A 117,389-nucleotide genomic window follows, 5' to 3' on the forward strand; every position below is an offset into this window, starting at 1 on the left:
TTATTAGTCTTCTTGGCTACAAGGGCACATTGTTGATTTGTATCCAGCTGCTCATCCTCTGTAATCCCGAAGTCCTTTTCTGCTGGACTACAGCTTAGCTAGTCGGTCCCCAGCCTGTAACAATGCTTGGTTTTTTTCTGTCCCAAGTTCAAGACTCTGCACTTGTCCTTGTTTAATCCCATCAGATTTCTTTTGGCCCAATCCTCTAATTTGTCTAGGTCACTCTGGACCCTATAGCCCCCAGTGTATCTACCTCTCCCCCATCTTAGTGTCATCCACAAACTTTCTGTGGGTACAATCCATCCCTTCATTCTTGAACAAAACCATCCCTAGAACTGATCCGTGGGCCACTCCACTCAAAATGGACTACCAACTGGATATCGAGGTATTGATCACTACCCTCTGGGCCCTACAATCTAGACAGCTTTCTGTCCACCTTACAGTCCATTTATTCAATCCATACTTCCTTAACTAGCCGGCAAGAATATTATAGGAGAGTGTATCAAAAGCTTTACTAAAGTTAAGATACATCACATCCACTGACTTCCCCATGTCCACAGAGCCAAATACTTCATCAGAGAAGCTAATCAGATTGATCAGGCATGACTTGCCCTTGATGAACCCATGTTGACTATTCCTAACACTTTCCCCTCTTCCAAGTGCTTCAAAATGGATTCCTTGAGGATCCTCTCCATGATTTTTATGGGGACTGAGATAAGGCTGACTGGTCTGTAGTTCCCTTGATCGTCCTTCTTCCCTTTTTTAAAGATGGACACTACATTTGCCTTTTTCCAGTCATCCGGGATCTCTCACGATCTCCACAATTTTCAAAGATAATGGCCAAAGGCTCTGCAATGACATTTACCAACTCCCTCAGTGCCCTCGGATGCATTAAATCCGGACCCATGGATTTGTGTATGTCCAGCTTTTCTAAATAGTTCTTAACCTGTCCTTTCTCCACCGAGGGCTACCCACCTCTTTCCTATACTATGTTGTTTAGTGCATAAATCTGGGAGCCGACCTTTTCTGTGAAGACAGAGGGTAAAAAAGCATTGAGTACATCTGCTTTTCCTACATCATCTGTCACTTGGTTACCTCCCTCATCCCCCACATCCTCTCTGACCACCCTCTTATTGCTAACATGCCTGTAGAAACCTTTCTTGTTACCTTTCACATCTCTTGCTAGCTGCAATTCCAATTGCACTTTGGCCTTCCCGATTACACCCCTGCATGTTCGAGCAAAATATTTATACTCCTCCCTGGTCATCTGTCCAAGTTTCCACATCTTGTAAGTTCCCTTTTGGTTTGAGCTCACCAAGGATTTCACTGTTAAGCTAAGCTGGCCTAACCCTATTTACTTTTCTTCCTTGGCATCGGGATGGTTTCTTCTGTGCCTTTAATAAGGGTTCTTTAAAATACTGCCAGCTCTCCTGGACTCCTTTCCCCTTCATGTTAGCATCCCAGGGGATTCTGCCCATCAGTTCTCTGAGGGAGTCACAGTCAGCTTTTCTGAAGTCCAAGGTCTGTATTTTGCTGCTCTCCTTCCTTCCTTTGGTCAGGATCCTGAAATCAACCATCTCATGATCACTTCTGCCCAGGTTGCCACCCACCTCTACTTCTCCTACTAGTTCCTCCCTGTTTGTGAGCAGCAGGTCCCAATTTTCCAGGTCTGACAAGAAGCGCAGTTACAGAATTTGCAGCAGGGCTCGCACTGCAGACCCTTTGGGTAGCCTCATGACCACCCATCTCCTGTGATTTGGCCTCCTGACATTTGCATTGGCCATTACAGGCTTAAAGCTGGTGCACATGAAGCCAAGCAGTTGAGGTTCCCTGATGGCCAAGTGGCCCCAAGGGAAGGTACAAACATTTTGCATAAAGGCAGTTGCCTCCCTGTCTGAACACACACTGCCTGCTGCCCATGCAACCTCTCTGATGACTCCTTCTGCTTTAGGGTCAAGACCTCTGATGTCAACATCTCCCCTTCTAAGAGGAACTGGGTACGTGGGCAGGTTTCACTGTCTGTAATATGCCAAGTGCAGGGTGAATGCTGCAGGCTGTTTGCATTGGCAGCTGTTCTGGGAAGCGGCAGAGGACTCAGCGGGGCTGTTGGGGTGACTCAGTGACAGGGCTGGAGGGCAGGCAGCAGTAGGCAGCTTAGGAACCCTCCCCTCCATCTGCCCATGAACCTTGGTGGGTTATTCAAACAATGTAGAAATCTGACATTCACACCAAGCTTGCAGTTGTAAAACGCTGATGCCCCAAGTCAGGATTTCTTGATGGATCCCATTTCCACATGTTCTGAGCGGCCTGAGCCCAATCCTGCCAAGGGAGGGGGGGGAGAGGAAACTCCACATAATAGCAGTGACTGGTTTTGAAAAGGCCTCAGGTTTACTTGCTCAGCAAATGGGTTGTCAAGAGTTCAACCCTCTGACTTGACAGCAAAGGCAGGAATTCAGAGCTCCGCTCAGCCACATCTCCATTTCTTTAACATCTGAGAGTTATGGAATCTTCTACCCGATAGCTACACCTCACAGTTCCAGGGTTATCAGCACTGCTGCACCTCTCTGGTTTGTGAATGCCAGATTTCTGTCTTGGTACCCTTCCCTCTCATGGAACGGAATGCCCCTCCCATCCCGAGACTGACCGTGGGCTACAGCGCACTGTAGGTAGATGGTGCTTGCTGGGCAGCTCTGAGTATTCGGCATCTGTGGCCAGTATGTGTGTAGTGAAGTACAGGTGTGCAAATGTTATGCCCAAATGGTTCATTGTAATACAAATATTACCATTCAAACTTTCATGGCATGCACGTGAATTGAAAGTCAGCAGCAGAGTTCTTGGAATTTGTACAGGAAGAAGCAGTGGTAACTTTACTGCTTTGTGAAACTATTTTAGAAGTACTTCAAATATAGTTTACTAAGGATTTGTGCTCTTAACTCTTTCTTCAGTGAACGGGTGTATGATACTGTTCACTCATAACTGACCAGAAGCTGTTTCTAACACTTACATTCAGGGTCATGAATTCAATTCCTCTGCCAAACCTGTACAAGACTTTCCAAAAGTCCTGCAAGAACAGAACAGTATGATTCAGCAAAGAGCAGAGAAGAGGTGCACAAAATGGGAGAGTAATAATGGATGTATGTCATTGACAAACATCACCAGCTACACTTGCATGGTTGAAATACCATGTACATGCAATTGGATATGAACGCAAGTGTAGTAGTTGCACTATTCACAGCTGTGGGATGCCAATCCTTCCACTGCTAAGCTGAAGTCACGGGCTGTATTAGCTTGTAACTTGCAGATATCTACAGACTCTTGCATAGGGAGAGGATGCAGGTCATGTGAGGATGAAGGGAAGTCTGTAACTTTAATAAAACTCTGGGTTTGGTCAACCCTAGCCAGGCAAAGCACTTCAGCTTCTCTAGGGTGTATTCTTGGCGGTGAGAGTGTATTAGTGGGAGCATTTGGTAGAGGAAAGTTATCAGAGCTTGGTTCTGACTGAATTTACTTGGCAGTCTGGAGTGACACAGTTGAAATGAACGTTACTGAATTAAACATCTGGCCCTAATAATTTATCCTAAGTACTGCAAAAAACCAGTAGCATAATTTAGACCCTCAGTAGTGGACAGTAATGTTATGATACAATGGGCACAGTCAGAAGTGGAGGGTCAAAGAAGGTGTTGAACGTCACATAGTTTTCAAGTAGTCTGTGGAATTACCAGCCACAAGACATCAATAGGACCAAGAGGTTTGAAGGAGTCAAAGAAGGACTTGATGTTTATAGAGGTAACGAGAAAATCCAAGTACAGTAGGGATCATTAAAAAACACCTCGGAAGGGCTCTTAACAAAAATGTGTTCAGTTGGTGGGTGTCAGGGGGAAACTTTCCTTGGGAGCAGGTTGTCTCATAGCTGACTATTGCAGGGCTTCTTCCACCTTCCTTTGCAGAATCTGGAATTGGCCACTGGATACTGAGCTAGAAGGACTACAGGTCTCATTAAGTCTGGCAGTGCCAATCACAGCAGTTGGAGGAGAAAGACGTCTTCTTAAATATCAGCTAGCCTCCTGTTCTTTCTCCGTTCAGGAAGAAATCTCCTAAGACCTGCCCAGCACATTATGTTAATTGTCAACAACACCAAATTAAACTATGCCATGTTCCTTCTCACCGGGATATCAGAACAGGAAGACACTCATCTGTGGATCTCTATCCCTTTCTGCTTAGTATATACTATTTGTATATTAGGAAATTCAGTCATTCTCTTCATTATAAAAACAGACCCAGGCCTCCATGAGCCCATGTACATTTTTCTCTCCATGCTGGCCCTCGCCGACCTTGGCTTATCGATAGCCACCATGCCGACCATACTGGGCATATATTTGTTTAACTCCAGGAAGATCAGCCTCAATGCCTGTATTGCCCAAGTGTTCTTCATTTCTGTGCTTCAATGCTCTGAATCTGCCGTGCTCTTGTTAATGGCCTTTGACCGCTGCATCGCCATCTGTAACCCACTGAGATACACCTCCATCTTAACCCTGCTGAGAATAGGCAAGATGGGGCTAGGGTGTGTGCTAAGATCAGTTCTCATAATACTCCCACTGCCCCTTCTTCGGAGGCAGTTCCAGTACTGTCGAGGAAATGTCCTCTCCCATTCCTACTGCCGGAACGAGGACATCATGAAGTTGGCTTGTTCGGACACCAGAGTCAACAGTATCTATGGCTTGTCTATTGAAATCTTAACGATGGGATTGGACTCGCTGCTCATTTTCTTCTCTTACGTGATGATCCTCAAAACAGTGCTGAGCATCGCATCCCATGAGGAATGCCTCAGGGCCCTGAACACCTGTGTCTCCCACCTCTGTGCCGTCCTGCTCTTCTACACGCCAGAGATCAGCTTGTCTATTCTACCCAGATTTGGGAATAGCTCTTCTCCCTTGCTTCAGATTCTTCTTAGCTACATTGGCCTACTGGTGCCTCCCCTGATGAACCCAATTGTGTACAGCGTGAAAAGCAAAGACCTTCGTGCGAGGATCATCAGGGTATTTGCACACAGAAGGATCCATTCATAACCCCTCTGCAGTTCTGATGGCATGGGAGACTCAATCCATGGGCCTCAATCCTCTATTTCATCCTAGACCCTCATATCTAAGACAACATCACATACTGATATCCACAGGATAGTGAGAGGTTTTAGCAGAGTCTAAGGCCTGGAGAAATGGGAGAGGGGTTGGTAGAGAGGACAGTAAATGGGAAAGGAGACCAAGGGATGTGGCAGCTTTTTGAAAGTGACCATTTTTGTGGACATCCTGGGGATGCGTGTGATATTGGCCCAAGTAGAGCCAAATTGCTGGCTGCTCCAACTTCATTAAGGCGTAATTATGATGCATCTGGTAGAAGTTATGTCTTGTGAGGCGTCATTGCTGAAGCTATGATTTTCTGAATATGATTATCCTATTTGTGTGCTTGTATCATTTTTGTTTTGGAAGTTATGTGCAGCTTTGTTTCCAATGTGTTTTTTCTGGGTAAAACTCACCCCCTCCTGCACCCCAGCCCCCTGTTCCAGGTCACAACCCTCTCCTTCACCCAAAGTCCCTCCTAGACCCCAGTCCCCCTCCTACACCTTAGTCCCTTACCCCAAGCTCCTTTCCGCATCCAGTCTCCATGTCAGACCCCTCACTTCCTCCATTAATACCGTGGAAGAGTCCAGCTCTTGGCCATTTACCAAATTCTTGGTGTGGTCTGCCCCCATCAAAAATTATTGCCCTCCCGATCTAGTGGGTCATCAACCAAGATTAGGGACTGTAAACTGTACAGTCAGCCTATGAGTAATGGCTGCTATGACTCAGCAGGGTATGTGACCAGACCACATTGCACTCAATTCTATTTTGGTACCTCTATATTTACTGGACTGAGAACTGGGCTTGAAGCAAAGGTTCCCTCCCTATGGAAAAACTATAGCGGGTGGGGAGTGTCATCACCTCATGGCCTCGCTCCCACACAAGAGAACTCCTGGAAACACCTGAGGGACAGCAACTGAACTGGTGGAAACCTCGATCCCAGGATAAAGGCATTTCAAGCCAGAATAGAAAAACGTGGAGGTCTGCTTGTGTCATCAGTCAAGATGAGAAATTGCTCATTCAAGTGGAATCCATTGAGTATCTTAGACTTTGTTTGCAGCTTTGTTCATTTGCTGCATAAAGTGTTTTGATCTCTTTGCTATCCCTAATAATCACTTTTAATCCAACTTTTTAAGGTAATAAACTTGTTTTAGGTTTTATCTTCTACAACATGTTTTGAGTACTGCGTCTGGGGAAAATCTCAGCTCTTTGCCCGCTGCCATATATATTGGACAAACTGGACGGTCCCTGCGGGAAAGAATCAATGGACACAAATCGGATTTACATAAAGGGAACACAGACAAATCTATTGGTGAACATTTCTGCTTACCTAACCATACTTTAACAAAGTGGTCCCCAACCTTTAGAGGCTACCGGATTCCCGGGGGTGGGGCCACTCATGCGCCGGGTGCCTGGGGGCGGGGCCACGGCGGCGCGTCCAGGGGCACGCCAGGGGACGGGGATGTGCTTGCACCCGGTGCCAGCATGTGCCCCAGGGCCGGGGCTGGGGCTGCCCGAGCGACTTGTGCCATGGGCCCGGGGCCGGCGCCACCGCCCGAGCCGCGTGTCTAGGGCCAGCACCAGTGTCGCTCGAGCACCGCGCGCCCGAGCGCCCCGGGGCTGAGGCGCCGGTGCGTGTGGCGCGCCTGGGACTGGTGCCTCCCGTGCGCTGCGGGCCAGCCCAGGTTGGCGCGCACAAATGCCCCGGTGGGCGCCATGGCACCCGCGGGCACCGCGTTGGGGACCACTGCTTTAACAGACCTGCAAGTGGTGGTCTTATCACAGGCCAGCTCTACAAGCCAGATCCACAGGGAAGCACTCGAATCACACTTCATACACAAATTCAATTCACATGCTAATGGACTTAATCGCGGTATGGGTTGGCTAGGACATTATCTACTTCATAACCACTGAAGGTGCTAGCAGCTCTGTGAGTAGTATCCTTCCTATCTCAACATCTATCTATTTACTTTGGTCTGCTTAGGTTTAAATACCCATTCTTCAGATACTTAATGATGCCCTGTCTCACACACCCCTTCCTTTTTCCTTTTTTTCTTTCTTTTTCTCCCCCCTCTCCTTTCCCCCTCCTATTTATTTCGAGTTTTCTTTATCCCCTACTCATGCTCTGGTCATCTGAAGAAGTGGCAGTGCCCATGAAAGCTCATGATCCCATCTACATGTTTTGTTAGTCTATAAAGTGCTACCAGACCATTTGTTGGTATTTTTTGGTCCAAACTAGGGATGCTAAATATCGGTAAACTGAATAGTTGAATAACCTCATTACTTCTTATCGGTTAGTCGACTACTCTATAGTTCCTGGGGGTGGGGCCAGTGCACCTCACTCTCAAGGAGTCCTCTGCCGCTCCATGCTGCTGCCTCTGATACAGAGGCAGCAGCGCGGACTGCCAGGAAGGAACTGGTCTGTGAGGGAAGCCCGTTTAAAAAGCTTCATGGCTGGCTGCTTGTCACCCTGTTCTGTTGCTTCTGATAAAGAGTCAGCAGTGCAGGGTGGCAGCAGCCCTTGTCTAGGGAGATCTGAGCTCCTGGACCTAGTGTGAGCTGGAATTGAACTGGGCTGCCTGTCTGGGCTGCCAATACACAAGGGCTACGTCTAGACTGGCATGATTTTCCACAAATGTTTTTAATGGAAAAGTTTTTCCGTTAAAAGCATTTGAGGAAAAGAGCATCTAGATTGGCACGGATGCTTTTGCTCAAAAGCACTTTTTGTGGAAACGCATCCGTGCCAGTCTAGACGCGGTTTTGCACAAGAAAGCCCCGATCGCCATTTTCGCCATCGGAGCTTTTTTGCGCAAAACAGTTTTTAGCAGTCTACACTGGCCCTCTTGTGAAAATACATTTGCACAAGAGGGCTTTTTCCTGAATGGGAGCAGCATAGTATTTGTGCGAGAACACTGACAATCTTACATTAGATAGTCAGTGCTCTTGCGCAAATTCAAGCGGCCAGTGTAGACAGCTGGCAAGTTTTTCCACAAAAGCGCCTGCTTTTACGGAAAAACTTGCCAGTCTAGACGCAGCCTTTAAAAGCAGAGCCACAGCAGGGGTAGGTCCTGGACTTGTCACAAGCCAGGACTGAGCTGGGCTGCTGGCCAGCCTGCTAAAAAATTTACTGGTTGGGGTGCCTGTAGTCTATAGCATTAACCTATAAGCTTTTGCTTATCAGTTAATCAATTATTCGTATGCACTATTACATCCCTAGTCCAGACAAGAATTAGCTCGGCCCCTGGAGGATCTGTCCTTCAATGTCTACTCTCCATGACGGTCAGGGACGCATCCCCATGCTCTGTGTGTCTCTGAATCTCTGACAGCTCGAAGCTAAATTCAGATGCCATGGGGTGGATCTCTCAACGGTGTCCCTATTTTGTACCTTCCCTCAGAAGTATCTACAGTGTCTACAGCAGGGGTGGGCAAAAGCCCCTCAAGGGGCTGGATCCGGCCCACTTAGGGCTTTGATCTGGCCCGTGAGGTAATTCCAGGCCCTGCCCCCGAGTGCGTTGCCTGGGAGCCGGAAACGTGCAAGCCCTTTCAACTGCTTCTGTTCAAAGGGCTTGTGTCTGCCGGGTGGCTGCCAGTCAACAGGTTAGCAGCAAGGCCAGGAGCTGCCAGCTGTGTTGTGTGAATTTTAGGCCTCCACTCCAGACAGCTCTGGGAGGAGGCTAATCTACAGGACCCTCTCATCTGTTTCAGACCCCTTCCACTGGCTAGAAGTCAGGGGGCAAGGACCCCAGGCCAAGCAAAGCTCCTGGTAGGGTAGCTCTCAACCCCACCCTTTCCGCCCGAGGCTCCGCCCCCTTCTGGCTGAGGCTCCACCCCTTCTGCCCAAGGCCCCACCCCTTCTGGGTCAGCCCATGGTCACTTCCAAAATTTGTGAAGTGGCCTCCCCTTCAAAAATTATTGTTCACCCCTGGTCTACAGTCATGAGACAGGATTCTGGGCTAGATGGGTCGTTGCTCTGACCCAACAAGGCCTTTCTTGAATTATTCTACTCATGGTCAGGCTGCTGCGGAGAAGCTTTTTTTCAGGGGATCGCTCGGTCTCAGCCTCCCTAGCAGATGTCTAGGGCCTGCTGAGTGTGGGAGACTGATGGGGAAGAGGGGCAAGCTGCCATCTAGGGACATGGTCCTAGAGCACAAGTGACAGAGGCTCATGGATTGAGCTGGGGCTGGGCTGGAAAACAGACTTTTTTTCTCTTCTATGACAAATTTTCACCCACACTAAAATGTTTCCCCCTCCCCCTGCCCCTCATGCCCAGAGTGGAGCCACGTGGAGCAGTGAGCCACCTGAAGCAGACAGTCTGCCTCAGGTTTCTGCTGGTAAGCGCCTCCCAGACAAAGCCTGCCTCTGGCACCCCAGCCTCTCCCTTCCCCAACCCTCTGCCCCCTCCTGCACCCATATTCCCTCCCAGATCTGGCACCCCAACCCCCTACCCCAGATCACAATCTCCTCCTAGCCTAGGTCACATCCAAAAACCCTGCATCCCAGTTCCCTGCTCTAGGTCACAATTGCCTCTTTCACCCAAATTCCCTCCCAGACCCCAGTCTCCCTCCTGAACCCCAATCCCTTACCCCAAGCTCTCTTCTGCACCCACCCTCCATCCCAGACCTCTCACCTCCTCCATTAATATCCTGGAAGAGTGCAGCCCTCAACCACTTTCAAAAATCTCGGAGTGACCCCCCTGTCAAAAATTATTGTCTATCCCTGGTCTATGGCTTCACTTAGGGAATGCTAATATGCAAACCTCCTGAATCTAAGGCTTGGGTATTGTGCCCATCAGCTACTCTAACCAGCCTTTGCAAATCTGTGCAGCCCCCTCATCACTCTACAATGCCCTCATCAGCAGGTCCTGTGGGCAGTGGTTGCAGCCATAGGTCCTGGGAGTGCATCTGAGACCAGCCTGTGGTAGCGGGAGCTGGAGCAGCTCCAAGAGCAGCTGGGGAGGCTCAGAGATTGTGGGTAGCTGGGCCTGGCTACCAGTAGGTCAGAAGTTCTGTGCTTAATCTTGGGGACCCATGGGATGCTGATTCCCTCTTTTCATTCCTCAAAGAAAAGGGAAGGCACCTCTCCTCCTGCAAGTGTCTGAGGGAAATTTCCATGTTTGGAGGCCCTGTGGAAGCCTTGCACCCTGGATTTCATAGACTACTGGGACTGGAAGGGACCTCGAGAAGGTCCTTGTACGGGACGGGACCTTGTACTGTCGGAAAGGGGGCTACCAAAGAGAAATCTGGTCCGAGTTATTATTCTATATTCTTTCATTTCAGCAAGGTCACAGCTCTGATAGCATCGCTGTTATCACTTGGCCAACCTGAAGGGAGCCATCTCTCCAGTCAGAACTATTGGATCTGGGATTACAAACCTGGATTCCAGGAATGGAGCCTGCAGCAGGGCTGATGGCGCAGGCCAGTTGTTTAGCATCAACCCCTATCCCTATGATTTGGCCTCCTGCTGTTTGCCATTGACTGTGACGGGGTTAAAGCTGATGCCCACAAAGCCAAGCAGCCGAGGTTCCCTGATGGCCAAGTGGCCCCAAGGGAAGGTACAAACATGCTGCATAAAGGCAGTTGCCTCCCTGTCTGAACACACACTGCCTGCTGCCCGTGCAACCTCTCCGATGACTCCTTGTGCTTCAGGGTGAAGATCTCTGGTTCCAGCGGCTCCCTTCTAGCAGGAACTGGGTACGTTGGCAGGTTTCACTGTCTGTAACATGCCAAGTGCAGGGTGAAGGCTGCAGGCTGTTTGCATTGGCAGCTGTTCTGTGCAGCAGCACAGGACTCAGCTGAGCTGTGGGGGTGACTCAGGCTATGTCTAGACTGCAGACTTCTTTCAGAAGAAGCTTTTCCAGAAGAGATCTTCCAGAAAAACTTCTTCCGAAAAAGTGCATCTATACTGCAAAAGCACATCAAAAAAGTGATCTGCTTTTACAAAAGAAAGAATCCACACTGAATGGACGCTCTCTCACATGTAATCTGTGATCGCTATGGGCGACGTGGCCACCAGGGCACCTGTGCTTTTTCCTCTTTCCTCTTCTTCCGAAAGAATTCTCTCCTCCCCAGCCACACATGCCTTTTTTCAAAAGAGCTCTTTTGGAAAAAGGCATCTTCCTTGTAGAAAGAGGTTTACCAATGCTAGAAAAAACCCTCTGTTCTTTCGAGTTACTTTCAAAAGAATGCAATGTCAGTGTAGACATCATGATTTTTTTCGGAAAAATTACCATTTTTCCAAAAAAACTCTGCAGTGCAGACATCCCCTCAATGATGGGGCTGCAGGGCAGGCTGCACAGATCACTTGGGAACCCCTGCCCTACGTTTGCCCATGCCACTCCATGTGTTATTTAAGAACACAGAAATCTGACGTCCCAAGTGTGCTCTGCCTGTTAAGACCGTGATGTCCTGGTAAGGTTTTCCTAATGAGTCCCATTTCTAGAGGGGCCATATGCTCCGGGCTCGACCCTGCCAAGGGATGAGCTAGGGGAGACCCCACGGCATATCAGTGATTGGTTCCCAAAAGGCTCCGGGTGTATTTCTTATGGAAATTTAATCAGCAAATGCATTTGCAAAGATTTTAGATTCTGTCTCAGTTGTGAAGGTGAGAATTCAGAGCTGTGTGGATCTGTGGCAATAGATCTGATAGGGCTTATTTCTTGAGAAAGAGGGCTCCAGGCTTTCTACCCATCAGGTATCCCTAAGAGTTAGATGGTTACCAGTATCTCTGCCCCGCTCTGGTCTCCAAGTGCCAGATGTCAAGATTTGTATGCTGCCCTCTCCCGGGGCAGAGTCTCACAATCCCATCTTCAGACTTGTCTCTGACTTGTCTCTGGGTTTCAACACACTGTGGGTCAACTGTGCGGAAAAGCGTCAGTGCCAATCTAGATGCGCTTTTGCGCAAAAAACCCCAATCGCCATTTTCGCGATCGGGGCATTTTTGTGCAAAATAAATCTGAGCTGTCTACACTGACCCTTTTGCACAAAAGGTTTTGCGCTAAAGGACTTTTGCCCAAACAGGAGCAGCATAGTATTTCTGCAAGAAGCGCTGATTTCTTACATGAGATCGTCAGTGTTCTTGCAGAAATTCAAGTGGCCAGTGTAGACAGCTGGCAAGTTTTTCTGCAAAAGCAGCTGCTTTTGCAGAAAAACTTCCCAGTCGAGACACAGCCACAGGGTAAGGAATGCAATGCCTCTGCAATACCTGTAGATGGCTGTCCAAAAAAACCCCACCCCAAAACCCATGAAAGAACAGAATCTCTGGTCTGTGTTTCTGCAGAGTAGAACTGAAATGTGAGTGCAATAGTGGTTGTTTGTAATTTACGCCCATCACCTGTTATAGAAGCATGTAAACTTCTCCCCTGCTCAGAGGAAGTATGACTGTCTGTATTAGCTTGTAACTTGACATAGATGTACAAATCTTTATATTGCTAGAGGATGGAGGGCCATGAGGATGAAGAGAAGCCTGTAGAAGGAGTCACATCTCTGGATTAAGACAAAACTGGCCAGGCAAAGTACTTCACTTCAAGATCTCTCAAGAGATTTTGAGGGGCATTGGTATTACCAGGACTATTTGGTAATTGAATGTTAATATAGCCCAGTTCTGATGGAATTTACACATGTAAATTGGGAGTGATACAGTTGAAGTCAATGTTATTGAAGTAAGATCCTGTCCCAAAAAATCTCAAGCACTGCTACAGGCTGGAGACCGACTAGCTAAGCAGCAGTTTGGTAGAAAAGGATCTGGGGATTATAGCGGATGAGAAGCTGGATATGAGCCAACAGGTTGCCCTTGTAGCCAAGAAGGCTAACGACATATTAGGTACATTAGGAGGAGCATTGCCAGCAGATCTAGAGAAGTGAATATTGCCCTTTATTCGGCACTGGTGAGGCCACATCTGGAGTACTGCATCCAGTTCTGGACCCCCTTTACAGGAAGGATGTGGACGCACTGGAGAAAGTCCAGCAGAGGGCAACAAAAATGAGTCGGCTGGAGCACATGATTTATGAGGACAGGCTGAGGGATTTGGCCTCATTTAGTCTACAGAAGCAAAGAGTGAGGGAAGGGGACTGGAATTTGATAGCAGCCTTCAACTACCTGAAGGTGAGTTCCAATAGGATGGAGAAAGACTGTTCTCAGTGGTGGCAGATGACAGAAGAAGGACCAATGGTCTCAAGTTGCAGTGGAGGAGATCTAAATTGGATATTAGGAAAGGCTATTTCCCTAGGACGGTGGGGAAGCACTGGGATGGGTTTCCTAGGGAGGTGGTAAAATCTCCATCCCTAGAGGTTGTTAAGTCCCAGCTAGACAAAGTCCTGGCTGGGATGAGTTAGTTGGAGTTGGTCTTCCTTTTAGCAGGGAGTTGGACTTGATGACCTCCTGAGGCCTCTTCCAACCCTATCATATTGTTATCCTAATTTATCCCATATATTTCAAAAGGGCAGTGGCATAATTTGTACATCAGTAGTGACAAAATTTTAAAAAATGAGGCAATGAAACACATTTATAAATATCTTCAATGCAGGACAGATAAGTACATGCACTTTCAAAGTGCTTGCACATGTCATGATCCAATTGGCTATGCTTAGAAATGGAGGTACAGAAAGGGTATTTGTGGGGAGGTCCCAATTGTAAATTCAGACAGTGATTAAAGAGGATGCAGAATTCCCCGCCACAAGGTATCAGTGGGGCAAACATGATGGGTTGGAACCCTGGGATATCACCTGACATGCTGGAGATACTGACTATGTCTAGACTACAGGCTTCTTTCGGAAAAAAATCCCGGCCGTTTTTCTGAAAAAAACTCTCTAGTGTAGATATACCCACTGAGCCTACCTTTTATGTCAGCCTGGGCAGGCTTTGCTATTGTCTTGCTGAGTCAGATTCATAAGCCTTCTCTAGCATACGTACAGGCAGGGCCAAACCCAATAGCAGAACTATACTAACTCTGATATCAGCTCTGGGAGGATTCAGCCTAAGAGATTTGGCGTAGCATTTAGATGCCCACCTCTCTTGGGGTACAAACCCAAAGTTATATAAAATTCATCTCCTCCCTCACCTGGCCACTCCCCACCCCAGTTAGGGTAAGTCTACACAACAGAGTTTTTTTCAGAAAAACAATTGTTTTTGTTCAATTATATCCCTTCAATTACATCCACACTGCAATCGCGTTCTTTCAAAAGAAAATTGAAAGAACGGAGGGGTTTTTCCAGCATTGGTAATCCTCTTTCTACAAGGAAGAAGCCTTTTCCCGAAAGAGCTCTTCCGGCAATAGGCTTGTATGGAAGGGGAAGAGGGAGTTCTTTTGGAAGAAGAGTAAAGAGGAAAAAGCACAGGTACCCTGGTGGCCACTCTGTCCATAGTAATCACAGTTTAAATGCAGGATAGTGTCTATTCAGTGTGGACGCTATCTTTTGAAAAAGCAGATCACTTTTTCGACGTGCTCTTTTGGAAGAAGTTTTTCTGGAAGATCTCTTCCGGAAAAGCTTCTTTCAAAGGAAGCCTGTAGTCTAGACATAGCCTTTGAAACTACAGAAACTGGATTATATTATAAACAAGGGAAAAGTTTATTAACTACCCAAAGATATACTTTGAGGTTACGTCTACACTGGCATGATTTTCTGGAAATGCTTTTAACGGAAAACTTTTTCGTTAAAAGCATTTTCGGAAAAGCGCGCCTAGATTGGCAGGATGCTTTTCCAGAAAAGCACTTTTTGAGGAAAAGAATCCTTGGCCAATCTAGACTCGGTTTTCCGCAAAAAGGCCCCGATTGCCATTTTCGCGATCGAGGCTTTTTTGCGGAAAACACTACTGTGCTGTCTACACTGGCCCTTTTGCGCAAAAGTCTTTCGGAAAAAGACTTTTGCCCGAATGGGAGCAGCATAGTTTTTCCGGAGAAGCACTGATGATTTTACATTAGATCGTTAGTGCTTTTCTGGAAATTCAAGCGACCAGTGTAGACAGCTGGCAAGTTTTTCCGGAAAAGCGGCTGATTTTCCGGAAAAACTTGCCAGTGTAGACACAGCCTAAGGGTGTGTCTAGACTACATGGCTCCATCAACGGAGCCATGTAAAGTAGTTTACTCGGCATAGTCAATGAAGCAGGGATTTAAATAATCCCCGCGTCATTAAAATAAAAATGGCCGCCACACTGTGCCGACAATCAGCTGATCCATCACAGCACAGCTGTCTAGACGTGGCATGGTCGACAAGGGAAGCCTTTGTTGACCACTCCAGTAAACCTCATTTCACGAGGCATACACAGAACAAAGGAGAGTAAGAAAATAAGAACACATACAAACTAGCACCATTCCTCCCAGCACTGATTGTTTTCCTCCCCAAACTTACATACAGTTTCTATAAGGTGAGAACCCTTTGTTTAATTCTTGCACCTCCTAGTAAAACAGGTCAGCAGTCCAGCCTGCATGTAGCAGTACCAGGTCTCTCGGTAGCATTACAACATCCATGAGTCACTAGGAGTCTAGGGCACCCACAGAAAGGCCAGGCCAGACCACGCCTTCTCATAGCCCATAGACCTGGCTCGTGGGCTGCCAGATCCTTATGGGTTTTGCATTGTAGTACCTGAAGCGTTAGCAGTGGGCGTCAGCCAGAGTAGCACAGCTGGAATACAGATACCTAGTCACTATTTCTGACTTCAGATACAAAAAAGATACATACAAATAGGATAAGTACATTCAGTAAATAACCTTTCCGATGGTATTTTACAGAAGTTATTTTGCATAACGTACATCTCAGTTATGTAATAGTCATATAAGAATATTTTCATAAGGAATATGGACTGTAATGCCATACCATGAGCTTAGCTAGATTCAAAGAGGGACAGATATTTATCTGGGTAACCAGAAAATCCAGCTAATTTAGTAAGGATGGCTTTAAGGTCTCTTGGAAGGGCTCTTAGCTTTCCTGATTTACAGTACAACATGTCTAATTAGTGGCTGAAGGCCATCTCAAAGTTGCCTATTTCAGGGCTTCCCTTCCTCCTAAACATTTGGAACTGGCTAGTCAATACTGGGCTAGATGGAATACAGGTCCAACCTACTTTGGCAATACCTATCTTCCTGTGGGGGGTGCAAATCCAAGACTATGTACTTCTTGATCTTTCTTGAACTCCTAGGAGTCTCTAGATTTGAACTAAGAGGAGAGGAGGTATCACTAAATACCATCTAGTCTGTTCTTTCTCCTTTCAGGAAGGAACCGGACTAATCAGACCTACTCAATATATAATGCCAGCTATCAACGATACCAGATTCCAATCTGCAGTGTTCCTTCTTACTGGGATACCTGGGCAGGAAGACGTCTATCTCTGGATCTCCATCCCCTTCTGCTTAGTGTATGCTATTTCAATAGTAGGCAATTCATTCATTGTGTACATTATAAAAACAGATCCAAACCTCCATGAACCCATGTACATTCTCCTTTCCATGCTGGCTCTCACAGACCTTTCCTTATCGATAGCCACCATGCCAACGACGCTGGGCATATTCTTGTTGAATTATAGGGAGATCAGCCTGGATGCTTGTTTTGCCCAGCTGTTTTTCATCCACGCACTTGAATGCATTGAATCCTCTGTGCTCTTGTTGATGGCCTTCGACCGTCTCATTGCAATACGTGACCCCTTGAGGTATGCTTCCATCTTAACGCCACCGAGAATAGCCACAATGTGGCTTGTGTTTGCCCTCCGAGGGGTGGTCGTAATGCTTCCATTCCCCATTCTCCTAAAACGTTTCAGATTCTGTCGAGCAAATGTCCTCTCCCATAGCTACTGCATACATGGAGAAGTCATGAGAATGGCTTGTTCGGATATCACAGTCAATGACATATATGGCTTGTATATTACACTCTTAACAGAAGGGTTGGACTCGTTGCTCATCTTCCTTTCTTATGTGGTCATCCTCAAAATGGTGCTGAGCATCACATCCCACACGGAGTGCTTGAGGGCCCTGAACACCTGCGTCTCCCACCTCTGCGCCGTCCTTGCCTTTTACACCCCATTGATAGGCCTGACGTTGATACACAGATTTGGGAAGAGCTCTTCTTTGCTTCAAATTCTCCTGGGCTATGTCTACCTGCTGGTCCCACCCCTGATGAACCCGATCGTGTACAGTGTGAAAAGCAAACATCTTCGTGCGAGAATAGTCAGGATATTTGTCCATTGAAGGGACATTTTATCATCCTTCCCAGTGTAGGTGAGATGGGAGACAAGAAACAGATGGGAGACAAGAAACATGAGCCAAGGCCTTCTGTTCCATCCTGGACCCTTATATCTAAGATATCATGAGCTACACATACCCACTCTGGAGAGAGAGGATACGATGGGGTGTAATAGGAGAGGGGTTGGTGAGAGAGGACTGTGCAGTGAGAAAAGGAGACCAAAGCACACAGATGTGTTAAAAATCAGCTGTATTGATGGAATGCCAGTGGACCAGTGGGATGTTGGCTGATAAAGAACTTCATCAGTGTCTGCTATGACCTCCCAGTTCCGCCCAAGACTGTCAGTGAAGAGAGGGGATGTGGATGTTGTTTCTCATGACACTCAGGTTTTTCATCTCTGATTAAACATTTATGGGTAAAGAAAAATGTTGCTGAGCTGCTCTGTGATCACAGTCCTGACCTTTGCTGAGTCCTCTGGGTGCTGCATGATCCATGGTGGATGCACCAGCTGTGCACAGGGGGCTATTCAACAGGCATTGTCACCTGCTATTCCCTTTCCCCCCCTCAGCCAGGTGCTTGTGACTGAGTCACGTCAGGGGCCTCAGGAGAAGCCATTCAGGCAGGCCCTCTCCCGTTGCTAGCTCTGCACACAGCACAACTGCTGGGCCCATTCCCCATTGAGGCAGTGGAGAGCTGTGTTGGAGTGAGGGCCTGACACACAGGAGTCCTGGGAAGGGACTCAGGCCCCCTCTGTTTGTGCTGCTAAGTAAGGGATGGAAACGGTGCTCACCTCCCTCACAGAGGCATAGTTAGCTCCTCCCCCAACTCAGCTCTTTCATTCTGGGGCAACCCCCTTTTCTAAAGATAAAATAGAGGCAGGAGGCAGGGCTCTTGAGTAAGGGTATGTCTAGACTACAGGGTTTTGTCAACAGAAGTTTTGTCGACAGATACTGTCGACAAAGCTTTTGTCGACAAAGAGCATCTAGACTACATCCAGTTCTGTCGACAAAGCAAGAACTGGGTGCCTCTGGTGGACAAAAGTTCTCCACTCACTATCCTGGAGTCTGATTGTAGAAAAGAAAATTTCAGTGGAAGGTGGGAAATCATCTGACATTAATTAGGGAAAATGCCCCAGGCAGGATGCAGAAACATAAACCTGTGAGCAGGACACCCGCCCTAAAGTGTGTGGGGCAGTGTCTTCCACCTCAAGTTCCTTAGTCAAAAGTTCTTTTATTGTGCCACTCTCTGCCGCCTTGCTTATTTGCCTCTGCATTCAGCACTGGGATGACCACAGTTGTCGTCCTGAGTCCTTTTCTGGGGTCTGCCGCTCAAGGGTGGTACTAAGTTGGGGAGGTGTCAGAGAAAGTCCAGGAGCACTAGCCAAAGGTTAGAGCACGTGTCCCACCGAGACAGACTCAGGACATGCAATCTGCTCAATTTGAAGAGGAGATGGAGGGATGACTAGATTACGGTAGGTAAGGCCCTACATGGGGCACCAAGGTTTCACAACGGGCCCTTCAGTCTAACAGGGAAAGTTGTGACAGGATCCAATGGCCAGAAGCTGAAGTGAGACACATTCAGATGGGAATTAAGGCGCAAATTCTTTAATGAGAATGGTAATGAACCATTGGAGCTATTTGTCAAAGGCCGTGGTAGATTCTCCCACATGGGTAAGTGTGAAATCAAGGCGGGACGTCATTCTAGCAGCTCTGCTCAGGGAGACATTTGGGAGCATGTCTCTGGGCTGTGCTATACAGGGGGTCAGGCTATATGGTCACAGTGGTGTCTGCTAGCCTTGGGATCTGCTGCACCCCAATGGGCCAACTCACCTCTCTTCAGTTCACTGCTTGGCATGATATTATGTATTATTAATGCACAGAACTGACTAGCTTGTATCCTGTAAGCCAGGGCTACTCAACACACGGCCCAGGGACCGAATGCAGACTGCGGCCTGTTTGTTTGCAGCCCACAGTGCGGTTTGGGTTTACATGGGGCTCAACATGCAGGTGGGATCCTTTGAACTTGGCCTCCACTGGGAACACTCTCCACAATGGTGAGGCGTCTCCCAGGCAGGGTGAGCACTGAAAGATGCAAGCAGACGGGCTGGCTAGAACAGACTGGGAGGAGGCACTGGGAGCACCGGGACATTGTATGAAAGAGGCTATTTGCATATATCTGCATATACATCTGCATGTACACGCAACCATACTACAGTTGAGGCCTTTGGCATGTGCTATGAGCATCATTGTGGCCCCCCAGGCTCCCAAAGTTGAGTAGCCCTGTTGTAAGCAAGCGGCTTCTGTTGTCACCAGGAGACTTGAGGCCTAAGAATCCTAGAATCCTAGGGTTGGAAGAGACCTCAGGAGGTCACTGGGTCCATCCTCCTGCCCAAAGCAGGACCAATGGGGAGAGGCTGTTCCAGGTTAGATTTTGAGAAATACGGTGGAACTGGTTGAGAATTTGAAAGTGGGAGGTGGCTTGAGTGAAAAGGACCATGGGGTGGCAGAGTTCATGATTCTAAGGGATGGTAGGAGGGAGAAGAGCAAAATAAAGATCATGGATTTCAAGGCAGGCAGGCCTTAGCAAACTCAGATCCTTGGGAGATAAGATCCCAGGGGAAGCAAGTCTAAGAGGAAAAACAATAAAAGACAGCCGGCAGTTTTTCAAACGGACACTATTAAGGGTACAAGAGCAAATTATTCCACTGCCTGGGAAAGATGGGCAATCTGGCAAGAGACCACCCTGACTTAGCCAAGGGCACCTGCACAATCTAAAAACCAAAGCAAGGCACTACAAGAAGTGGAGACTACGTCAAAAGTAAAGTTGGCATATGCACAAATAGGAGCAAAATTCAAAAGGCCCAAGGTCAAAATGAGCTCAAACTAGCTAGAGCTAGAAAGGGTAACAAGAAAACATTCTACAGATGCATTAGAAGGGAGAGGAAGACTGGACAAGGCAGGCCCGTTACTCAATGAAGAGAAGACAATCAGAGAAAATGCGGGAATGGCAGAGGTGCTTAATGACTTCTTTGTTTCTGTTTTCCCAAGAAGGGCCTGGTGATTGGACACCTAACATAGGGTACGTCTAAACTACATGCCTCTGTCGGCAGAGGCATGTAGATTTCTTTGTTCAGCAAAGGTAAATGAAGCCGCGATTTAAATGATCGCGGCTTCATTTACATTTACATGGCTGCCGCGCTCAGCCGACAAACAGCCGATCAGCTGTTTGTTGGCTCGCCGCTAGTCTGGACGTTCCCCCTGTCGACATCAAAGCCCTTTGTCGGCAGCCCTGGTAAACCTCATTCCACGAGGAATAACGGGGCTGCTGACAAAGGGCTTTGATGTCGACAGGGGGAACGTCCAGACTAGCGGCGAGCCGACAAACTGCTGATCAGCTGTTTGTCGGCTCAGCACGGCAGCCATGTAAATGTAAATGAAGCCGCGATCATTTAAATCACGGCTTCATTTGCCTTTGCTGATCTGTCTAATCTACATGCCTCTGCCGACAGAGGCATGTAGTCTAGACACAGCCATAGTGAATGCCAGTGAAAACGGGGTAGGTTCAAAAGCTAACATAGGGAAAGAACAAGTTAAAACAAATTGGATAAGTTTGATGTCTTCAAGTCACCGTGGCATGACGGGAACCACCCTGGCATACTCCAGGAGCTGACTGAAGAGATATCTAAGCGACTTTGAAAAGTCTTGGACTATTGGAGAGATTCCAGAAGACTGGAAAAGGGCAAACAAAGAGCCCATCTAGTAAAAGGGAAATAAGGACAATGCAGGGAAGTACATGCCCATCAGTTTAACTTCTGCAAATAATTCATTTGCAAACGGCCAGAAGATAAAGCAGCCATAAGGTACAGCCAGCATGGATTTGTCAACCACAAATCCTGTGTACACAATCTAACAGCCTGCAACAGGGCTGGTCCTTTAGCATCGCCCCCCCCCCCCCATCTCCTCCTCCGCCTTCTGCCATTTGCTATTGGCCGTGACGAGGTTAAAGCTGGTGCACACGAAGCCAAGCAGCTGAGGTTCCCTGATGGCCAAGTGACCCCCAAGGGAAGGTACAAACGTGCTGCATAAAGGCAGTTGTCTCCCTATCTGAACACACACTCTCTATTGCCTGTGCAACCTCTCTGATGACTCCTTGTCCTTTACAGTGAAGCTGTCCGGCGTCAGCAGCTCCTTCTAGCAGGAACTGGGTACGTTGGCAGGTGTCAGTGTCTGTAACATGCCAAGTGCAGGGCGAAGGCTGCAGGCTGTTTGCATTGGCAGATGTTCTGTGCAGTGGCAGAGGACTCAGCTGGGCTGTGGGGAAACTCAGTGACAAGGCTGGTGGGCAGGCAGCGCTAGGTAGCTCAGGAACCCTCCTCTCCATGTGCCTGTACTCTCTGGTGGGGTATTTAAGTTACACAGAGATCAAAAGCAAACCCAGCGTGTGAAAACCTCAATGCCCTGAGTCAGGACTTCTCAGGGAATCCCATTTCAAAAGGTGCAGTGTGGTCTGGGCCTGATCCTGCCAGGGGATAGAGGAGACCTCCCCACCCGAGGATATCAGTAACTGGTTCCCAAATTGCCTGGAAATTATTTATTTGCCCCTGAAAATTTAACCAGCAAACACATTTTCAAAATTTTTATTCTCTGGGTCAGTGGTGCAGGCAGAAACTCAGAGCTGCGTTGTTCTGTGGTAACAGATTAGATAGGGTGTATTTCTGTTACCTGAACAGCTGACAGCTCCAGGACTTGTGTCTGTTAGACACCCCGAAGAGTTACCGGGCTACCTATCCCATGATCTTCCCACCCTCAGACTGGGCCCTGGTCTACAGTGCACTGTGAGTTGACTGGCCCTGTCTAGCAAGTCCTAATGGGTTTGGCACCTGTGGTTCTTCCCTTTGGGCGCCTGTGGCTAGTGAGGAGACGAGTGACCAACCAGCCTGCTTAAACCAACATACGGTGTAATCTGACCAGCAGGAAGACAGCGTGACATGGGGAAATAAGAGGGTTTTCAAACAACAGTCCATCCACATCTCTGCCCAAAGGCCTGCCCCCCATATCCTGCACTCTGATAGGGACCCCAGCAGGCCGAGGGTTTCTAGACTCCCCGAGCCGTGTCTTGCCTGTCGGTCTGGACTCCCAGCACTGGCAGAAAAAGCTGAGTAATGTGGCTAGAGGCTGGAAATAGGCTCTGGTCTCAGCTTCCCTGAGGTGCTGACTGAGCGGTGGCTTTTCTCGACTGGCTGCTTCCCTTCCTGCATCTTTTCCAGCAGCCAACTTTTAAATGAAGAAAAGCCAGAGTGGTTTAACTCAATACAGCCACATCATGGAAACATCCCAATGGTTAACCTAATAGAGGTCTTCAGCAAGCATCCCAAGAGCTGGGTTTCACACACACACACACACACATTCATTATGGCTGCTCAGCTCCATGTCCATCCCAATGCCTTTCCCGGGTGCTATGTATTTTATGAGTACAAGGCAGACACAGTGAGCGAGAGAGAGAGGGCAACGGACTACTCTCAGATAGGGAATGACGTTCCATTTTCATAAACTCAGACATTTGACTTGGAAATCCACTTCCTGCAAACCCTCCACTGCACCCGTAGGTCGAAAAAAGATACACAATTTGAGCTCCACAAATTGTGTGTCTTATTTCGATCTAATTTCAAAATAAAATGCTATTCCGAAACGTCCCTTAACCCTCACGGAGTGAAAGTTACAGACATGTGGGAATAGCAAGCCCATTGCTTAGAAATCTATTGCAAAATAACGGGCTGGTTCAAAAGATGCGGAATAGCTGCGGGGGATCCCGAAATAGCACTGCAGTCTAGACGTCCCCTCAATGTGCCTGAATAACTGGTATCAGAGGGTGAGCGCTCCGGTTCAGAGTATTTTAGTGTGCTCACTATTAACCCAGGGACAGAGGGACTCCTCAGATTTTATTTGCTGACAAGTGACTGAATGAGGGCTGAAAGGCTTGGATTTGTTTAGGTTCTGATAAACTCTAGATGATAGATTCTATATTTTAAAAGCTTCAGGGGGTAGCCGAGTTAGTCTGTACAGGATAAACTTTAAAAAAATGGTCTGGTAGCACTTTAAAGACTAACAAAACATGTAGATGGTATCATGAGCTTTCATGGGCACAGCCCACTTCTTCAGATGGCCAGATTGTTAGATGTCCAGAACTATTTAAATAGGGAAGAAAGGAGGAGAGGGGGGAGGAAAGGAAAAAAAGGAAGGGGGGACAAGAAGAGGTAGTGGATATAAAAATATCAAGAGGGAAAGCCTAGCTGGAATGTGACAGGAAAAACAAATAGTCTATAAGCACCTAAAGACTGGATAGTCAAATGAGGCAGATAAGAAGAGTACTAACACCAGACAGAGTCATTGGCACCTTCATTGTTTGGTAGGTTGATAATGTCCCAGCCATCTGGTATCTCTATTTAATCCATTAGCATGAGAATCAAACTTGTGAATGAGTTGTAGTTCCAGTCCTTCCCTGTGTATTTGGCTTGTGGCATTGGTCTGTAACAAAAACAGCCACTTGAAGATCTATTAATGAATGCCCAGTTAGATTGAAGTGTTCCCCAACAGGTTTCTGTATGTTCCCTTTATGGATATTTGTGTCCATTAATTCTTTCCTGTAGGGACTGTCCAGTTTGTCCAATATATATTGCAGTGGGGCATTGCTGGAATTTGATGGCATAGATCACATTACTGGATGTGCAGTTAAATGAATCTCTGATTTGGTGGTGTAACCCACACACCTAGTATGATTACCATACTGTGGTACCTCGACCACTGCAACAGTTAAGATCAAGAGACCTCTATAGCAGAGGATGGGAGTGAGCTGGCTTTTAGCTCAGAGGGTAGAGGCTTCTATACTCCCCTTCAGAGGTCCCAAGTTCAAATCCATCCTGGCTTATGTGGTTGGCTCCAGTAATGAATTTGCTTAATCTATGGTGTTAATCTCTACAAGAGGGAGCAGAGATAATTTTCCTGATTAGTGGGTATTGCCTTCGAAAGTGTTTCAGAAGTACTCCACATAAAGTTTGCAGTGGGTTTGTGCTACTAAGTGTGTTTAGTGAAGAGTTGTAGGATATCGCCACCTGGTAATTGACCAGAATCTCTTTTTTCTCCCAGAAATGGAGGACCAGAAAGGGTGTCTGTGGGAAGCTCACAAATGTAAAATCACACACTGCTTATGAAGACTGAGGAACTCCCGGACACAAGCTCTCACAGGGGCTAGGAGCTAAAGCGGATTCAAAGAGGGGGTGGCTTCTATCACCTTCCTCCGAAGCATCTGGAACTTGCTGGTGGATACGCAGCAAGATGGACTACAGGTCTGATCCATTTTGGCAGTGCCTGTCTTCCTATCAGTGCTCCAAATCCAAAACAATGGTTTGGCTGATCTTCCTGGAGTTGCTGGATTTGTGTAGACTTACACTGAGAGACTTCGCTAGCGTTTAGCCCATTCTTGTTTCTTTCAGGAAGTAAAGTTCAAAACTCCTTGAATCTGCCCAATCCATTATGTCAGCTGTCAATGAGACCAATTTCAACTATGCTGTGTTCCTTCTCATTGGGATACCGGGGCAAGAAGATGCCCATCTCTGGATCTCTGTCATCTTCTGCTTAATATATGCCGTTTCAATAGTGGGCAATTCAGTTATTCTGTTCATTATAAAAACAGACCCAAGCCTCCATGAGCCCATGTACATTTTCCTTTCCATGTTGGCCCTCACAGACCTTGGCTTATCGGTAGCCACCATGCCGACGATACTGGGCATATACTTGTTTAACTCAAGGGAGATCAGCGTGGATGCCTGTTCTGCACAGGGGTATTTCATTGCCACACTTCAAGGCACTGAATCTGCCGTGCTTCTGTTGATGGCCTTTGACCGCTTCATTGCAATCCGTGAACCACTGAGATACACGTCCATCCTAACCCTGCCGAGGATAGCCAAGATGGGGCTGGTCTTTGTGCTGAGAGTCGTGGTTGCACTATTCCCTTTCCCGTTTTTTCTAAAATGGTTCCAATATTGTCGAGCCAATGTCCTCTCCCATTCCTACTGCCGGAACGAGGACGTCATGAAGTTGGCTTGTTCGGACACCAGGATCAACAGTATCTATGGCTTGTGTATTAAAATCTTATTCATGGGGTTGGACTCATTACTCATCTTCCTCTCTTATGTGATGATCCTCAAAACCGTGCTGAGCATCGCGTCCTGGGCTGAGCGCCTCCGGGCCCTGGACACCTGTTTCTCACACCTCTGCGCCGTCATCCTCTTCTACATACCTGAAATCAGCTTGTCTTTGATACAACGATTTGGGAAGGGCTCCTCTCCCTTGCTTCAGCTTCTCCTGGGCTACATTGCCCTGTTGGTCCCGCCCCTGATGAACCCCATCGTGTACAGCGTGAAAAGCAAACTCCTTCGTGCGAGAATAATCAGGGTCTTCTTCAAGTGAAGGATCCATTCATCATCTGTCTCCAGCATGGTTAACTTGGAGGTAAAAAACAGGTCACAGCGCCCTATTGCATCCCAGACTTTTACATCTGAGATGACACGACTGACTGATCTACACTTTGCAGAGAGAGTTTCTGAGGGCATCTCAGGCCTGAAGCAATGGGATCGGCCTGGTGATGGGAACAGAGGACTGGGCTGGCGGGAAGGAGACAAACCCAAGAAGTAGCATTTACAGAGTGACTGTGTTTGTGGAGAGCCAGGGGACAGGTGGGATGTTGGCTTGTAAAGAACCATATCAGTGGATGTTCCAGCCTCATAATTCCTATGCATGCATTTCTATATAGTGAAGGGGAAGTGGGTGTTTCCTATGACCCCTGAATTAGAATCATAGAACACTAGAACTGGAAGGGACATTAAGAGGTCATTGAGACCAGTCCCCTACCCCCATGGCAGGACCCAGTACTGTCTAGACCATCCCTGATAGACATTTATCTAACCTACTCTTAAATATCTCCAGTGATGGAGATTCCACAATCTCCCTAGGCAATTTATTCCAGTGTTTAACCACCCTGACAGGTAGGAACTTTTTCCTAATGTCCAACCTAAACCTTCCTTGCTGCAGTTTAAGCCCATTGCTTCTTGTCCTATCCTCAGAGGCCAGGAAGAACAAGTTTTCTCCCTCCTCCTTGTGACACCCTTTTAGATACCTGAAAACCACTATCATGTCCCCTCCCAATCTTCTCTTTTTCAAACTAAACAAGCCCAGTTCTTTCAGACTTCCTTCATAGGTCATGTTCTCTAGACCTTTAGTCATGCTTGTTGCTCTTCTCTGAACCTTCTCCAATTTCTCTACATCTTTTTTGAAATGTAGTGCCCAGAACTGGACACAATACTCCAACTGAGGCCTAACCAGCGCAGAGTAGAGCAGAAGAATGACTTCTCATGTCTAAGTTGCTCACAACACACCAATCCTAGAATCATGTTTGCTTTTTTTGCAACAGTGCCACACTGTAGACTCATATTTAGCTTGTGGTCCACTATAACCCCTAGATCCCGTTCTGCTGTACTCCTTCCTAGACAGTCGCTTCCCATTCTGTATGTGTGAAACTGATTGTTCCTTCCTAAGTGGAGCGCTTTGCATTTGTCCTTATTAAACTTCATCCTGTTTACCTCAGACCATGTCTCCAATTTGTCCAGATCATTTTGAAATATGACCCTATCCTCCAAGGCACTTGTAACCCCTCCCAGCTTGGTATCATCTGCAAACTTAATAAGCGTACTCTCTATGAGTTGTCACTATGCCATTGCTGGTTACACATCCAAAAGCTAAGGCTACAGAGCTGGTCTACAGTCACAGTCCTGTCCCTTCCTGAGCTCTCTGGGTGCTGTGTGACCCAGGGGCAGTGGCTGTGGATGGGAATGTGAAAAGGGCTGTGACATCCACCCTTCCCCTCTAACTCCAGATGGGTGCTTGTGAGAGTTATGTCAGAGACATGATTGATGCCAGGATAGGTAGGGGTGGTGTCCCTGGCCTCTGTTTCTCAGAGAATGGAAATAGATGACACGGGAGGGATCAATTGATGATTCCCAGTTCTGTTTACTCCTTCTGGGGCACCTGGGCTGGATGGACCTTTGGTCTGACCCACTCTGGCTGTTCTTACGTTCTTATGACACAGTAGCCCAAGGAAATGCCATTCAGGCAACACTTCCACTCACATGTTAATGGCTCTGCCCACCACATTCTTGCTCAGCCCATACCCCACCAAGGAGGAGCAGAGCTGTGGGTGCGAGGGAGGGTCTGACGCGCAGGAGTCCTGGCAAGAGACTCAGGCCCACATTCCCTCTCTCTTTGTGCTGTTCCATCGAGCTTAATGCCCTGTCTTCTCACCGTGGCAAAGGTGAGGTGCCCCAAAGGGAATGAGCAGAACAGGCAATTATCAAGTCATGCACTTTCACCCTTTCCCCGCTTCTGGTAAATGGAGGCTAGGGTCACCATGCTTGGCCCTCCTGGTAAATATTAATTGATGGATCAATCCTCATTCATTCACTGTTGTAGTGTCTGATTTTACAGAATGCTCTGGCAAGGAGTTCCACAAGTTGACTCCATTGTGTGAAGAAATACTTCCCTTTGTTTGCTTTAAATCTGCTGCCTATTCATTTCATTGGGTAGCACCTAGTTCTTGTGTTATGGGAAGGAGCTAAATAACACTTTATTATTTCCTTTTTTCTCACCAGTCATCACTAAAGTGCAAGTCAGGAATGGACTTCAGTGAGAGGGCAAAGAGACCACATATCCCAGTTTTACTGTTTTGACAATCCTGATTTTTCCTGGTCAGAGTAAATCTTTGCTGACGGGGTCTCAGCATTCAAATTAGCAAGCTGCTCAAGTTGCACACAAGATTGCGATCCATTCAAGGCAACGATTCATATATTTATAGACATTAAGGCCAGAAGGATATATTGGATCATTTAGACTCTTGTCCTGCACAATTTTTGACCCAGATACTCCTTTATTGAGCCCAAAGACTTGTGTTTGATTAATGTATATCATGTCTTTGTCTACAGTGTATCTTTCAGGAATACCTCCGATCTTCATTCGGAGAGATAAGGAGGATCCACCACCTCTCTTGGGATATTGTTCTACTAGTTCAGTACTCTCATTGTTAAAAATGTGTGCCTCATTTCCAAATGTAATTTCTCCGTGTTCGGGTTCCAGCCACTAGTTCTTGTTACACTTTTCCCTGCAAGATTAAACAGCCCATTATTACCTGGGGGTATGTCTACACTACAAAGTTAGTTCGAACTAACAGACGTTAGTTCGAACTAACTTTCATGGGCGCTACACTAGTGCTCTGTAAGTTGGAATTTAATTCGAACTAACGGAGCGCTTAGTTCGAACTAGGTAATCCTCATTCCACGAGGATTAAGCCTAGTTCGAACTAGCTAGTTCGAATTAAGGGGTGTGTAGCACCTTAATTCGAACTAGTGGGAGGCTAGCCCTCCCCAGGTTTCCCTGGTGGCCACTCTGGCCAACACCAGGGAAACTCGTATGCCCCCTCCTGGCCCCGGACCCCTTAAAGGGGCACGGGGTGGCTACGGTGCCCGTGCCAGGTGCAAGCCTGCCAGCATCCAGCCAGCAGACCCTGCACCTGGCACGGATCGAGCCACCCACCCGATGCCCCCCAGCCCTCCCCTTCTTCCCGGAACCAGGCTGGCGGCTCCCGGGAGCTTGCCCGGGACCACAAGAGGCGGGCACCTGCCTGGGCTAGTGCGGACATCGTGGACCTCATCCACGATCTCCGCACTAGGCACAGGAAAGTGGCCGGCTTGGGAAGGATAGCTGACAGCCTGGCCACCCAAGAGCAGGTGTGCAAGAGAATCAAGGGGGTCCACTGAGACCCCCGACCCTGAGCCCTGAGCTTACAATGGCCGTCCTGGGTCAGACCAAAGGTCCATCTAGCCCAGTAGCCTGTCTGCCGACAGCGGCCAACCCTAGGGACCCTGAAGGGTTCAAAAAAAGAGCTAGATAGATTCATGGAGGTTAGGTCCATCAATGGCTATTAGCCAAGATGGGTAGGAATGGTGTCCCTAGCTTCGGTTTCTCTGGAGGTGGGTGACAGGGGAGGGTTGATGTGAGGATTAGCTGTTATGTTCCCTCCCTCTGGGGCATCTGGTGCTGGCCACTGTCAGCAGACAGGATACTGGGCTTGATGGACTGTTGTCTGACCCAGTATGGCCATTCTTATGTTCTTATTTCACCATGCTAGCTCACAAGAAATCAGAGAAGCAGTCCCCTCAGATATGCCAGCTCCTCTGTATCACCACTAGCAGCACTGCTTATAGGGTTATTACAACCAGTTTTCCTAGTTAAACAGTCTTCTCAGACTAAAGGACCAGCCACACACCCAGATCGATATCTAAAACAGATCCTTCTCAGAAATCACGCGGTTGCCAATCCTGTAGTATCTAAAATCTAAAGGTTTATCCAGAAAAATAAAAGTAGGGAAACAAGATGGCTTCCAGTTCCATGAGCCGTCACGTGTGCAAGTCACCTGTCCATGCACGACTCAGTTCTTTACAGGTAGAAGCCACTGCCCATGTGCCAGTTTAAACCTTTCCAAGAAGGCCCATCAGAGGCAAATTGGCTTCTCTCAGTCCACAATTTAAGATAAAAACGATACATGCATACAAATAGGTTCATCATAACCAGCAAGTCATAAACTTTTCACAGGCCGCTCTGCTTGGAGCCATGTTAAAACACAAAATGTGAGGCACACAGGGACCAAGTGGGTTGCCCAAAGTACAGGAGATTTGGTCCACTCTTGTAGCCACTGTATTCACTCTGGTTTGCACTCACTGTTTGCTCTGTTGTGCTGTGTGCGATTCCTGCTGTCCTGTGCTGGTCTGTAATGACTCTGTGTGAGTGTGTGTGCCTCAGTTTCTCTGGGCACTGCAACACTACCTGGACGAGGAGGGGGAGGCTGGTCATGACTCACTGGGGAAGAATGTGCAGCCTTTCACGTCCTGAGGGCCAGGTGACAGCAGATAACACCTTGGGCCCCCTAGAAAGGGAACAAAGCAGGAGGCGGGGCTGCCTCGAGGGATGGGTGATGAGCTGCTGTGAGAGTGAGTTAGTTTTCCGCTGGCTTGGGAGAAGGGAGTCTAGCTAGCCTGGGGGGCAGGGGCCCAGAGCTGGAGCTCTGGGTCGCCCTCATGCCCAAGACAGATTGTACTGATGGCTCCTGGTTCCTGTCACAAGAAGTCTGAGCTACGCTGTGTCCCTGTGAACCAATAAACCTTCTGTTCTACTTGGTGGCTGAAAGTCACATTTGGCAGCAGATGGGGGTGTAGGACCTGGGGACACCAAGGTCACAGAAGACGTCTGTGGAAGAGCCTGGAAGTGAAGCTGGCTCTTCTGAGTCCCAAGCCAGAACTTTAACAGTTGAGTCTGGGCCGCCTGCTACGGAAAGGATGTGGCCACATTGGAAAGAGTCCAGCGGAGGGCAACACGTGACGAGGGTCTGGAGCACGTGACATACGAGGAGAGGCTGAGGGAACTGGCTTTATTTGGTCTACAGAAGGGAAGAGTGAGGGGAATCAGGGAGGGCACCTGGGCATGAGTCTCTTGCCAGGGCTTGTGTGTGTCTCTTCTGTTCTGCCTTGGTGGGGCGTGGGCTCAGTAGAAGTGTGGTGTGCACAGCCATCAACCGGCACATGGGGGTGTTGTCCGAATGGCATTTCCATTACTCTGGCATGATTCTGGTTTACCTAGGGAGGTGGTGGAATCTCCATCCCTAGGGGTATGGCTACACTGCCCCCTCTTGTGCAAAAAAATATGCAAATGAGGCAAAGTGTGGAATATTGCTGCACCTCATTTGCATAATTAATGAGGCTCTGTTTTTGCACAAGAGGCTTTTGCACAAGAGCCGTTCTTCCTGAACAAAAGAGGAAGAACAGCTCTTGCGCGAAAGGGGTTTTTGCGCAAAAACGGAGCCTCATTAATGATGCAAATGAGGTGCGGTGATATTCTGCACTTCACCTCCTTTGCATAGTTTTTGCACAAGAGGGGGCAGTCTAGACATAGCCTCGAGGTTTTTAAGTCCTGGCTTGACAAAGCCCTGGCTGGGTTGATTTAGTTGGGATTGGTCCTGCCTTGGGCAGGGAGCTGGACTTGATGACTCCTGAGGTCTCTTCCAGCTCTAGGATTCTATGATTCTATGACTCAGTCAGAAGCACCTTGCTAGGAGCACACGGGAAGGGTGGGTGTCGGTGCCCCTTTCATAGTCACTGTCCACAGCTGGCGCAGCCCCATGGATCACACAGGAGCCAGCGTGTTCAGGAAGAGCCAGGACTGTGACTGCAGAACAGCCCTGCAGCTATTTCCACGGCTGATGGATGTTTAACCAGAGGTGGGACAGTGACAGGCCAGTTGTCATGGAAAATAACAGCCACAGCCCTTCTTTGAATAGAATGGGTCAACAGGAAGGCTGAGGTTGGGGCAGCCACAGATATGATTCCTTAATGGCCAACGTCCCACCTGTGCCCTGGGTCTTCATGGACACAGTCACTTTGTAAATGCTGCCTTCTGCCTTAGTTTCCTTCCCTCCATTCCAGTGTTCCTTGTTCTCCATCACAAGCCCTGTCCCATTGCTCCAGACCTTAGATGTCGTCAGAAACACGCTCTGCAAAGTGGAGATCAGTAGGTCATGTTGGCTCAGATACAAGAGCCTAGGATGAAAAAGGCGGGTTCTTTGTCTCCCATGTCACCAGAGCTGAGGACAGGTGATTAACATACCCTTCATTGGAAGAACACTTTGATGATCCTCACCCGCAGGTGTTTGCTTTTCACGCTGTACACGATCGGGTTCATCAGAGGCGGGACCAGCAGGGAGATGAAACCCAGGAGAATCTGAAGCAAGGGGGAAGAGCCCTTCCCAAATCGTTGTATCAAAGACAAACTGATTTCAGGTATGTAGAAGAGGACAACAGCGCAAAGGTGTGAAAAACAGGTGTCCAGGGCCCGGAGACGCTCAACCCGGGATGCGATGCTCAGCACTGTTTTGAGGATCATCACATAAGAGAGGAAGATGAGCAGCGAGTCCAAACCCATTGTTAATATTTTCATAGTCAGGCCATAGATACTGATGATTCTGGTGTCCGAACAAGACAACTTCATGACGTCCTCATTCCGGCAGTAGGAGTGGGAAAGGACATTTCCTCGGCAGTACTGGAACTGATTCAGGAGAAATGGGAATGGGAATATGACAGCCACCGCTCTTATTACAAAGACCAGTCCCATCTTGACTATTCTTGGTAGAGTTAAGATAGAAGAATATCTTAGCGGATTAGAGATGGCAATGAAACGGTCAAAAGCCATCAACAAGAGCACGGAGGATTCAGTGCATTGAAGGGCAGAAATGAAGTACACTTGGAGGAAACATGCATTGAAAGTGATCTTCCTAGAGTTAAACAAGAATGTGCCCAGTACCGTTGGTACGGTGGATATCAATAAGCCGAGGTCTGTGAGGGCCAACATGGAAAGGAAAATGTACATGGGTTCATGGAGGTTTGGATCTGTTTTTATAATGAAGAGAATGACTGAATTGCCTAATACAGAAGTAGCGTATATTAAGCAGAATGGGATAGAGACCCAAAGATGGACGTCCTCCTGCCCTGGTATCCCGGTGAAGAGGAACATGGCAGAATTGAATTTGGTGTCATTGACAGCTGACATCATGTCCTGGTCAGGCATGAGGACTTTGAACTTAACTTCCTGAAAGAGACAAGTATATAGATTGAATGATATTTAGCAAGGTAGCTTTCTGCTCCTAGCAGACGTCTACACAAACCCTGGAGCCCAAGGAAGATCAGCAAAAACATAGTTTTTCATTTACACCATTACAGGAAGGTAGGCACTGCCAGACTGGATCAAACCAAAAATCTATCCATCCTGGTATTCAGTGGTCAGTTCCAGATCTTGCAGAGGAAGGAGGAAGAAGCCCTGCAGTGGGTGGGTGACATAACCGGCTTCTGTGGAATTTGCCCCCTCGCATCCACCCATTAGGCATATTTTGTGGTAAAAATCAGGAATGTGAAGAGCCCTTTCAAGAGTTTTTAAATTTCCCCTCACTACTGTGATTGGATTTTCTGGTTACGCATATAAACATCCCGTCCCCTCTTTGAATCCTCCAAGCTCCTAGCCTCAGTGGTACCTTGTGGCTGGGAGTTCCACAGTCTATCTGAGCACGGTGTGATTTTACAGATGTGACCTTCCCACGGACACCCATTCTGGCCCTTCATTTCTGACTATGACCCATTGCAGCATGACATGTGTGCAAACATATGTCAAGTGCATGGTGAAATCAGTCATTGTATTGATCTGTCCCACATTGAAGCTACTTATACACATGTTTCATTGCTTCATTATAGATTCCCTTTTTATTTTCTCCACTCCTGGGAGTCCAAATTAGGCCACTGCCTCTCTGCAGTTCCTGGGAAAAATCCATAGGCGCAGGCTCTTAACTCAATAACACTGAGCTCAACAACATCAATCCAGATTTATGTGGTTAAATTCGATCAGACCTGGGATCTCGTAACTTTCCCTTCTACGTGCTCCCAAGCATGCATGGCGATCCCCATGAATCCCTCCCTAGATAAGATGAAGTGCTATTCCTGGCCAGCTGTGTCCAAATCCGGAGAGGTGGATCATCCTACAGGCTTCTTTTCATTCTCACGGGACTTGCATTCTCTCCTTCCACGTGGGTCTGTCGATACTGGCAAGTTACAAGCCAGCAGAGACAGCGACTTCAGCTGGGTGGGGAAGGGGTTTGGCTCACACATGGGTGCATAGGGGAAACACTAGATTCCTATTAACATTCAGTTGTGTGTGCAAGTTACTTCTGCCATGCTCATGGAGCAGCTGATGGGTGTCCATTATATACAGCCGCTATTACACTCCTCTTCCCTGCACCTCAGCTCAGCTCTATGCTGGAACACAGACAGGCAGTTCTTTTCACTCAGGGCCTTTTGGAAAACCTTGCACAGGTGTGGCAGAGGGACTATATTCTTGGCTCTGAACATAATTGTTAGAAATCGCCGCTGGTCAGTTACTGGGGGACAGTATCATGCAGCTGTTCACAGAACACAACTGCAAAAGCCCATTGCAAGAGGTATTTGAAGAACTTCTGAAATGCCGTCTACAACAAAACCTATTAGTCAGGAAAGTTGCTCCAGATGCTTCCCGTAGAGCAGTGGTTCCCAAACTTTTCAGCATCAGGCCCCCTTTTTGATTTTTGAGACACCCTCCTGCCCTCTCCCCCCGCAAATAGCCGCAAAACTGGAGGAAAAAAAAAAAGAACTGACCAGGGCTTAAAAACAGTCATGGCCCCTTTAATTCCCGGGTCCAGTGTAAAAAAAAAAAAAGTGCCGGTACTTCAAGGGAAAAGTTGTTCGCCCCAGCCAGTCTGAGCTGCGCGTGTTCCAGCGGACATTTCACATGGTATTTTCTGAATTTTTTTACAAGACGGACCGGGCTCTTTTTGTGGGAAGGATTGAAGGGCGGGAGGGGGCTGGGTCACCTCGCACCCACCCTGGAATTTCTTCACACCCCCCAGTTTGGTAATTCTGTTACAGTATGTTATGACTGGTTAATAAAATTATACTAAAATAACTGGTTAAAGTTTAGCTAAGCAGGACTCATGTTTCACTATATAAATTGGGGTCCAAGAAGGAGATCAGGAGGGAAAAGGTGAAAGAGGAAGAAAAAGAAGAAAGGAAGAAAGGAACAGAAAGAAGAAGGAGGGAAGACTTGGAAGAAAAAGTCACCTGAACGATACAGCCTAAGACCAGAGCTCCCAGGGCTCCTCTGTACGACCATGACATGCAACAGCTAGGATCCCGAGAGACTGACTTAGACTCGCCAACAGGGGAAGTCTGCCTGTCTTTATCACTGTGACACTGTCTGCTTAACATGGATATTGTCCTTGCTTGGTAATTGCCAATAAATAGAGAATAAGAATATTACTGTGTGAGGCTCTTTCAGTGGCAAAAGATCCTGCAGACCTGCAGGAAGTTATGTCCCGAGCCTTAGATACTGGGTAACAGTGCGTGTCTAAATTAACAGGGTTGCACCATGAGCTTTAGGAATTGGGTAAAGGTGTGTGTCCCTAAAGTGTGGAAGGGATAAGGAAAATTGTGTGGGTAACAATGCTACCTAGCGCTGCCTGCCCTCTGGCCCCATCGCTGAGTCACCCCAACAGCCCAGCTGAGTCCTCTGCCCCTGCATAGAACATCTGCCAATGCAAACAGCCTGCAGCCTTCGCCCTGCACTTGGCATGTTACAGACAGTGACACCTGCCCACGTACCCAGTTCCTGCTAGAAGGGAGCCGCTGGTGCCAGAGGTCTTCACCCTAAACCACAAGGAGCCATCGTAGAGGTTGCACGGGCAGCAGGCTGTGTGTGTTCAGATAGGGAGGCAACTGCCTTTATGCAGCATGTTTGTCCCTTCCCTTGGGGCCACTTGGCCATCAGGGAACCTCAGCTGCTTGACTTAGTGTGCACCAGCTTTAACCCCGTCATGGCCAATGGCAAACGGCAGGAGACCAAATCCCAGGGGATGGAGGGATGATGCTAAACAACTGGTCTGTAGCACCAGCCCTGCTGTAAGTTCTGTTTCTGGAATCCAGGCTTGTCAGCATTGAGGCTACGGCTCTGGTCAGTCACATGACTACCGTGGGGGTGGCTGAGTGGTAACAGTGATGCTGTCACAGCTGTGATCCTGAATAAAATAAAATAGAATGCTGATAATAATATAGGACCCCAGATTTCTCACTGGCAGCCCCTTTCCTGCATTACAAACCTCGGATGCAGGCCTGAAAAGGGAGAATCCACACGGCTCCATGTATGGAATTTTCCCTCAGATTGTTCCAAGAGGGGAGATACATTCCCTTTTCCCTGATGTATGAAGAGGGGGACCCAGGATCCAGGAATCCCCAAAGTTATGAAGAAATCTCGGTGATCCACTAGTAACCAGGTCCACTCACAATCTATAGGCCTCTACATAAGAACCGCTATACTGGGTTAAACCAAAGGTCCATCTAGACCAGCATCCTGTTGTAACCCCCAAGGAGATTGCTTGGATTCCCGGGGTTTTGTCTGCTGGCAGCTCAGGGAGAGGCACTCTGAGTTTGCCTTGGCTCCCCCTCCCTACCAGGGCCAGAGTCTGCCCGGCAACCCACAGGGAGTGAGATGCCCCTCCCAGGGGGAAGGAGAGGCCATTGTTGAGGGGAGTCTGGAGCCAGCCAGGGAAAGGGGAGGACTGGCTGTGTGGGAGCTAGTAAGCCCCCGGCCTGCATGCAGGGTTCCCCCTGAGAGCTAGCCTCTAGGGACCTGAAGGCAGGATCCCTCAGCTGGGTTTATGTCTCCACTGTTGATTCCCAGTTGTGGAGTTTGCTGGGAGGCTTCCCCAGCCAGGCGGAGTTGGCTCTCCAGCTCCCTGGGTGAGAGAGTCACTGCATGGTCAGCTGGGCTCTAGCAGCAAGTTCAGGGCTGCTGCCTGCGGTGTGGGTCTGAATGCTGGGCTGGGAGGCTGTAGTTTTGAATTTTGGTGCAGTTGTGTGGTCTGCATCTTGAGCCCTGCACCCCTTCGCGGTGAGGGGAAATTCTGGGACCGAAGCAGCCTGGTTCCTGCTTGAAGAGGACCCCTGTGAGAAGAGAGCAGCCCCTTTGCAGAGACTGAGTCATCTCTCAGCCTGAGGCTCATTCATGGAGTGTGTGAGTGCACCAATTTTTAGTTAGTAAGTCAGGGAATTTGTTTGGGGATTTTATTACCTGCAGCATATTAAACTGTGGAGGGATTTACCATCTTCTCCCATTTGTGAGTCCTTTGGGCTGTACTGGACCTAGTCAGCCCCACTGCTAAACCTCTGCAGAGAAGGATTGTGTGGTCAACAGTCATCAAGGGCCCCAACAAAGTACGCGTACCAACGGGACACTAACCTCACAGTTGCTGGGCACCGGTGACCCTAAAAATAGTGTTACCCTGTTCTGTTATAATTGTCTCCTGTTTAATATCATTGTGTTTATTATAGTGTATGTGTTTGTGTTATTTTCTGGGAGTCTCCAACTATCTTACAAATACGTGGGGATTATCCTGGGCTAGAATTTTCCTCCCAAGCTGCCCTGGTGACCCTGCTAGGAAGGAGTGAGGGGGGTGGAGGCACCGCCAAGTACATCAATCAGAAAGAATAAAATTGAGTAGGTGGCGGGATCCAGAAGAACCCAGACCTATCCATCCGAACCTGAAAGGAGATTGGCTTTAAAAGAAGGTAACCAGGTGGAGAGGGGGCGCTACATTGTGGTTCCCATACCGGGAGTCGAACCCGGGCCGCCTGGGTGAAAACCAGGAATCCTAACCGCTAGACCATATGGGAACCACAATGTAGCGCCCCCTCTCCACCTGGTTACCTTCTTTTAAAGCCAATCTCCTTTCAGGTTCGGATGGATAGGTCTGGGTTCTTCTGGATCCCGCCACCTACTCAATTTTATTCTTTCTGATTGATGTACTTGGCGGTGCCTCCACCCCCCTCACTCCTTCCTAGCAGGGTCACCAGGGCAGCTTGGGAGGAAAATTCTAGCCCAGGATAATCCCCACGTATTTGTAAGATAGTTGGAGACTCCCAGAAAATAACACAAACACATACACTATAATAAACACAATGATATTAAACAGGAGACAATTATAACAGAACAGGGTAACACTATTTTTAGGGTCACCGGTGCCCAGCAACTGTGAGGTTAGTGTCCCGTTGGTACGCGTACTTTGTTGGGGCCCTTGATGACTGTTGACCACACAATCCTTCTCTGCAGAGGTTTAGCAGTGGGGCTGACTAGGTCCAGTACAGCCCAAAGGACTCACAAATGGGAGAAGATGGTAAATCCCTCCACAGTTTAATATGCTGCAGGTAATAAAATCCCCAAACAAATTCCCTGACTTACTAACTAAAAATTGGTGCACTCACACACTCCATGAATGAGCCTCAGGCTGAGAGATGACTCAGTCTCTGCAAAGGGGCTGCTCTCTTCTCACAGGGGTCCTCTTCAAGCAGGAACCAGGCTGCTTCGGTCCCAGAATTTCCCCTCACCGCGAAGGGGTGCAGGGCTCAAGATGCAGACCACACAACTGCACCAAAATTCAAAACTACAGCCTCCCAGCCCAGCATTCAGACCCACACCGCAGGCAGCAGCCCTGAACTTGCTGCTAGAGCCCAGCTGACCATGCAGTGACTCTCTCACCCAGGGAGCTGGAGAGCCAACTCCGCCTGGCTGGGGAAGCCTCCCAGCAAACTCCACAACTGGGAATCAACAGTGGAGACATAAACCCAGCTGAGGGATCCTGCCTTCAGGTCCCTAGAGGCTAGCTCTCAGGGGGAACCCTGCATGCAGGCCGGGGGCTTACTAGCTCCCACACACTCAGTCCTCCCCTTTTCCTGGCTGGCTCCAGACTCCCCTCAACAATGGCCTCTCCTTCCCCCTGGGAGGGGCATCTCACTCCCTGTGGGTTGCCGGGCAGACTCTGGCCCTGGTAGGGAGGGGGAGCCAAGGCAAACTCAGAGTGCCTCTCCCTGAGCTGCCAGCAGACAAAACCCCGGGAATCCAAGCAATCTCCTTGGGGGTTACACTGTCTTCCCACAGTGGCCAATGCCAGATATCCCAGAGGGACTGAACAGAACAGGGAATCATCAAGTGATCCCTCCCCGTCACCCATTTCCAACCTCCCATAACACAAGAACCAGGGGACATCAATTGAAATGAATAGGTATCATGTTTAAAACTAACAAAAGAAAGTATTTCTTCACACCTCACACAGTCAACCTGTGGAACTCCTTGTCACAGGATGTTGTGAAAGCCACGTCTTAAAAGGGTTAAAAAATAACTAGATACGTTCTTGGAGGTTATGTCCATCAATGGATATTAGCCAGGATGGGTAGGAATGACGTCATCAGCCTCTGTCAGAGGTTGAGAATGGGCAAGTGGAGATGACTCTCTTCATGATTCCATGCACTGTTCATTCCCTCTGGAGCACCTGGCATTTGCCATTGTCAGAGGACAAGCCACTGGACTAGATGGACCTTTGGTCTGACCCAGTATGACTGTTCTTATGTTCTTTTGTTCTTAATGATGCCACGATCACTTTCTTGAGTGGTAAGACCTAAGTTAGAGCCCATCATTTTGTATGTATAATTAGATTATGTTTCTCCAATGTGCATTTCTTTACATATATCAGCACTTAATTTCTTTTGCCAGTTCGTTGCCCGTTCACCAAGTTTGGGGAGTCCCAAAGCAAGGCAGAGCCTTCTCACAGTCTATGGATATGGCTGATGGGCCGTGAGTCCTGTCTTGCTTTTCTTTTGTGCTACATGAAGTGTTAGCTGTTGTCATCAGTCAACGTAGCACAGCTGGAATACAGCTACACAGTCAATATTTCTAACTTCAGATACAAAAATGATACACATGTAAAAATAGGGTAATCATATTCATTAGCCCAATTCCAGCACTTCACCTCACTCCTAGTGAAATAGGTTTCCCTAATATCCAACCTAGACCTCCCACACTGTAATTTGAGACCATTGCTCTTTGTTCTGCCATCTGTCACCACTGAGAACAGCCTCTCTCCATCCTCTTTGGAACCCCCATTAAGGTAACTGAAGGCTGCTATCAAATCCCCCCTCACTCTTCTCTTTTGGAGACTAAATAAGTCCAAATCTCTCAACCTCTCCTTGTAGGTCATATGCTCCAGTCCCCTAATCATTTTGGTTGCCCTTGGCTGGACTTTCTCCAATGTATCCACATCCTTTCTGTAATGTAATTAGATGCAATATTCCAGATGTGGTCTCACCAATGCCAAATAAAGGGGAATAATCACTTCCCCAAATATGCTGGCAGTTCTCCTCATAATGCACCCTAATAAGCGGTTAGCCTTCTTGGCTACAAGTGCACACTGATGACTCATATTCAGCCTCTCATCCACTGTAATCCCCAGGCCCTTTTCTGCTGAACTGCTACTTAACCAGTCGGTCCCCAGCCTGTAACAATGCTTGGGATTCTTCCGTCCCAAGTGCAGGACTCTGAAGTTATCCTTGTTGAACTGATTTCCTGTTCCCTAATTTAGTGTCCCCTCATCCCCATCCCCTCATCCTAGTAATTAATAAAGATGTTGAACAAAATCATCCCTAGAGGTCTCTACTCATTGAGCCCTTAGATCTAGCCAGTTTTCTATCCACCTTACATCATAGAACGCAGTCAGGTTGGTTAGGCATGACTTGCCCTTGGTTAATCCACGTTGACTCTTCCCGATCACTCTTCTCTCTTCCAAGTGCTTCAAAATGGATTCCTGAGGTCCCCTCCATGATTTTTCCGGGAACTGAGGTGTAGTCCAGTCTGCAGTTCCCTGGATTGTCCTTCTTCCCTTTTTCAAAGATGGGCACTACCTTTGTCTTTTTCCAATCATGTGGGACCTCCACTGATCACCACGAGTTTTCAAAGATAATGGCTAAAGGCTCTACAATGACATCTGTCAACTCCCTCAGCTCTCTCAGCTGCATTAAATCTGGCCACATGGATTTGTGTATGTCCAGCTTTTCTAAATAGTTCATAACCTGTTCATTCTTTACTGTGTTGCCTAGTGCAGCAGTCTGGGAGCTGACACTGTCTGTTAAGACAGAGGCAAAAAAGCATTGAGTACTTCAGCTTTTCCCATGTCATCTGTCAGTAGGTTACTTCCCTCATCCAGTAAGAGCCCCACACCCCTTATTGCTAACATGCCTGTAGAAACCTTTCTTGTTACCCTTCACTTCCCTTGCTAGCTGCAATTCCAATTGTGCTTTGGCCTTCCTGCTTACACCCCTGAATGCTTGAGCAAAATATTTCTACTTCTTCCTGGTCATCTGTCCAAGTTTCCACTTCTTGTAAGCTTCCGTTTTGGTTTGAGCTCACCAAGGATTTCCCCACTAAGCCAATCTGGTCGCCTACCATATTTGCTTTTCTTGCTGCGTATCGGGATGCTTTGTTTCTGCATCTTCCATACAGGTTCTTTAAAATACAGCTGGCTCTCCTGGATTCCTTCCCCCCCTGTGTTAGTGTAACCCACTCACCTGGTGCAGTTCACTGTCCCACGTAGTGGCACTTAGACCACGTACAGCGAGAGATAAGAACAAGGGAGCTCTACAACCTAGGCTGAGGGCCAGCTGGCTTTATAGCTCAAGCTGTAGAGGATCCTGCACATCCCTAGTTCAAATCTGCCTGGTGGTGGTTATATTAGAGCCCCAGGGGATCCTGCCCATCTATTCTTTGAGGGTATGTCTACACTGTAACAATATTTGAAAATAACTACCGCAATTCAGAAATAACTTCATCCGTGTCTACACAGCAGTCAATTATTTCAAAATAGTGTCAAAATACTGTCCAGCTGCAGGACTTCTTACTCCGACTTCTTTAACCCTCAGGCTACGTCTACACTGGCATGATTTTCCGGAAATGCTTTTAACGGAAAAGTTTTCCGTTAAAAGCATTTTTGGAAAAGCATGTCTAGATTGGCAGGATGCTTTTCTGCAAAAGCACTTTTTGAGGAAAAGCATCCATGGCCAATCTAGATGAAGTTTTCCGAAAAAAAAGCCCCGATCGCCATTTTCGCGATCGGGGCTTTTTTGCGGAAAACAGTACTATGCTCTCTACACTGGCCCTTTTGCACAAAAGTCTTTTGGAAAAAGACTTTTGCCCAAACGGGAGCAGCATAGCATTTCCGGAAAAGCACTGATAATTTTATAGGAGATCGTCAGTGCTTTTCCGGAAATTCAAGCGGCCAGTGTAGACAGCTGGCAAGTTTTTCCGCAAAATCATCAGCCTCATTGTACGAGCAGTAAGGGAAATCCAAGGAAGAGGGCTCTGTTTCGAAATAAGTGCTGTGAAGATGCTCCCTGTTTCGAAATAAGCTACGCAATTGACATAGCTCAGTTTGCATAGCTTATTTCAAATTAAGCCCTGCAGTGTCCCTGCACTGTTTGACCCCGGAGGAGCCAAAGTCTGCTTTCCTGAAGTCCAGGGTGTGTATTTTGCGGCTCTCCTTTGTTCCTTTTGTCAGGATCCTGAACTCGACCATCTCATGATCACTGCTTCTCATGTTGCCACCCACATCCACTTCCCCTACTAATTCCTCCCTGTTTGTGAGCAGCAGGTCAAGCTGCGCAAATGACAGGGGATGGATCACTCTAAAATTGCCCTGTTTTGCTCATTCCAACAAAAGTATCTCCACAGACCACTGTTGGAAGACAGGACACTGGGCTAAAAGGACCATTGGTTTGACCCTGATGATGCTGCTGCAGACAAACATTTTCCAGGGGATTCTTGTGCCACGGAGCTATCAGAGCTACCCTAGCAGAGATCCAGGCCTGGTGAGGCTGGGAGATGGATAGGGGATGGGTGCTACGAGGAAAGGGTGTGGACCTGTAGCATGAATGACAGAGGGGGATGGACTGAGCTAGAGCTGAGCTGGAGAACCAGTGGTTTATTTCCCCATTTCCCTCCATGAAACAAATTTGAGCCAAACTGAAATGTTTGGGTCCATTTTTGGGGTAAATTTTCACAGAGAACTGGTCGCTGGTCTCTGAACGCTCAGCTGCCATGATGCAGCCCAGGTACAGCTGCAGGTTCGAAAGAGCCAGTGGAGGCTTTTTCATCTGCTTCTTCCTCCTAATGCAAATGAAGGTGGCCGGGGTATTGGGTCCATCACCTGCTCTAACCAGCCTTCTTGCCTCTGTGCAGCCCCCTCCTTCCTGTGCAAAGATAAATGCCAACAGGCAGAGAGAGGCTGCTGTGACAGGCCCTAGTGGCCCATGTCTGGGAGCTGTAGAGGGTCCTAGAGCAGCTGTGGAGGCCCAGAGATTGCGGGTAGTTGGGCCCAGTGACCAGTGTATCACTGAGAACTGTGCATAATATTGGGGATCCCTGGATTCTGGGTCCCTCTTTTCAAGGAAGGGACCTCAACTTCCCGCAGCAATCTGAGGGAAATTTCCATGTATGGAGCTTTGTGCAAATTTCCATGTATGGAGCATCCTTGTTAATACAGGATAGTGAATTATTGCAGAGAAATATGGTCATTCATTAATTCATTCATTTAGTTCGTTCGTTCATTAGTTCCGTGAGATCCCAGCTGTAACAGCATCATCTTTACCATTCAGCTGCCCCGAGGCAGTTATGAGACTAATCAGAACCATATGTACAGTGCAGACAAGCCCGGATTCCAGGAATGGAGCCTGCAGCAGGGCTGGTGCTGCAGGCCAGTTGTTTATCATCATCACCCATCCCCTGGGATTTGACCTCCTGCCATTTGCCATTGGCTGTGATGGGGTTAAAGCTGGTGCACATGAAGCCAAACAACTGAGGTTCCCTGATGGCCAAGTGGCCCCACGGGACAGTAAAAACATGCTGCATAAAGGCAGTTGCCTCCGTCTCTGAACACACACTGCCTGCTGCCCGTGCAACCTCTCCGATGACTCCTTGTGCTGTAGGGTGAAGACCTCTGGTGCCTGTGGCTCCCTTCTAGCAGGAACTGGGTAAGTTGACAGGTTTCACTTTTGTTAAATTGCAAAGTGCAGGGCAAAGGCTCCAATTGTTTGCATTGGCAGATGTTCTGTGCAGAGGCAGAGGACTCAGCTGGGCTGTCGGGGTGATCCAATGACAGAGCTGGAGAGCAGGCAGTGGTAAGAAGCTGGGAATACCCCTGCCACATCTGCCGATGCGCCATTGTGGGGTTTTTAGGCAACTCAGAAATTTCCAATGAGCCTGGAATGTTAAATGCTCAATGCTCAGAGTCAGGATTTCGTGGTGGGTCCCATTTCCAGAGGTGCCGTGTGCTCTGGGTGGGTTCCTGCCAAGGGCACCTCAGGTTCATTTTCTCCCAGAATCACAATCAGCAAATGTGTTTTCAAATCTTTGATTCCCTGAAGTGCTCACTGAGCAACAGCTTTGCTTGAGCTGTTGCTTCCCTTTTTGCTTGTTTTCCAGCAGCCTGCTGGTGAACTAGGAAGAGCCAGACTAATTTCACTCATTAGAACCATCTCTTATACTACCCCATAGTTAATCCAATGTAGCCTTTTAGCAAACATTTTGAAGAACTAGGTTTAACCCACCCATTTGTTAGGGCAGTCGAGCTCCATGTCTGTTCCAGTGCCTCTGTCACGTGCTATGAATTTCATGTGTACAGGACAGACACAGAGACAATGGAAGCTGCTGGTGTTGATCTTCCACGGTTCCAATGAGCAGGTCTCGTGCAGACAGCTAATTTGAACTGAGAGGGCCACTGTGGTTATTGTCGGTAGCCCTGATTCCATGAGGAGTAAGGGAAGTCGAAGGAAGAGTGTTCTCCCTTCGATTTCCTGCAGTGTGGACAGTGCCAAAAGTCGAGTTAACTCAACTTCAGCTAGGGAGAGAGAGAGCAATAGACTGATCTCACGTGGGAAGTGAAGTGCCATTTCTATGAATACTCAGATTTTAGACTTTAAAAGCTATGTTCTGCAGACCCTCATCATGCCAGAATAACATCTTTGTACTAGTGAGTGGGAGTTCAGATAATAAATATTTTACATATTGACTCCAGTGCCTGTTACTACTCCAGAGACAGGCTACAGATTGACAGAATAGAACCTGAGGAGAAGGAGTTGGCTATTAACCCTCGTGAGTGCCAGCCCACAGCATTTGATTTAGAGAGTCTTAACTAGACCTGCTAAATTGAATGTCAGATGATTGATCTTCAGTGTGGTAAGTATAGACACAGTCTGAGAAGCTGCTACATTTTAAGATCCCCTTCAGCCTGAGAAATGGTCTTTGAAGGAAGTTGAAAGGGGGAAAGAATGGGTTTGCATGTGTGTGCTAAAGTACAGTGTGGAAATATTATGCCAAACATGTGTCTGATGGCATGCATGTACATTGAAAGCCAGCAGCAGAGATGATGGAATTTCTACAAGAAGTACCTGACTTTTGCCTTAGAAAGTATAGAAGAACTCCCAAGACTGTTTGCAATTTTTTTGTGCTACTAGCTCTTTGTCCAGTAAAAACTTAAAACACAATAGCTATGTCTAGACTGGCAAGTTTGCCGTTAAAAGCATTTTCGGAAAAGAGCATCTAGATTGGCATGGACGCTTTTCCGCAAAAGCACTTTTTGCGGAAAAGTGTCCGTGCCAATCTATACGCGCTTTTCCACAAAAAAGTCCTGATCCCCATTTTCGCTATCGGGGCTTTTTTGCGGAAAACAAATCTGAGCTGTCTACACTGGCCCTTTGCGCAAAAGGACTTTTGCCTGAATGGGAGCAGCATAGTATTTCTGCAAGAAGCACTGATTTCTTACAGTAGGAAGTCAGTGCTTTTGCGGAAATTCGAGAGGCCGGTGTAGACAGCTGGCAAGTTTTTCCAGAAAAGCGGCTGATTTTCCGGAAAAACTGGCCAGTCTAGACACAGCCACTGAACGGTCCAGCAGCACCTTAGAAACGAACAAAAAATTTAGATTGTATCAGTGAACAGTTCCATAATATTGTTTCTTGGTAACTGACTAGAAGTTGTTTCTTGCACTTATCTTCAGGAGGTTCAGGAAGAGCATGCAAGTCCTGGGAAGAGGAGGAGAAGCCTGTAGGATGATCCATATCTCTGGATTGAGATAACACTGGCGGGCAAATCACTTCAGCTTCACTAGGAGGGATTCCCGGGGCTTAGAGTCGATCATTGGAAGCATTTACAGAGGGAAAGTTAAGAGAATTGGATTGAATTTACACCTATAAATCTGTACTGATGACCTTGCAGTCACTGTTAGGGTACATCTAAACTACATGCCTCTGTCGGCAGAGGCATGTAGATTTGTTTTTTTGGCAAAGGCAAATGAAGCCACGATTTAAATGATCAGCTGTTTGTCGGCTCAGCGCGGCAGCCATGTAAATGTAAATGAAGCCGCGATCATTTAAATCGCGGCTTCATTTGCCTTTGCCTATGTGTCTAATCTACATGCCTCTGATGACAGAGGCATATAGTCTAGACGCAGGCTTAGTGAAATAGGAACCCCTAAGGTTTTCCACCTTCTACTGCAAAGAGGCACTGGCATAATCTGGACTCTCAGGAGAGGAGAAAATATAAAAAATATAGAATGAGGCAATGCCACCCATTTATGAACTGACTCAATGTAAGGCAAACAAAGTGAATGTCTGTTTTCACCACACATGTGCCGTATGTTTGCACACGTCATGCGACAGTGGAGAAAAGAATGGCCAGAATAGGTGTCTGTGGGAAGGTCACAAATGTAAATTCACACAGTGCTCAAGTTGGCTGCGGAACTCCCAGCCACATGATACCTAAAGGTCTAGGTGCTTAGGGGGATACAAAGAGGGACTGGATGTTTATCTTGAAAACTAGAAAATCCAATTACACTGGAGAGGGCAGATTTAAAAACTCTTGGAAGAACTCTAAACATTCCTGATTTACACTCCGAAATGTGTCTAATTTATGGGAGTGGGGGGGAACATTCTGCAACAGCAGGTTTGGTCCGACCTGCCTATTGCAACGCCTCTTCCTCCAAAGCACCTAGAACTGGCTGTAAATGCAAAACTATGACTGATCTTCCTTGAGCTCCTGAGTGTGTAGTGAGCTGCACCGAGAGAAGAAAACTGTCTCATTAAATATCATTTAGTCTCTTCTTGTTCCTTTCAGGAAGAAAAGGTCCAAGCTCCTTGTATCTGCTCAGTACATGATGTCAGCTGTCAATGACACTATATTCTCACATACCGTGTTCCTTCTCACTGGTCTACCTGGGCAGGAAGACATCTATCTATGGATCTCTATTGTCTTCTGCTTAATCTATGTTATTTCAATAGTAGGCAATTCAGTCATTCTGTTCATTATAAAAAGAGATCCAGGCCTCCACGAGCCCATGTACATTTTCCTTTCCATGTTGGCCCTCACAGACCTTGGCTTATCGATAGCCACTATACCAACCATAATGGGCATATACTTCTTTAACTTTAAGGAGATTAGCCTTCATCCCTGTATTGCCCAGATTTACTTCATTGCTGTGCTTCAGTACGCTGAATCTGCCGTGCTCTTGTTCATGTCCTTCGACCGCTTCATCGCCATCAGTGACCCGCTGAGATATGGTTCCATCTTAACCCTGCCCAGAATAGCCAACATGGGGCTGGTGAGTGTGCTAAGAGCACTTACCATAGTACTCCCGCTTCCTCTTTTCCTGAGACAGTTCCAATACTGTCGAACCAATGTCCTCTCCCATTCCACCTGCCGGAATGAGGACATGTTGAAGTTGGCTTGTTCGGACACCAGAGCTAGCAGCATGTACGGCTTGATCATTAAGATCTTAACAATGGGGATGGACTTGCTGCTCATCTTCGTCTCTTACGTGATGATCCTCAAAACGGTGCTGAGCATCGCGTCCCAAGCAGAGAGTCTGAGGGCCCTGAACACCTGTGTCTCCCACCTCTGCGCCGTCATGCTCTTCTATGTACCAGAGTTCAGCTTGTCGGTGATAACCAGGTTCGTGAAGGACAGTTCTCCTTTGCTTCGGATTCACCTGGGCTATGTCTCCATGCTTGTCCCACCCCTAATGAACCCAATCGTGTATAGTGTGAAAAGCAAACACCTTCGTGCGAGGATTATCAGGGCATTCATCAAATAACGGGTCTGTTCATCGCCCCTCCCCATCACAGGTGACACCAGAGAGAAAAACTATATTCCATAGTCACCTCTTCCATCCTGGGTCATCACTTCTGAGAGGACATGAGCAATTGTATTCCACTATGGAGAGAGAGGTTCAGATGGACTCTAAGACCTGGGGTGTTGGTCAAGGGGCTGTCCCCACATGCTGGTGAGGGAGGACAGTGCATGGGGGAAAGGAAACTAAGGCATCCAGCACCATTTAAATATCCTGCGCTTCATTTGCATAAAAATATTTCCCCCACATTTTTCAGTGGTCATCCTCACAAATACACTCATAGCTTAAATGTAACATTCATGTCCCATTAGGGGCTGAATACTACGTTAAGCATTGTCCACTGCAACATTTTAAATGCCGTCCCTCTAAGGACAAAATATGTTGTGGACACACTGGTTTATGTTGCCTCCACTCCTCACAAGTTTTGGAAATGTAGGACCCCTCCCTTCCTGGACCAAATGTGTTCCACTTATTTCTAATTAACATAAATCTCTGTTAATAATCTTCTGCTGCACCCAGGTCACTGCGGCTCTTTTCTCTTTTCCAGGGTGGTGTTTTAGCATCGTGGTCTTCCTGTCCCCTTTGAGAGTGGGGTGAGCCTAGTGAAAGCCAAGGTGTTTCTTCCAACCTATAATCCATTTTTTTTCATACATGGGAGTCTCTGAACCATTCAGTGGTCCATTGCCAATTACTCAGCACATTGACTATCCTTTTCATATACTACATTCCATAAGCTAACATCTGGACACATTGTATTGCTAATGGCCGTTTTGTTATTAATGCACCCAGTAAACAGGTGTTTGGAGATATTTGGAAGGCTTGTGCTTGATTTAATTGGAGTACTATCTTGGAAGAGATCTCAGAAGGTCACTGAGTCCAACCCCCTACCAAAAGCAGAACCATCCCCAACTAAATCATCCCAGCTGGGACTTAAAAACCTCTAGGGATGGAGATTCCACCTCCTCCTTAGGGAACCCATCCGAGTGCTTCACCACCTCCTAGTAAAATAGTTTTTCCTAACAGCCAATCTAGACCTCCCCACTGCAACCCTTCTTCCTTGCTTGTCTCTATGGCCTGCCAAGATAAATCTTTCCTATCCTATCTTTTTCTTGATATATTTTAATAGTATGCCAGTAAAGCAAGACCCACAGGACCTACTTTATCCTGTATGAGTCAGCTTTAGCAAGAGTAGTATGATAAGTATAGGGTTAAAATTTATTTCTTTTATTTTCTTGTTATTTTTTGAGATATGTATTGTGTAAAGATCATTACTCAATATTACGTGAGTAAAGATATGTTAAATCTGCAAATACAAGCAAAATTTGAGACACTAGATTTCCTGGTACCTAACTGCATTATTTCCCGTTTTTTTTTTGTTGGGAATCAGTCCAAAAAGATGTCAGGTGTTTTCCTATGCATATTCATAAGCCCCTCGATATCTCTCCCAATCATCTGGAGGTACCCTCAAAAATCTTAGGACCAACTTTGGTTCAGAGGTTGGACATCCTGGACATTTTGGTGCCAAAATGGGGATAAAGGCCTAGGAATTAAGGACGTCAGGCTGCTGTGGCCATTGCTGCTAAAGCCCACTCCAGAGTGTATACTGTTTTCTCTTGAGGTCAGAAACCAAGTTCTATTCTCTTTTCAGTCTTTATATATCTGTCTTGTTTAATTGATTCTGTCTAAGTCTTGCTTCTAAGTATTTATTACATTGCCTGCAGCAAGATCTCTCCGGCGGAGAAAGGCTGGTCCTTCCACGCCCGGCCTTTGGGGGAGAAGATCCTGTGAGTATGAAATCCTGTTAGGTAGTTAAGATCTGTATACTTCGATAAGTCCAGAGGAGATTCCACAGTGGTTCCCATGATAATAAAGCTTGTTTTAATTGCATTTCCTGATTTAAAGTGTGACTGTCACTTGGCGCCTGCAGACCCTCCTGAAGGGGAATATTATTGTTCCACCAATTTGTCACCTTTGCTAGGGAGGACGAACTTTGAATCTCTGATCAGATTGGCAAGCCTTATCCATCGACATTTCATTATAATTCCTTCCCAGGCTACAGTGTACTTGTGGAATCCTGACAGGTCTCTGTTTTGTCAACAATGACAATCAGTCAACACTGTGCATTCGTGCATTTTCTCTCCTCTTTACTGTGTTGACTATGCATAATTAGTCAACACAGCAGACTCCGAGAGAGCCCCCAAAGACCGCAAAGTCAGATAAGGATCAAAGGTGCTGAGTCAGGTTTATTGTTAAGCAAAGCACAATATAGTAGTTAGTAAACTCTACAAAACACCTATGCATATGGAAGAGCTCGGTCAATAGTATGGATTCCGCTATTGCCCCTTTGGCCAGAGAAAGGCAACTCTTTGGGGATTCACTTTTATACACAGGTACAAACAAGATACACATCACTCCTGACGTATCAGGTTTCAACCTCCAATTGCTTAGTTACCTCCCCATCCCTGGTACAAGGGGGTTTGATCAGGAACGATCACTCTGTGAGTTTAGCCCTGGTCATGAAGCTGAGCCGGGATGCTGGGGAGGAGGATGGTACCAAGACGTCTCTCAATGAAGTGTTCTGTTACCATGCGCCAGAAATGTTCTTACAATCTCTGTTGCTTGATACCCTCAGCCTCATTAATGCTTACTCTCATGAACCAAGCCTGCTTCCTGCTCACAGCTTGACTTGGTTTGATCCTCACTGTTGCTCTTAGGCCTCAGACCAGGCCTGTGACACCTGGGCTTATGTTTCAGGTCCTCATCTTAAAACAATTCCCACCTCAATTTCTTACCTTATTTCAAATTTTACCTCAAAAAGATTTCCCCTTGCCTCTGATTTCATTAAGTCCCATTTTTCCTAATATGTCCCACAGGGAATTGAATGAATTGTCCTTTTTGGGCTGTACTTCCAGTTTAGAGGCGTGTCCATGATTATATGCTTGTACCCCAGACATCCTCAGATAATTACAAAACACCGAACCCCAAAACCAAAGCCACACACTATCCAGGGTGCCATACTTTAAAAACATTTTATTTTTTGCAAACGTTTCTCTTGCCCAAATTAGCACTCCCCTTGTGGTGAGGTCATGGCCATCATTCTGAAAGGCTAGTGTCCAGCTGCTCTAACAACATTCCCCAAGTGCTTGCACTAAACGCTTCCATCTTTGCTTGAACTCTGGAATTCTTCTTCTGAAAATGTAATTCACACAGCAATCTTTCCATCAAAAAAGTAATGCTAAGCAAACCAATTGCCAAAATCATAGCTCCATACCCACAGTCCCAAACTGGGCTCTGTTTGGGAGATCCTCCGGTGGAGTTAGATGGTCCCAATTTTACTCTTTAAAACAAGCCAAAAGGGCACTGATCTTTTGGCCATGGCATTAATTTTAATGTGCCTGCCCATTTCCCCTTCACTCCCTTTTTAATGTGCAGGGCACAGTGAAAATGGTCCATTATGTTTTTATTTGAAGACATGGCCTTTTGGTGTCAGCCTCAAGACATCAACCTTATCCCCAATGCCCACAATTTCATAACATGAAGACCCAGTGATGGCCCACAGTCTCCTGTTTTCTCAGCTGTGTCTGACCATCTTAATTTCATTTTCTTATATTCAGGCAGGAACTCATTCATCTATCACGGAACTGACATTTCCTCTTCTCATTGTCCTCGGGCAGACTCTCCACTAACCCAGCACATCCACAGAAGTCAGTCCCTCTGTCTGGACCTGATGCACCAGTCTGTATCCATCAGTAATACACTTTTGTCCAATCTTTCCCACACAATCTTCTGCAGCAGTCTGGGGGAAATGTCCATAGATGGAGCTTTTTGGAAATTCCCTTCCCTGCCCAGCATTCTGGTAGGGGCTGCATCAAGGAAAGCTAGTCCTTTAGTTAGTTAATTAGTGTTAGTTCGTTAGTTAGTTAAGTGAGATCACAGCTGTAACAGCATCATCTTTACTATTCAACTGTCCCCGAGGCAGGCATGGGACTAATGAGACCCAAACATACGGTGCTGACAACTGGTATTCAAGGAATAGAGTGTGCAGCAGAGCTCGTGCTGCAGGCAGGTTGTTTTACACCAGTACACTTCCCCCATGATTTGGCCTCCTGCAGTTTATCGTCGGCCATGATAGGGGTTAAAGCTGGTGCACACGAAGCCAAGCAGCTGAGGTTCCCTGATGGCCAAGTGGCCCCCAAGGAAAGGTACAAACATACTGCATAAAGACATTTGCCTCCCTATCTGAACAGACATTGTCTTCTGTCTAGGCTACCTCCCCGATGACTCCTTGTGCTTCAGGGTGAAGACCTCTGGTGCCAGCAGCTCCCTCCTAGCAGGAACTGGGTACGTTGGCGGGTTTCACTGTCTGTAACATGCCAAGTGCAGGGCGAAGGCTGCAGGCTGTTTGCATTGGCAGCTGTAGTGTGCAGCAGCAGAGGATTCAACTGGGCTGTGGGGGTGACTCGGCTCCCCGGGAACTGCTCTGCTATGTCTGCCCACATTCTATAGAGGGTTTTTTAAAACTACCCAGAGGTTCACAATGAGAGTGGAGTGTTAAACCCTCAATGCCCCAAGTCAGGATTTCTCGGTGGGTCCCATTTCAAGAAGTGCCATGTGCTCTGGGTGAGATCCTGCTAAGGGCCGAGTTGCCTGATCACCTCAGGTTTATTTTCGTCTGGAAACAAATGCAAATGAAGTACTCGCTGAGTGATGGCTTTGCATGAGCTGTTGCTTCCCTTCCTGCTTGTTTTCCAGCAGCCTGCTCTTAAACTAAGAAGAGCTAGACAGGTTACATCCAATAGAGCAATCTCTGATACATCCCCATAGTTAATCCAATGTAGCCTTATAGCAAACATCCCAAGAGCTGAGCTTAATCTACCCATTCCTTAGGGCAGCCCAGCTCCATGTTTGTTCCAGTGGCTCTCCTGGGTGCTCTGAATTTTATGTATCCAGAACACAGAGAGAAAAAGAGAGAGAGAGAGGGAGAGAGGGAGAAATAGGTAACTCTCTTGTGAGAAATAAAGTGCCATTTCCATGAATACACAGATATTAAACTTTCTGCAAATCCTCATCAGGCCCGAATAACAGGCGCTGGGGTTATTGTGAACCAGAGAGTGCGGGTTCAGAGAATAAATACTTTATATATTGATTACATTGCCTGTTACTGCTCCAGAGACAGACTGCCAGAACACAACCTGAGGAGAAACAATCAGCTATCAACTCTCATGTCTGACAGCACTCACTATTTGATTTAGTGGGTCTCAACTAGACCCGCTAAATCAAATTCCAGAAGGTTGATCTTCAGTGTGGTACATATAGGCATAGCCTGAGAAGCTGCTTCATTTTAAGTCCCCTTCCTGCCTGAGAAATCATCTTTTAAGGAAGTTGAAAGGGGAAAGAATGGGCTATCATGTGTTTGCTAAAATACAGTGTGGAAACATTAAGTGAAATAATGTCTCTGGTGCTATGCAAGTATATCGAAAGCCAGTAGCATAGTTGTTGGCATTCCTACTGGAAGGACATGACTTTTGTGTTAGAAAGTATTTCAGAACTCCTAAGGGAGTTTACAACCATGTTGTGCTACTAAGACTTTTTTCGGTGAACACTACCATGACATTGTCTCCTGGAAACTGACCAGAAACTGTTTGTTACACCAATATTTGGGAGGTTCAGGAAAACAAATCTTTGTGTAAAACCCGGGCAAAACACACGAAAAAGTCCTGAGAGGAAAATAAAAAAACTGCCCACGCTTGTTTCAGCAAAGAGCTGATTTGAGGTGCAGGAAAGGGAATGTGATGGTGGCTGTTTATGCCCATCAGCTTTTGCAGGAGCATGGCTGAAGTAACTGACAGACTCAAGTGGCTCTTAGTGGAAATCTAGTGTTTGCTCTGGTCACCCATTTGTGGTGTCCACACCTTCTCCCGTCAGTTGAAGTTACTGTCTGCGTGAGCTTAGAACGTACCAGACACTTCCATGGGGAGAACATGAAGGTTCTGGGAGGAGGAAGAGACACCTGTAGGATGCTCCATATCTCTAAAGTCAGACAACACCGGTGGGCAAATCACTTCAGCTTCCTGGGACTCAGAGTCAATCACCGGGAACATATACTGAGGGAAAGTTAAGAGACTTGTATTGAATTAACACCAATAAATCTAGAGTGAGGACACTGAAATCAATGTTATTAAATAGGAACCCTTAAGGATTTCCACTATCTACTGCAAAGAGGCACATTTATAAATAGATTCTGTGAAAGATAAATACAATGAAAGACTGTTTTCACTACACACTTGCCATATGTTTGAACATAACATGCTACCATAGGCCACATGTAGAAGAGGCACAAAAACGGTGTCTATGAGATGGTCATAAATGTAAATTCACTCAGGGCTCATGTAGGCTGCGGAGCTCCCAGCCACAAGATACTAATGGGTCTAGGAGCTATAGGGGAGTCAAGCGCGGACCAGATGTTTATCTTGGTAACCATAACATCTAATAACAGTGCAGAGGACAGATTAAAAACCTTTGGAAGCTTTCTAAAAATTCCAGATTTTCACCCCACAATGTGTCTAACTTGTGGACGTTGGAGGGAAACATTCTGTGAGAGATGGTTTTGTCATCCCTGCCCATTGCAAGACTTTTTCCGCCAAAGCATCTGGAACTGTCCACTGAATACTGACTTGATGGACTTTATGTCTGATCCAGTTGGGCCTATCTTTCTGTCAGTGCTGTAAATCCAAGACTATGTCTTACTGAAATTCATTGAGATCCTGGGTGTGTGTTGACCTACGCTGAGAGCAGAAAACTGTCTTATTAAATAATTTTGTCTCTTCTTGTTCCTTTCAGGAAGAAAAGGTATCTTATGTATATTAAAGTTTCTGTTCAGTTTGCTTGACTCATTGTATCTACTCAGTTTATAATGTCAGCTGTCAATGGCTCAGAATTCACACATACCGTGTTCCTTCTCACCGGGATACACCAGCAGGAAGATGCCCACCTCTGGATCTCTATTCCCTTCTCCTTAATATATGCTATGTCAATAGTAGGCAATTCAGTCATTCTGTTCATTATAAAAACAGACCCAAGCCTCTATGAGCCCATGTGCATTTTCCTTTCCATGTTGGCCCTCACAGACCTGGGCTTTTTGATAGGCACTATGCCAACCATACTGGGCATATACTTCTTTAACTTTAAGGAGATCAGCCTCCATGCCTGTATTGCCCAGGTGTACTTCATTGCCACATTTCAATGCACTGAATCTGCCGTGCTTTTGTTCATGTCCTTCGACCGCTTCATCGCCATAAGTAACCCACTGAGATATGCTTCCATTTTAACCCTACCAAGAATAGCTAAGATGGGGCTGGTGAGTGTGATAAGATCGGTTACCATATTACTCCCTCTCCCCGTTTTCCTGAGGCAGTTCCAATACTGTCGATCCAATGTCCTCTCCCATTCCTACTGCCGGAATGAGGACATTGTGAAGTTGGCTTGCTCGGATATCAGAGGATACGGCATGTATGGCTTGATTGTTAGAATCTTAACAATGGGGTTGGACATGCTGCTCATCTTCTTCTCTTATGTGATGATCCTCAAAACAGTGCTGAGCATCGCATCTCCAGCAGAGTGCCTCAAGGCACTGAACACTTGCGTCTCCCACCTCTGTGCCATCCTGCTTTTTTACATTCCAGAGTTCAGCTTGTCCGTGATACACAGATTTGCGAATGACGCTTCTCCTTTGCTTCCCATTCTTCTGAGCCACATCTCCCTGCTTTCCCCACCCCTGATGAACCCAATTGTGTACAGAGTGAAAAGCAAATATCTCCGTGTGAGGATCATCAAGATATTCACCAAGTGAAGGTTCTGTTCGTCATCCCTCTCCAGTGCTGGTGACACTGGAGAGATAAAAATGTGCTTAGTCACTAATTCCATCCTGGATCATCACATCTGAAGGGACATTTGTTTCTGATTTCTACTATGGAGAGAGAGGTACAGATGGACTCTAAGACCGGGGGTATTGAGTGAGGGGCTGTCCCCACCTGCTGGCGAGGGAGGACAGTGCACCGGGAAAAGGAGACCAAGGCAGCCAGCACCATTCCAGCGTGGCTATATTTGAGGGGAGCCAGGGAACAGGTGGGATGCAATGTCGGTGGTTGCTCCATCCTCAGAAGTCCTGTTGATACATTGATGGGCCTGCCTAGAGAGGAGTCCAGCAAACGACTCTAGTCTTGGTTCCCGCTGCTTCCTTCCTTCTCCTTGTGGTGCTACAGCTGTTTGGAAAGGGATGGAAATGGTCCTCAGCTCCCCCACAGAGGCACCGATAGCTCCGAATCCAGCTCAGCCCTTTCAAGTTGGGATGACCAACTTTTCGACAGTTAAATAGGGACAGATGCAGGTGCTCTTGCCCCCCTTTTTTGATTCCCCAACCTCTCCTCTTCCCCTTCTCTAAGGCCCCATCCATTGCTCCATCTGTTCTCTCAGACTCCTACCCACTGACTCCTTGTCATTACCCAGAGCTCCATCCTCTCTCCAGGACAGAAGATAGAGCTCGACCATATTAAGAGACACCCATGGTGCCAGAGCTACATTGAAGAACCCCAAATCTTCTTGCCTCTGTGCAGCCCCCTCCTTCCTGTGCAAAGATAAATGCCAACAGGCAGAGAGAGGCTGCTGTGACAGGCCCTAGTGGCCCATGTCTGGGAGCTGTAGAGGGTCCTAGAGCAGCTGTGGAGGCCCAGAGATTGTGGGTAGTTGGGCCCAGTGACCAGTGTATCACTGAGAACTGTGCATAATATTGGGCATCCCTGGATTCTGGGTCTCTCTTTTCAAGGAAGGGACCTCCACTTCCCGCAGCAATCTGAGTGAAAATTCCATGTATGGAGCTTTGTGCAAATTTCCATGTATGGAGCATCCTTGTTAATACAGGAGAGTGAATTATTGCAGAGAAATATGGACATTCATTAATTCATTCATTTAGTTCGTTCGTTCATTATTTTGGTGAGATCCCAGCTGTAACAGCATCATCTTTACCATTCAGCTGCCCCGAGGCAGTTATGAGACTAATCAGAACCATATGTACAGTGCAGACAAGCCCGGATTCCAGGAATGGAGCCTGCAGCAGGACTGGTTCTGCAGGCCAGTTGTTTATCATCATCACCCATCCCCTGGGATTTGACCTCCTGCCATTTTCCATTGGCTGTGATGGGGTTAAAGCTGGTGCACATAAAGCCAAAGAGCTGAGGTTCCCTGATGGCCAAGTGGCCCCACGGGACGGTAAAAACAAGCTGCATAAAGGCAGTTGCCTCCGTCTCTGAACACACACTGCCTGCTGCCCGTGCAACCTCTCCGATGACTCCTTGTGCTTTAGGGTGTAGACCTCTGGTGCCAGCGGCTCCCTTCTAGCAGGAACTGGGTAAGTTGGCAGGTTTCACGTTTGTTAAATTGCAAAGTGCAGGGCAAAGGCTGCAAGTTGTTTGCATTGGCAGATGTTCTGTGCAGAGGCAGAGGACTCAGCTGGGCTGTCGGGGTGATCCAGTGACAGAGCTGGAGAGCAGGCAGTGGTAAGAAGCTGGGAATACCCCTGCCACATCTGCCGATGCGCCATTGTGGGGTTTTTAGGCAACCCAGAAATTCCCAATGAGCCTGGAATGTTAAATGCTCAATGCTCAGAGTCAGGATTTCTTGGTGGGTCCCATTTCCAGAGGTGCCGTGTGCTATGGGTGGGTTCCTGCCAAGGGCACCTCAGGTTCATTTTCTCCCAGAATCACAATCAGCAAATGTGTTTTCAAATCTTTGATTCCCTGAAGTGCTCACTGAGCAACGGCTTTGCTTGAGCTGTTGCTTCCCTTCTTGCTTGTTTTCCAGCAGCCTGCTGGTGAACTAGGAAGAGCCAGACTGATTTCACTCATTAGAACCATCTCTTATACGACCCAATAGTTAATCCAATGTAGCCTTATAGCAAACATTTTGAAGAACTAGGTTTAACCCACCCATTTGTTAGGGAAGTCCAGCTCAATGTCTGTTCCAGTGCCTCTGTCGTGTGCTATGAATTTCATGTGTACAGGACAGACACAGAGACAATGGAAGCTGCTGGTGTTGATCTTCCAGGGTTCCAATGAGCAGGTCTCGTGAAGACAGCTAATTCGAACGGAGAGGGACATTGCGGTTAATGCTGGTAGCCCTGATTCCATGAGGAGTAAGGGAAGTTGAAGGAAGAGTGTTCCCCCTTCGACTTCCTGAATCGTGGACAGTGCCAAAAGTCGAGTTAAGTCAACTTCAGCTAGGGAGGGAGAGAGCAATAGATTGATCTCATGTGGGAAGTGAAGTGCCATTTCTATGAATACTCAGATTTTAGACTTTAAAAGCTATGTTCTGCAGATCCTCATCATGCCAGAATAACATCTTTGTACTAGTGAGTGGGAGTTCAGATAATAAATATTTTACATATTGACTCCAGTGCCTGTTACTACTCCAGAGACAGGCAGAATAGAGATTGACAGAATAGAGCCTGAGGAGAAGGAGTCGGCTATTAACCCTCGTGAGTGCCAGCCCACAGCATTTGATTTAGAGAGTCTTAACTAGACCTGCTAAATTGAATGTCAGATGAGTGATCTTCAGTGTGGTAAATATAGACACAGTCTGAGAAGCTTCTACATTTTAAGATCCCCTTCAGCCTGAGAAATGGTCTTTGAAGGAAGTTGAAAGGGGGAAAGAATGGGTTTGCATGTGTGTGCTAAAGTACAGTGTGGAAATATTATGCCAAACATGTGTCTGATGGCATGCATGTACATTGAAAGCCAGCAGCAGAGATGATGGAATTTCTACAAGAAGGACCTGACTTGTGCCTTAGAAAGTATAGAAGAACGCCCAAGACTGTTTGCAATTCTTTTGTGCTACTAGCTCTTTGTCTAGCTCTTTTGTGCTACTAGCTCTTTGGAAAGCACTTTTTGCGGAAAAGTGTCCGTGCCAATCTAGACGTGCTTTTCCGCAAAAAAGTCCTGATCGCCATTTTTACTATCGGGGCTTTTTTGCGGAAAACAAATCTGAGCTGTCTACACTGGCCCTTTGAGCAAAAGGACTTTTGCCTGAACGGGAGCAGCATAGTATTTATGCAAGAAGCACTGATTTCTTACAGTAGGAAGTCAGTGCTTTTGCAGAAATTCAAGAGGCCGGTGTAGACAGCTGGCAAATTTTTCCAGAAAAGCGGCTGATTTTCCGGAAAAACTGGCCAGTGTAGACACAGCCACTGAATGGTCCGGCAGCACCTTAGAGACGAACAAAAAAAATTTAGATTGTATCATGAAGATGGTACCATGGTACCATGTAAATTCTATCTTTGTTCAGTGAACAGTTCCATAATATTGTCTCTTGGTAACTGACTAGAAGCTGTTTCTTGCACTTATCTTCAGGAGGTTCAGGAAGTCCTGGGAAGAGGAGGAGAAGCCTGTAGGATGATCCATATCTCTGGATTGGGATAACACTGGTGGGCTAATCACTTCAGCTTCTCTAGGAGGGATTCCCGGGGCTTAGAGTCGATCATTGGAAGCATTTACAGAGGCAAAGTTAAGAGAACTGCATTGAAGTTACACCTATAAATCTGAATTGATGACCTTGCAGTCACTGTTAGTGAAATAGGAACCCCTAAGGTTTTCCACCTTCTACTGCAAAGAGGCACTGGCATAATCTGGACTCTCAGGAGAGGAGAAAATATAAAAAATACAGAATGAGGCAATGCCACCCATTTATGAACTGACTCAATGTAAGGCAAACAAAGTGAATGTCTGTTTTCACCACACGTGCCGTATGTTTGCACACGTCATGCGACAGTGGGCCACATGGAGAAAAGAATGGCCAGAATAGGTGTCTGTGGGAAGGTCACAAATGTAAATTCACACAGTGCTCAAGTAGGCTGCGGAACTCCCAGCCACATGATACCTAAAGGTCTAGGTGCTTAGGAGGATACAAAGAGGGACTGGATGTTTATCTTGAAAACTAGAAAATCCAATTACACTGGAGAGGGCAGATTTAAAAACTCTTGGAAGAACTCTAAACATTCCTGATTTACACTCCGAAATGTGTCTAATTTATGGGAGTGTGGGGGGGGGGGGAACATTCTGCAACAGCAGGTTTGGTCCGACCTGCCTATTGCAACGCCTCTTCCTCCAAAGCACCTAGAACTGGCTGTAAATGCAAAACTATGACTGATCTTCCTTGAGCTCCTCAGTGTGTAGCGAGCTGCACTGAGAGAAGAAAGCTGTCTCATTAAATATCATTTAGTCTCTTCTTGTTCCTTTCAGGAAGAAAAGGTCCAAGCTCCTTGTATCTGCTCAGTACATGATGTCAGCTGTCAATGACACCTCATTCACACATACCATGTTCCTTCTCACTGGTCTACCTGGGCAGGAAGACATCTATCTATGGATCTCTATTGTCTTCTGCTTAATCTACGTTATTTCAATATTAGGCAATTCAGTCATTCTGTTCATTATAAAAAGAGATCCAGGCCTCCATGAGCCCATGTACATTTTCCTTTCCATGTTGGCCCTCACAGACCTTGGCTTATCGATAGCCACTATCCCAACCATAATGGGCATATACTTCTTTAACTTTAAGGAGATTAGCCTCCATCCCTGTATTGCCCAGATTTACTTCATTGCTGTGCTTCAGTACTCTGAATCTGCCGTTCTCTTGTTCATGTCCTTCGACCGCTTCATCGCCATCAGTGACCCGCTGAGATATGGTTCCATCTTAACCCTGCCCAGAATAGCCAACATGGGGTTGGTGTGTGTGCTAAGAGCGCTTGCCATAGTACTCCCGCTTCCTCTTTTCCTGAGACAGTTCCAATACTGTCGAGCCAATGTCCTCTCCCATTCCACCTGCCGGAATGAGGACATGTTGAAGTTGGCTTGTTCGGACACCAGAGCTAGCAGCATGTACGGCTTGATTGTTAAGATCTTAACAATGGGGATGGACTTGCTGCTCATCTTCGTCTCTTATGTGATGATCCTCAAAACGGTGCTGAGCATCGCGTCCCAAGCAGAGAGTCTGAGGGCCCTGAACACCTGTGTCTCCCACCTCTGCGCCGTCCTGCTCTTCTATGTACCAGAGTTCAGCTTGTCGGTGATAATCAGGTTCGTGAAGGACAGTTCTCCTTTGCTTCGGATTCAACTGGGCTATGTCTCCATGCTTGTCCCACCCCTAATGAACCCAATCGTGTATAGTGTGAAAAGCAAACACCTTCGTACAAGGATTATCAGGGCATTCATCAAATAACGGGTCTGTTCATCGCCCCTCCCCATGACAGGTGACACCGAAGAGAAAAACTATATTCCATAGTCACCTCTTCCATCCTGGGTCATCACTTCTGAGAGGACATGAGCAATTGGATTCCACTATGAAGAGAGAGGTTCAGATGGATTCTAAGACCTGGGGTGTTGGTCAAGGGGCTGTCCCCACATGCTGGTGAGGGAGGACAGTGCATGGGGGAACGGAAACTAAGGCAGCCAGCACCATTTAAATATCCTGCGCTTCATTTGCATAAAAATATTTCCCCCACATTTTTCAGTGGTCATCCTCACAAATACACTCATAGCTTAAATGTAACATTCATGTCCCATTAGGGGCTGAATACTACGTTAAGCATTGTCCACTGCAACATTTTAAATGCCGTCCCTCTAAGGACAAAATATGTTGTGGACACACTGGTTTATGTTGCCTCCACTCCTCACAATTTTTGGAAATGTAGGACCCCACCCTTCCTGGACCAAATGTGTTCCACTTATTTCTAATTAACATAAATCTCTGTTAATAATCTTCTGCTGCACCCAGGTCACTGCGGCTCTTTTCTCTTTTCCAGGGTGGTGTTTTAGCATCGTGGTCTTCCTGTCCCCTTTGAGAGTGGGGTGAGCCTAGTGAAAGCCAAGGTGTTTCTTCCAACCTATAATCCATTTTTTTTCATACATGGGAGTCTCTGAACCATTCAGTGGTCCATTGCCAATTACTCAGCAAATTGACTATCCTTTTCATATACTACATTCCATAAGCTAACATCTGGACACATTGTATTGCTAATGGTCGTTTTGTTATTAATGCACCCAGTAAACAGGTGTTTGGAGATATTTGGAAGGCTTGTGCTTGATTTAATTGGAGTACTATCTTGGAAGAGATCTCAGAAGGTCACTGAGTCCAACCCCCTACCAAAAGCAGAACCATCCCCAACTAAATCATCCCAGCTGGGACTTAAAAACCTCTAGGGATGGAGATTCCACCTCCTCCTTAGGGAACCCATCCGAATGCTTCACCACCCTCCTAGTAAAATAGTTTTTCCTAACAGCCAACCTAGACCTCCCCACTGCAACCCTTCTTCCTTGCTTGTCTCTATGGCCTGCCAAGATAAATCTTTCCTATCCTATCCTTTTCTTGATATATTTTAATAGTATGCCAGTAAAGCAAGACCCACAGGACCTACTTTATCCTGTATGAGTCAGCTTTAGCAAGAGTAGTATGATAAGTATAGGGTTAAAATTTAGTTCTTTTATTTTCTTGTTATTTTTTGAGATACCGTATATACTCGAGTATAAGTCGATCCGAATATAAGCCGAGGCACCTAATTTTACCCCAAAAAACTGGGAAAAAGTATTGACTCGAGTATAAGCCTAGGGTAGGAAATGAGGCAGCTACTGGTAAATGTAAAAAATGAAGATAGATACAAATAAAATTACATGAATATTTATTTCAAAGAAAAACAATAACCTAGCTCTGTAAGTGGAAAAGGGGGTCAACAAAAAGAATATGGTATCAAAAATACCGTAACTTTAAAAGTACAACAACCTTAGCTCAATCAGCAACCAAGCTAACACACAAGAGCTAAAATCCTTCAAAACTGGAGTTCTCCTCCTCATCATCTGTATGTCCAAACAGAGCTTCAGCTGGTGTGAGGTTATCAGCATAGACATTGTCATCATCACTGACAAACTATTATGGAGTAGTTTTTTAAGAAAGCATATTGGAATGTATTTAACTCACTTAGAAGCAGTCCCAGCTCTACGAACATCAAAATGCAGTATGTAGAAAAAGTTGAAAGAAAAATATAGTAAATCTGCCCTCTTCCACAACAAGTAAAAATAGCACCTAATGTAGCATCATTGCCAATCTACAGCAGCTTTCAAGTACATGAAAGTTTAAGTAAAATACTTCCAACTTAATCTTAGAAATGTTTTATACCCTTTTAATATATCATTTTTTAAAAAGTTCCTATAAAGCTACATGTGGCATTTCATTTCTTTTCACAAGTTTTAGGAACTGAACTGAGCACTTTTAGTATGCTCTGGATTATAAATTCTCTTTAAAAGTTTATTGTGAAATACTGGCAAAACCAATTGTCATTCAACTGGTATATAAACGAGACCCAAGAGTATAATGAATTTCTATCTACAACATTTAGTCAAATCCACCAGGGAAGGGCAGTAATTTCTTTTAAAGTAGAACCCTTTAATTGTTCCTACGTACCTTCCAATATTCAGTTGTATTAAATACATTTCTTCAGACAATTGTCCTAGTATTCAGTCTTTCTTGTGTTTAGTGCACTAACAATCTGGCATAAGTTACTGTACTAATATGAAACTATTCAGCAGTTTGACAGATTAAATATTTTTAATAAAACAGTACAGGCAGTCCCCGGGTTACGTACAAGATAGTGACTGTAGGTTTGTTCTTAAGTTGAATCTGTATGTAAGTCGGAACTGGCGTCCAGATTCAGCCGCTGCTGAAACTGACCGCCAGTTCTGACTTACATACAGAATCAACTTAAGAACCCCAGGCGTCCCCAAGTCAGCTGCTGCTGAAACTGATCAGCAGCTGATTCCAGGAAGCCCGGGGCAGGCAACTCTGCCTGGGGCTTCCTGTAGTCAGCGCTGGTCAGTTTCAGCAGAAGCTGACTTGGGGACGCCTGGGGCAGAGCAGCTGGGGTGCTGCTGGGTTGCTCCAGTAGCTCCGCTCCTGGGTGCTACTGGACCAACCTAGCAGCACCCCATCTGCTCTGCCCCAGGCGTCCTGATTCAGCCGCTGCTGAAACTGACCAGCAGTGGCTGAATCAGGACCTGGGGCAGAGCAGCTGGGGTGCTGCCGAGTTGGTCCAGTAGTGCCCAGAGTGGGCGCTGCAGGACCAATCGGCAGCGTCCCAGCTGCTCTGCCCCAGAGTCCAAAACAAAAGCCTGGTCTGCTGGGGGGGGGAGCACACTAGCTGCGCCCCCCCCTCCCCAGCAGACCAGGGACACGAGGAGCAGAGCCTCTGAGGCTTTGCTCTGGCAAAGCCTCAGAGGGAGGGACCCCGCCGCGGCTGCGGCTTCAGTCCGGGAGCCTGTGGTCTGCTGGGGACGGTCCCCAGCAGACCACAGGCTCCCGGACTGAAGCCGCAGCCGTGGGGGGGTCCCGCGCCTCTGAGGCTTTGCCAGAGCAAAGCCTCAGAGGCGCGGGGAACCGCCGCTGCTGCCGCTTCAATCTGGGTGCCTGTGGTCTGATGGGGACCGTCCCCAGCAGACCACAGGCTCCCGGACTGAAGCCGCAGCCGCAGGGTGTCCCGCACCTCTGAGGCTTTGCTCTGGCAAAGCCTCAGAAGCGCGGGAACCCGCCCGGTGCCCCTGGTCTGCTGGAGACGGTCTCCAGCAGACCAGGGGCACTGGAGCAGCTTTCGCCCCGACTTCCGGGGCTAGACCCGGCTAGACCCAGCCAGCGGCAGAGACGCGCTGAGCCCACCCGCCTCAGTTCTCGAGTATAAGCCGAGGGGGGCATTTTTCAGCACAAAAACTGTGCTGAAAAACTCGGCTTATACTCGAGTATATACGGTATGTATTGTGTAAAGATCATTACTCAATATTACGTGAGTAAAGATATGTTAAATCTGCAAATACAAGCAAAATTTGAGACACTAGATTTCCTGGTACCTAACTGCATTATTTCCTGTTTTTTTTTTGTTGGGAATCAGTCTAAAAAGATGTCAGGTGTTTTCCTATGCATATTCATAAGCCCCTCGATATCTCTCCCAATCATCTGGAGGTACCCTCAAAAATCTTAGGACCAACTTTGGTTCGGAGGTTGGACATCCTGGACATTTTGGTGCCAAAATGGGGATAAAGGCCTAGGAATTAAGGAAGTCAGGCTGCTGTGGCCATTGCTGCTAAAGCCCACTCCAGAGTGTATACTGTTTTCTCTTGAGGTCAGAAACCAAGTTCTATTCTCTTTTCAGTCTTTATATATCTGTCTTGTTTAATTGATTCTGTCTAAGTCTTGCTTCTAAGTATTTATTACATTGCCTGCAGCAAGATCTCTCCGGCGGAGAAAGGCTGGTCCTTCCACGCCCGGTCTTTCGGGGAGAAGATCCTGTGAGTATGAAATCCTGTTAGGTAATTAAGATCTGTATACTTCGATAAGTCCAGAGGAGATTCCACAGTGGTTCCCATGATAATAAAGCTTGTTTTAATTGCATTTCCTGATTTAAAGTGTGACTGTCACTTGGCGCCTGCAGACCCTCCTGAAGGGGAATATTATTGTTCCACCAATTTGTCACCTTTGCTAGGGAGGACGAACTTTGAATCTCTGATCAGATTGGCAAGCCTTATCCATCGACATTTCATTATAATTCCTTCCCAGGCTACAGTGTACTTGTGGAATCCTGACAGGTCTCTGTTCTGTCAACAATGACAATCAGTCAACACCGTGCATTCATGCATTTTCTCTCCTCTTTACTGTGTTGACTATGCATAATTAGTCAACACAGCAGACTCCGAGAGAGCCCCCAAAGACCACAAAGTCAGATAAGGATCAAAGGTGCTGAGTCAGGTTTATGGTTAAGCAAAGCACAATATAGTAGTTAGTAAACTCTACCAAACACCTATGCATATGGAAGAGCTCAGTCAATAGTATGGATTCCACTATTGCCCCTTCGGCCAGAGAAAGGCAACTCTTTGGGGTTCACTTTTATACACAGGTACAAACAAGATACACATCACTCCTGACATATCAGGTTTCAACCTCAAATTGCTTAGTTACCTCCCCATCCCTGGTACAAGGGGGTTTGATCAGGAACGATCATGCTGTGAGTTTAGCCCTGGTCATGAAGCTGAGCCGGGATGCTGGGGAGGAGGATGGTACCAAGACGTCTCTCAATGAAGTGTTCTGTTACCATGCGCCAGAAATGTTTTTACAATCTCTATTGCTTGATACCCTCAGCCTCATTAATGCTTACTCTCATGAACCAAGCCTGCTTCCTACTCACAGCTTGACTTGGTTTGATCCTCACTGTTGCTCTTAGGCCTCAGACCAGGCCTGTGACACCTGGGCTTATGTTTCAGGTCCTCATCTTAAAACAATTCCCACCTCAATTTCTTACCTTATTTCAAATTGTACCTCAAAAAGATTTCCCCTTGCCTCTGATTTCATTAAGTCCCATTTTTCCTAGTATGTCCCACAGGGAGTTGAATGAATTGTCCTTTTTGGGCTGTACTTCCAGTTTAGAGGCGTGTCCATGATTATATGCTTGTACCCCCAGACATCCTCAGATAATTACAAAACACAGAACCCCAAAACCAAAGCCACACACCATCCAGGGTGCCATACTTTAAAAACATTTTATTTTTTGCAAACGTTTCCCTTGCCCAAATTGGCACTCCCCTTGTGGTGAGGTCATGGCCATCATTCTGAAAGGCTAGTGTCCAGCTGCTCTAACAACATTCCCCAAGTGCTTGCACTAAACGCTTCCATCTTTGCTTGAACTCTGGAATTCTTCTCCTGAAAATGTAATTCACACAGCAATCTTTCCATCAAAAAAGTAATGCTAAGCAAACCAATTGCCAAAATCATAGCTCCATACCCACAGTCCCAAACTGGGCTCTGTTTGGGAGATCCTCCGGTGGAGTTAGATGGTCCCAATTTTACTCTTTAAAACAAGCCAAAAGGGCATTGATCTTTTGGCCATGGCATTAATTGTAATGTGCCTGCCCATTTCCCCTTCACTCCCTTTTTAATGTGCAGGGCACAGTGAAAATGGTCCATTATGTTTTTATTTGAAGACATGGCCTTTTGGTGTCAGCCCCAAGACATCAACCTTATCCCCAATGCCCACAATTTCATAACATGAAGACCCAGTGATGGCCCATAGTCTCCTGTTTTCTCAGCTGTGTCTGACCATCTTAATTTCATTTTCTTATATTCAGGCAGGAGCTCATTCATCTATCACGGAACTGACATTTCCTCTTCTCATTGTCCTTGGGCACACTCTCCAGTAACCCAGCACATCCACAGAAGTCAGTCCCTCTGTCTGGACCTGATGCACCAGTCTGTATCCATCAGTAATACACTTTCGTCCAATCTTTCCCACACAATCTTCTGCAGCAGTCTGGGGGAAATGTCCATAGATGGAGCTTTTTGGAAATTCCCTTCCCTGCCCAGCATTCTGGGAGGGGCTGCATCAAGGAAAGCTAGTCCTTTAGTTAGTTAATTAGTGTTAGTTCGTTAGTTAGTTAAGTGAGATCACAGCTGTAACAGCATCATCTTTACTATTCAACTGTCCCCGAGGCAGGCATGGGACTAATGAGACCCAAACATACGGTGCTGACAACTGGTATTCAAGGAATAGAGTGTGCAGCAGAGCTCGTGCTGCAGGCAGGTTGTTTTACACCAGTACACTTCCCCCATGATTTGGCCTCCTGCAGTTTATCGTCGGCCATGATAGGGGTTAAAGCTGGTGCACACGAAGCCAAGCAGCTGAGGTTCCCTGATGGCCAAGTGGCCCCCAAGGAAAGGTACAAACATACTGCATAAAGACATTTGCCTCCCTATCTGAACAGACATTGTCTTCTGTCTAGGCTACCTCCCCGATGACTCCTTGTGCTTCAGGGTGAAGACCTCTGGTGCCAGCAGCTCCCTCCTAGCAGGAACTGGGTACGTTGGCGGTTTTCACTGTCTGTAACATGCCAAGTGCAGGGCGAAGGCTGCAGGCTGTTTGCATTGGCAGCTGTAGTGTGCAGCAGCAGAGGATTCAACTGGGCTGTGGGGGTGACTCGGCTCCCCGGGAACTGCTCTGCTATGTCTGCCCACATTCTATAGAGGGTTTTTTAAAACTACCCAGAGGTTCACAATGAGAGTGGAGTGTTAAACCCTCAATGCCCCAAGTCAGGATTTCTCGGTGGGTCCCATTTCAAGAAGTGCCATGTGCTCTGGGTGAGATCCTGCTAAGGGCCGAGTTGCCTGATCACCTCAGGTTTATTTTCGTCTGGAAACAAATGCAAATGAAGTACTCGCTGAGTGATGGCTTTGCATGAGCTGTTGCTTCCCTTCCTGCTTGTTTTCCAGCAGCCTGCTCTTAAACTAAGAAGAGCTAGACAGGTTACATCCAATAGAGCAATCTCTGATACATCCCCATAGTTAATCCAATGTAGCCTTATAGCAAACATCCCAAGAGCTGAGCTTAATCTACCCATTCCTTAGGGCAGCCCAGCTCCATGTTTGTTCCAGTGGCTCTCCTGGGTGCTCTGAATTTTATGTATCCAGAACACAGAGAGAAAAAGAGAGAGAGAGAGGGAGAGAGGGAGAAATAGGTAACTCTCTTGTGAGAAATAAAGTGCCATTTCCATGAATACACAGATATTAAACTTTCTGCAAATCCTCATCAGGCCCGAATAACAGGCGCTGGGGTTATTGTGAACCAGAGAGTGCGGGTTCAGAGAATAAATACTTTATATATTGATTACATTGCCTGTTACTGCTCCAGAGACAGACTGCCAGAACACAACCTGAGGAGAAACAATCAGCTATCAACTCTCATGTCTGACAGCACTCACTATTTGATTTAGTGGGTCTCAACTAGACCCGCTAAATCAAATTCCAGAAGGTTGATCTTCAGTGTGGTACATATAGGCATAGCCTGAGAAGCTGCTTCATTTTAAGTCCCCTTCCTGCCTGAGAAATCATCTTTTAAGGAAGTTGAAAGGGGAAAGAATGGGCTATCATGTGTTTGCTAAAATACAGTGTGGAAACATTAAGTGAAATAATGTCTCTGGTGCTATGCAAGTATATCGAAAGCCAGTAGCATAGTTGTTGGCATTCCTACTGGAAGGACATGACTTTTGTGTTAGAAAGTATTTCAGAACTCCTAAGGGAGTTTACAACCATGTTGTGCTACTAAGACTTTTTTCGGTGAACACTACCATGACATTGTCTCCTGGAAACTGACCAGAAACTGTTTGTTACACCAATATTTGGGAGGTTCAGGAAAACAAATCTTTGTGTAAAACCCGGGCAAAACACACGAAAAAGTCCTGAGAGGAAAATAAAAAAACTGCCCACGCTTGTTTCAGCAAAGAGCTGATTTGAGGTGCAGGAAAGGGAATGTGATGGTGGCTGTTTATGCCCATCAGCTTTTGCAGGAGCATGGCTGAAGTAACTGACAGACTCAAGTGGCTCTTAGTGGAAATCTAGTGTTTGCTCTGGTCACCCATTTGTGGTGTCCACACCTTCTCCCGTCAGTTGAAGTTACTGTCTGCGTGAGCTTAGAACGTACCAGACACTTCCATGGGGAGAACATGAAGGTTCTGGGAGGAGGAAGAGACACCTGTAGGATGCTCCATATCTCTAAAGTCAGACAACACCGGTGGGCAAATCACTGCAGCTTCTCTCGGATTCCTGGGACTCAGAGTCAATCACCGGGAACATATACTGAGGGAAAGTTAAGAGACTTGTATTGAATTAACACCGATAAATCTAGAGTGAGGACACTGAAATCAATGTTATTAAATAGGAACCCTTAAGGATTTCCACTATCTACTACAAAGAGGCACATTTATAAATAGATTCTATGAAAGATAAATACAATGAAAGACTGTTTTCACTATACACTTGCAATGTCTATGAGATGGTCATAAATGTAAATTCACTCAGTGCTCATGTAGGCTGCGGAGCTCCCAGCCACAAGATACTAATGGGTCTAGGAGCTATAGGGGAGTCAAGCACGGACCAGATGTTTATCTTGGTAACCATAACATCTAATAACAGTGCAGAGGACAGATTAAAAACCTTTGGAAGCTTTCTAAAAATTCCAGATTTTCACCTCACAATGTGTCTAACTTGTGGGCGTTGGAGGGAAACATTCTGTGAGAGATGGTTTTGTCATCCCTGCCCATTGCAAGACTTTTTCCACCAAAGCATCTGGAACTGTCCACTGAATACTGACTTGATGGACTTTATGTCTGATCCAGTTGGGCCTATCTTTCTGTCAGTGCTGTAAATCCAAGACTATGTCTTACTGAAATTCATTGAGATCCTGGGTGTGTGTTGACCTACGCTGAGAGCAGAAAACTGTCTTATTAAATAATTTTGTCTCTTCTTGTTCCTTTCAGGAAGAAAAGGTATCTTATGTATATTAAAGTTTCTGTTCAGTTTGCTTGACTCCTTGTATCTACTCAGTTTATAATGTCAGCTGTCAATGGATCAGAATTCACACATACCGTGTTCCTTCTCACCGGGATACACCAGCAGGAAGATGCCCACCTCTGGATCTCTATTCCCTTCTCCTTAATATATGCTATGTCAATAGTAGGCAATTCAGTCATTCTGTTCATTATAAAAACAAACCCAAGCCTCTATGAGCCCATGTACATTTTCCTTTCCATGTTGGCCCTCACAGACCTGGGCTTTTTGATAGGCACTATGCCAACCATACTGGGCATATACTTCTTTAACTTTAAGGAGATCAGCCTCCATGCCTGTATTGCCCAGGTGTACTTCATTGCCACATTTCAATGCACTGAATCTGCCGTGCTTTTGTTCATGTCCTTCGACCGCTTCATCGCCATAAGTAACCCACTGAGATATGCTTCCATTTTAACCCTACCAAGAATAGCTAAGATGGGGCTGGTGAGTGTGATAAGATCGGTTACCATATTACTCCCTCTCCCCGTTTTCCTGAGGCAGTTCCAATACTGTCGATCCAATGTCCTCTCCCATTCCTACTGCCGGAATGAGGACATTGTGAAGTTGGCTTGTTCGGATATCAGAGGATGCGGCATGTATGGCTTGATTGTTAGAATCTTAACAATGGGGTTGGATGTGCTGCTCATCTTCTTCTCTTATGTGATGATCCTCAAAACAGTGCTGAGCATTGCATCTCCAGCAGAGTGCCTCAAGGCACTGAACACCTGCGTCTCCCATCTCTGTGCTATCCTGCTTTTTTACATTCCAGAGTTCAGCTTGTCCGTGATACACAGATTCGCGAATGGCACTTCTCCTTTGCTTCGCATTCTTCTGAGCTACATCTCCCTGCTTGCCCCACCCCTGATGAACCCAATTGTGTACAGCGTGAAAAGCAAACATCTCCGTGCGAGGATAATCAAGATGTTCACCAAGTGAAGGTTCTGTTTGTCATCCCTCTCCAGTGCTGGTGACACTGGAGAGATAAAAATGTGCTGAGTCACCTATTCCATCCTGGATCATCACATCTGAAAGGACATGTGTTACTGATTTCTACTATGGAGAGAGAGGATCAGATGGAATCTAAGATCGGGGGTATTGAGTGAGGGGCTGTCCCCACCTGCTGGCGAGGGAGGACAGTGCACTGGGGAAAGGAGACCAAGGCAGCGATCACCATTTCAGCGTGGCTATATTTGAGGGGAGCCAGGGAACAGGCAGGATGCAATGTTGGTGGTTGCTCCATCCTCAGAAGTCCTGTTGACACATTGATGGGCCTGCCTAGAGAGGAGTCCAGCAAACGACTCTAGTCTAGGTTCCCGCTGCTTCCTTCCTTCTCCTTGTGCTGCCACAGCTGTTTGGAAAGGGATGGAAATGGTCCTCAGCTCCCCCACAGAGGCATCGGTAGCTCCGAATCCAGCTCAGCCCTTTCAAGTTGGGATGACCAACTTTTTGAAAGTTAAATAGGGACAGATGCAGGTGCTCTTGCCCCCCTTTTTTGATTCCCCAACCTCTCCCCTTCCCCTTCTCTAAGGCCCCAACCATTCCTCCATCTGTTCTCTCAGAGTCCTACCCACTGACTCCTTGTCATTACCCAAAGCTCCATCCCCTCTGCAGGACAGAAGCTAGAGCTTGACCATATTAAGAGTCACCCAGGGTGCCAGAGCTACATTGAAGAACCCCAAATCTTCCTTCTGTCATTGGCAGTAGTTGGGGGTGGGGGGGTTTTGACTACAAGCCCGAAACCTGTGTCCCTGTCCCCAGGACACAAACTACAGGGAAGATGGAGAGGTCAGGCTCCCCACGACAGCCTGTGCACCTTTGTAACTCTGACCACTGACCATCTGTGGCTTGGCTGGGGAGCATCTGGGGGCTTGGAGGAGAAGGGAAAGGGACTAGGGGACAAAGGTGGAGGGGACAAAGGCGATAAATGGGATCTTGCACAAAAGGGTTTTTTTTCTTGCAAAATGGCCTCGTCTATACTGCATTTTTGTGCAAAAACCTCTTCTGCAAAAAGGATCACGAGAGACTATGCAAATGATAGTGTGAGAAATGATAATGAATGCTTAATTTGTATTGCCTCTGTCGACAAATTCCTGATGTAGCTCGGTGGGGGAGGAGTTGCTCTTGAGTACAGGAGGATGATGGAGCAGGTGGGTAGGAAATCCTGTGCTTTTGAGGAGATTGAATTAATGCAACCTCACTAAGAGGGTCTTGTTAAATTTTCCCAGACTAAGAGTAAGTCATTGCAAGAATGTTTAAGGGAAGGGTTGTGTGCTTGTATCTGAGTCCTTAAGGGAGCGATCTTTGTTGCCCTACTGACATTCTGCTGTGATATATTTTCATGGAAATATGTTTTAATATGAATATGCATAACTCCAATATACTTCATGCAAAAGAGGGCATTGTAACCTATCATTGAAGACCTGGTAACCACCTGATTGTGTATATCCTATTTACGTGCATGTATCATTCCTGTATGATGCGTTAGATATATAAGGTGTAAATCTGTTCATTAATACATATCTTCCAGTGAAAACCATTAGTAGTACTTGAGGAACTTAATGGCCTGCTGCTCAAGATGAGGATCTGTGAATAGTCTTGTTTTCCCTGTAAGCCTGAACTGTGGTTGGTCCTGGTCAATACGTCGATGTCTCCCAGAAGCAGACATCCGAAACAGAAGTGAAGAGCCAATCCTCAAATCTCCAAATGCAAAAATGAATCATGCGTGTGAGCAGTATAAGTAGAATCAGCAAATCATTAGATTTTTATAGACATCTCACTTGGGCCATTTTGTGTAAGATTTGGTACACACATACAGCAGTGGTGACAACAAGGTTTTGTATGTTTATGTCAGACTCCAATGATGTCACTTATACATATGGTGGACTGTCAATTCTTTCCCCTCCTCCTTGTTTAATATTGGATCATTATGCCATAAGATAGTATGTTTGCTAACTGAGCATATTGCATTTTGTTTTATACTTTCACCCTTATCAGCCGATTCTTCCCATTATTCCCAAAGTATCCTAGAGCAACGGACTACTCCATATATTTTTGTTCCCAGCCAATTTTCATTTTTAAAATGAAGGGTCGGGTCCCCAATAAACACTTCCTTCAATAAGAACTTTGCTTACATTAGACTCACTTCACTCGGCTGGACTCTTTCATGTCATATTTCTCCCAAATATTTCAGTGGTCAACCTCACAAATAAACACACTACTAAAATCAAACATCCATGTGCCATTAGGGGCTGAACACTGTATTATCCATTGTCCACTTCAACATTTTAAATGACGTCCCTCTAATAACTAAGTTAGTTGTGAGAACACTCATATGTTTTGCCCCGAACAATCAAAATGTTTAGAAATGAAGGGCGCCTCCATTCCTAGATCAAATGTGTTCTGTTTATTTCTAATTAACATAATCTCTGTTAACAAACTTCACTCGGGTCATTGCAGCTCATTTCTCTTTTCCAGGGTGATGCTTTAGCATCCTGGTCCTCCAGTCCCCTGTGAGAATGGAGTGATCCTCGTGAAATCCAAGGGGTTTCTTCCAACGTACAATCCATTTTCTTCATACATGGGAGTCTGTTAACCATTCAGTGGGCCATTGCTAATTACTCAGCACATTGACCATCCTTTTTATATACTGCATTCCATAAGCTACCATCTGGAGACATCATGTCTGTGTCTACACTGGCAAGAATTTCCGGAAATGCTTAAAACGGAATACTATTCTGTTTTCAGTTTTTCCGGAAAAGGAGCGTCTATATTGGCAGGCTGCTTTTCCGGAAAACCCCTTTTTCCGGAAAAGCGTCTGTGGCCAATGTAGACGCGCTTTTCTGGAAAAGAGCCCCGATCGCCATTCTCGCGATCGGGGCTTTTTTCCGGAAAAGACTACTGGACTGTCTACACTGGACCTTTTCCGGAACAGTGTTCCGGAATAAGGACTTATGCCCGAGCGGGAGCAGAATAGTTTTTCCGGAATAGCGGCTGATTTTGTACAGTAGAGCATCGTTGCTTTTCTGGAAATTCAAGGGCCAGTGTAGACAGCTCACAGCTTATTCCGGAAAAGCGGCTGATTTTCCAGAATAAGTGGCCCAGTGTAGACACAGCCATGCATGAGTATGTCTACTCTACATGGCTCTGTGAATGGAGCCATGTAGATGAACTTTGTAGACACAGCAAAATGAAGTGGTGATATAAATAATCGCCACTTCATTTTCATCAAAATGGTTGCCGTGCTGTGCTGATCAGCTGTTTGTCAGCTCAGCACGGTAGTCTGGACACTCGGCTGTAGATATCAAAAGCCTTTGTCAACCCCCTCGGTAAACCTCATCCCACGAAGTAAAATGGAGCGTTCGACAAAGGCTTTTGATGTTGACCCCCGAGCATACAGACTACCACCCTGAGCTGACAAACAACTGATTGGCACATTATTTAAATCACTGCTTCATTTTTCTATGTCTACAAAGCTCATCTACATGGCTATGTCGACGGAGCCATGTAGTGTAGACATACCCCATATGGCTAATGGCCGTCTTGTTATTAATTACCAATACACCCAGTAAGCAGGTGTTTGGAAATATTTGGAAGGCGTGTGCTTGATTTAATTGGAGTACTGTATGCCTTAGAATCATAGAATCATAGAATTGGAAGAGCTCTCAGGAGGTCACTGAGTCCAATCCCCTGCCCAAAACAGGACCATCCCCGATTAAATCATCCCAGCCAGGGCATTGTCAAGCTGGACTTAAAAACCTCTAGGGATGGAGATTCCACCCCCTCCCTAGGGAACCCATCCGAGTGCTTCACCACCTTCCTAGTAAAATAGTTTTTCCTAACAGCCAACCTAGACCTCCCCACTGCAACCCTTCTTCCTTGCTTGTCTCTATGGCCTACCAAGATAAATCTTTCCTATCCTATCCTTTTCTTGATATATTTTAATAGTATGCCAGTAATGCAAGACCCACAGGACCTAATTTATCCTGTATGAACTAGCTTTAGCAAAAGTAGTGTGATAAATATAGGATTAAAATATATTTCTTTTTTCTTCTATTATTTTTCTTGTTATTTTCTTGTTATTTTTCGAGATATGTATTGTGTAAGGATTAAGAAAGGCCTTTGTGGTTAAACTTACAGTTAGTTTGAGAACCATTACTCAATATTACGTGAATACAGATAAGTTAAATCTGCAAATCCAAGCAAAAGTTAAGAGAACAGATTTCCTAGTACCTAACCGCATTATTTAGATCTGTATTCTGAGATAAGTCCAGCTTTATTTTGTTAATGTTATCCACAGAGGAGATATAATTAATCTGTATACTCAGTGCTATATTCTTTGTGGTATATTGTAATGTGAACACCATGGGAGGGCCCATATTCCCCTGTTTTCTCAGCTGTGTCTGTCCATCTAAATGTCAGTTTCTTATATTCAGGCAGTGAGTCTTTCATCTATCAGGGAACTGACACTTCCTCTTCTCATTGTCTTTTGGCACATCTCAGGAACCCTGCACACCCTCAGGGGTCAGTCAGTCTGTCTAGTCCCAATGCACCATACTAGTAGCCATCACTAATACACTTTTGTCCAATACTTCCTATGCAATCTTCTGTAGCAATCTGAGGGAAATTTCCATGAATGGAGCTTTGTGGAAATTCCATTCACTGTCCAGCATTCTGGGTGACTAATACAGATTAGGGGGTGCCTCAAAGAAATGTAGTGCTTTTGTTAGTTAGTGAGATCACAGCTCTACCCACATAACCTTTACCATTCAGCTGTCCACGAGGCAGGCAAGGGTCTAATCAGACACAAAAGTACAGTGCTAACAAGCTGGGATTCCAGAGACAGAGTCTGCAGCTGAGCTGGTGCTGCGGGCCAGCTGTTTAGCACCAGAGCTTTCCTCCATGTTTTGGCCTCCTGCAGTTTGTCCTCAACCATGATGGGGATTAAAGCTGGTGCACACAAAAGCAAACAGGTGAGGTTCCCTGATGGCCAAATGGCCCCCAAGGGAAGGTACAAACATGCTGCATAAAGGCAGTTGCCTTTGCTATCTGAACACACACTGCCTGCTCCCTGTGCAACCTCTCTGATGACTCCTTGTGCTTTCAGGTCAAGACCTCTGGTGCCAGCAGCTCCCTTCTAGCAGGAACTGGGTACGTTGTCAGGTTTCACTGTCTGTAACATGCCAAGTGCAGGGCGAAGGCTGCAGGTTGTTTGCATTGACAGATGTTTTGTGCAGCGGCAGAGGACTCAGTTGGGTTGTCGGGGTGATTCAGTGATGGGGCTGGGAGATTAGGGGCAGGCATTGGTAGCTACCCAGGATACTCTCTGCTACATCTTCCCTTGCTACGTAGAGGGTTTTTTTTAACTACAGGCAGTCCCCGGGTTACATGGATCCGACTTACATCAGATCCCTACTTACAAACGGGGTGAGGCAACCCAGCACTAGCTGCTTCCCCCAAGCAGACCAGGGAGACGCGAAGCAAGCGCCCCCCCGAGTAGACCAGGGAGACGCAGAGTGGCTTTTTTCAGCAGACACCTCAGCTTGAGAATAAAGGACTGAGGGAAGTGAGGTGTGGGAGAATAAAACTGAGCTCTGGAGAAATGTTTGGCTAGAGTTTCCCCTACAATATGTACCAGTTCCGACTTACATACAGATTCAACTTAAGAACAAACCTACAGTCCCTATCTTGTACGTAACCCGGGGACTGCCTGTACACAGAGGTTCTCAATGAGAGTGAACCTCTGTGTAGACTCAATGTTCTGAGTCAGGATTTCTCAATGGGTCCCATTTTGAGAGGTGCCGTCCGGTGGGATCCTGCCAAGGGCTAAGTTGCCAAATCACCTCTTGTTTATTTTCACCTGGAAACACAATCAGCAAATGCGTTTTCCATTCATTGATTCCCTGAGGTGCACACTGACCGACGGCTTTGAAAACTTGTGCAAAACTTGAACAAGACTTACGAAAAAAATTGCCGGTGTTTGTTTCAGCAAAGGGAGTGTTATGGTGGCTGTTTATGCCAATCAGCTTTGGAAGGCGCATGGCTGAAGTAATTGGCACACTCAAGTGGCTATTAGAGGAAATGTAGTGTTTTCCCAAGTCACCAATTTGTGGTCTCCACACCTTCTTTCATCAGCTGAAGTTGCTCTCTGTGTTAGCTTAGAACCGACCTGTCCCTTGCCTGGAGAGAACATGCAGGTCCAGGGAGGAGGAAGAGAAGCCAGTAGGATGATCCATGTTTCTGGATTCAGACAAAACTAGCAGGCAAAACACTTCATCTTCCATTTGAGGGATTCCTGGGGCTCAGAGGTATCAGAGGGGTAGCCGTGTTAGTCTGAATCTGCATAAACAACGAGAAGTCCAATTTAGTTGGCATTGGTCCTGCCTAGAGCAGGGGGCTGGAGTTGATGACCTTCTGAGGTCTCTTCCAGTTCTATGATTCTATGATTCTAAGTCCTATGGCACCTTACAGACTAACAGATTTATTGGAGTATAAACTTTCGTGGGCAAAGACCCACTTTGTCAGATGCATGAGAGGAAGCATGTGTCCCTCTGCCGCTCTCCGTGGTCCTGAACACAGATGCATGAATCTGACGAAGTGGGTCTTTGCCCATGAAAGTTTATTCTCCAATAAATCTGTTAGCCTATAAGGTGCCACAGAACTTCTCGTTTTTTCTGATGGGGCTCAGAGTCGGTCACTGTGCTGAAGAAAAGTTAAGAGACTTGTATTGAATTCACACCTATAAATCTGGAGTGATGACACTGAAATCAATCTTAGTGAATTAAGAACCCATAAGAGTTTCCACTATCTACTGCACAGAGACACATTTATAAATAGATTCAATGAAAGGTAAATACAATGAAAGACTGTTTTCACTATTCACTTGCCATATGTTTGCACACATCATGCTACCATGGGCCACATGTAGAAGTGGAGGGACAGAAACGATGTCTATGGGATGGTCATAAATGTAAATTCTCACAGTGCTCATGTAGGCTGCGGAACTCCCAGCCACAAGGTACGAAAGGGTCTACGTGCTTTAGGGGATTCAAGAAGGGACCTGATATTTATCTTGGTAGCCAGAAAATCTGATAGCAGTGGAGAGGACAGATTAAAAACCTTTGGAAGCTCTCTAAAAATTCCAGATTTTCACCCCAAAACGTGTCTAATCTGTGGGAGTTGGGGGAAACATTCTATGAGAGCGGGTTTTGTCATCCCTGCCCATTGCAATGCCTCTTCTTCCAAAGCATCTGGAACTGACCACTGAATCCTGACTTGATGAACTTCATGTCTGATCCAGTTGGGCCTATCTTTCTGCCAGTGCTGTAAATCCAAGACTATGTCTGACTGATGTTCCTTGAAGTGTTGAGCGTGTGGTGACCTGCACTGAGAGCAGAAAACTGTCTTCTTAAATATCATTTAGTCTCTTCTTGTTCCTTTCAGGAAGAAAAGGTCCAAACTGCTTGTATCTGCTCAGTTTATGATGTCAGCTGTCAATGGCTCAGAATTCACACATACCATGTTCCTTCTGACCGGGATACACCAGCAGGAAGATGCCCACCTCTGGATCTCTATTCCCTTCGCCTTAATATATGCTATGTCAATAGTAGGCAATTCAGTCATTCTGTTCATTATAAAAACAGACCCAAGCCTCCATGAGCCCATGTACATTTTCCTTTCCATGTTGGCCCTCACAGACCTGGGCTTTTTGATAGGCACTATGCCAACCATACTGGGCATATACTTCTTTAACTTTAAGGAGATCAGCCTCCATGCCTGTATTGCCCAGGTGTACTTCATTGCCACACTCCAATGCACTGAATCTGCCGTGCTTTTGTTCATGTCCTTCGACCGCTTCATCGCCATAAGTAACCCACTGAGATATGCTTCCATTTTAACCCTTCCAAGAATAGCTAAGATGGGGCTGGTGAGTGTGATAAGATCAGTTACCCTATTACTCCCGCTCCCCGTTTTCCTGAGGCGGTTCCAATACTGTCGATCCAATGTCCTCTCCCATTCCTACTGCCGGAATGAAGACATTGTGAAGTTGGCTTGTTCGGATATCAGTGGATGTGGCATATATGGCATGATCCTTAAATTATTAACAATGGGGTTGGACGTGCTGCTAATCTTCTTCTCTTATGTGATGATCCTCAAAACAGTGCTGAGCATCGCATCTCAAATGGAGTGTCTCAGGGCCCTGAACACCTGCGTCTCCCACCTCTGTGCCATCCTGCTTTTTTACATTCCAGAGTTCAGCTTGTCCGTGATACACAGATTCGCGAATGACACTTCTCCTTTGCTTCCCATTCTTCTGAGCTACATCTCCCTGCTTGCCCCACCCCTGATGAACCCAATCGTGTACAGCGTGAAAAGCAAACATCTCCGTGCAAGGATCATCAAGATGTTCACCAAGTGAAGGTTCTGTTCGTCATCCCCCTCCAGCGCTGGTGACACTGGAGAGAGAAAAATGCGCTTAGTCACTGATTCCATCCTGGATCATCACATCTGAGAGGACATTTTCTACTGATTTCTACTATGGAGAGAGAGGTTCAGATGGAATCTAAGACTGAGGGTATTGAGTGAGGGGCTGTTCCCACCTGCTGGCAAGGGAGGACAGTGCACTGGGGAAAGGAGACCAAGGCAGCCAGCACCATTCCAGCATGGCTATATTTGAGGGGAGCCAGGGAACAGGTGGGATGCAATGTCGGTGGTTGCTCCATCCTCAGAAGTCCTGTTGATACATTGATGGTCCTGTCTAGAGAGGAGTCCAGCAAACGACTCTAGTCTAGGTTCCCGCTGCTTCCTTCCTTCTCCTTGTGCTGCCACAGCTGTTTGGAAAGGGATGGAAATGGTCCTCAGCTCCCCCACAGAGGCATCGGTAGCTCCGAATCCAGCTCAGCCCTTTCAAGTTGGGATGAACAACTTTTCGACAGTTAAATAGGGACAGATGCAGGTGCTCTTGTTCCCCTTTTTTGATTCCTCAACCTCTCCCCTTTCTTTTCTCTAATGCCCCATCCATTTCTTCATCTGTTCTCTAAGGCTGTGTCTAAACTACATGGTCCGTCGACGGAGCCATGTAAATTAGGGTTATAGGCAAAGGGAAATGAAGCGGCGATTTAAATAATCGCTGCTTCATTTAAATTTACATGGCTGCTGCGCTGAGCCGACAAACAGCTGATCAGCTGTTTGTCGGCTCAGTGCGCTAGTCTGGATGCTCCCCTGCCGACATCAAAGCCCTTTGTCGGCAGCCCCATTATTCCTCGTGGGATGAGGTTTACAAGGGCTGCTGACAAAGGGCTTTGATGTCGGCAGGGGAGTGTCCAGACTAGCGCGCTGAGTGGACAAACAGCTGATTAGCTGTTTGTCGGCTCAACTCAGCAGCCATGTAAATTTAAATGAAGCGGCGATTATTTAAATTGCCACTTCATTTCCCTTTGCCAAAACAACAAATCTACATGGCTCCGTCGACGGAGCCATGTAGTTTAGATGTACCCTAAGAGTCCTACTCCCTGACTCCTTGTCATTACCCAAAGCTCCATCCCCTCTGCAGGACAGAAGCTAGAGCTCGACCATATTAAGAGGCATCCAGGGCACCAGAGCCACTTTGAAGAATCCCAAATCTTCCTTCTGTCATTGGCAGCAGATGGGGGGGGGGGGGGCGAGTGTTGAATACAAGCCCAAAACCTGTGTCCCTGTCCCCAGGACACAAACTACAGGGAAGATGGAGAGTTCAGGCTCCTCACGGCAGCCTGTGTGCCTTTGTAATTCTGACCACTGGCCATCTGTGGCTTGGCTGGGGAGCATCTGGGGAATTGGAGGAGAAGGGAAAGGGACTAGTGGACAAAGGAAGCATATGGGATCTTGTGCAAAAGGGGTTTTTTTTTTGCGCAAAATGGCCTTGTCTATACTGCAATTTTGTGCCAAAACCTCTTCCGCAAAAAGGATCAGAAGAAACTATGCAAATGAGAGTGTGAGAAATGATAATGAATGCTTAATTTGCATTGCCTCTGCCGACAAATTGAAGACCTGGTAACCACCAGATTATGTATATCCTATTTATGTGCATGTATCATTCCTGTCTGATGCGTTAGATATATAAGGTGTAAACCTGTTCATTAATCCATATCTTCTAGTCAAAACCATTAGTGGTACTTGAGGAACTTAATGGCCCGCTGCTCAAGACGTGAATGGTGCATTGTCAATTCTTCCCCTTCTTTTTCCCATTTAATATTGGACCATTATGCAACACGATTTTATCTTTGCAAAGTGGGCACCTTGTATAGTGCTTTGTTCTTTCACATTTATCAACTGATTCCTGCCATTATTCCCAAAGTACATTAGATCAAGAGAATAGTTCACATCTTTTGGTTCCCACCAGTTTCCATTTTAAAAATTAAGAACATCTGTTACATTACGTTCGCCTGACTCCATTGGCCTTTCTTCTGTCATATTTCCTCAAAATTTGTCAGTGGTCCCACTCAAAAATATACTAATTATTAAATCCAACATTCATGTGCCGTTAGGGGCTGAATACCATATGATACATTGTCCACTGCAACATTTTAAATACCATCCCTCTACAGACCAAGGGTATGTCCACACTACAAAGTTAATTCGAACTAACAGCCGTTAGTCCAAATTAACTTTAATAGGCAATACACATATAAACCGCTAGTTCAAACTTAATTCGAACCAGCGGAGTGCTTAATTCGAACTAGCGGAGCGCTTAATTCGAACTAGGTAAACCTAATTCTACGAGGACTAACGCCTAGTTCGAACTAAGTAGTTCGAATTAAGGGCTGTGTAGCCACTTAATTCGAACTAGTTGGAGGCTAGCCCTCCCCAGCTTTCCCTGGTGGCCACTCTGGCCAAACCAGGGAAACTCTTCTGCCCCCCTCCCGGCCCCAGAGCCCTTAAATGGGCACGGTCTGGCTATGGTGCCCGTGCCAGTTGCAAGCCTGCCAGCACCCAGCCAGCAGACCCTGCACCTGGCACGGGATGAGCCAGACACCCGCTGCCATCCAGCCCTCCCCCTCTTCCCAGGACCAGGCTCCCAGGAGCCTACCTGGGGCCACTAGAGGCGGGCGCCTGCCTGGTCAAGTGCGGAGATCGTGGACCTCATCGAGGTTTGTGGGGAAGCCTCCAACGTCCACAATCTCCGCACTAGCCACAGGAACGCGGCCGTCTACAGCCGCATGGCTGACAGCCTGGTTGCCGGAGGCCTCATGCGGACCCGGGAGCAGGTCTGCTGCAAAATAAAGGACATGCGGCAGGCCTACTCCCGGACCTGCCAGCCAGGGGCTGACCCGGAGGCCTGCCCCCACTTTGAGGCCCTGGACTGCATCCTGGGGGCTCACGCTGTCCATGCCCCCCGGGTGGTGATCGACCCTGGGGCAGAGGGCCCCATCCCTGACACCGAGGAGGAGGAGGAGGATGCCGAGAGCCAGGAGCCTGCAGGGAGCTTTCCCAGGACCCAGGACCCCGAGCCACCCCACAGAGCACATCGCCTGTGTCGTCCGAGGCCGGGGAGGGCTCCACATGTGAGTACCATCATGCTCCCCTTATGTGTATGGGAGAATGGGGAGAGAGGGAGCCCAGGGACCGTGCGCCTGGGCCTTGCCCACCATGGAGCAGCAGCTGGGTGTCATGCAGGGGCCCTGATCTTGCAGAGGGGGGCTGGATTTCACCCACCTTGTCCCCAGGGAGAATTGACCGCTGCTCTTGTTGCACCACAGCCACAGTACCTGGGACTGCAAGGCGCACCACCTCACCTGCAACTGCCACCCACACCTGGGCCAGCAGGCATGCCAGGAACCAGGAGGAGTACCAGCAGCAGCACCTGCGGTTCCTGGAGCGCCAGCTCCGCACCCAGGACCACTGGGTCTGGGAAGATCTGTGGCTGTGGCTGTGGCTGTGGCAGCGGAGTGTGAAGGCGCTGGAGGAACAGGGCCGTGCCCTCAGAGGCCACCTCCAGACCTTAGTTGACAGGTTCCTGCCTCCTCCTGCTCCGGCCCCTGTGGCCATCCCAGCTCTTGCTCCTCCTCCCGCCCCTGCTCCCCCTCCCGCTTCCTCTGCACCCCCCGTACCTCCTGCCCCACCCTCCACACCCATTCCCCCCACGCCCCCACACCCGCAGTGCTGCGAGATGAGAGAGCCAGCAGGACCCCCAAGCCTGAGCTTTCCCTTCCCTTCCTCCCCTTCCTCCCCCTTCTAGCTCCCTCCTCCCAGGTTTCCCCCTCCCCTCTCCCATCCTCACTCCTCCCTCCTCCCACCCCAGTTATGTAAAATAAAAAGAGATTTTTGTTGTTAAACAAGGTGTCTTTATTTGACATTAGGAAGGGGGGTTAGGAAGGGTAAAGTGGAAGGGGGTAGGGTGGAAGAAGGCCCCAGTGGGGCATGCAGGGAGAGTTCAGTCCTCCTCCTCCACTTGGAAGCTCTCCCGCAGGGCTTCCAGGATCCGGACGGCCCGCCGCTGGGCTTTCCGAACAGCAGCAGCGTGGGGCTGAGCGTAGTGGCCAGCCATGCGCTCAGCCTCAGCCATCCAGGCTGGCAGGAAAGCCTCCCACTTTCGCTCACACAAATTGTGCAGCACACAACATGCTGCCACCACGGGAGGGATATTGTGCTCGGCAAGGTCGAGGCGAGTGAGGAGGCACCTAAATCTGGCTTTCAGTCAGCCAAAGGCCCCCTCGATCATGATGCGGGCCCTGGTCAGCCTGGCATTAAAGGCCTGGCGGGAGGGGTTGAGGTGCCCCGTGTACAGCTTCATGAGCCAGGACTGTAGGGGGTAGGCCGCATCCCCCACCAGGCAGACGGGCATGTCCACGTCCCCGACCCTGATGTGGCGGTCGGGGAAGAAGGTCCCGGCCTGCAGCCTCTGGCACATGGAGGAGTTCCGGTACACCTGTGCATCATGTGCCTTGCCGGACCAGTCCACATTAATGTCCATGAACTGTCCCCAGTGGTTACACACGGCCTGCAGGATCACGGAGAAGTACCCCTTGCGGTTCAGATACTGGGAAGCCTGGCGTTCCGGGGCACGGATGGGGATGTGCATCCCGTCGATGGCCCCCCCGCAGTTGGGGAAGCCGAGAGCGCTGAACCCCCGGATGACAGCGTCCGGGTCGGCAAGGTGGACCACCCTGTGGAGCAGCACCCGGGTGATGGCCTTGACCACCTGCAGACAGACACAGCAAACCACGAATCACTGGGGCGCCCAGGTGGCTGGGAGTGTTCGTGCCCTGGCAGTGCCCCACCCCACTCCTGGAAACAAGCCCCCGGGGCGGCGTGTAGTATGTCTGGGACAGACCAAACCCTCCGTTGCGGGGCACTTTCGCCTCCTCCCCCCCCATTTTCCCTGGGGCGGCCCATCCCCTCCTTGCAGCTCCCCTCCACCCGGCCCAGTGGCCGGTGAGTGCTGTACCTGCATGAGCACTGCTCCGATGGTGGATTTCCCCATGCCGAACTGGTTTCCGACAGATCGGTAGCTGTCCGGCGTGGAGAGTTTCCAAAGGGCGATGGCCACATGCTTCTGGAGGGGGATGGCGGGCCTCATGCGAGTGTCCCGTCACCGCAGAGCAGGGGCGAGCCACTCGCAGAGCTCTAGGATGGTGTCCCTCTTCATCCTGAAGTTCTGGGTCCACTGTCTGTCTCCCCAGCACTCCAGGATGATGCGGTCCCACCAGTCGCTGCTAGTGTCCAGACGCCAGATGTGGTGGGGCACGCTGGCGTCCGGGCACTGCTGCGGCTCCTCCATGGCCCCCAGTGAGGCCAGATGGAGAGGTGCACCAGGTGGTGCCAGGCAGCCTCCAGCCATTGCTGGCAGGCTTGCAGCAGCAAGTCCAAAAACTGCACCAGAAAGCCCAGGGCGAGCTCTGGCTCCATGTTGCCAACTGCGGTAGTGGCCCCAAAGGGAAGCACCGACACAGATGGGCGCTTTGCTGTCCCTCGGCGAGGTTGGCAAGCAAGCAGGAAAAGCTGAGAACCGGCTGTTCAGGGGGGTCCCTTTAAGCACGAGCCTCAGATAGCCTCAGACAGCAGCCACACAAAGCAACTACTGACCTGATGCGCTGCTGGAACCGGTTTCAGCCGCCCTTAAGTGCGCCCAAGCATCCAATCAGTGTGGACGCGCTAGTTCGAATTAGAAAAACGTTAATTCAAACTAGTTTTTAAGTCTAGATGTGCTCATTTGAATTAGCTTAGTTCAAATTAACTAATTCGAACTAAGTTAGTTCAAATTAGCGCTGTAGTGTAGACATAACCAAAGCTAGTAATGGGCACACTCTTTTATTTTACCCCCTCACAATGTCTGGAAATGTTGGATCCCTCTGTGACGGACCGGGCCGTGTCTGGGCACAGCTGAGGGCGTCCGCTCAGGGCGAATTGCTCAAATCCGGGACTTCTTACAGCCCCCTTGACTGGTGACCTCTCCAAACAGGCCACAAACCAGTCCCACAGAGCACTTCAGCTGCCTGCCTGAAGCCTCCCGAGCAAAACCCCTCTGACACCCCAGCAATATCTGTGCCCCAGATGGCCCCGGGCCTCATACACGGGTGGGGGGTCCTAGCACCCAATCCCACCTACCCCGAACAAGTTCTGTCCGGTTCCAAGAAACCAGCCACAGATCCCTGGTCAATTTACCCTCTGGACCTTACCCACAAATCACGCTGGGCCAATCCTTTAGAATCTATATCTAAAGGTTTATTATTACAAGAAAGAAAAGCCTGAGAGTAAGGTTATTAAAGAATAGTACGTTACATGCACCGAATCTCCCAGTTCTCGATGCAGGCTCTAGCAGAGATGTTGCAGCTGCTGGTTAAAAGTCCTTATTGCACATCCTAAGATCAGGATGGGTTCACAGGTCTTCCGGGCTCTTCAATCCCTGCAGTGCTGCCTCTGGGATGAAGTGCTGAGCTGAGAACAAAATGGCATCGACCACATGGCCTCTTTATACTCCTTCCTGGCCTCTTCTAGTATGTAGCAGGTCACCTGGTCCTCAGCCTCTCTGTGTTCCCTGCTGGCTGCTCTCAGGACAGCCCCCATTCTTTGGGTATGTCTTTGGCCCATTGAGAACCATTGTTCCACAGGTAATTAGCATGTCCACAGGCTCCACAGGCTCGTCCCTGCCCAATGCTTAACCACATGCAGGGAAATCTTCAGTTTCCACACAGATTACAGATCTACACACACAGACATTATATACTCACATAAACAGTGTACACAGGATCAGAAAACAACAAGCTCCCATTCAATACCCCACATGGCTCCCTTTCATACAGATTTCTGGGACCAACATCCCCACCTAGGGGTGCAGCAGCGATCTGGCTGCTTCCCTCCAATTCGGTAATGTGACACCCTCCCTTCCTGGATCAAATGTGTTCCATTTATTTCTATTTAACATAAAACTCTGTTAATTATTTGCTGCTGCGCCCAGATCATTGCAGCTCTTTTCTCTTTTCCATGAAAATCAAGGTTTGCATGAAAATCAAATTGGTCCAGTGAGAACCCCGACCCTGAGCCCTGAGCTTAGAACATAAGAACGGCCGTACTGGGTCAGACCAAAGGTCCATCTAGCCCAGTAGCCTGTCTGCCGACAGTGGCCAACACCAGCTACCCCGGAGGGGATGGACCAAAAACAATGATCAAGCAATTTGTCTCATGTCATGCATCTCCAGCCTTCCACAAACAGAGGCCAGGGACACCATTCCAACCCCCTGGCTAATAGCTCTCCATGGACCCAACCTCCATGAATTTATCTAACTTCTCTTTAAATTCTGTGGCAAGGAGTTCCGCAGGTTGACGATGTGCTGTGTGAAGAAGAACTTTCGCTTATTAGTTTTAAACCTGCTGCCCATTAATTTCCTTTGGTGTCCTCTAGTCATTCTATTTTGGGAACTAATGAAGAACTTTTCTTTATTCACCCTCTCCACACCACTCATGATTTTATATTTTAAGGCCAAAATATCTTTTTTGAGGTGAGGAGACCACATCTGTACACAGTACTGAAGATATGGCGTACCATAGTTTTATACTTCCCCTCCTCCTTCTTCCCCTGGCTTCCCCCTTCCAGCTCCCTCCTCCCATATTTCTCCCTCCCCTCTCCCACCCTCTCTCTTCCTTTCCCCCACATCCTTTTCCAAGTCTCCCCAGAGGTTAACTCCCCCCCAGTTTTGTTAAATAAGGAGAGTTTCTATTTTTGAACACACATGTCCTTTATTTTTTACATTAGGAAGGGGGGCTAGGGAGGGGTAAGTGGAAGGAGGTGAGGGAGGAATGGGGCATGAGCCCCCAATGGGGAGGACTGGGGTGGCTCTGTGGGCTCCTTAGGGTGGAAGCTCTCCTGCAGGGCCTCCTGGATCCTGACAGCCCCCCGATTGATCCCCCGGATGGCAGCTTGCGGCAAGTGCAGCCGGGCTGATGGCTGAGTGCTATGATGTGCCGAGTGTAGGCATTCTGGGCACTCCAAAACAGGACTGCTTTGCTGCCCCTCATCGAGTTAGACAAGCAAGCGGGGAACCCTGAGAAATGTCTGTCCGGGGTGGGGGTCTGATCCCTTTAAGCACAGCCCTCGGCTAGCCTGAAGCAGCAGCTCCACACTTTAAGTCCTAATCTGATGCCCTGCCAGCACTGGTTCTGGCCATCCTTAACCTCGGTTCAGGGTCCACTCAATGTGGACCTGCTATTTCAAATTAGCAAAATCCTAATTCGAATTAGTTTTTAGGTCTAGATGCACTCATTCGAATTAGCTTAGTTAGAATTAACTAATTCGAATTAAGTTAGTTCAAATTAGTGCTGTAGTGTAGACATACCCTATGAGGGCCCATATGCTCTAGTTTTCTCAACTGTGTCTGTCCATCTAAATTTCATTTTCTTATATTCAGATGGGAACTCTTTAATCCATCAGGGAACCGACACTTCCTTTTCTCATCATACTTTGGTACCCTCGCCATTAACCCCACCCATCCACAGCGGTCAGAGGACGATCCTCAATGACTCCGTGATCTCTTTCTTGAATAACACCTAATTTAGACTCCATCATTTTATGTGTTTATTTGGGATTATATTTTTCTCTGTTTGGATCTGATGAACCACCTCTGTAGACATCACTAAATACATTCTTATCCAATCCTTCAAACATACCAATCAGAAATTCCCTTTGATTCAAAATTATTGCCAAATTATTGTCGAAGAACTGGCTATATAGGGATGGTCAACTTCTGCTCAGGGTTAGTTATTGATAATATTTCCCCTACCAATAACCTTAATGCAATGGTCCTCAACAAGGAATCTCTGGGTATGTCTAGACTACATGCCTGTGTCACCAAAGGCATGTAAATTAATCTACCCGACATAGTCAAGGAAGTGGGGATTTAAATATCCCCCACTTCATTAAAATAAAAATGGCCGCTGCTCCGTGCCAGCTCAGTTGATTGTCGGCACAACAAGGTAGTCAAGACACGGATCGGTCGTCAAGGAAAGCCGTTATCGACCGATCCCCTTTGCCTTGTGAAAGGAGGTTTACAGAATCGTCGACAACGGCTTTCCCTGTCGACCGATCTGCGTCTTGACTGCCACGTTGTGCCGACAATCAGCCATTTTTATTTTAATGAAGTGGGGGATATTTAAATCCCCCGCTTCATTGACTATGTCGGGTAGTCTAATTTACATGTCTCTTTCGGCAGAGGCACGTAGTCTAGACATACCCTCTGGGTGAATCTCCTAGATTCATATAGTTTGCGCTGAATAATACTTTCACAGATCTCTTATCTTTCTCTTCTTCTAACAAGATGATAATATTGTAACTACTTGAATTAATTTTAATATAAACCCTACTTACTCCACAATCACACCTCAAACATACTGCACCAAAGTCCGAAGAATAGAATGAAGATCCGATGGCTTCTTGAGGTTCACTCCAGTCCTAAGTCCTGGGGAACCAGCAATGCATGCCACTTCAAAATCAGGGCTCTTAATTAATGTCTGACTCCCAATTTAAGATCTGTCATATCATCTGTTATTTGTCTCTGTCTACTAAGCCTTTTAACACTGGTAATCCCAAGAAAAGAGTTAAAGGCAAGCCACCACAATTCAATATGTTCCATTTCTCCCAATTCTTACTTAACAGCACAACCAGCATGGTCCATTTGGCTGCTGACCGACAGGACACTGAGCCAAATGGACCATTGGTTTGACCCGATGATAGCTAGGCTGCTGCAGAGAAGCATTTTCCAAGGGATTCCTATGCCGTGGAGCTGTCAAAGTTACCGTAGCAGAGACCCAGGGCCTGGTGAGGCTGGGAGGTGATTAGGAAATGGGTGCTACAGGGAAAGGGTGTGGACTTGTAGCATGAATGACAGAGGGGGATGGACCGAGCTAGACCTAAGCTGGAAAGCCAGAAGTTTTCCAGCTCAGGGTGATAGGCCCGGATAGCCCATATCTGATGAGCTTGTGCTAGCAGGGAGCTGGAGAGGGTCCTAGAGCAGTTGTAGAGGACCAGATATTATGGGTGGGTGGTCCTAGATACTAGTGGATCCCTGAGATCTGCGCCTAACTTTGGAGATCCCTTGATGCTGGGTCTCCCTTTTCAAGGAAGGGACCTCATTTTCTGCAGCAATCTGAAGCATATTTCCATATACAGAGCTCTGTGGCATTTTCCTTCCCTGGCCAGCATCCTGGGTTGTTAATACAGGAGAGGGGACTGCAGCAGAGCAATCTGGTCCTTTAGTTAGTTAGTCAGTCAGTTAGTTAATTCATTGAGATCACAGTTCTAACAGCATCATCCTACCATTCAGCTGCCCCCAAGGCAGCCATGTGATAATCAGACCCATATGAACTGTGCTGACAAGTCCAGATTTCAGGAACAGAGCCTGCTGCAGGGCTGGTACTCCAGTCCTCTGGTTCAGCATCACCCCCAACCAGTCCCTGTGATTTTGCCTCCTGACGTTTGCCATTGGCCATGACGGGGTTGAAGCTGGTGCGCATGAAGCCAAGCAGCTGAGGTTCCCTGATGGCCAAGTGGCCCCAAGGGAAGGTACAAACATGCTGCATAAAGGCAGCTGCCTCCCCATCTGAACACACACTGCCTGCTGCCTGTGCAACCTCTCCGGTGACTCCTTGTGCTTCAGGGTGAAGACCTCTGGTGTCAGCTGCTCCCTTTTACGAACTGGGTACATTGGCAGGTTTCACTGTCTGTAACATGCCAAGTGCAGGGCGAAGGCTGCAGGCTGTTTGCATTGGCAGATGGTCTGAGCAGTGGTAGAGGACTCAGATGGGCTGTTGGGATGACTCAGTGACAGGGCTGGGGGGCAGGCAGTGGTAGTTACCTGGGGACTGCTCCGATACATCTGCCCGTGCTCCATAGTAGGTTTTTAAGCAACACAGGGATTTATAATGAGCTTGGAGAGTTAAACTCTCAATGCCCCGAGTCAGGATTTCTGGGTGGGTTCCAGTTCCAGAGGTGCCATGTGCTCAGGGCGACATCCTGCCAAGGGCTGAGTTGCCAAATCACCTCTGGTTTATTGCATTTTCAAATCTTTGATTCCCTGAGGTGCTCACTCAGCGACGGCTTTTCTTGAGCTGCTGCTTCCCTTCCTGCTTGTTTTCCAGCCGCCTGCTATTAAACTAAGGGACAAACTGGTTTCTGCCAATAGAGCCAACTCTTATACATCCCCATAGTTAATCCAATGTAGCCGCACAGCAAACATCCCAAGAACTCTGTTTATCCCACCCACTGTTCCTGTGCCTCTGCCGGGTGCTGTGAATTTTCTAAATATATGACAGGCACAGGGAGTGAGCAAGCAAGAGAGAACACTAGACTAATCTCCTGTGGGCAATGAAGTGCCATTTCTATGAATGCTCTGACATTAGAATTTGAAACCCACTTTCTGTAAACCCTCATCATGCCAGAATAACAAGTGCTGAGTTGCTTTGTACTAGTGCGTGAGAGTTCAGAGAATAAATTTTTTATATGTATTGATTCCTATGCATGTTACTACTCCAGAGACAGACTGCAGAATGACAGAGCAGGACTCGAGGAGAATCAGTTACCTATTAACCCTTTTGACTGCCAGCACTCAGTATTTGATTTAGTGGGTCTTATCTAGCCCCCCTAAATTGAATGCCAGAAGATTGATCTTCAGTGTGGTAAGTATAGACTTTGCTACATTTCAAGGCACTCGCCTGCCAGAGAATTTGTTGTTGAAGGAAGTTGAGAGGAGAAAGAATAGATTGACATGGGCCTGCTAAAATACAATGTGCAAACGTTACACCAAAAATGCCTCTCATGGTATGCATGTATATTGAAAGCCAGCAGCAGAGTTAAGGAATTTCTAAAGAAAGGACCCAAATTTTACTTGAGAAAGAATTGCAGAAGTGCTCCCAGGAATGTTTGCAATTGTGTTGTGCTACTAACTCTTTGTTCAGAGAACAGTTCCATGATATTGTCTCCTGGCAACTGAGCAGAAGCTGTTTCTTATACTGATATTAAGGAGGTTCAGGAAGATAATCCCTGTGCAAAACTTAGGGAAAAGTCCTGAGAGAACAATTCTGCTGGTCTTTGATTCTGTAAAGAGTTGAGCGGAGGTACAGGAAAGGGAGTGTGATGGTGGCTGTTTATACCCATCAGCATTTGCAGGAGCATGGCTGAAGTAACTGGCACACTCAAGTGGCTTTTAGTGGAAATCTAATGTTTGCCCTGGTCACCCGTTTGTGCTCCCAACCCCGTTCTCCCATCAGCTGAAGCTGCTGTCTATGTTAGCTTAGAACGGACCTGTTCCTTGCATGGGGAGAACGTGCCGGTTCTGGAAGGAGGAAGAGAAGCCTGTTGGATGATCCATATCTCTGCATTCAGACTATACTGGCAGGCAAATCATTTCTGCTTCTCTTCGAGGTTCTAACTCCGGGAGTATTGTGGGAAAGCCACAAATGTAAATTCACACAGTGCTCAAGTAGGCTGTGGAACTCCCATCCACAAGATAAGAAAGGGCATAGGAGCTTAGGAAGATGAAAAAGGGGCATAACATTTATATAGGTGATCTGAAAATCCAGTTACACTGGTGAGGACACAATTAAAAACTCTTGGATAAGCTCTAAACAATCCTGATTTAAACCCCAAAATGTGTCTAGTTTGTGGATGTTGGGAAACATTCTCTGGGAGCATGTTAAGTCCTACCTGCCCATTGCAAGACTTCCTCCACTTTCCTTAAAAACATCTGAAACTGGCCACTGAATCCTGACTTGATGGACTTCATGTCTGGCAGGGCCTGTCTTCCCACCAGTGCTGTAAATCCAAGACTATGTTCTGGCTGATCTTCCTTGAGCTCTCGGGTGTGTGTTGACCTGCACTGAGGGTATGGCTAGACTACAAGTTTTTGTCGGAAAATGGTATGCAAAATGTGCTATGCATTTTGTGAACCTTTTTCTAATTCTTTTGTCAGAAGATGCTTTTCCAACATTGGTCCGTCTAGACTGGGCCAAATGTTGGAAACCCCCCCTCTTTCAGAAGCCCCCTTCTTCCTTGTAGAACGAGGAATACAGGGGCTTCCGAAAGAGCGTGTTTGCTCTTCAGCAAAAAAAAGCGGAAGAGCAAACACATTCCCTGGACACAGTGGAGTATTTTTGGGATACCTTCAGTGTATCCTGAAAAAACTCCACAATCTAGCCATACCCTTTCAGTGGGAAACTGCCTCATTAAATATCATTTAGTGTCTTCTTGTTTCTTTCATGCAGAAAAGTTCCAAACTCCTTGTGTGGGCTCAGAGATGATGTCTGCTGTCAATACTTCCGAATTCACACATGTCGTGTTCCTTCTGCCTGGGGTACCTGGGCAGGAAGACGCCCGTATCTGGAGCTCTGTTGCCTTCTGCTTAATATCTGCTATTGCTGTTGCAGGCAATTCAGTCATTCTGTTCATTATAAGAACAGACCCAAGCCTCCATCAGCCCATGTACATTTTCCTTTCCATGTTGGCCCTCACAGACCTTGGCTTTTTGATCGTTACCATGCCGACGATACTGGGTGTGTACTTGTTTAACGTTAGGGAGATCAGCTCCCATGCCTGCATTTCCCAGTTGTACTTTTTTGCCGTGCTTATGTTCACTGAATCTGCCGTGCTCCTGTCGATGGCCTTTGATCGCTTCATCGCCATCAGTGACCCGCTGAGATACGCTTCCATCCTAACCCTGCCGAGAGTAGCCAAGATGGGGCTGGTGTGTGTGCTAAGAGCACTTGCTTTAATACTCCCGCTCCCCCTTTTCGTGAGACAGTTCCAATACTGCCAATCCAAAGTCCTCACCCATTCCTACTGCCGGAATGAGGACATGTTGAAGTTGTCTTGCTCCGATATCAGAGCCAGCAGCATGTATGGCTTGATCAATAAAACCTTAGCCATGGGGTTGGACTTGCTGCTCATCTTCGTCTCTTATGTGATGATCCTCAAAACAGTGCTGAGCATCGCGTCCCAAGAAGAGAGCCTCCGGGCCCTAAACACCTGCGTCTCCCACCTCTGCGCCGTCCTCCTCTTCTACACACCAGAGTTCAGCTTGTCGGTGATAACCAGGTTCGTGAAGAACACGTCTCCTTTTCTTCATATGCTTCTGAGCTACATCTCCCTGCTTGTCCCACCCCTGATGAATCCGATCGTGTACAGCGTGAAAAGCAAACCCCTGCGTGCAAGGATCATCAAAGTGTTCTCCAAGTGAAGGGTCCATTCATCACCCCTCTGCAATGCTAGTGACACCAGAGACAGAAAAACGTGCCGTGGTCACCTCTTCCATCTCTCATCATTACATCAGAGAGGTCATTAGTTACTGATAGCCACTATGTCCAGCGAGGTTCAGATGGAATCTAAATACAGGGGTACCGGGAGAGGGGCTTGTGATGGTTCCTCCTCCTCCCATGCTTTATGAAATTGACTTATGGATACAATAATTTGTGACTCAAAGATGCTTTGGACAAAGTTCCTCATGTAACCTATCAATCCCTATGCCACAATCAATTGGAACTGTATGTCTCATTTTGATGTATGCATCCCTCTTGTAAGTAAAGTTCGAGATAGGGAATGGTTTAGGTTTAAATGTACAAATGAAAGCCATCAAGGGTGTTTCCAATGCTGGGACCCCTCTATGTCTGGGTGATCACCTTTAAATAGCCTCCTTTGTCACTTAAGTCTAAGCCAGTGGTCCCCAAACTTTCCGGGTGGTGGGCGCCACGCGGTGTTGCCAGGCCACCCAGGAGTGAGGCCTTGCATGCACCAGGCACCCAGGGGCGGCACGAGGCGGGCTAACATAAATGCCCTGGTGGGCACTGCGTTGGGGACCATTGGTCTAAGCAATCATTGATCTTGGGAAAACATGTAACCACCCTAACGTGAAGTGTTTCACCAGGAAATTTTCCATGAAAGGTGAGAGGGTAAACACCAATTTCCTTCCCAAAGTTAAAATCTATAAGACAATGAGAAGCGAGCTGTCCTGTGGTTTTTGGCTGGTGTGACACCCAAGAAAATAAACCAGAGACCCCAAGGATGAAAGATCCTCCCTGGCATGGTGGTTTAGCTGAAAAAAAGAATAGTTTTAAGGAAATATTGCTATAAACTTCAGTGTGTTAGAACCAGCTCTAAGTTTTCTGTCCTTTTAAATTTGCAATGTTGTTTGCTTTGTCTCTTTTCACTTGTAACCACTTAAATTCTACTGTTAGTACTTAATAAAATCATATTTATTTATTCTCAGGCCCAGCGTCAGTGATTGTTATCTCAGGGAACAATGGGGGTGTGTCTAGACTACATGCCTCCGTCGACGGAGGCATGTAGATTAGCCAGATCGGCAGAGGGAAATGAAGCCTCGATTAAAATAATCGCGGCTTCATTTAAATTTAAATGGCTGCCCCGATCTGCCGATCAGCTGTTTGTCGGCAGATCGGGGCAGTCTGGACGCGCCGCGTCAACAAAGAAGCCTTTCTTGATCGGCACAGGTATGCCTCGTGAAACCAGGTTTACCTGTGCCGATCAAGAAAGGCTTCTTTGTCGGCGCGGCGCATCCAGACTGCCCCGATCTGCCGACAAACAGCTGATCGGCAGAGCGGGGCAGCCATTTAAATTTAAATGAAGCCGCGATTATTTTAATCGCGGCTTCATTTCCCTCTGCCAATCTGGCTAATCTACATGCCTCCGTCGATGGAGGCATGTAGTCTAGACACACCCTGAGTGTTTACCTCCACCTTTCATTTTACAGGGGGTTTACCTAACTGATCTATTTGGATTCTGATCCCTTGTGGAGAGTGCTTTTCCTGATCGCTGTGGCTGACACTGCATTGTCCTCATACCTGAGGTGATTCCGGGTCTGCCTTGCTCTTCAGAGAGGTGTTGGGGGTGGGGGTGATCTCAGCTCCAGCTCTGAGCCTTGGCTGGGGGACACAAGGAGATCTGTCCCAGCAGGACAGGTGGTGAGAATCGGCAGAGAGCTAGGAGGTGAGGGCCAATGGTGAGGTCAGCACAATGGGAAGCAGCTGTATGGGTTTTTCCATGACCGTGCCCTGTCACAGGGCTGTTCTCACCCTCTAGTGAGAAAAGAGACCAAAGCAGCCAGCACCATTTCCCGAGTGACTGTATTCGTGGGGAGCCAGGGAACAGGTGGGATGCAACATTGGTGGCTCCTCCATCCTTAGAATTCCTGTCAATACATTCAATAAAGAGAAGGGACGTGGATATTTTTCCCCAAGACACTTGCCCTATCTCTGTCCCATCTCTGGTTAAAAATCCGGGGACCATGAAAAAAGCTGCCGAGCTGTTCTGCTGTCACAGTCCTGGCCCTTCCTGAGCACTCTGGGTGCTGTGTGATCCATGGGGCTGCACCAGCCGTAGGCAGAGCCTATTCCTGGAGTGCAGTCCTACTCACTGGCTCCTCATCATTACCCAAGGCTGCATCCCCTCTCCAGGACAGAAGCCAGACCTGGACCATGTTAAGAGGCATCCAGGGCTCTAGAGCTGCAGTGAGAAGCCCCACACCTTCCCTTTTCCCTGGGTATGATATGGCAGGTGAGGGGCTAAATACAAATCCGAAACCTGCATCTGTGCCTTCATGACAGAAACCACAGGGGAGATGGAGAGTTCAGGGCTCTCCAAGGTAGTCTGGCTGGAGAGCACCACCTTGGAGGAGTTGGAGGAGCAGGGGCAGAGGGACTAATGGAAAACAATGGACTCCAAGCAGAAGGTGGAACATTTTTTCGGCAATCCTGAACCAGCGCTGAGCCCAGCAAGGAAGCTGGTGGGAGGACTCTTGAGTACAAAAAGAAAATGAAGTGTAGGAAAGCCTGTGCATTGGAGGATAATGAATTAATGCAACCTCACAAAGGGGGTATTGACTGATATACTCCATACTGAGAGTGAGTCATTGCTCAGAGGGAAGGATAAAGTGCCTGTAGGTGTAAGTGAGACCATAAAGCAGGGGGTGGGGGGTGTCTTTCTGGCCTCTGTTACATTCTGCTCTGATGTTTTTCATGCAAACATGTTTTTGAATATGAATATGCATAACTCAAATATACTTTATGCAAAAGAGGGCAAGTAAACTCTCATTCAAGACCTAGTAAGCCCCTTAATGTGTATATTCTTTTTCTGTTCAGCATTCATTCCTAGAGTTGGCTTTAAAATATAGTGTAAACCAGTTTATTAATCTAGGTTTTCTAGAGAAAGCCATTAGTGGTACTTCAGGAACTTAATGGCCCGGTGCTCAAAACAAAGATCTGCCAATAGTCTAGTTTTTCCTCTATGCCTAAATGGTGGTTGGTCCTGGCCAAGCCATTGATATCTCCCAGAAGCAAACATCAGAAATAGTAGTACAGAGCTGCTACTTATGACTTCAAAAGCAAAAATGATACCTGCATATGAGCAGGATAAATAGAATCAGCGAATCATCATATTTTATAGACATCCCACTTGGGCCACTTTGTACACTTTGGTGTAAACATGCATCAGTGGTGGCAACAATGTTTTTATGTTCATTACAGACTCCACTAATATCACACATACTAATGGTGGATTATCAGTTTTTCCCCTTCCTCTTCCCATTTAAAATTTGACCATTATGTCTCATCTCTCGGGTAACTTATGATTTCTTTTCTCATCGTCCTTGGGCACGCTCTCCAGTAACCCTGCGCATCCACAGTGGTCAGTCCCTCTGTCTGGACCCGATGCATCATGCTGGCAGAGATCATTAATACGCTTTTGTCCAATCCCTCCCACGCAACCAACTGCAGGGAAATATCCATGGATGGAGCTTTTTGGAAATTCCCTTCCCTGGCCAGCATCCAGGGTGGCCAATAGAGAGGCGGGGACTTGTGCAGAGAAATCGGATTTCTTTCTTTCTTTCTTTCTTTCTTTCTTTCTTTCTTTCTTTCTTTCTTTCTTTCTTTCTTTCTTTCTTTCTTTCTTTCTTTCTTTCTTTCTTTCTTTCTTTCTTTCTTTCTTTCTTTCTTTCTTTCACTAGCTACCTATATAGATAGTTAGTAAGTGAGATCACAGGAGTAACAGCATCATCTTTACCATTCAGCTGCCCCCAAGGAAGCCAAGGGACTATTCAGACCAGTACAAACTGTGCTGACAAGCCCAGATTTCAGCAATGGAACCTGGAGTAGGGTTGGTGCTGCAGGCTAGTTGTTTAGCATCAGTCCCCATCCCCTGTGATTTGGACTCCTGCTGTTTGCCATTGGTTGTGATGGGGTTAAAGCTGGTGCACATGAAGCCAAGCAACTGAGGTTCCCTGATGGCCAAGTGGCCCCAAGGGAAGGTGCAAACATGCTGCATAAAGGCAGTTGTCTCCCTATCTGAACACGCACTGCCTGCTGCCCCTGCAACCTCTCCAATGACTCCTTGTGCTTCAGGGTGAAGACCTCTGGTGCCAGCGGCTCCCTTCTAGCAGGAACTGGGTATGTTGGCAGGTTTCACTGTCTGTAACATGCCAAGTGCAGGGCGAAGGCTGCAGGCTGTTTGCATTGGCAGCTGTTCTGTGCCGCGTCAGAGGACCCAGCTGGGCTGTGGGGATGACCCAGTGACTGGGCTGGGGAGCAGGCAGTGATAAAAACCTGGGAACTCCTCTGCTACATCTTCCTGGGATCCATAGTACAAAGAGGTTCCTAATGAGCTCAGAGTGTTAAGCCCTCAGTGCTCCTGCGATAGGGGAGGTCCCAGACAACCGGGGTGCTGACAAGGCCACTGACACCCTCTTTTTTGCTCTCTATATTTTCTTGCTAGATTGTCCTGATGGGTGAGCACCCTGGTCTCCCCTAGCCAAGGCACAGAGCTGAGATCACGCACCCTCTGAAAGCAATGCAGTTTAGGGCCCAGCTTTCTGGGATACCAGTCCCCAAACAGAATCAATCCCCCCCCCCATGAATTACTTGGGTAAGACCCCATTAGCAATGGAAGGGGGAATGTGCGCATTGATTGCTTTCCCAGGTAAGAATTATTCTCCCTGGGCTTGATAGAACATAAAAGTGATTTTAATACGTACAAGCAGTAGGACTGAAGTGGTTGCAAGAGAGAAGAGACAGAGCGAAGTAGATTAAAACTCAACCTCTCCCCCAGAAAACGCGTAGCTACGTCAACACTTAAACTTCCGTACAAAGTTACTACAAATTTTGCCAAAAGGCAAAACTTTCCTACTTTCCTATTGTTTTTAAAGATTCCTTTTTTGCATGGGATGTCACCTAGTCAAGCTCTACCAACCACTACTAAGACTTAAGGACAAACAGCTATTTTCACATGATACTCTCAATGGCTTTCATGAACACATTTAAAAACCATAAAACATCCCATATGCCATGGCTACATCTAGACTGGCATGATTTTCTGGAAATGCTTTTAATGGAAAAGTTTTCTGTTAAAAGTATTTTTGGAAAAGCGCATCTAGATTGTCACAGACGCTTTTCCGCAAAAGCACTTTTTACGGAAAAGCGTCCATGGCCAATCTAGACGCGCTTTTGGCAAAAAAACCCCAATCGCCATTTTTGCGATCGGGGCTTTTTTGCGCAAAACAAATCTCAGCTGTCTACACTGGCCCTTTTGCGCAAAACTTTTGCGCAAAAGGGACTTTTGCCCGAATAGGAGCAGCATAGTATTTCTGCAAAAAGCACTGATTGCTTACAGTAAGAAGTCAGTGCTTTTGTGGAAATTCAAGTGGCCAGTGTAAACAGCTGGCAAGTTTTTCAGGAAAAGCAGCTGATTTTCTGGAAAAACTGGCCAGTCTAGACACAGCCCATATGTCTAATCTGGCACACAAGAATGATACACATGCCGAAATAAGATAAAGAGTTGCAGTGGATGAAGCCATGAAGATTGATAGGTTACATGAAGCAATCTGTCCAAAGCACCTTTGAGTTATGTATATTTGTGTCCATAAGTCCATTTCATAAAGCATGCGGAGGGTGTGTGTGTTGGGGGTGAGGGCAGGGCGGTTCCATCACTCCCCAGAGTCAGGATTTCTCAGTGGCTCCCAGTTCTAGAGATGCCCTGTGCTCAGGGTGAAATCCTGCCAAGGGCCGGGTTGCCAGATCACCTCAGGTTTATTTGCTACCAGTAACACAGTCAGCAAATGCATTTTCAAATCACTGATTCTCTGAAGTGGTCACTGAGCAATCTCTGATAAGTCATCATCGTTAATCCAATAAAGCCACACAGCAAACACCCCAAGAGCTGGGTTTAACCTACCCATTCGCACGGCAGTCCAGTTCTATGTCTGTTTCAGTGTCTGTGCTGGGTGCAATGAATTTTATGTCCCCAGGAGAGACACAGCGAGGGAGGGAGAGAGAGCAATAGGCAACTCTACGGTGGGAAATGAAGTGCCATTTCCATGAATACTCAGGCATTAGACTTTGAAACTCACTTTCTGACAACCGTCATCATACCCGAATAACAGGTGCTGGGGTTACTTTGAACCAGAGAATGCAAGTTCTGGGAATAAATATTTTATATATTGAATCCAGTGTCTGTTGCCACTCCAGAGACAGGCTACAGACTGACAGAACAGAACCTGAGGAGACCGAGTCAGCTCTTAATCCAGGGACAGAGATGGACAGTGGAGGTACTGGACTCTAACCTGAGAAATATTCTATGTAAGAAGATGAGAGGGCAAGGAATGTGTTGACTTGTGTGTGCTAAGGTACAAGGTGCAAATGTTATACCCAAAAATGTCTCCTATGGCATGCATGTGTGCTGAAATCCAGCTGCAGCATTGTTGAAATATTTACAGGATGGTCCGGATTTGTGCTTTAGAAAGTGTTGCAGATGAACTCCCAGGAGGCTGTGTCTACACTGGCGTGATCTTGCACCAAAGCGGCTGCTCTTGCGCGAAAACTTGCTGCCTGTCTACACTGGCCGCGTGTTCTTGCTCAAGTAAACTGACGTTCTACTGTATGAAATCAGGGCTTCTTGCGCAAGAACTGTGATGCTCCCACTCAGGAATAAGCCCTTTTGGGCAACTTTTCATGTGCAAGAGGCCAGTGTAGACAGGCAACATGGATTTATTGTGCAAGAAAGCCCTATGGTTAAAATGGCCATCACAGCTTTCTTGCGCAAGATAGCGTCTACACGGGCATGGATGCTCTTGCGCAAAAGCACATGCCAGTGTAGAGGCTCTCTCGCACAACTAATTTAATGCAAGAACTCTTGCTCTAAAAAGTTTTTGCGCAAGATCATGCCAGTGTAGATATAGCCAGAGTATTTGCAATTGTTTTGTGCTCCTCACTCTTTGCCCAGGGAACTGTTCCATGGTATTGTCTCCTGGTTACTGACCAGAAACTGTTTCTTCTGATAATCAGTAGGTTCAGGAAGACAATTCGGGCACAAAACCTGTGCAAGACTCAGGGAAAAGTCCTGAGAGAACAACACTGCTGCTCTTCATTTCAGCAACGGCCTGAGCTCAGGTGCAGGAGCGGGAGTGTGATGGTGGCCATTTACGCCCATCAATGTTTGCAGGAGCATGGCTGAAGTAATTGGCACACAAAAGTGGCTATTAGTGGAAATCTAGTGTTTGCCCTGGTCACCCATTTATGCTCCCAACCCCTCCTCCATCAGCTAAAGTTGCTGTCTGAGTTTGCTTAGAATGTGCCAGACCTTGGCCTGGGGAGAACATGCAGGTCCCAAGATGAGGAAGAGAAGCTTGTAGGATGATCCATATCTCTGTATTCAGACAACACCGGTGGGCAAATCATTTCAGCTTATCTTGCAGGGATTCTTGGGGCTCAGAGTCTGTCATTGGGAACATTTGCTAAATTTATTTAAGAGACCTGGATTGACTTTACACCTCTAAATATGGAGTGATACCATTGAAATCAGTAGCATTGAATTAAGAGCCGCTGGGAATTTCCAGCAATGCCAAACATTTATAAATAAATTCAATGCGAGATAAATACATTGAATGACTGTTTTCACCACACACATGCCATATGCTTGCACACCTCATGACACAATGGGTCATACATAGAAGTAAAGGGCCAGAACGGGTGTCTGTTGGAAGGCTACAAATGTAAATTAAGCATTCCAGTAGGCTGTGGAACTCCCAGACACATGATACCTCAAGATCTAGGAGCTTAGGGAGATACAAAGAGGGACTGGATGTTTCTCTTTGTAAGTATAAAGTTCAATTACAGTGAGGAAGAGAGATGTAAATACTCTTGAAGGAGCTCTAAATGTTCTTGATTCACACCCCAAAATGTGTCTAATCTGTGGGTGCTGGACAGAAACATTCGCCAAGAACAAGATTTGTTATACCTATAGCAGGGCTTCTTTCACCTTCCTCCAAAGTATTTGATACTAACTCCTGAATCCTGACTTGATGGACTTCATGTCTGATCAAGCCTGGCAAGTCCTGTCTTCCTATCAGTACGGTAAATCCAAAAGTGTGTTCTGGCTGATCCTCCTTGAGCTCCTGAGAGCGTGGTGAGCAAAAACATGGGTGCAGTGGGAGCAAAAAACTGCTTCATTAAATATCATTTTGTCTTTTCTTGTTCCTTTCAGGAAGAAAAGTACCAAACTCCTTGTATCTGCTCAGTACATGATGTCAGCTCTCAATGACACCACATTCTCACATGCTGTGTTCCTTCTCACCGGGATACCTGGGCAGGAAAATGCCCATCTCTGGATCGCTATTGCCTTTGGCTTAATTTATGCTACTGCAATAGTAGGTAATTCAGTCATTCTGTTCATTATAAAAACAGATCCAAGCCTCCATGAGCCCATGTACATTTTTCTTTCCATGTTGGCCCTCACAGACCTTGGCTTTTTGATAGCCACCATGCCGACGACACTGGGCCTCTATTTCTTTAACTTTAGGGAGATCAACCTCCATGCCTGTTTCTTTCAGTTGTACTTTGTTGGCTTCCTTCTTTTCACTGAATCTGGTGTGCTCTTGTCGATGGCCTTTGACCGCTTCATCGCCATCAGTAACCCGCTGAGATACGGTTCCATCTTAACCCTGCCGAGAATAGCCAAGATGGGGCTGGTGAGTGTGATAAGAGCACTTACTGTAGTAATCCCATTCCCAGTTTTCCTGAGGCAGTTCCAATATTGTCGATCCAATGTCCTCACCCATTCCTACTGCCGGAATGAGGACATCCTGAAGTTGGCTTGTTCGGATGTGGGATTAAGAGGCATGTACGGCATGATCATTAAAATTTTAACAATGGGGATGGACTTGCTGCTCATCTTCCTCTCTTATGTGATGATCCTCAAAACAGTGCTGAGCATCGCGTCCCAAGCGGAGTGCCTTAGGGCCCTAAACACCTGTGTCTCCCACCTCTGCGCCGTCCTGCTCTTCTATACACCAGAGTTCAGCCTGTCTGTGATAACCAGATTCGTGAAGGAAACTTCTCCTTTGCTTCGGATTATTCTGAGCTACGTCTCCCTGCTTGTCCCACCACTGATGAACCCGATTGTGTACAGCGTGAAAAGCAAACCCCTGCGTGAGAGGATAATCAAGGTGTTCATCAAGTGAAGGGGCCATTCATTACCTCTCTGCAGCGCTCGTGACACCGGAGACTGAAGAATATACCATAGTCACCTCTTCCATCCTGGATCATTACCTCTGAGAGGACATGAGAGTCATTGACACTAAATAGAAAGAGATTCAGATGGCATCTAAGACCCAGGGTCCTGGGTGAGCAGCTTGTGACGGTTTTGTACCCCCATGCTTTATGAAATTGAATTATGGATACAATTATAGGAAACTCGAAAATGCTTTGGACAAAGTACCCCAACCTATCAATTTTAACATCACAATCTGCTGTATCAATACATTTTATTTTGATGCATGTATCACTCTTGCATGTAAAGTTGGAGATCTTGGGTAGGGACTGGTCTAAGGTTTTAAATGTGCAAATGAAAGCCATCAGAGGTGTTTCTAGTGATGGGACACCTCAAAGTCTGTGGTATTACCTATAAAGTACCTGCTTTGTCTTTCAAGACTAAGCAATAGTTGGTCTTAAGTAAACATGTGACCACCCCAACTGGTAGGGACTGATCAGGTAAATTTCCATGGAAGGTGGGAGAGAGAAGAACAATTTCCTGCCCAAAGTGAAATCTATAAGATAATGAGAATTGAGCTATCACTGAGGCCTTGGCCTAAGAGAATAAACCGGAGGACCCAGGGATTAAGGATCTTCCCTGGCATTGATTTTTAGCTGAAAAAAAAAAAGAGTTTTAGGGTAACTATTTCTGCTTTTTCTGTTATTTTACATTTGTAATTTCCTTTGCTCTGCCTGTTTTCACTTGCAACCACTTGAATCGTACTGCTTGTACTTAATAAAATCACTTTTAATTTACTATCAAGCCGAGAGTAAATAATTGTTACTTGGTGGAGCACTCAGTGTGCAGATCCTCCTGTCATTGCTAATGAGGGCTATGCCGAATGATTTATTTGGAATTCTGATTCCATCTGGGGAGCGGGCTTTCTGATTACTGTGCCTGAAACCACATTCTCCTCAGACTGGAAGGCTACGTCTACACTGGCCCCTTTTCCGAAAGGGGCATGCTAATTTTCAACTTCAGAATAGGGAAATCCGCGGGGGATTTAAATATCCCCTGCGGGATTTAAATAAAGATGTCCGCCGCTTTTTTCCGGCTTGGGGAAAAGCCGGAAAAAAGCGTCTAGACTGGCCCGATCCTCCGGAATAAAGCCCTATTCCGGAGGATCTCTTATTCCTACTTCAAAGTAGGAATAAGAGATCCTCCGGAAAAGGGCTTTATTCCGGAGGATCGGGCCAGTCTAGACGCTTTTTTCCGGCTTTTCCCCAAGCCGGAAAAAAGCGGCGGCCATGTTTATTTAAATCCCGCGGGGGATATTTAAATCCCCCGCGGATTTCCCTATTCTGAAGTTGAAAATTAGCATGCCCCTTTCGGAAAAGGGGCCAGTGTAGACGTAGCCAAAGAAACTCAGGCTACATCTACACTGCAGGTTTCTTGCGCAAGGAGCTTTTTTCAGAAGAGATCTTCCACACTGCAAAAGAGCATCAGAAAAGCGATGTGCTTTTGTGCAAGAGAGCATCCACAGTGCATGGACGCTCTCTTGTAAGAAAGCTCTGATTGCCGTTAACAGAATGGCCACCAGGGCACCTGTGCTAGTTTCAATAGGCTGTTTTTGTGCAACCTCCCCCCCCCCCGCTTCCCGTCCACACACGTCTGTTTGCACAATAACTCTTGCACAAAAAGGAATTATTCCTCATAGAAAGAGGGATACATATACTGCAAAAACTCCGCAGTGTACATGTAGTCTCAGTGTCTGTATGTCTCTTTGGGGGGTGGGGGAGTGTGATCTCAGCTCTGCACCTGGGCTGGTGGGGACCAGGAGATCTGGCCCAGCTGGACAGGGTGGTGAAGACCCCCACAGAGCAAGGAGACATGTCTTAGCAGCTTTGTCAACACATTGCGAAGCACCCCCAAGGGGTCTTCTCTGATCGCATCCCATCACAGGTCTGTTCCCACCCATTGGTGAGGGAGCACGGTACACTGGGGAAGGCAGCCAGAACCATTTCCGGAGTGGCTGTATTCGTGGGGAACCAGGGAACAGGTGGGATGTGATATCAGTGACTGCTCCATCATCAGAATTCCTGTCGATACATTCCATAAAGAGAAGGAACGTGGAAGTTTTTTCCCATGACACCTGCCCTGTGTCTGTCCCATCTCTGGTTCAATATCTGGGGACCATGAAAAAAGCTGCCGAGCTGTTCTGCAGTCACAGTCCTGGCCCTTCCCGAGCACTCTGGGTGCTGCGTGATCCATGAGGCTGCCCCAGCTCTGGCCAGGACCTGTTCCTGGAGCACAGTCCTACCCACTGGCTCCTCATCATTACCCAAGGCTGCATCCCCTCTCCAGGACAGAAGCCAGACCTGGACCCTATTCATGGCTGTATTCGTGGAGTGCCAGAAAACAGGCGGGATACGACATCAGTGGCTGCTCACGAAAAGAGCTCCCGAGATGTTCTGCTGTCACAGTGCTGGATTTTGTTTTGTTTAGTTTTGTTTTTCCTCCAAGCCCTAGCTCTTGGATTCATGATTATGTACAACTCAGTTTTTGCCTTCAAAAAGTAAGTTTCTATCCGTCATGATTACAGAGAAGTTTAAAATATGACATGAGTTCACCCAAATGACTCAGAATCCAGAAAACAGTCCAAAAATAATATTTTTTTAAAAAAAACTCATGATTTTTAAGCCAAATGAATGACTTTTTTCAGGCCTGACCTGAGATATTTGTTATGCTTGGGTTTAGAAATATTAATAACATGTTAGAAGTAATTTATATGCTGGGCTCTTGCAGTGCATTAGAAAGCCTGATGAGTGCTATCCCACGAGAAGTACTGTTTTCCAACTGAACAGGGGAGAGGATCTGTGGGATCACGTGAGGATTACTTGTATTCCCTCCCTCTGGGGTATCTGGTGTTGGCCACTGTTGGCAGACAAGATACTGGGTTAGATGCACCTTTGGTCTGACCCAGTCTGGCCATTCCCTTGTTCGTATCAAGCACCCATGCTGAGTGAGAATGTGAATGGAGCAGACAGGGTATGTCTACTAGGGATGTTAAAAGTTGATTAAATAGGTAACTATGTGACCACTGAAAATCTCATGGGCAACATGCTGCATGCTCTTAAATAAGCATTATATTGCTGAGCCCACATGGATGCCACCCTGAGAGCTGGCCTGGCCTGGTTTCCCTGCCACAGTGAAGCTACATCCCTGGGAACTGCCTAAGTTTAACCGACAAGCATAAACTTATCCGTTAAACAGTTAGCTGGTTCCAATCTAACATCCCTAATGTCTTCACCAGTGGCCTCCAACCTTTTTATGCACAAGAACATTTTTTAAGTATTAGGGCAACTCCCACCCTACCCCTGAGGCTCCACAGACTTCATTCCCCGCTCTCTCCATCACTTGCTCTCCCCACACACACACTTTCATTAGGCTGGGACAGGGGGTGCAGGCTCCAGGCTGGAACCAAGAGTTCTGGGAGCAGGAGGGGGTAAGAGATGCAAGCTCTGGGAGGGAAACTGGGTGCAGGAAAGGGGCTCTAGGCTGGAGCACAGTGTTAGGGTGCAGGTGAGGTATAGAGTACTGAGCAAACACCCAGGCCAAGGAGAAAGTCTCTGAATGCTTATGGGAAGCAAGGCTTTGCATTTCCCCCCTCAGTGACCCCTAGCATGCAGGACAGCTGCCTCCCAGGCTGGAGGCCCAAGGAAAAAGCCTGTGTGGGTGGGCGCACAACAGGGCTTGGTGCAGTAATTTGCTTGACCACAAGCCCTCTAATGGGGTGGTCTCGGCTACTGCCTAACTCCATCTGCACTGCTAGCCAAGGCAGCACCTTCTCCTCAGTGCGCACAGGCTCCAGCCTCAACTCCCCTGGGCAGCTGGATAGCCAATCTGTTATAATCTCCACTCCCTCCCCATCCTATCATTCCAGACTCCCTGCTGAATGCACAGGGGCAATCCCATCCCCTGAGGCTGTGGGGGCCGTTCTCAGACAAACACCTTCCTTCTGGCCAGATCCACCATATGCCACAGCAGCTGGATCAGCTCTTATCAGATCCCAATCTAGACCCCCCCAGCATCAGCAGTCTTCCTGGACAAGATCACAGAGTAGTTAGAAAGGGAGGAGGGAGAAGCCTGTGGTAATAGGAGCAGCAGAAGGCAGCAAATTGACGGTGGAGACAGCTAAAAGTGGGAGAAAGCACCAGCAAATGGGTGAAAGGGCAGGAGCAGAGGTGGCAGCAGCAGGAAGGATGAAAATTAGATGGGTCCCAAGAGAAGGGGGAGGAAAGAAATAGCAAAAGAGAGGGATAAATGGATGAGAGGCAGCAGGAGACAGAGGAGCCAATAGCATGGGCAAGGGCCAGCAGTACTTGGTAGGAGAAGGCACTTCTAGCAAATGGCAAAGTTGTTTATGAGATTAACATGTCTTCTAGTGCCCAAAGGAGCTCAGCTGAGACCTGGCCATCCAGGCTCTCGCTCTGCATGGTCATTGCAAATGGCCCTTCTCCCTGCTGGAGAAATGTGAACAGCTCTGACACCGTTGTGTGATCATTAAATACTGCCAATGCTGTTCTCTCCTGGGACTCTAGGGGTATGTCTACACTACCCTCCTAGTTGGAACTAGGAGGGTAACGTAGGCATACCGCACTTGCAAATGAAGCCCGGGATTTGAATTTCCCGGGCTTCATTTGCATAAGCCGGGCGCCGCCATTTTAAAATCCCGGCTCGTTTGAACCCCGTGCCGCGCGGCACGGACTAGGTAGTTCGGACTAGGCTTCCTAATCCGAATTACCGTTACTCCTCGTGGCCACAACTTCACAGAGTGAGGGAAAGTGAAGGGGGAAACTGAGGTTCCAGGCTTCCCATAGACCAGACTTATTTTTCTGGAGTTCTGGAGTTAGTGGATTAGACTCTGGCGTAGGGATAAAAATAAGGCTTCAGAGGTAGGTACCTTATCCACTGTGACACTGAAGGAGCCCTCCAACCTCCCTACCTTCAGGGCCCCCTTTATCCTTCCTGTGTTCAAGGGTGCCAGGTTCGTTCTCTGTGACACTGGTGGTGGCTGTCCCCAAGGGGACAGTGTGTGAGACAAGACTCCCAGCAAGTAGGATAGGGACAGGGTGCAGGATCTGGGAGGCAGTTGGGGTGCAGAAGCAGGCTGGGAGTAGGGTTTCTGGCCAGTTGGAGGGAGCAAGAACGAGGGAGGGTGCAGTGTGTGGCCAGGAGAGAGGGTTAAAGAACAAAGGAGGGTGTCGGAGTAAGCTGGGGATGCTGGGTGTTGGTGGGGAGGTAAATGACAGGATTAGGGTGTAAGTGAGGGGGTCTGCACATGAGGGGGAACCTTACCTGGCTTCGTGCTCCCTTGCAGCAATGGCTGCAGCCACGCTGTCCTTGCTGCCCGAGAGGGAGGCCCTGCTTCTGCGGGCCACGTGGTTCCGAAGGCCGGAGACACTGCGGCTGTGGCCATGCGATCCAGGACTGACCCCGAGGCACTGCAGCCACAGGCCACCCCAGAGGCTGGAGGTGCCACTGCCGCAGCCACGCGGCCGGACCCCAGGTACCACCTGCCACAGAGGCACCATGGCCTGGGGCTGGCCCAGGAGGTGCCACTGTCATGGCTACACAGCAGGCCCTACAGGCTGCCCCAGAGGCACTGCAGTCACATGGCCCGGGGCCAGCCCCAGAGGTGCCACTACTGCGGATACATGGCCTGGGGCTCGCCCTGGAGTCACTGCTACCACAATTATGTGACCCAGGGCTGGCCCTGAAGGTGCTGCTACCGTGTCTTAGGGCTGGCCTGGAGGCACCACTACTGCAGCCAGGCCGTCCGGGTCCAGCCCTGGAGGTGCCGTGGTATCAGCGTCTCCATCCTCCGGAGTCAACCGCAGACTGTGTGGCCGCAGAAGCAGTGTCTCCTGGGCTGGCCCCTGGCTGCCTGGCTGCGGTAGCAATGCTTCCAGGCTGGCCCTATAGAGGTGCTTGAGTCCTGGCGCTGCCTCCTCTCCAGTGGCAGTGTGGGGCATGTAGGGGCTCAGCTGAGCTCCTCCCCATCAAGAGTCCTGTAATTAGGAGGAGGGGTCTGTAAATGCCTCGCGGGCCGGATCAAAGCCCAAAGCGAGCTGGATCTAGCCCGCTGAGAGACTTTTGTCCACCCCGATCTAAAGAATAGCCACATCTCCTGAGTAGGAGTGAAACCCTCATGAATTTGTAGACAAAAGACATTTTCTGTGAAAAATCACTTTTTGTGAAAAATGTGATGTAATTGAGAGTCCAGCTTTCCATTAATAATTAGATTAGAGAGAAGTTTTTGACCTGCCCTAGTGAAAATGAATAGCCATTCAACATTTGAGGGAACATGTAGGCTGTGTCTACATTGGCACGATCTTGCACCAAAGTGGCCGCTTTTGCGCAAAAGCATGCTGCCTGTCTACACTGGAGGGGAGTTCTTGCGCAAGAACACTGACGTTCTAATGTGTGAAATCAGTGCTTCTTGTGCAAGAACTGTGATGCTCCTGCTCAGGAATAAGCCCTCTTGCGCAACTGTTCTTGCGCAAGAGGCCAGTGTAGACAGGCAACATGAATTTCTTGTGCAAGAAAGCCCGATGGCTAAAATGGCCATCAGAGCTTTCTTGCACAATAGAACGTCTACACTGGCACGGATGCTCTTGTGCAAAGGCACATGCCAGTGTAGACGCTCTCTTGCGTAAATACTTTAACGCAAGAACTCTTGCGTTAAAGAGTATTTGCGTAAGATCATGCCAATGTAGACATAGCCGTACTTTTTTTGCAGTATTCCACCAACTCTGCTTACACACAGAAAACATGTAGGAATTACTGTGCTAAATCAAAGTAGTGATTCATGGAATCTAGTACATGGTCTCGTTTAAGGAATAAGTTGCACATAAATGAACTTCTTCCTAACCGCAGGCAGTTAGGGCACATCTCTACTTACCAGAAGATCAAGGCTCTGGAGGTCAGTCTTCATAGAATCGTGGAATCCTAGAGTTGGAAGAGAGCTCAGGAGGTCATCAAGTCCAATCCCCTGCTAAAAGCAGGACCAATCCCAACTAAATCATCCAAATCAGGGCTTTACCAGAGCAGGACTAAAAAATCTCTAGGGAGGAAGTCTTCCACCACCTCCCTAGGTAACTGATTCCCATGCTTCACTGCCCTCCTAGGCCACGTGTAGACAGTGACATTATTTCGGGATACTGAAAGTATCCCAAAATAGTTATTCCGTGTCTTTAAATGTGCCTGTTATTTCAAAATGTATTTTGAAATAATGGGTGTGATTTCCCAGTGTCCCTGTAGCCCTCATTCCTCAAGAGTTAAGGTACTTGTCAGAATAGCACTTTATTTCAAAATTTGCTGGAGTGTAGACAGAGCCAAATTTGGAAATAAACTATTTCAGAATTGTCTCAAAATAAGCTCTGCAATTTGTACTACACAAATTGCACTGCTTATTTTGAGGGTAGGGTGCAGTGTAAATGCACCTCTAGTGAAATAGTATTTTCTAATATCCAACCTAGACAGTCCCCACTGCAACTTGAGACCATTGCTCCTCATTCTGTCATCTGTCACCATTGAGAACGGACACATTCCATCCTCTTTCGAATCCTCCTTCAGGTATTTGAAGGCTGCTATCAAATTCCTCCCTACCCCCCCATTCTTCTGTAGACTAAATAAAGCCAGATTCCTCAGCCTCTCCTCCTAAGTCATAAGTCATTTTGTTGCCATTTGATGGACTTTATCAATTGCATGTAAATCCTGTCTGTAATGGTGGGCCCAGAATTGGACACAATACTCCAGATGTGGCCTCACCAGTGCTGAATAAAGGGGAAGAAACACTTCCCTAGATCTACTGGAAATGCTCCTCCTAATGCATCCCAATTATCCTGCTTGGCACCATGGGCACATTCTTGACTAGTATCAGCTTCTTATCCACTGTAATCCTAAGGTATTTCCCTGCATAACTTCTGCTTAGCCAGTTGGTTTCCAACTTAGGGAATGTCTACATTGCATTCCTCTTTTGAGAGAGGAATGCAAATGCAGACTAATGAAATTGCAAATGAAGCACGTATTTGAATTTCCTGCGCTTCATTTGCATAATCGCACCTGGCTGCTTTTTCAAAATACCCTATTTCGAAAAAAGAAATGCTGTCTAAACGTGGTTATTTTGAAAGAAAACCCTTCTTTCGAAATAATCCTTACTCCTAAAAAAATGAGGTTTAACAGTTATTTTGAAAGAAGGGTTTTCTTTTGAAATAACCGTTTCTAGACAGCGTTTCTTTTTTTGAAATAGGGTATTTCGAAAAAGTGGCCAGATGCAATTATGCAAATGAAATGAGGGAAATTCAAATCCACGCTTCATTTGCGATTTCGTTCATCTGCAGTTGCATTCCTTTCTAGAAAGAGGAATGCAATGTAAACATACCCTTACGGAGTCTATGGGATTCTTACATCCCAAGTACAGAACTCTGCATTTGCCCTTATCAGATTTCTTCTGGCCAATCATCCAATTCATCTGAGTACAGTCGCCATTTTAACTTTTTTTGTTATAAATTCGTATCCATCAGTCTCACATTTGTTCAAACGCTGTTGGAACTGCTTTTTCTCCAGCTCCAGTTTCTGCCTTCTCTTTACCATTTCAGCCATGTCCAGACATTAATAAAATAATGCCCATTCAGTGACCACATCCTTTGCACTACCTCATGGCTTAATGGTTGTGCAATATTGTTCAAACCTCAGACTTGTTTCAAGCAGGCGATTCTCACCCTCAAAGCATCCTCTTTCCCAAGGGCATTTCCCCTTCTTCATTACCCATCTCTCTAATCTGTTGGTTTTCTTCTGTCTCAAGTGATCAAAGGGGTTTTCTCGGACATCTCTCCTTCCCTTATTTCATTTGTAATCTTTACTCACAGATACAATATAGCTTTAAAAAGTTTACTTTCAAGGAACAATATTTAACTTCTTATTGCACAGGTCAACAATAATTACAAGCAAACTTCTTAATGTAAACATTACAGAACTTTACCAAATATTCTGTGAGAAAGATAAAGGGACCTCACTAAAGGAGCTTGGACTACAAAAAAAAAAAAAAAAAAAAAAGGACAATAGAAAATGTTCACAGGTTTGTGCCTCAATTTCCACACTCTGTGGCAACTACTCAACAAGTACCCCATAATAAGGATCATGTGTTGCCCACATTTTCCACCAATTTGTTAAAAGATTTGCCTATTACACTTGGGTATACTCATTTATTAGGGTTACTCTTATGGGGGAGGTTAATAATTCTATCAGGGTCCATCTACACTGCAGGCTAAAGTCAATTAAGATAAGCAACGTCAGCTACATTAATTACATAGCTGAAGTTGAGCTACCTTAACTCGACTTTTGGCTCCATCTATACAGCAGGAAGTTGAAGGAAGACTCTTGCTTCAACTTCCCTTACTCCTCATGAAATGAGGGTTACAGAAGTACAATCCTATATCTTGTTATTACACACAGTCATGCTTTACCAACATAGACAATAACAAACTCATCTTCCTGGATAACACTGAAGGAATAAAAGCTTTCTTTGTGTGGGAGAATTAAATCAGGAGTTGAGAGATACAGAATGATTTAAACCCAGGCAGGACTACCATGCCTACAGGAAATTTGGGGCATGGAAGTGGCCTAAACCAAGAAAAGATTGGAAGTAAGAAAAGGGGAAAAAGTTAATCTAGTTGCGATCAGGGTATTTTCTTTATTTTGTGGTTTGATTTGAACTATTCTGTGTGGATCTATGCCTCCCCTCCCCATATACCATCTAAGCATTGTTTCCAGAGATTTTCTCTGATTTTTTGTATTTGTTTTCCTTAGTTGCTCTGTAACATCTAGCAGCCAAGCATGCTTTATGAAGTATGTCTTTTGTTTTGTAATAAAAATCACTTTGTAAGGTGATTATTTGATTCGTGAGTCCTGGAAGGCAGAGGAGGTCTGTGTGTGTCTGTGTCTGTGTCTGTGTGTCCGCATGTCTTAGTCTGAGGGGTCATCTACTAGACACTGCAGCTTGTTTTTCTCTTTCCTTTTTTTAAAGCTCTCTTGTGGCAAAAGAGCTTGGGGTACCCTGGGGGTGGGTTCAAGTGTTTGCCCCCAGTTTTGGAGATAAAAATCACTTGATGGAGGCAGTGACCCCTCCAAAATCTGTATATTGTGATTCTGGGGGAAGTTTTTGTAAACAGTGCTTGTAGTGGCAAGGTACATTTAAAGTCTTTGCGGGCGCCCTTCTTCTGCACTTGGAGTGCTGGAGTGTGGAACGGCCCTGAAAGGGACTCATTCCTCACTGAGGCAGTGGACCAAAGTGGGGTTTCCTTCATTAAGTGTGTTCTCTGCTGATCTGACAAAGTATTAATCAGCTGAGGGGCTGACGATCATATTTCCTCATACCATCCCCTAACCTCACCAGCTCCTTCCAAATCATGTTCCTAAGGCTGTCCTTGGATCGGCACTACCCATGGTTGTGAGACTTAGAGAGACTATAATTAGGAGAGTAACTGGCAGAATGAGAGCCATTATTTGCAAATGTAATCAACTATACTGGCTTTGCTGATTTGTCAGTTTCAGACACCCATCTTGTTTTACAAATCCCCTGCCTGTTTGATTTTTGCCACTAGTCCATTCCAGATGAGGTGCTTTATATCCACAGACCCTATGGTCATTTGTGTCTGAGAATTTAGCCCTGCATAAGTGCCCCATACTAATGGGCCACTGACATGTCCCTGATACTGGAAAGTGATAATCCCATTCTCTTCTCTCTGGGGTAATGAATCAGCGAGAGCTGCAAGCATCTTTTTCCAAATTAGGTAAGCTTCATGGGTCTCTTCTGGTTTCTGTTCTTCCATGATATAGATATATATGAGTGAAGAAGCAGGGAGTAATGTTTTGAGAGCACTTATCATCCATTCCTGGGGACCAGGGCAGTCCGCTCCCAAGAACTTATGCTTATGACCAGAGCACCTGCATCACAAAGAGAGGCACATCACTGGGGGTATGTCTACACTACCCCGCTAGTTCGAACTAGCGGGGTAATGTATGCATACCGCACTTGCTAATGAAGCCCGGGATTTGAATTTCCCGGGCTTCATTAGCATAAGCGGGGAGCCGCCATTTTTAAATCCCCGCTGCTTCGAACCCCGTGTAGCGCGGCTACACGGGGCTCGAACTAGGTAGTTCGGACTAGGGTCCTATTCCGAACTACCGGTACTCCTCGTGAAACGAGGTGTACCGGTAGTTCGGAATAGGCACCCTAGTCCGAACTACCTAGTTCGAGCCCCGTGTAGCCGCGCTACACGGGGTTCGAAGCAGCGGGGATTTAAAAATGGCGGCTCCCCGCTTATGCTAATGAAGCCCGGGAAATTCAAATCCCGGGCTTCATTAGCAAGTGCGGTATGCATACATTACCCTCCTAGTTCGAACTAGGAGGGTAGTGTAGACATACCCTGAGCCAGTTGGGTTAGGTCCATGCCATCAGCAGAGTGCTACATTTGCCAACTGCAAGCCAGCCATATCACAACTCAGTGGACCCAATCTCTCAGCAATAGCCGTGGCCTGACTAGGAGACCATCTTATTACAGCTGTGATCAGCTCTGCTGAGAGAAGAATAGCTCCTGAAACTATGTGTTTAACCTCCCTTTTGGTAACAAGGGCAACATTATGCACGTGTGGCCAATTGGGGTTAATTGAGGTTTGGGGTTCAGCATCGAGGAATATTTCTATTTTTGCAGGGGGCTTGCAATCACAATTATCTCTTAACCTTACAGTCACTACCATCTGCTTATGGGCACTAAGTTGGGCATGCAATTTACTGATCTCTGCCTCACACTTCTGAGGGGCAGCTGCTCTCTTGGCTGCCTTATTTGCATCTGCCAGGAAGCAAGTTGCTGCTGTGCTTCCTCTAACAAAATGTTTGTGAGAGATAACTCTTTCCTTCTTCTTTCCTTCTCCTTTCTACCAATTCCCTCCCAATGGAGCTCTCCTGTAGGAACTATGTTCCCCAGAAACGGGTTCTTTTCACACTAGAATCAGATGAACACAGACACTCACCTCCACTAACAGAGTACGTCTGAGAGGACCAGTTAATCAACACTCACAAGAGGAACCCTCTTTGTCCCTAGAGTCAGTAGGATGGGTTGCATAGCAATGCCAAACTGTGGCCTTCATGTGATGCCACTTTAAGCTACCATCCTCATATGCCCCCAGGTTCGGTACCCTTCCCTTTCCCACTTTCACACAGCAACCTTTCTGCTAGTGTCCCACTTGATGAACAAACCCCACAAGATTTTTGGGTGCTACAGGGATCGTTAGCTTAGGTACAAGGAGCTTTGCTGCAGAGTGAATGCGGAAGCCAACTCTCAAGGGGCAGAGAAAGACAGAGGAAAAGAGAAAAAAAGCAACCCTTTTAACCATGAAAGTTATTTATTTCTAGATAGTAACCATACAAAGGGGGCCAAACAAATACAAGAGTTACAATATTAAATCTAACTTAAATCCGATTACAAATCCTGGGGAGGGGAGATCCACAAAATCCATAAATCCCAGAAGAATAAATCTGGCTTATGGGAAGCCCTGAACCTCAGGCCTCCCTGTCCCTCTCGCTCTCCCTCTCCCTCACCCCATGGGTCTGGCATGTCAGAGGAGTTGGGATTAGTCCTGCCTTGGGCAGGGGGCTGGATCTGATGACCTCCTGAGATCTCTTCCAGCTCTATGATTCTATGATTCTAGGAGTAAGGTGTCTCAGTTGGGAGCCACATAAGTGAGGGTTGGGAGTTTTGGAAGAGTTTTTTGCTTCTGACTTGTGTGGTCCCCAACTTATTTTTCTGTGGGTTTGCAGCCCACAACACAAAAAAAGCTCCTTACCTCTGCCATAAATAAAGAAAACATTGAAACCTTTTGTGTTGCACATAAATTAATAGTTTACTTTATTTAAAATGATGGTTGATAAACTAACATAAGAAAGTTAAAATGCTTAATTTGCTTAATAATTTAAATTAAACCTTTCTCCCTACCTGCAGCTCTAGCGAAATGGCTCAGGGATAATTATGTAATGAATGGTGACTGGTGATCCATGGAAAGTTTTGCATTGAGCCAGGTAGGCCACGGCCAAAAAGTTTGAGAACCACTGCTCTAGCTCAATAAGAAGTTATGTGATTGGTGCAGGAATCACTGGGGGAAACTCTATGGCCTGTGTTCTGCAGGAGGTTGGACTAGATGACCACAATGGTCCCCTCTGGCCTTAAAATGTATTAATCTGATAAACCCTATAATTTGTCAGTAGAAAGCACAGATGAAGAAACAGATCCTCGGTGAATAGTGAAAGACTTTTTCTTATGAACAAAGCTATCTTCAAGAGCAACTGTTCAGAGTTTCAAGACTCTCAGGTTGGAAGGTACTGACCTTATGCAGCGGACCCCCAAACTGAATGTGGGTCTGTACACCCAGTAATAATAATAGAGCAGGTTTTCACACTGTGACTGAGTAACAATATAAACTGGTCTGCAAACAATGTTATACAATGAAACTGCCATTGTGGCCGTCATCAGCCGATTTCTCCGGATGCTGGCTAAAAAGGAAGCAACAAACATGAAAACAAGTGTTTCTTCAGAGTGACACAGTCAGACAGAGGATATTTGTCACAAGTCGTTTTGCAAATGATGAGCACTGTAATGTCCGTGGCTCTGCAGCTCCTGGGAAGTGCTGAACCTCTTCAACTCCCAGGGACACCAGTGGGACTGGGAGGAGGTTAGCCCCTTCCCAGTTCAAGGAATCTAATTTGTTACAGCGTGTGTGGTCCCTGAAGCTTCCCTTATTCTAATGACCCAAAGATTAATGTGGCCTGTGGTTAATGTGGTAAAAATAATGACATAAGCTGCAAAACCATTTTGATTAAAAAAGATAACC

The 117,389-nt window shown here is 47.0% G+C and overlaps 10 protein-coding genes and 1 non-coding gene across 11 annotated transcripts; 9 read left to right on the forward strand and 2 right to left on the reverse strand.

The window, feature by feature from the left end:
• Positions 1-16,353: 16,353 nt before the first annotated feature.
• On the forward strand, positions 16,354-17,286 carry LOC102443506 (olfactory receptor 51G2-like). The gene has a single exon (XM_014575240.2). The coding sequence runs from the start codon at positions 16,354-16,356 to the stop codon at positions 17,284-17,286; it is 933 nt and encodes a 310-aa protein (XP_014430726.2).
• A 7,524-nt stretch (positions 17,287-24,810) lies between these two features.
• On the forward strand, positions 24,811-25,746 carry LOC102443752 (olfactory receptor 51G2-like). The gene has a single exon (XM_075921437.1). The coding sequence runs from the start codon at positions 24,811-24,813 to the stop codon at positions 25,744-25,746; it is 936 nt and encodes a 311-aa protein (XP_075777552.1).
• A 6,297-nt stretch (positions 25,747-32,043) lies between these two features.
• LOC102443988 (olfactory receptor 51G2-like) lies at positions 32,044-32,979 on the reverse strand. The gene has a single exon (XM_075921441.1). The coding sequence runs from the start codon at positions 32,977-32,979 to the stop codon at positions 32,044-32,046; it is 936 nt and encodes a 311-aa protein (XP_075777556.1).
• Positions 32,980-37,604: 4,625 nt separating this feature from the next.
• TRNAE-UUC (transfer RNA glutamic acid (anticodon UUC)) lies at positions 37,605-37,676 on the reverse strand. The gene has a single exon. It is a non-coding gene; the product is annotated as a tRNA-Glu (tRNA).
• A 9,353-nt stretch (positions 37,677-47,029) lies between these two features.
• Positions 47,030-47,965, forward strand: LOC102444231 (olfactory receptor 51G2-like). The gene has a single exon (XM_006126582.4). The coding sequence runs from the start codon at positions 47,030-47,032 to the stop codon at positions 47,963-47,965; it is 936 nt and encodes a 311-aa protein (XP_006126644.4).
• Positions 47,966-54,914: 6,949 nt separating this feature from the next.
• LOC142827334 (olfactory receptor 51G2-like) lies at positions 54,915-55,850 on the forward strand. The gene has a single exon (XM_075922352.1). The coding sequence runs from the start codon at positions 54,915-54,917 to the stop codon at positions 55,848-55,850; it is 936 nt and encodes a 311-aa protein (XP_075778467.1).
• A 4,448-nt stretch (positions 55,851-60,298) lies between these two features.
• LOC142827208 (olfactory receptor 51G2-like) lies at positions 60,299-61,734 on the forward strand. The gene has a single exon (XM_075921449.1). It carries the CDS (start codon positions 60,326-60,328, stop codon positions 61,262-61,264), a length of 939 nt encoding a protein of 312 aa, XP_075777564.1. The 5' UTR covers positions 60,299-60,325; the 3' UTR covers positions 61,265-61,734.
• Positions 61,735-70,453: 8,719 nt separating this feature from the next.
• Positions 70,454-71,389, forward strand: LOC102452590 (olfactory receptor 51G2-like). The gene has a single exon (XM_075922438.1). The coding sequence runs from the start codon at positions 70,454-70,456 to the stop codon at positions 71,387-71,389; it is 936 nt and encodes a 311-aa protein (XP_075778553.1).
• A 4,994-nt stretch (positions 71,390-76,383) lies between these two features.
• On the forward strand, positions 76,384-79,868 carry LOC102452334 (olfactory receptor 51A4-like). Its single transcript, XM_006110421.4, has 3 exons — positions 76,384-76,422; positions 76,557-76,600; positions 78,893-79,868. The coding sequence occupies exons 1-3, from the start codon at positions 76,384-76,386 to the stop codon at positions 79,866-79,868; spliced, it is 1,059 nt and encodes a 352-aa protein (XP_006110483.4).
• A 13,582-nt stretch (positions 79,869-93,450) lies between these two features.
• LOC102452087 (olfactory receptor 51G1-like) lies at positions 93,451-94,149 on the forward strand. Its single transcript, XM_075922602.1, has one exon. It carries the CDS (start codon positions 93,451-93,453, stop codon positions 94,147-94,149), a length of 699 nt encoding a protein of 232 aa, XP_075778717.1.
• An 8,343-nt stretch (positions 94,150-102,492) lies between these two features.
• LOC102451848 (olfactory receptor 51G2-like) lies at positions 102,493-103,428 on the forward strand. Its single transcript, XM_006110419.2, has one exon. It carries the CDS (start codon positions 102,493-102,495, stop codon positions 103,426-103,428), a length of 936 nt encoding a protein of 311 aa, XP_006110481.2.
• The last annotated feature ends 13,961 nt before the right edge of the window (positions 103,429-117,389 follow it).

Source organism: Pelodiscus sinensis, chromosome 1 (assembly GCF_049634645.1).
Source record: "Pelodiscus sinensis isolate JC-2024 chromosome 1, ASM4963464v1, whole genome shotgun sequence".
Classification (NCBI taxonomy): Eukaryota; Metazoa; Chordata; order Testudines; family Trionychidae; genus Pelodiscus; species Pelodiscus sinensis.

Coding starts and splice junctions, on each gene's coding strand:
- LOC102443988 (XM_075921441.1), bottom strand. CDS start 32,979: ATGTCAGCTGTCAATGACACCAAATTCAATTCTGCCATGTTCCTCTTC.
- LOC102443752 (XM_075921437.1), top strand. CDS start 24,811: ATGTCAGCTGTCAATGAGACCAATTTCAACTATGCTGTGTTCCTTCTC.
- LOC102451848 (XM_006110419.2), top strand. CDS start 102,493: ATGTCAGCTCTCAATGACACCACATTCTCACATGCTGTGTTCCTTCTC.
- LOC102452087 (XM_075922602.1), top strand. CDS start 93,451: ATGCCGACGATACTGGGTGTGTACTTGTTTAACGTTAGGGAGATCAGC.
- LOC142827208 (XM_075921449.1), top strand. CDS start 60,326: ATGATGTCAGCTGTCAATGACACCTCATTCACACATACCATGTTCCTT.
- LOC102443506 (XM_014575240.2), top strand. CDS start 16,354: ATGCCAGCTATCAACGATACCAGATTCCAATCTGCAGTGTTCCTTCTT.
- LOC142827334 (XM_075922352.1), top strand. CDS start 54,915: ATGTCAGCTGTCAATGGCTCAGAATTCACACATACCGTGTTCCTTCTC.
- LOC102452334 (XM_006110421.4), top strand. CDS start 76,384: ATGATGGGGATTAAAGCTGGTGCACACAAAAGCAAACAG. Junction 76,423..76,556: donor GTGCACACAAAAGCAAACAG/GTGAGGTTCCCT, acceptor TTGTGCTTTCAG/GTCAAGACCTCTGGTGCCAG. Junction 76,601..78,892: donor TCCCTTCTAGCAGGAACTGG/GTACGTTGTCAG, acceptor TGTTCCTTTCAG/GAAGAAAAGGTCCAAACTGC.
- LOC102444231 (XM_006126582.4), top strand. CDS start 47,030: ATGTCAGCTGTCAATGACACTATATTCTCACATACCGTGTTCCTTCTC.
- LOC102452590 (XM_075922438.1), top strand. CDS start 70,454: ATGTCAGCTGTCAATGGATCAGAATTCACACATACCGTGTTCCTTCTC.